At 44.2% G+C, this 125682-nt stretch overlaps 3 protein-coding genes across 4 annotated transcripts in view; 2 read left to right on the top strand and 1 right to left on the bottom strand.

Annotated features, from left to right (window-relative positions):
- Nucleotides 1–5195: 5195 nt before the first annotated feature.
- Nucleotides 5196–73140, bottom strand: CPD (carboxypeptidase D). Its single transcript, XM_043963120.1, has 21 exons — nucleotides 72332–73140; nucleotides 64764–65011; nucleotides 40367–40509; nucleotides 38166–38335; nucleotides 36577–36914; nucleotides 34848–35039; nucleotides 31912–32079; nucleotides 28821–28930; nucleotides 26732–26834; nucleotides 26348–26490; nucleotides 24224–24393; nucleotides 21990–22310; nucleotides 20460–20655; nucleotides 19323–19458; nucleotides 17527–17658; nucleotides 16653–16748; nucleotides 15392–15456; nucleotides 13381–13512; nucleotides 11801–11986; nucleotides 10705–10804; nucleotides 5196–9400 (listed from the first exon to the last, which is right to left on the bottom strand). Exons 1-21 carry the CDS (start codon nucleotides 73123–73125, stop codon nucleotides 9174–9176), a joined length of 4170 nt encoding a protein of 1389 aa, XP_043819055.1. The 5' UTR covers nucleotides 73126–73140; the 3' UTR covers nucleotides 5196–9173.
- Nucleotides 73141–98536: 25396 nt separating this feature from the next.
- Nucleotides 98537–111712, top strand: LOC122753746 (calmodulin-like protein 12). Its single transcript, XM_044001397.1, is given in 3 exon segments — nucleotides 98537–98965; nucleotides 100818–100822; nucleotides 111223–111712. Coding segments are annotated over 3 exon segments (921 nt in total). The 5' UTR covers nucleotides 98537–98539.
- A 2575-nt stretch (nucleotides 111713–114287) lies between these two features.
- Nucleotides 114288–125682, top strand: part of TMIGD1 (transmembrane and immunoglobulin domain containing 1) — a 29127-nt gene continuing 17732 nt past the window's right edge. The window contains exon 1 of one of the 2 annotated variants that reach the window (XM_044001395.1): nucleotides 114288–114492. In XM_044001395.1, the coding sequence (XP_043857330.1) occupies nucleotides 114441–114492 (52 nt within the window). In that variant the 5' untranslated portion in view covers nucleotides 114288–114440. Of the gene's footprint in view, nucleotides 114493–121466; nucleotides 121557–125682 lie in introns of those variants that run through there. The other variant, XM_044001396.1, reaches the window with a different exon arrangement.

Genomic DNA, 125682 nt, shown 5'->3' with positions numbered 1-125682 from the left:
CTGTGTGACCCTGGGCAAGTCACCTGACAGTGCCTCAGTTTCCTCATCTGTAAAAGGAGGTTCTTGGCCTCGTGCAGCTCTAAATCGATGATTCCATGAAAGCTGACCTCAGAGCCAAGGAGACCTACCTCTGATACCTGCTAGCTGAGTGACCCTGGGCAGCTCGCCTCTCTTGTCTGCACTGCATGTGACCAGCACCATAGATTGCAGAAAAGATCAATGTATTGGTGGAAGCCGTTCCTCCCCAGGAGCTCCCAGCATCGATGAAAGCACAGGTCCATTCCCCATCCCTGTCCTCAGGCTGTTGGGAGTCTGAATGAAAGAGCTGTGACTTCCTTTGCAAAACCTGTGGAGTCCCAGGGAGTTGTGAAGCACAGAGATGTTAAGTGACTCACCCCAAAGTTGTATAGCTAGTAAGTCAATGAGGGGGGTGGACTTGATGGCTCCTAAAGTCCCTTCCCGCTCTTAATCCACAATCCTAAATGTCTGAAGCAGGGATGTGAGTGAACCCTTAACCCATTCCTCTTTCTACCTTGATACATGTTGTAAAAAAATAATAATAATTTAACTTAATACAACCTAAAAAAATGTATAACTGTACTTATATGAAAAATTGTAAGTTTAGAAAAATTATAATTGGGCCGTATGTCCTGCCTCAGTCACCATTCCAATGTGAAAATATTTTAATTTACTAGGCCTAATTTGGGGGCCTAATCTGACTGGAGGACTAACGTGAGGACTTTTGACTGTCTGGCTATCTGTTTTTGTTTTTGTTTTTGCTTTTTTTTAGTGAGGCAATTGGGGTTAAGTGACTTGCCCAGGTCACACAGCTAGTAAGTGTCAAATGTCTGTGTCTGGATTTGAACTCAGGTACTCCTGACTCCAGGGCTGGTGCTCTATCCACTACGCCACCTAGCTGCCCCTGCTATTAATTTCATATGGGCCGTTTAAAAATTTCTCCACACTGCTCCCAAATTGAGAAGCAAAAGATTAAGAAGCCTCTTAATTAAATAATCAAAGCAGAGTTTATTTATAAAAATCAATGTAAGAGATAAGGTTAAGAAATGCAAATTATACAACCTGTCTGCTTTTAATATAATAAGGGTCCTTACTGCCTCTTGCCTTAGGGTATGCTCCAGCTTTCTCCAACTTTCACTCTTTTTCTCCTTCACTCTAAGTCCCCTGCTTTGCTTTTACTGCTCCACTCCTTTCCTCTAACTCCAAGCCCCTTTCACTTTGTCGAACCCCCTGAAAAGCCCCTGGCATCTCTAGCGTCTCTGTATCATAGCCCTTTCTCACTTTCTCCAACCTCCTGTATCATTTGCCCCTGTTCTCTTAATCATCCAGCCTCCTCCTTCACTGTCTTCTCCCCTGTATATATGTTCCTTCTCTCCCCTCAAACCTTGGGCTCTCTGCGGCCAGGTGGGGGCTCGAATGTCTCGTGTGTACCACACCCAGGGCTCCAGGGACCCATGCCCCATGCTGCGCACCTGGGACCTCTGCACAGGCTATGCCAGAGCCCAGCCTGGACGAGCCCGGGATCTCTCAGGGAGATCCCCCCAGGGTGGAGGGAGCTGGGGCTTTTTCCCCCAGCCGTCTGACCTGGTGTCCCGTAAAACCCATGGGGCTTTTTGGCTCAGCTGAAGCGGAGGGGGAGGGGCACCAGCCCCTCCTACACAGAAAAAACAAACCAACCTGAGGGCCTAAGGCTTTTTAATCTCAGCCCAAAGGCAGGGTCCCCAAATCAAAATAAATTTCCACAACGTGTAATGGGTATAATCAGGAGATCACTCCCTCACCCCCCATAAACACATGTTGATGTCCCCTTGAACATCCTGGTGTCCGAGTCCATCAGCCACCAAAATTCCCAGGACCATCATCTCCCCCTCACCTCCTCCGCCATATGCAAGGGTCACACCCTTACTCTATCTCCCTTAACTCTTAGCACATAGTAGGTGTTTAATACATGTTTGTTGGATGTTTCAGAACTCTGAAATTCCCTTGGCCATAATTTACCCCTGAATCTTTCGCCTTCTGTCTTGTTTTTCATAAACTTTTTATTTTATCTTCACACCCACTATCCTGTCCCTTTACTTCCTCCCTGTTTTTACCAGTCTCTCATCGTCACTCTCCTCTTCCTTTTCTTCTTTCACAGTGTTAACCCAACTCTTGAATTCTTTGTCCCCGTCTCCTGTTGTTACCTCCCTCATCCATCTTCACCATTTCTACTCCTGTATTTTTGAGTCATCCTGGAAAAAGGGACAGTCGTGCTGACTGGTTCATCACAGATGTATCTTGTCTAATTTTGTTGTTTTTTGTTTTTGTTTTTTTTGCAGGGCAATGAGGGTTAAGTGACTTGCCCAGGGTCACACAGCTAGTAAGTGTCAAGTGTCTGAGGCCGGATTTGAACTCAGGTACTCCTGGTCCAGGGCCGGTGCTTTACCACTGCGCCATCTAGCTGCCCCTATCTTGTCTAATTTTAATCGGGCTCTCACTGCTGCATGAGCTTCCTTTTTCCTTTCCTGATTGAGTATCACCTCTCCCTACTATTCCAAACCTTCTCTCCTCCCCTCTAATCTCCTACATCATCTCCTTCCCCATCCCTATCAGCAGAGGACCTTGGCTCCCACCTTACAAAGTGTTTAAGGGAGAAGGCACCCCCCAGAGAAAGCTTAGAACTGAAGCTTAGAGATCCTTTGGGTCATTTCCCTTGGGTCAGCCACGTGTGCTGACTCAGCGTTGAATGACGTGGCATAAAAAGTCACTAAGCCAGGAAGAACCACCCACTGAGACTCCAAAGGGATAAGTTGACTTTGACTCTTGTTCTCTTTTTTCTGTTACTGGAATATGTTGTGTAGAACACTCTCCCTCCTTCTCTCTTCCTCTTCCTCTTTCTCCATCTATCTCCCTCTTATTTCTCTCCCCCTCACCAGCCCAGTCTCTCTGTCTCTATCTCTGTCTCTCTGACTTCCAGTTGGGGCAAGGGAGAACATGGGAGAGGAACAAGGAATAGAAGCACCCTTCCCGGCGCAGCTGGGTGGCGCAGTGGTTAAAGCACCGGCCCTGGATTCAGGACTCCCTAAGTTCAAATCTGGCCTCAGACACTTGACACTTAACTAGCTGTGTGATCCTGGGCAAGTCACTTAACCCTCATTGCCCTGAAAAACAAAAAAAAAGCAGCAGCAGCCTTCCCCCAATAGCACCAGCACTGGCAGGCTAACGCAGCCCCTAGAGCCTTGGTTGCCTAGACAAGCCTGGGCCCCGTGGCTGCTTCCTTTGCTTTGTGTTTCTCTCTCTGAGCTTAGGTGACCAAACATCGTATATGATGTTTGCAGGCTGAGAGGCAACCTCACACATGTAAGAGACCAGCGGCTCCTGGGTCCCTTGGCCAGCGTCCACTCCGCTGCACGAGATGCTCCCTGCCCCTTAGACCCTGAAGGAGATAACCAGCAACAGGAGCCCAAACCGGATCCTGCCAGGAGACCTGGGCCTTGAAGAAGTCCTTTAAGGTGAAGATCCAGAGCCAATTTGCGTCTCACTAGATGTCCAGTGTTTTAAAGCTTTTTCCTGGGAGAATGTAATAGCCAGTTATGGGTTATTCTTCTCACATTTTCAGTTGTGTCTGACTCTCTGTAACCCCATTTGGGGTTTTCTTGGCAGAGATAATGGAGCCATTTGCCATTTCCTTCTCCAACTCATTTGACAGATGAGGAAACTGAGGCAAACAGGGCTAAGTGACTTGCCCAAGATCACACAGCTAGTAAGTGTCTGAGGACAGGTCCTGCACTCTATCCATTGCACTACCGTAGCTGCCTCAGACAGCATCATAATAGCAGCTATTTATAGCTTCTATGGTATTTAAAGTACCCCCATTCTTTCCCAATCTTCCCTTCCATCCCCAATGTAATGCTGCCACTGAATTTGAAATGTTGGCACTCTAGATCTAAAAGGGGATATATGATGGAAACCTACAGCATGCTTTATATGGACCTGACAAAAAGCGGGACAGACAAGACACACACACACAAACACAGAGCATGCACAAACAGATTTCTATTTAAATAGCAGAGATCTGGACTTGGGAGTCAGAGCTAGGAGGGACCTTAGAGACCACCTACTCCAATCCCCTCATTTTTTAGGTGAGGAAACTGGGGGAAAGGCAGGTGAAGTAACTTGCCCTAAGTCACACAGGTAGCATCAGAGGTAGGATTTGAACCCAAGTCCTGACTTTAGAGCCTGTCAGAATCTGGGTCTGCTGCTCTGGTGTGGACTGGGGCAAGTAACCCCACTTTTCTGGGCCTCATTTTACTCATCTGTCATAAGAAGGTTGGGGCAGATCCCCTGGAAGATCTCTTGCAGCAAGAAAACTGGTCAGTAAAAAGTTCTCAAGTATATGACCAGCAAGAAGACAGTGAAAAGCATGAAAAAAAAAAATCAGGACAAATTGGACATGAACATTGTGACAGTAGGAAAAAGAAGATAGGATCAGCCAGAAAGGGGGGGGGGAGAGAAAAAGAGACAGGAGAGGGGAGAGAGGAGAAGGGAGGGGGAGAGTGAGAGAATGAGAGAGAGAGAGAGCGAGAGAGAGAGCGAGAGAGCGAGCGAGTGAGAGCGAGAGAGAGAGAGACAGCGAGAGAGAGAGAGAGAGAGAGAGAGAGAGAGAGAGAGAGAGAGAAAGAGAGAGAAAGAGAAAGAGAAAGAGAGAGAGAGAGAAAGAGAGAAAGAGAGAAAGACGACCCATCCCTTACCCTGAATGCAAGCCCCACTAACTCAGGTTGCTGCACTCACAGGCAGGCTGACCAGCCATTTCATTACAATTAGTCTGATGTGCCAGGGCTTTAAATTATAACTGTTCTTTGGTAGTCATGGTTATAGTTTGAGGGTTTTTTTTTTGGGGGGGGGGCGGGGAATTTTGGACCAGACCTGTGATTTCATTGTTATCCCCCAGGAGGACACTCCTCCTTCCATGCATGTCTCCATCTGCCTCACAATTTAAGGTCTTAGTGAGTTGACTGGGACTCTGCAAGTTTAAGTGAGTTGCCCAGGGTAAAGGACCTCCTTGTGTGTCAGAAGTAGGAGTTGAACCTGGGTCTTCCTGACCCCCAAGTCACTCCCCCCACTTCAGTCATACCACCTTTATCTTTGGTTTTTCTTGTTGAGATGATGATGAGACAAAACACAGAAAAAGACAGACATCATAAAATAACCTTTATGCAGGATTATTAGATCTGTTTACATGTCTTTAAAAAAAAAAGGACCTCATTAACAGATTTAGATTTCACATAAATTACAGATTGGCTCTTTAAAAAAAATACTATCATTCAGTTCCATGTCAAGTCCTTTTGGATTTTTTTTCTTTTTGAAGGCACAGTGCATGTTTTACGCCCAAGCCTGAAGTGGTTGAGATGAGTGTGGATTTTGCTGGGCACCTTTGTAGAAATACCTACATTAACAAGTTTGATGGGCAGAAATCAAGCATCATTCTGGGGAAATGGGGATTGTGGGGATTTGAATTTGAAGAAGAGGAGAAAAAAATACATTCATGCCAATGACCCAGAAGGACTCTTGGGTGACCAACAGGGAAAATACGATAGTGCACTTGCCTCATGCTGCTGACTTAAAAATGTGAATTACACATATTTACATGATAATCAGACCCCAATTGCCTCTGTCTAGCAGACTTCAGACTCTATTTTCCACTAAGGTGGGAAATGGCCAATCTGGCATTCTGAAATCTGGGCAGTGGGCTATTTATTGCTGGAGATGGGAAATGAGTGTTGAGAAAGAGAGGGTTCTGGGAACTCATCCTCAGCCTGGTGTCAGTCAATTAAGGACCCTCATCACCAAATCAAAGTGATGCTTCAACTAAAAGAAATCAGAGGCCCAAAGATATGAGGAGAGGCTAATAAAACGGAAGTCACTACAATTAAACAAAAATCGGATTTTGGGTAACGAACACTGAAGCAAAACTTAGAAGTTTTGGTTGCCTGGCAGCTGCTGCTGCTACTGGTAGAAGTCCTAATGGGATCTCAGGAGAGCCTTTTAACACGCAGCAGGGTTAAACCTGGTGGTGTGAGTGCATTTCTAGTGGGAAAAGAGAGGAAAGCAGGGACTTTTAAAGCTGGGTGAGGCTATCAGAACTGGCTTCTAAGAGAGGTCTGGATCACCTGGAAACCTTGGATGGCAGCCTAAGGACACAGGTGAGGCAAGATCTTTTATTCGTTCTTGTCAGGTCACAATCAGCTTCATTCAGCGCAACCTCTTTCGGGTGAGTGCCGCCCCCTCCCATTCACCCCGCCCCCCCCCAGCCCCAAGCCAGCACACCCAATAGACCATGTTTCCTTCCCATCTGGGTAGGTGAGGTAGTCCTCCCAAGCAGAATTCCCTGACAGGCACGACAAGCTTCCTGTACTTCCCTGGCAACACTGCCACCCACCCCTAACACTCTCCAGCAAAATTCAGCAAGAGGGCAGCGTCTTTGCTCTCCCTGAAACCAATCAATCAGTCCACCTCACTGGACCAAAGGACCCTCTAAGAGCACCTTACACAAAAGCAGACAATTTCACTGTCACCTACTAGGTCAAATTACCTTTTATTAAGGAGCAGGGATACAAAACCGACTCGCCAGGCCTTGGGAGTCAAGGCACAAGTTGAATCTGGGCAACATTTCTCAATACTGGACACTTGTTTATGGGTTCCATGACTCCTCAGGAGATGTAAGGCTCCCAGGATAAAGCCCAGAGAGGGGCGAATTCTCCCCTCTCTCTGGCCTCAGGACACAGGCAGCTGGGCCTAATATGGCTAGTGTGGTTCCACAAACAGAAACGTGAAAGAAGGCCGAGAACCCTTGGGATCAGTAGTCACACATCCAGGACACTCAAGAGAACTGGGGACACCGAGGCTCACCGGCATTTGCAGAAATGCTTCATTTTAAGACAGAAAGGTTCTATTTTCCCTACCTAACTCCAAATGTAGAGTAGAATTTGGTTTTCCTTTCAAAAATAAAAAATGGCCAACAGAATTCAATGCCTCCCTCTTCCCACTCCTTTGTCCATGCTCAACAGGTCCCCCAAAGGCTGGAAGATGAAAGCAGAAGGTAAGCTTTTGGAGGGGCAGGCCTGGGCCATCTCATCTTTGTCTTTCTATCCCAGGCACCTAGAACGGTCCCTGGCGTGGAGCAAGTGCTCCATACTGCCTTGGTGAATTCAACTGAAAAACAAAATGTTTGAGTTCGAGGAAGAGGCAGAGATTCTTAAGCCACCTTCTGACAGAAAGCACTGCTCCTGGGCCGCGAGGATCGATGCATCTCTCCTCTCGGACCGAAGGCAATCCCTTCCCACCTGCGCTGTCCCAAATGTTACCTGCCACTGCAGGTAAAATGACAAAGCCGAGTTCCAAAGTTTGTTGATTACTTGATAAAGCACTTTGAAAATGCAGATGAAATGAGTCTAGTACCCAAAGGAACATTAAAGAGGAGGGGATAAAGACCGGTAAAATTAGAATATCCATCGCTTTGGCACCCTGTGAACTCCTTCTCTGGAAGGGCCTCCAAGCCCAAGCCTGCCTGAAGAATAAGGTAATTCTGAAGCACCCCCCTTGAGAGCTGACCCGCATCAGCTTAAATGGCACGACGGTAACTAACTCCTACTTCACCGCGGGTCTTTCTATAAGCTAGCTCAGGATGCTGGACTGAAGGATACTGGTCGGCACTGAATACCTCTGAGGAAGGGCTCTGGGAAAGAGGACCAATACATGGATGTTCCATCCTCTCAGAACCCTTGATCAGCGACGGGGCCATGAGGATGCTGAAAGGTTACCCGATATTCTCACTATCCCATTACTGTAACCTGCACATGACTGTGACATCTGACATGATAAAATTCAAGCTGTTCCTGTCTTCTGAAAAACCTGACCGGCTGTGGAGACAACAGCCTCATCAACCAATGCTGCTCGCTTGATGGGTGATGGCCATATTGAAAGACCCCTCCCACCCAAGTGGAACCATATGGGCTAAATCAGAGAGAAACAGGGGCCCAAGTCTGTGATGTCAGCCAAGCTCGAGGAAGAGGAGGAGGAGGAGGAGCATCGGCAGCTCATAGCATGATGCCATCAATGCTGCTTGGGCTGAAGAACAGTGATGAGTGGGCAGGCGTGGTTAAACAGGGGCTGAGAATGTGCAAAGAGGAGGCCCCTCCTTGACACTTCCAGATGCCATCTGTCCGTAGCATGCAAACCAGCAAACAGGCTGGACAGACCATGGGAAACGCACGGAGTAGCAAAGGTCCCGATTCAGGGAAACATTCATGAACCCAGCGTCCTCCTGATGATGAGCCCACACTCTGCAGATGGCTGCAGCAGAGCACTGTGGGGTTGTTTTTAGCTAGGTTCAAGGCAGGCAAACTGAGTTATCCACTGTTAAACCTCTTCCTCTCTATTCTGCAAGCCTCGCTGAGACCTACTGGTTTCTCCCTGAAAACCAGAATATTAAGCTTTGTAAAATCTAATGAGAGAGGTAGTAAAATCCCATTTTGGAGTTTAGCATGACACTTCCCAATTAATTTTAGGATAGAGAGAAAAGTCCCAGAAAGCCTTTTCTTTTTTTTTTCCCCCCCATAAAACTCAATTTAGCCTCCATTCCATGTAAATAATAAAAGGAAACTCCAGTTACTTTATAAGCAAGAAGAAAAACAAAAACAATCCTCAGCAGGTTGAAAGAAACCTAGAACTTTAAAGCTTCATACCACTGGTGCTGACAGCGATCCCTGCCGTCCTGTTTTGGGGGGTAGGGAAGTAGGGGCCACATTAATAAGGGGCAGAAGCTAAAGCCACTAGCAAACACCCGGAATGCAAAGGCAACGTCTACTAGTCAGCTCGATGCTGCCGTTACATGAGCCAGACAGCTGGGTTTTGTAGAAAAAAGGGGTTACACGTCTTGCCCCACTTCTGATGCATAAATACAAAGAGATCCAGAAAAAAGGGGAAAAACAAAAAGACGAGAGTACATCGAAGGAGGACCAGATCTTCCGTATTCATGGAGGTTACACATTAACTTTCCGAACAGCTTTCTGAAGACGCAGGACAGACCTCGGCCTGGCCGCCCACAAGAACACAGCATCTCCCAGAATGGGGAGGCCTCCTCCCACTCGGGACGTAGGCAGGGAGATACTCTCTGCTCAGTGTTTGCTGGAATACAGCGTCTCCTCTTCCGTGTCTGTCTCATCCTGGAATTCGTGGCTGAGAAGAGACTTCTTGGAGCCTGTGGACATCAAGCGGATCTCGTCCTCATACTCATCGTGGTGCTGTCGGAGTCGATGGAAACCGTCCTTGTGTCTGTTGGACTTGATGGAGCAGACGCACCAGATGATGCAGGCTGTCAACACCAGGGCTGACATGGTGGCGCCTGCGGGGAGACGCAAACACACAAACGTCACTCACATCCAAGCAAACCCAGGGGGGGGAGTCAGAGGGGCCCACTCTGCTGCTTCACCTCCCTGAACCTGTTTGCTCCTCTGTAAAATGGCACTTGGCACACAGGGTCACCTCTCAGAATGAGTTTTCATATATTTGTTCTGCACTAACTGAAGGGCTTTACCCTAAACATGGGGTTCTTAACCTTTGACAGTCTAGTGTTCTCAGAAGCGGGCTTTTAAATGCATACAATGAAATAAACACAATTACCAAAAAAAATCAATTCTATTGAAATACAGTTGACAAAATATATTTTTTAAAAAACAAGGCCAGAGACTCCAGGTTAAGACTCCCAACCCTGATTTTCACATACCTCTTGGGAACCACTGAAATCTGACCATGGACCCAATATTAAAGTAGCAGGTCCTCATCCTAAGGATGCTGCCTTGATGAGAGCAATGAGGACCTTTCACAGGCTCACAAGAGCACAGATGCCATGGAGTCCAACCCCATCGATTTACAGAGGAGGAAACTGAAGCCCAGAAGTAAAGTGACTTGTCTAGGGTCACACAAACAATAAATGTTGCCTCCGGGCAGCTAGGTGGCACACCAGCCCTGGATTCAGGAGGATCTGAGTTCAAATGTGGCCTCAGACACTTGACACTAGCTGGGTAACCCTGGGCAAGTCACTTAACCCTCATTGCCCCCCAATTAAAAACAAATGTTGCCTCCAACACTTATCCAACATTTCAACAGGATCTGAACTCAGTGCTTATTTTTTATTTAGAGGTTTTTTAGAAGCATTGTGTCATGAGTTCTGAGAACTTTCTGCCTTTTGAACTCAATGCTTCTTGACACCAAGTTCAGCATTCTAGCCACTAAGCCAACTAGCTGCATACTTTTGGGGCAGAAGATCCACGTTCAAATCCAGCCTCTTACTGGCTGTGTGACTCTGGGCAAGTCACTTAAATCCTGTTTACTTCAGTTGCCTCAACTGTACAATGAGGATTAAAACTGTACCCACCTCCCATGGTTGTTGTGAGGACTGACTGAGGTGTCTGTAAAGAGCTACGCACAGTGTCTGGTGTGTAGTAAGAGCTAAATGTTTATTCCCTCCCTCTGGAGGTCACTGGATAAGTCTAGGGATGACATGTAACAAGGGAAAAGGAACAGGGAGTGTCTTCTCTAGGCTATGGGCACCCACTCATCCCCCTGCACCAACGGCAGGGAAGGAGACTGCAAATATGGGAGGCCTCAGGTGAGCTTGCCCGCTCCTACTACAAGAAGTCTCTTTACCTGCTACAGTCACCACAAGCTCCCTGGGCAGGCCAAAGATCCGGTTGTCGGTGTCGAAGACGATGACCACTGAACTAGCCGCATCATGGTGCACAAAGACCTGGGAAAGCAAAGTTCACTGGGTCAGAAGGAAGTCTGCTTGTGACTTGATCTGGATCCAGTGATAGGGACCATGGCTGAATAAATACATCAATGAAAGGGCAGAAAAGCGGCTCTTCTGTCTCAGGCTCTACCATCCTACCAAAGCTGCCTTCCATCGCCTCTGTCTCTTATAGATACCTATTTACTTGTGTGTTGTCTCCCTTGTTCACTGAGAACACCTTTGTAGAGGCCTGGAGCGTCTGACAGCTGGCTGATTGATCATGGTTTGATCTCTTGGTGAGACTCATGGGGAGACACAAAGAAGAGTCCGATGGGATGGAAGGCAGGGAGGTATGTCCCTGCCACGGGAGCTAGGCTGACCATCCTGCAGACTTAGTTGGTCCAGTGGACTAGACTCAAATCACTGATGTAGCTTCCCGGTTGACATGGGTAAGAAGGCCCAGAGCCTAGGACGCTGGGGACCTTGGTAGGTTGGACCCTGCGTCTGACCAGGCAGCCCGCCTCGGCAGATGGGATGGCCGGGGAGCTGCCACCAACTGGACCAAAGGCCCATCTTTGGCCAGAGCCCTGCCCAAGCTGCAGCTCCCAGCAGACGGGCTTTCACTAAACGCATCTCGTTTCATTCTCGCCCCAAGCCTGAACTCTAGAACTGGCTCGGGTCTGAACAAGACGGACTATGTGTCATTGGGAGGCTCTCCCAAACGGAGGAGATGGCAGATTCCTACCAGGTGAGCATTTGAGAATGTTAATGGAACAGAACATATTCTTTCGGCATAAGGAATATAACGAATATGAAGAGGAAAACTTGTGTGAGGGATTTCAAGTCTGGGTCTGAATCCCATGTTCTACCTGTATGACTTTGGGCAAGTCATTTCCCTTCCACTGGGCCCCAGCTTCCTCCTCTATTAAATGAGAGGAGTGGACCTATGGCCTCTGAGGTCCCTTCCACTCTACATCTAGGATTCTGTGACTGCGTGGTGACCAAGGCTCTTACCTGGGAGTGCTGCTGTTGGTAGCCATCGGCTATGGCATTGATGTTGTGGAAGCCAGGGGCTAAGAGCACGTGGAAGTGGCCCCCCTCTTTGGTGTGCACCTTGATGCCTTCATTGAGAACAATCACTGCCTTAGACACTGGTTTTCCACTCTTGTCCTGGACGATTCCATGAACTCCCTTGTGAACCTGGACAGAGAAAGCAGAGTCAGGGGTCTACGATTCTGGTTTGTTTCTGAAACTCAGGCCTCTTTTGCTACAGGAACATTGCTGTGCAACCAGGAAGGAAGGCCCAGTGTGGAGAATTCAGAACCATGTGGGAAGACTGACGTGAAACGATACAGAGCAGAGCAAACAGAGCCAAGGAGGACAAGAGACTCCGTGACTACTACAGTGGCAATGAGGAGATGGCTAAAAGGAGAATGAACACTGAATTAAGGAGAAACCAATAATGGTCCCAAGGAATAGATAATTGCACATGCGACCTCCTCCTCTCAGAATAGAAGTGGGGGCTACCAGGGCGGATGATCACTCAAGGGGCTGTCTTTTCTTTGTGATGGGAAAATTATGTTGATATCAAAGACAAAAAATCATTAAAACTTTTTTTTTTCAAATGAGGTATAGTAGAAGGAACACTGGTTCTGGAGTGAGAGGGTCTGGATCTAAAGCCTACCTCAAACACTGTGGATCTGTGTGACCTTGGTCAAGTCATAACCTCCCTGTGCCCATTTCTTCATGTATAAAATGAGGCCTCAGTTTCCTCATCTGTAAAACGAAGGGCTTAACCAAGATGGCCTGAGGTCCCTGCCCTAGATCTCTGACCTAGAGCCTAAAAAAGGACCTTGGCCTCCATTTCATAGATCGACTCTGAGGCAGCTTTAGAGGTGATGATCTCATACATCCCTGGGCCTCAGTTCCCGCATCTGTTCAATGAGGGATTTGGGCAAGACAGCCTCCAAAGGGCCCTTCAGCTCAAGACAGACGAACCCATGAAATGAGGGCCTTGGGCTGACGTCACACAGTTCAGGGGTAAGAGCCTGAGATAAAGAATGTCCTCCTTGGGGCAGCTAGATGGCGCAGTGGATAAAGCACCGGCCCTGGAGTCAGGAGGACCTGAGTTCAAATCCAGCCTCAGACACTTGACACTTACTAGCTGTGTGACCCTGGGCAAGTCACTTAACCCCAGTTGCCTCACCAAAAAAAAAAAAAAAAAAAGAATGTCCTCCCTAAGGAATGTGGCTTTGCCTCCTGTGCTTCACCATTTGAGGGAGGGGAGTGGGGGACAAGGAAGAACGACTTCTCTGCTCCTTAGCAGAACTAGGAACAATCTAGGGGCTCTTCAGAGAGACCAAGTTTCAGGCTCAATACAAGAAAAGTCTTTCTCACAATGACAGGAGGCTCAAAGTTGAATGGCCTGCCTCTGGAGATGGCGGATGAGTTAGGCCCCTCACCCACAGTCATTCACATCTCCAAGGAGAGCCTGGACAACCTGGGAAAGGGAACGTGGTCCTGCCCAGGCTGGCCGATGAGCCACCTGAGCCATCATGCTGCCGATGGCATCTATTTCAAAAGTAAAGTCTCACCTCCACCAGCATGCTGAGAAGGGACTTCTTGTTCTCTGCCCACAAGGTAGGGAGCTGTCCAGCACTCGGGAAGTAACAGCAGCTGGTATACACGGTGATCTCCGGACAGTGACCGTATGTGACACTGTAGTCCTGGAAAAGAAAGTCAAGAAGGAAGCATCGAAAAATAAGTCAGTAAGATGGATGTTTTTGTGAAGCGTGCTGTCATTGGATAAGAAAAACAAGAAGATCTGTAAGATCTTTCTGGGAATATAAAATATCTTTCATAAACAGATAACTTCTAACTCATTTCTAAGATGCATAAGAAATGGATCCAAATTTATAGGAAAAGGAGCCATTCCCCAGTCGATAAATGGTCAAAGCATATGAGCATGCAGTTTTCTACAAAATAAATCGTCATCAACAACCATGTGAAAAATGCTCCAAGTCTTTAATAACTAGAGAAATGTAAATTAAAACACATCTAAGGTTCTACCTCATACCCATCAGATTAACAAAAGATGGGGAAAGGGGCAGCCAGGTGGCACAGTGGATAAAGCACCACCCCTGGAGTCAGGAGGACCTGAGTTCAAAGCCAGCCTCAGACACTTGACACTTACTAGTTGTGTGACCTTGGACAAGTCACTTAATTCTCATTGCCCCACAAAAAACAAAAACAAAACAACAACAACAAAAAGATGGAGAAAAAAGAAAGCAGGACGGATACTGAAGGGGCTGCAGAAAAGCGGGCATGCTGATACACTGCCAGTAGAACTGTGAATTATTGGTCCAATCTTTCTGGAAAGCAATTTGGAAAGTGACTAAACCGCTCATTGATCCACTGATCCATTGATATGACTATTGGCCTAAACCCCAAACAGAGCAAAGCCAAAGGAGAATGACTCAAATGTACAAAAATATTCATAGCAGTTCTCTTTGTAATGGCAAAAGAACTGGAAACTAAAGGGAGTGCCCATCAAGTAGGGAAAGGCTGAACAAATTATGATCCAGGGAGGATGCAGTGGAATACCATTGCTCCATAAGAAATAACCAACATGATGGTTTCAGGAAAACCCTAAGAAGACTTGTATCAACTTATGCAGAACTTATGCAGAGTTGTATCAACTTATGCAGAACCAGGAGAACCATTTAGATAATAACACCCACAAGGTAAAGACAACTCTGAGCAACCTGAGAACTCCGATGAAGGCAATGACCAACCATGATGCAAGGACTGATAAAGCCTGATACCCACATACTGACAACTGACAACTTGAAGGGCAGAATGGAGCATACAGTTTTGGACATGGCCAATGGGGGCATCTGCTTTGATGATGATGCTGCATATTTATTACAAACATTTTTTTCCTGTTTTTTTTTAATGGGAGGATAATAGGGAGAGAAAATGAATGTAAATTTTTTAAAAAGTAAAGCAGCAATAACAACATGGGTCTGGGCCTGAAACGTCTCCCACCTAGATTGGGATGTCAGAAAGAAAGGACACACATGTAGCACTATTTGTAATTGTAAAATGCCAGGAATGTGCCCAGGAACTGAGGGAATGGCCAAACACACAGGTATATGACTGTAACAGATGACTGCATCCTAAGAACAAACTGAGAGGCATTAGGAGAGAGGAAGTAGAGAGCCAGCCTCGGAGTCAGGGAATCTGCCTCTGACGTATGCTGGCTGTGGGGTCTCGTGCAAATCAATGACCTCTCAGTTCCTGAGACAGCTCCCTAAGGCTCTGAGGGGCACAACTGGTGCTGGCTTGAAGAAGAAGAGGGAGTTCTCTCACTAGGAGTCTTGTACACCATTGGAATCCCCAGTCTATACCTCAAGCCCTCCAGCCTGTTTGAACTATCCAGGTAGGGCAAAAGGGGGCACACTGTCTGTTGAGAAGTCAGTGTTTTGAGAATGTCATTGGTGAGAGAGAGACAGACAGTGACTGACAGAGATAGAAAGGGAGAGAAGGGAGGGAAGGAGGGAGGGAGGGAGGGAGGGAAGGAAGGAGGGAATGGAGAGAGAGTACCTTCATGCTGCCCATGTGCCCATGCCATTCTGCCCCGCGAATCACTCCTCCTGGAATGTTCTCATCTGTAAAAGCATCCAGAAATAGGAGGCCAGGGATGTACCAGGCCGGTCATGCCACTGAAGCCGTACCCACAGTGCTGGGGCACCCTGGTGTCACTGCCACTGGACTGATGCTAATGGTCAGTGAGGAGTAGGGGAAAGGGGACAAAATCCGGGACTGGAGGAGCTGGGTTCAACTCCTAGCGCTCCCATCTCCTACGTGTATGTGAGATACCTTGGGCACTTCACCTCCCTCTTTGGACCTGTTTGCTCATCTGGAAAATGAAGGGATTTGGATGCTTGAGGGCCCCTCCGGCTCTCGATACAGGATCCAGGGACCCAGCGTCCTTTTGGCAAAATAACCCCAGAGGTCCCTTCAGGACCTAATAATTCTACAGTCCCAGGGCCAGAACCATAATTGTCTATTTTGGCCTGTTAACATAAACCCTTAAATCAACAAATTCAGCTGAGATCAGGAATTATAGGGGTTCAGAGGTACGTCATTGATTCTGTCTTATGGGTATTGATTTTATTTGTTATACTTTAATTTTACTTATATTTACTTTGTATGTTGTATAAATTGAATATATATCAAATGCATTTACTATAATAAATGATATAAATGATAAATTTTATGTTTTATATAGACACATATCCTTATCTATTACTTATATTTTCACTAATTAACGCTCAGTGGTTTCTACCTACAAAAGGAAGCCGTTTAAAAACTTATGTACACTCTAAATTCTGGTATCCTGAGACCCCAGTTGTAGCTCTGCCACCCAGTGGCACGGGGTACAACCTAATGGTAGTTCCCAGGCAGCCTTGTATAATGAATAGAGGGCTGGACTGGTAATGATGGAGATTTGGGTTTGAATCCTGCTCTGGACGGTTCCTGGCTATGTGACCCTGGTCAAGTCACTTCACTCAGTTTCCTCATGTGTAAAATCAGGGGATTGTTATCGATAGTTTCTTAGGCCCCTTCCAGCTTTAAGCCTAACACCAGAGGGATGGGATGAGATGCTCTGCGAGGCCCTCACCAGCTCTCAAACTCTCCACGTTTATGAATCCTCAGATTGCATCTCCGGGCGGTCCCTTTGCCCTTTAGCTGAGGCCCAAATGTCCCCGTGGAGTAACTACCCATGTGGTTACAATTTATAATATTATAAACCATGCCCCCCCAAAGAGAGGGAGGGGCTACAACGCCAACGGATACATACCAGATTTATTGGGGCAACTCGGCTGTCCCATGTGCATGGACGGGTGATTATTGGCATAGAGAGATGCCAAATGCCTCAGAGTCTCTTTGTTTTCCACTGTAAAAGTAAAAGTTCCCAAGTCAGTGGAGGGGTGCACAGGGAGATGGCTTCCAATTTCCAACTTGCATTGCTGGATAAGAAATTAACTTACTTCTCTATCTGACATCAGACATGGGAGTAGTTCCCTATACTAATGAAATCATGAGTTTCAGGGGGAAAAAATAGAGATAGCACTAATTCATATGATTGCCTCTTCTCCCTTCTATCCCTCTAGGAATAACTGGATTTTTTTTTTTGAGGCAGTTGGGGTTAAGTGACTTGCCCAAGGTCACACAGCTAAGTAAGTGTCAAGTGTCTGAGGCCGGATTTGAACTCAGGTCCTCCTGACTCCAGGGCCGGTGCTCTATCCACTGCACCACCTAGCTGCCCCGGAATAACTGGATTTTAAAAGAGGTTGTTTATTAATCCAATGTAATTTCTAGTTAGTAGATACTTGGGCATTGTGAAGAAGATCCTGTGGGACAGAGGGACCTCCTGCCTGGATGTCAGGTCTTCGGCTGGATCTCAGAAGCCACTCTGCCCCCTGCCAAAACCCTCTGGCCTCTTCAAATCTAAGCCCCAAAGTGTTCTTCTAGCTCCTATCGATTGTCGGGCCCCTCCATTCCCTGGCAGTCAGTGAGCAGAGGCTGGAAGACCACTTGTCAGGAATTTTGTACAAGGTGAGTCTTGTTCAGGTGCCAGTGAGACTAGACTGAACTATGAGGCCCCTTCCCACTCCCTCCCACTCCCTCCCACTCCCAAGGAGATCAAGTACAAAGAGTGAAGGCACAGAGACCTGTCTGCACGGGCTTGTCATAGGGGTAGGTGACCAGCACAGAGCCCCCGTCTAGCGCCACAGACAGACTGAAGTCCTGCTTCTGGATCAAGTTTTCAATGATGGCTTTGGTCTCAGGCTGGGAAGCATTGCCTGAAAGGAAAAGGGTCAAGGGTGAGCTGCCAAACTCTGCATTGATGGACAGTTATTCATTCACTCAACTAGCACTTATTAAGCACTGACTGTCTGCCGGCACCATGCTAGGCACTGCAAACATACATATGAAAATGAAGACAGAACCCACCCGCAGGGAGCCGACATTCTATCAGGGAAAACAACAAATACAGAAAACAAACAACATAAACACAAAGTAATGGGGGGCGCACTAGAAAGTGGAGGAAGCAGGAAAGGTCTTATGTAGAAAGTGAGGTTGGAGTTAAGCCTCTGGGGGATTAAGAGGAGGTGGTGAGGAGGGAGGATAATCTGTGCAAAGGTGGGAGATGATCCAGGTAACCCAGAAGGATGAGGAGGGTATTTTGGCAGGAACATAAAAGAGTATATGGAAAAGCCTGGAAAGGTGGGCTGGTGACTGAGGGTGGCAGCCCATGTCGATAATGTCTGTTTTGTTTTTGGGGTTTTTTTTGGTTTTTTTTTTTAGTGAGGCAATTGGGGTTAAGTGACTTTCCCAGGGTCACACAGCTAGTAAGTGTTTAGTGTCTGAGGCCGGATTTGAACTCAGGTACTCCTGACTTCAGGGCTGGTGCTTTATCCACTGCGCCACCTAGCTGCCCCAATAATGTCTGTTAATGGGTGGACTGACTGAGTGGTGGAGCTCTGAGCTGCAGAAGGGCTAATACCAGGTGGACATCTTAAGGGCAGCACCAATGAGGTGAGCCCTGGGAGCAGGGGCACAGGATGGTGCAGGTGGTGAATGAGGCAAGTCAAAGCATCCATGTCCATCAGCAGTGGGAAGGAAGAAGGGAGGGAGGAAAGGAAGGAAGGAATGAAGGTGGGAGAAAAGGGAGGGAAGAAAGGAAGGAGGGAATGAAGGAGGGAGGAGAGGGAAGGAAGAAGGGAAAGAGGGAATGAAGGAGGGAGGAGAGGGAAGGAAGAAGGGAAAGAGGGAATGAAGGAGGGAGGAGAGGCAGGAAGGAAAGGAAGGAAGGAATGAAGAAGGGAGGGGAAGAGAGAAAAGGAGGGCTGAAGGGAAGGGAGGAAAGAAAAGGAGAAAGGGAGGAGAGGAGAGGAAACGTAGGTAGGAGGGAAGGAGGAAAAATGAGGTATTTTTGGACATGGCCAAACTGGGCACTGGATTTACTTCATTGCACATGGGAGACTTTGGTTTTCTTGTTTTCTCACTGGGGGACTAGGGGAGGTAGGAGGAAGAGAGGGCAGGTCATCATTAGAAAAAATAATAATTTTTAAAATGGTGTCAGAAGACCTGGGTTCAAATTCTGACTGCCTCTATGTCCTCAGGCTGGGTTTCAGCTTCCTTTGAATGTTAAAGTGAGGCGGCTGGACTAGAATGACCTTGAAGGTCCCTCCCATCTCTGAATGACATCTTAGGGACCTCTCAAAGCCTCAGTTTCCTCACTGTAAAGTGAGAACAATTCTGCAGTCCCTACCCCAGAAGGCACCTTTACAGTGCCTGGCGAGCACTCTGGCCAAACAGCTCAGGGCTTACATCCTAACTATCTTCCCAAGAAGACAAGAGTTGGGGAAAGACTGGCTGAGCCCCACCCCCCAGAAGCTCAGCCTTGCCCTGCAGTCTAATGGAGGAGAGGGCAGAACTAGGGCTTTCCCTGAGCGCCTCTTACTCGTAAAGTCCGTGTCCAGGTCTTTGCCACGAGCGTTGGCGCGCCCCGTCTTGGAGGTGCAGTCCTTCTCTTGGGCTCTCTCCCGTCCATCTGGATTTAGAGAAGGCACAATCACAATTCTAGTCCTGTCAATCAACTAAAACAGAAACAGACACCAGCGAGGCGATTAGTTTTCCTTGTGGCGGGCACACACATACTGCCCCCATCCCGTCCTCCCCACAGAAAGGGCCGATCTAGGTCAGACCAAAGACAGCCTGGGGTGTAATTTCTTCTGGTTCTGTTGCTTAACTAATGGAGGAGGTGTGGTGCAGTGGGAAGAGCCCAAGGCCTTGGGTTCGAAACCTGCCTCTGTTGCTAACTGCCCGTGGGACCTTGCACAAATCACCGAATCTCCCTGAGCCTCAGTTTTCTCATCTGTAAAATAAGGTGGAGCCCAGATGCCCTCCCCAGCTCGAAGTCTATGGTGGTTATTCTGCATAAGTGTATATGTGTGGGGAGGGTCTCTTTTTACTTTTGTCTTCAGAGCCTCTGAAGTTAGCACAGCGCCTAGCAGAGAGGAGGCCCTCTACCATCTATTCTCAGAGCATCTTTCACACATATGCTGGTCTTATCACCTCTAAGCTGGAGGACGAGTTTGAAAGATGGGGCTACACTAGATGTCCCAAAAGGCTCAGTGAGGTTTTCAAGCATCAAAGCTTGGGTGATTAAAGCCGTTAAAGCTTAAAATCACACTAAGAATCTACAACATTTAAAATTTATTAAATATCATAGTTCATCTATATTAAATTTATAAGTTTATAAAATTTTCCCATAAATTGATACTATTACATTTATAAAACATATTTAAAATACTAGGTGGGTCTATTTTCTAAGACTAAAATTATCACACTGAACATTTACATGACATGAGATCACTGGGGTCAGTGGCTTGGGTCTCAAAGGCCAATCCCTCATTTTACAGATGGGTAAACTAAGGCCCAAAACAGTTAAGTGACTTGGGATCCTAGTTCTAGAACTGGAAGGAACCCCAGAGACCACTTGGCTCAACCCCTTCCTTTTTACTGAGGCCCCGAGAAGCTGAAACGACCTGCCCCTCACCCGGCCCCACAGGGAAAGTAAACAGAGCCCACATCTTACTTTGGTTACGACAGGGTTCCTCTTGTAGTTCAAGCAGAGGAATTCCGCCAGGGCCAGGAGCAGCTCTGTTCCCACAGGGGCATTCCCATGGATTCCGGCCACAAAGCGAATCTTGGGCTCCTCAGGCTCAGACATGTTAGGCTTGTTGGAGATTTCCAGGGACCAGATCTGACGGAACTCAGCACTCTGACCCAAACTTTCAAAAGCCAGAAGGAAAAAAATATCATCAATCATCGCATATGACTTTGACTGAATTGCTTCCAACAAAAGGCAAATGGAAAAGACCTCGGCATGCACTTGGAATCATATTACGTGAGCAGACTCCCCGACCCTCACCTCCCCAAGTAAAGGCACACCATGCTAGGAAGAAGCGGTCTGCCTGGTTTGGCATTTAGCCAAATAGAATGGAAGCTCCTGCACACAAGGATGGTTTTGTTTTTGTCTTGTTCTCTCCAGCACCATTCATAGTGCCAGGACTTCGCAGGTATGGGGAACTCTCTCTAGCAGTGCAGACTGTTAAGGGCTAAAATTCTAGCTAAACTGTCTAAAATATCTAATGAGTGGTCGCCAATAAATTATAAGCTTTAGCAAGAGTTAGACTTTTAAGCATTTATTAAGGAGAATAAGAATTTGGTAAAGAGAGAGAAAGGCCTAGATTCCTATTAAAGGGAGAGCACATTTCTAGCTCCACTCTCCACCTGAGTCCAGAGGAAAGAGAGCGCAAGACTGAGCGCCAGTCTCTTCCTTCCTCCTCCCACTAGCCCGCGTCACTTCCTGACACTAAAGAAAAGACTCCTGGTCTTGCCCTCAAAGACCTTCGCTTCATGGGCAGAACTCTTCTACAGTAAGTCTCCAGCAGGTGGCGTCATTCCAATCGTTACAAGACCTACTCCCTGCCTGCTGAGACGCTGAGACACAACAACCTGCCCAGGTCACACCAGCTGGTATTTACCAGCTCTGAGGTCAGGCTGCTATCTACCATACCAGCAGCTCCTCAACTACAACGTCTCAGGACTTCACTATATTCTCTCCCGCCTCCCTTTGTAAATTTATTCTTAACATTTCTTTATTTTTGTTTTGAGTTTCTAATTCTCTCCATCCCTCTGGTTTCTCCTTCACACACTGAGAAGGTGAGCAATGCCTCTTTACGTTCTTAAAAACTGTGAAGGGTTATATCTATTGGTACTTATCACATTAGCTATGAAAACATCCTAGTGTTATTATTATTTGGAAAATCGTCATGAGCTTCACGGACCCTCAAAAGGCTCTTGGCACTCCCTGGGGTCCCTGGACCATCCTCTAAGAACCACTGGGCTATATCGTGCTCCTCACTACTGGTATTACTCTTTCCATAGTATAGATGAAGAAACTGAGGTTCAGAGTGGGGAAAAGATCTGCTCACAAGGCCCGCCCTCTCTCTCTCTCTCTCTCTCTCCTGGCACACAGTAGGTACTTAATAAGTGCTCAGGTAGCTGAAAGAACCACCCCCTCCCCCAAGGATTGAAAAGTCAATTGCGAGGAGTCCCTCACTTGGTGAGATTGGTGATGTGGGGGTAATTCATGACGAGCCCCCGCAGGAACTCGGACAGGTCCTTGTAGGAGTGGTAGCGGTACAGGGCCAGATTGGGTGAGGAGCTGAGCATGAGGCGCTCCAGGCCGTTCTCTGCCGAGAGGTCTTTGATTAAGGTCTCAAACTCCTTGGTGGTCGGGTCGCTTGTGCCTCCATCCGCCATGATCTCCTTCATCTTCTTGGACTTGTTCCTGGAATCTGACGAGGATCGCACAAGGGTGAAATTGACCTGGACTGCCTGTTCATCCTTCACGGTCACATTCTTTGTGACAGGGTTGTACCTATGACCAACGGTGAAAAGAGGGTTTTAAAGGGGGAAGGCGAATGAGATAAGGCAGTTGCCCTGTCTTTTGTCTGGCGGCCATCCACATTTCCTAATGTACACCTGCTCTCCAGCCAGAGATGAGACTGGATCGATGGCTTTACTGGGGGGAAGGGAACTTCCTCCCTCTACCAATGCAGGTCAGCACCTTCTCAATGGACTTAAGGAGAGCACTGAGAGGGGAGGCCATCACATAGACAAGACTAGTCCGAGGTGAAATTCGAACCCAGGTCCTCCTGGCTTTGAGGCCAGCTTTCTACCCACTGTTAGCTTGCTGGATACCACATTAAACATTAATCCAAATAACTAAACTTTCTTTAGCAATATCCCATTTAATGTTGATTCATCTCAATAATACATCTTTTAGGGGGGCAGCTAAGTGGTGTAGTACATAAAGCACTGGCCCTGGATTCAGGAGGACCTGAGTTCAAATTTGACCTCATACACTTGACACTAGCTGTGTGACCCTGGGCAAGTCACTTAACCCTCTTTGCCCCGCCCCCCCCCCAATACATCTTTCAGGCCACCTCTCAACGCCCCCTTGCTTATTTGTGTTCTTTGCCCATAAATAGCAGAGACTGGTACAGGAAACACTAGAAGATAGTCAAGAGGCTTCTGTGTCTAAGGGACAGGGAAAGACGATAGGGAAGAAAGGAAATGAAACTGAGCGGGTATAATTCTCATCTGCTAATACGCTACACTGAGTCACAGAGCAGAGAGGGCGCACTTCCCTCCCTTCTTTGCCAGGGTGGGGGTCCATGGGTGTGCAGCACTGCACATGACAAGCTGGCTAGTTTTATGAGCTTTTTCTTTTAACGCCTTGTTACAAGGGCTGCCGTCGGAGGGCAGCAGTCAGAAACGGAGGAGAAATGAAAACAAAAGGTATCAATGGCCACTGAAATGTTAGAAACCAAACCAAGGGTAAGGTAGGGTCCCAAAAAAGGGCAGCATCCACAGGGAGAACAGTCAGCTGGAAGAACCCTTCAAGCACTGTTGAAGGTACTGTGCAAATGTGTGAAAAGTGAATGGCAAAAATGGATAAATAAATAATGAGCATGTTAAAAAAATTAACTTTTAAATAAAGGAAAAAACAATAAAAGTGCTGCACTCCCTTCGCCACTAGAGGGGAGTCAAGGCCACAGGACAGCCACCTCCTTCCCTGGACTCTCCCAGAAGGTTCTGCAGCGCCCCCTCCATCCTGACCCATCCCTGTACCTCATGCCTGGACTGCACTCCCTCCTCTTTTCCTGCCTCTTAGACTGCCCAGCTTCTTTCAACACTCGGCTCAAACGCTCCCTTCTACAGGATCCCCTTGCCCCCACCTACTAGGGCCCTTCTCTCCCTGTTACCTTTTATTTACCGGGTATATATTTTGCATATACAGGATGTCCCAAAGTCTTAAGGAAGTTTTAAGCTATTAAAGTTTAATAAAGCTGGAAATACAAAGGGAAAACTCAAACAGCCCCTGCCCTAAAGGGGCTTACATTCTAATATGATAGACAGCACATATGTACAGGGCACACACACATATATAGATAGCATATGTGTGTGTATAAACACATATTCATATAGGGTATCCCCCAGGACACTGCATTATGAATACACACACATATACACACACATCTCTCTCTCTCTCTACATATATATATATATATATATATACACACACACACACACACACACACACACACATGTATGCACATATGTGCTGTCTGTACTGTTAGAAGGTAAGGCCCTTGAGGACTCCTTTGTATTCCCAGAGCTCAACATAGGGCCTAGAACACAGTAGGGATTTTATAAATTCTTGTCAATCAACTCATACCCCACGCCCCACCCCCATGCCATTTCCCCAGTATCCAGCCACTCACTCACCCTCGGGCTGAAGCTGTGATTTTGTAAGTTCCAGGAACCAAGAGCCGCCAGTAATCCCCATTTTTGTAGGAAGTGATGGGATGGTTGATGTCGGCCACGCTGATGGTAGCATTTAAGATGCCTCGGCCGTCTGTGGCATCCAGCACAAATCCCCTGACGCCTCGATGGACCTGGACAAAGCCCAGCAGTTAGAATCCGCACTCCCTGCACAACTGTGTGCCCTTGGAGGAGGCTTGAGCCAACAATGACGGGGCTTTCCAGGATTCTCAGAGAAGCTGAAGTCTAGTCACCTTTGACAAAACTCTTCTGTCATTCATTACACTGAATACCACATACACTCTTTCTCTTTCTTATCTTGACCCCATATGTATTTTCACCATGTACTTTCTGAAATCATTAAGAAATTTTCTGCTTCAAATCCCTTTTGAGCAGGGATAGGGTGAAAGAAGATAGATAGATAATAGAATAAATATCATGGGGAAGGGAATAGAATGCAGGGAAACAGTTAACAATAGTAATTGTGAAAAAGAGAAAAGGGAAAAAAATTGTACAAAAAATAATTATAGCAACTCTTTGTGGTGGCTGAGAGTTGGAGATCGCGGGAATGTCCATCAACTGGGGAATGACTGAAGAAGCTGTGGTATATGATTGTAATGGAATATTATTGTGCTATAAGAAATGACAAGCAGGATGATTTCAGAAAAACCTGGAAAGACTCCTATGAACTGATGTATAGTGAAGTGAGGAGAACCCGGAGGACATTGTACACAGTGACAGCAGTATTGTTCTGTGAGCAACTGTGAATGACTTGACTACTCTCAGCACTGCAATGATCCAAGACAATCCCAGAGGGCTGATGATAAAGCAGACTATCCACTTCCAGAGAAGGAACTGATATTGACTGAACACAGACTAAAAAAAAAAAGAGTACTTGAGGATTGTACATATATAACCTATATCAGATTGGTTGCTATCTTGTGGAGGGGGGAGCAAAGGGAAGGAGGGAGAAAAATTTGGAACTCTAAATCTTATGAAAATGAATGTTGAAAACTATCCTTACATGTAACTGGAAGAAATAAAATAAATGTTTGTTGCAAAAAAGAAATCTTCTGTTTCTTTTTCCTTCCAAATCTTTCTCTCCGCTGCATTTGGGCGGGGGGCGGGGGGGGGGCATTCTCAAGCCTCTCAAGTAAAGTTTTTGATTGAGGTTGAATTACTTGCTCTTGTTGCTCTGACTCCTTCTCATGCCTTAACCTTTGGGCTTCTGTTTTCAAAGTTAAGTTTAAAGGAATCTAGAATCTGATGCAATTTTGTTTTCCTGATTCCATCCTGTGGAGTCCCTTTCTGTTGCTGTTGCCTCTAAGTGGGCAAAAGGGTATTTCGGTTTTCTACCAAGGACCTGGATGTCACTGTCCTTTCCCAGGGCTTTTCCTTGGACCCTTTCTCCAGGGCATTCTGCTGGGGTGGTCACTAGTGGGGGTCCAGGACAACACCATCTTTCCTCCTGTGGTTCTTACCGTGGCATATACTGTTGGGTGTTTATACTCTTTGTCAACTACTGAGGGGACAATACGTTTGCCATAAGGGCTATTACAAAAACCAGCTTTATTTGAATCGTCATTGTCATCCTGAACTTTTAAAACAGAGCCTTCCATAGGGCAGCTAGGTGGTACAGTGGATAGAGCACCGGCCCTGGAGTCAGGAGGACCTGAGTTCAAATCTGGCCTCAGACACTTGACACTTACTAGCTGTGTGACCTTGGGCAAGTCACTTAACCCCAATTGCCTCACTAAAAAAAAAAAAGAAAAGAAAAGAAAAAAGAAAAACAGAGCCTTCCATCACATGGTCCGATGGAAGAAGGCAAGTTGAACAGAAGCTCCCTGAGGGCAGGGAATGTTTTGTTTCTGTCTTTGTGCACCCAGAGTCTGGCACAGTGCCTTAGATACAGACGGTGCTTAATAAATATGTTCTGAATTAAACTGAAACCAAAGAAAACTATTTGGTCAATGAGAGAGGAAGTTATAAGTTAGGCTCATTTTGGTAATAAGGAAGGAACCCTCCGTAAAACACCTAAAAATGACGTTCACTGGGGAAATGTCAGCCTTCAGGCTCTTAAGTACACACCTGCTTCATGAACTGGATCAGAGACCTGCGATTCTGCTCCCAATACTTGGGCAAATCCTTCTCGTACGGGTATTTTATACAACTTAATTCGATCGTCACTTCAAAGCAGTTTGTGTTCAGATAGTTCCAGTCTTGCATCCCGCCTGAGGAAGAGAGTCAGAAACATTAGAACCAGCTACCCTGAAGAAGGTACATGACTGACCCTCCATCCCAGCAGCTCCAGGGCATCCTTCATGCGGGGGACACAGACCTTCCATGTAAACTCTCAGGATGAATTCAATTCTGTAAATCAGGGATGAGATGGTGCACCTGAAGTGCTTTGCAAACTGCAAAAAGCTATTGCTGAAAATGATGAATTATGGAGATTATTCGGGAGGTCTGTACCTGGGACACTGTACCAGTTTGCTCCGTTGGTTATCCCGTGGGAGAAATGCTCATCAGGATACATGTCCCTGCAGGAGCTGCCCTGATACATCTCAGAGTTTTCCTGGAAGAAATAAAAAACATTTGATGAGCAAACTCGTGACCTGTGGAAAGGAGCTCTTGGCTTGGCATTGCTCCTAAATGACCCAGAGGCAGCAGACCACGGGTTGGGGGGAGGGGAAGCACTGAATTGAGGGGCAGATTTCATGGGTTCCACCCTGGTGCTGCCCCTTCTGACCTGTATGACCTCAGAAGTCAGACCCCCCTCTGAGCCTCATCTATGAAATGAAGGGCTCAGCCTGGGGGCCTCTGAGGCCCAGAATTATGACCCTGTGACTTTTGAAACAGGACACAAGTTTCCAAAAATTGGGGATTAAATCCTATAGCATCTAATGGATTTAATCAAAGGAGAAAAAGAGAACCTATACTATGCATCAGCAATAGTATTCAGTATTGTTTTAGACCACTCAAAATAACAAGACAGTATAAAATACCTGAGCATCTACCAGCCAAAACAGACGTGGAAAACTAAACATAAAGCACTTTTTATACAAACTCAGATCCAAATAATTGAAGTAATATTTATTGTTCATGGGTAGGTAAAGCCAATATAATTTTTATTTTATTTTATTTTTTTGGTGAGGCAATTGGGGTTAAGTGACTTGCCCAGGGTCACACAGCTAGTAAGTGTCAAGCATCTGAGGCCGGATTTGAACTCAGATCCTCCTGAATCCAGGGCTGGTGCTCTATCCACTGCGCCACCTAGCTGCCCCCAATATAATTTTTTAAATGACAATTTTACCTAACTAGTCTATTTATGCAGTCATTCATCCCAATCAAATTACTAAAAAAATTATTTTACTGAGTTAGAAAAAATGACAACAAAATTCATTTTGTGTAATTTAAGATTCTAAATGTGGGTTCTAATCTGTTCCCCCAGTTTTGGGGGGAAACTGGCTAAAATCATTGATAAAACAAGTTTAGGTTTTTAAGGGTTTATTGAAAGATAGAAAGAGAAAGATTGAGAACAGAATTCCAACAGCCTGGCATTCCTATCTTTCCTCAAATTTCCTGTGAAGTCCTCTGTCGCCACCACCACCATCAAGTCAGGAACCCAAAAGAGACAGAGCTCTCCGCGCAGGCCCTCTTTCCTCCTTCCTGTCTCCTCCCAGAAAGTAGTAGGCTCCTCAAGTTGATTGGCTGGTAGCCTTGATAGACAGTACCCATGAGCAAACGTCACTTCCTGATGCCAAGGAAAAGCCATATGGCCTTGCCCTCTGAGGCATTCTCCTCATGGTGGAGCTTTCCTATAGTAAGTCTCCAGTAGGTGGCATCATTCCAATCATTACAATTTAGAAGAACAAAAGATCAGGAACTTCAAAGAAATCAGGAAAAAAAGATATAAAGGAAGTAGATTCAACAGTATCAGACCATAAACTATGTTATAAGGCGAGAGCTTTGTTGGAGTATAAAATGCATAATTTCTATTATTTTAAACTAAAAATTTCCTGCATAAATAAAACCTATGCAGCCAAGAGTAGAAGAAATGCAGAAAATCATATACGGTCTCTCAGACAGGATGTGATTGGGGTGGAATATTCCTGTGATGTGGGAAATGATGAGCTGGTTGGTCTAGAAAAATCTGGGAAGACTTGGATTTATGAAGGAAGATGCTTTCCATCTTCAGAGAAGCAAATGACAGGTAGAAATAAGCACAATATGGTTTTACATTTTTGTATGCATACACACACACACATTATAGCCTTCTTGAGGGCAGGGGAAAAATAAAGTAAAAAGCACAAAGCAGAGAACAAAAGAAAACCAACAAGGAAGCACAGAAAAGCTGGGCAGCTTTGAAAACGAGGCAGATTGTTTACTAAGTAGGTTTTTCTGGAATGGAGATTTATTGTTTTATATTGAATCCTCCCTTATGTTCTACTGGGTACATGGCAAAGGTTTTTTTTTTTCCTTTTCTCATTTTAAAATAAATTTTTTAAATTCACCAAAAAAAAAAATCTATAGCATCTGTTCTCTTTCAATGGAAGCCTACCTTGGAGTAAGAAAGGGCCAGATGTTGGAACACAGCATCATCTGGAGATTTGCTGTAGGAGGTAACTCCTTGCTCATCATCATCATACGGGTAGTTCACAACCAAAGAACCTACGGGGAACACCAGAAAATGAATGGACTCGAGCTGAGGCATGACTGACTGTCCCCCACCCACCAGAGGCCATCCCATAGCCATGGTGCCACCGTTCCTGAGGAAGGTCATTCCGGGAAGTCAGAGGCACGGACAACCAGCAGCAGCACTCCCAGAGTTGTTGGATTTGATACGGTCAAGGTCACGAACACGCACCATGAGCCAGACCACACAGTAAAGACAACCTGGAGCAAAGCTCCAGCCGGTGCTACCACAGTGCCCGGCACATGGGGCACTTAATAAATGCTAGATGGAGTCAGCAAAAGGATAAGAGTGCGAGGCTCTCACAGACCACAAAAACTCAGAGGGGGAAGGGCCACCAAACCCTACTGGAAGGAGGGTGGGAGTATCCTCAAGACCAAGGAAAAGTCCACGGCCCCCTAACACGGGACCCTAAGGAAGGCTCACTCCCTCTCCATGCTTCCTGGAAGGGCCTGTCCATCTCGAACCCCTGCTCCCAGCTCTCCCCCTGGGCAGGACAGAACTTCCCTTCACGGGCACGGCTCTCCCCTCAATGAGAGGCCTCCTGTCTAGACTCCAAGCTCAGGACAGGGGCTGTCTCTCCTTGAGAACATCAGGGCTGCAGCCCACTGCCTGGCACCCAGTTGTGTTTATTCACTTGTACATGGAGAGTATCTTAAAAACAATCCTGGAAACAGCATCTCCATGATGAGAGCACTGGGATTTCTCCCTCACTGGCTGCCCAAGACTCTCATGAGCTGCAGCAATTCTTGGGACCTCAACAACTTCAGCTCCACAAAATGTGCTTGCATGTTTCAAAGTTCCCTGGGGCCTAATAGGTCAGATCTTCTCCCAACCTGTGTCTTCTCTCTAGACAGTTAATGCCCTGCCTTCTACTGACCAACTTATTTTGAAAGCCTTCCTCCTCCTCCTCCTCCTCCTCCTCCTCTTCTCATACTATTTCCTATCTGGGGGACCTGGGACTCCTTAGATTTAAGGATAAGCTTAGAAGAATAAAGCTGCTTAATAATAATAATATACCAATAATATACAACACATAGTAATATAATATTTACTGACATATAATACTAATATAATTATGATATGACAATACTGCTTAATAAGCTTAAGAATACTACTTAATGGGGCAGCTAGGTGGCGCAGTGGATAAAGCACCGACCCTGGATTCAGGAGGACCTGAGTTCAAATCCGGCCTCAGACACTTGACACTTACTAGCTGTGTGACCCTAGGCAAGTCATTTAACTCCCACTGCCCCACCAAAAAAAAAAAGAGAATACTACTTAATAATATAACCTATACTAGCAATACTGTTTAATAAGATAATATGCGCTACTATAATGATAATACTATTTAATAATAATAAGCTTAGGAATGCTACTTAATAATAATATAACATACTAATAATACTGTTTAATAACAATATATACTAAAACACTGATAATAATACTGCTTAATAAGCTTAAGAATACTGCTTAATATATACTAATATAATAATGATACTGCTTAATAATATAACATACACTGATATTATAATATATGCTAATATAATAATACTGCTTAATAATAATAATAATATGCCATCAATCTTCAACACCCACACCTTTCATTTTTGTGACTTCAAGCATTTGTGTGATTTTATTAGTAACACCCTCTTCACTTTCATCTGCCACTATGTGCAGTAGGGATAAAAATGAAAGACATGATGCCCCCCAGTTTGTGGAGCGGCCTAGGGTAACTAGGATTTGAATCCAGCTCCCATGACTCTAAATCTGGGGATCTTTTCACCTTGTTCAATCGAGCAGGGGAGGAGAGAGGCAAGAAATAAGGGTACGGTGATGTCAACGCTGCCATGATTAAAACAGAGGCCCTGCCCTAGTGGAATGTACAATTGAGTGGAGGAGCAGATGGGGGACTAATCAGGAAAATGTCAGGAGGACAAGAGGGTTACAATCAAATCTGTACAAAAGCCCTGGGTTCAAATCCCATCTCGGAGGCAGGTTACCTGCCTGACTCTGGGCAAGGAGCTTCCCCTCTGGGGGCCTGTAAAATGTGGCAGTTGGACTGGATGGCCTCCAAGGTGCCTGTCGGGTCTATACCTAGAGGCCTTCTCTGCCATCTTGCCAGCAGCCCTGTCACCCCCAGATACCCCCGCCCTAAGGCCAGATCCTCTGAGTGGTCAGTCCCTTGGACATCTGACGAGGGCCCCAGTCATGCTCCTCCATTCCCCACAGCCAGCCTCCTTTCTTTCCCTGTACCCCATTTCCCTATCAGAATGTGAACGCCCTGGAGGCAGGACTGTGTTTCCTTGCATTTGTAACTCTGGCACTTCATGGATAGTTCAATTCTTCATCAAATATTGACTTGGCCCCTCTTATGGCCAAAATCCTGCTGGATGCTACGGCGTATGCTAAGGTGAATAACAGCGTTCACAGACTGATGAGCTAGTGGCAGCAATGAGACACATGGCACAGGACGCTGGAAAGAGCCCTGGCTCTGGAGTGAGAGATCTGGATTCAAATCCCACCTCAGATGCTTACTACCAATCTGACCTTGAGCCAGCCACTTCATCTTGCTGCGCCTCAGTTTCCTTATCTGTCAAACAATGGGGTTGGACTAGATATCCAGTCAGAGTTCCCACCAACTCCAAAGCTATAAGTCTAATTTGGCCGGGGGGGGGGGGGGTAGGGGGGCACAGAGACACAAATATGTGACACGCCCCCCAATACAATAAATACACAAAGGATTTAGATGAAAGAAATGACAACACTACAGCCTCAACTCATCTAAAAGAAAGGAAAACACAGGCACTGTCTTGTCTGCCACGATGGCAGCAATATCTGGATACTCCAAATGTGAGAAAAGGAAAAAATAAAAGGCCTGGATGGAGATGAGGCAAAGCCAGAAGCTCACAGGGCCTTTCCAGCATCACGCCCCTTCCAGCCAGCTGACTGTGCATACCTCCATGCAGGTTAGCAGACAGCACAAACGGGTAGGTCTTCAGCCAGCTCATGACGGCCGTGGTCTCAGGCTGCACTGGGTCCGTGATCTGGAAGAACTGGTCTGGGAAATTCCGGTTCAGATCGAAGTTGTTGCTATTGTTTCGGCCAACCACGCCAGTGGAGTCTCCTAGGGGGCAACAACAAAGCCAGAGTTGGGACAGGAGCTTGTGACCAACTTAAAACACACAGTGCTCCCTCTGAGAAGGCAAAAGGGAAGTTAGACCAAATCTGGCTTCACTGAATGAGCAGGAAGAGAAAGATTTTTTCCCTTTTCTTTTTTTTTTTTAGTGAGGCAATTGGGGTTAAGTGACTTGCCCAGGGTCACACAGCTAGTAAGTGTCAAGTGCTTTTCTTTTTTTTAAACATCACCAGGTTTACCACTACCCTCTGCATTGGATGGATGTCTCACTCATATTTCCCCATAAATACTCATTGGGGATCTTCCCAAAGCAAAGGGGGCCTTTGTCTGGTTTCTTTCAGCATCTGGTGGTACTTGATAGACTCAAGAGTGAGGCAGATGCAGGTGGTATGGTACACAGACACTTCCTCCCTGTGTGACCCTGGGTAAGTCACTTAACCCAGGCTGAAGCTTGGTTGAAAACTCAAAAGTTTAACCTTGTGGGAAATTGAGCTACTCCCTCTCAACTGAAAGGGAGTCACTTTCAGTCTTCTCATTTGTAAAAGGGGGATAATAATGGCACCTAACCTCAAATGGTTATTGTGAAGATGGAATGAATGAGATAATATATGTATAATACATGGCGAATCTTACTGTGCTTTATAAATATCAGCCATTATAGCTGTAATAATTTACTTATTTATGTTCTTTCCTATTCTCCCTTCCTGACCAGCCTAGCTACCCCTTTTCCTGGCTGCCCCCATTTGTCCTTGATAATAACTCTTATACATGAATTCTCATGCTCAAGTCGACTCCTTCCCCCAGGACCAGCTGCAGCCCACCTCCACTTACCATTTATCTTGCTTTGGGATTTTATTTTCATTCTGAGATCATGGTGCCCCCCATGTCTGTCAGCCAGACTGGTAGAATACTGATGTCAGTATTCTCCATTAAAAAAAGTTTCCATTTTCCATTAAAAAAACAAGTCTTAGGGGCAGCTAGGTGGCGCAATGGATAGAACACCGGCCCTGGAGTCAGGAGTACCTGAGTTCAAATCCGGCCTCAGACACATAACACTTACTAGCTGTGTGACCCTGGGCAAGTCACTTAACCCCAATTGCCTCACTAAAAAAACAAACAAACAAACAAAAAACAAGTCTTTTTTTAATAAGGGATGACCTGGGTAAGGAAATGGGTAACTGAAATGTGCATAAAAACAAAACATGCTAGCAAAAAAATTTTTTAATCCCCATGTAATTAATTTCCCAAATGTGATCTAGCCAGACCCTCACTGACTCCTCCGTTCTCCCCTGCCCACCTGCTATCCTCAATTCCTTCCTCCTCCTCACTGTCCATCTGTAGCACCAGATACCTACTAATGAACTCATTTAATGGGTCTGAGCAATACATGTTTGGGTATTCATTTTACTTTTCTAGAGTAGATAATGATCACATCAGATATTTGTTGAGAGCTTTATGGATTACAAAAGCACTTTTAGGCAGATTATCTCACCTGATCCTTATCATGACTTTATGAGGCATATACTAGAATTACCCAGTTCCCCATCTGAGAGATAAGGAACCTAAAGTCAGGTCTCTACAGTGATTCCATCTGAAGTCTCTCCTGATTAGACTGATCAAAGATTTACAGCTGAAAGGGAACTAAGCAATCATCTGGCCGACCCCCTCCCCCATTTTACAGATGAGGGAACTGGGAGGGGGCAAAGGGATGTGCCTGAGGACACTGAGGATGAGGCCAAGGTGGGCTTTACACCCAGGTCCACAGACTTGGAACCTAGCTCTCGTTCCTTGGCATCATTGGGGACCCCTGGACGAATCACTTTTGCACTTCTGGGGATTTCCCTGAGGAGGCTTTGCAGTATACAAACAAGTCACTGCCATCCACAGACAGGGGCATCAGGAGAATGCTACAGGGAACTTTCCAAGACTGGGGAAGTCAGCCTCTAAGGTCCCTTCCAGCACTAAATCTGTGATCCAACAGCCTCGTCTCCTTGGCTCACACTTTAAAGGGCAAAGAAATCCAGTTATGCAGGTTATAATAAACTATTGCTTAATTAGAAATAATCCAAACAGACCACCACAGCCACACAGTCACTGGCTTGAGATGACATCTCATCATTCGCGTGGTCATTGGGGACAAACCGTTCTCAACCTACACACTGTAAGACAAGCCTGGCAAGAAGGGCAGTCAGAGCAAGCCCATCCCCCAAAGAGAGCAAAGAAAGAGGAAAAGGACGCCTGTGCAAACAAACATATTTATAGCGGCTCTTTTCTGTGGCAGCAAAGAACCGGGAACTAAAGAGGCACCTGTCAATCGGGGAATGGCAGAATCAATTATGGAAATACGTGTGATAGAATATCATTGCGTCATAAGAAATGATGAAAGGGACGGCCTCAGAGAAATCTGGGGAAAAAATATATGTAACATAGTGTGTGTGTGTGTGTGTGTGTGTGTGTGTGTGTGTGTGTGTATAGCAGGAAAGTTGAGCAGGTTCAAAAGTCTTTGGGAGAAACACGTCCTCCAAGGACACCTTTAAACAAGCATCAGCAGAGTAGAAAAGCCCATCTGGATGCAACTGGAAGATGAACCACCCATTAGGCAGGTGAGAAAAGTCTATTCCCCTGAAGCATAGGGTCAATAGCCATTTGAAAGGATGAAACAGGCAGGAACACAAGGGATGAAAGGGGGTATCCAACCAGTGTACACACACACACACACACACACACACACACACACACACACACACACCCATTACCTTCCAGAGACTTCTCATAGCCGTCAGGGTTCATGGAGGGCATCAGGTGGATTCTGGTGTTCCGGATAAGCTCAGTCACCTCAGGGTCCGTCCCAAAGTTCTTGCAAAGGAATTCTATGAGGTTCAGCAGCAGCTCCCTGCCCACAACTTCATTCCCGTGCATATTCCCAATGTATTTAAATTCTGGCTCACCTGGAGACCAAAAGTGCAATATTAGCACATGAATTGGTTTTTACTAGCTCTTGCAAATTAAAGAGTTGGGGCAGCTAGGTGGCACAGTAGATAAAGCACTGGCCCTGGATTCAAGAGGACCTGAGTTCAGATCCAGCCTTAGACACTTGACACTTACTAGCTGTATGACCTTGGGCAAGTCACTTAACCCTCATTGCCCAACCAAAAAAAAAACTTTAAAAAAAAAGTGCAGTGTTGAGAGAATTAAAGAATTGTCCAATGCTCCTAGTCATCTTAAATGTTAAAAAAAATTAACACTGTCATTCTCCAAAATTTTATTAAGCAGGTAGTGATAGGGTGAGGGACAAAGTAATAATTTCACACAAGGCGATTCTATGATTTTTATTCTTTACCAAGAAAAAGAAATACTCATCTCCCCATAAAACAGTCTTGCCGTGGTAAGCAGCCTCACCACACATTCCACATGGAACAACAAAACTCATCTTTGGTCATAAAAATCTAATTTCACCCTAGGGAGATGTAGCATATTAAATTATACTCCAGTGAGCATTAAGGGCGTTTTCTTCTCCCCAGTCAGAAGAAAGCCTGCATCCCTTCTCTCTGCCCCAGTAATGTGGGTGCATGCACGCGTGTGTGTATACATAAAATAGCATAGCTAGAGACACTGTACATAGACACAGATATAACATAGGTATTTATAGACAGCAGCCATGTGATGGAGCAGAGAGAAAGTAGCCACTTTTTTGGCTGGAGGGAAGCCACTCAATAACACACATTGCCTATTTGATGTGCTCCATCTCCAGTGTGCGCGCAGAACATAAGTGAGCCCCCATAAGCAATGACCGGAGACATGCAGCATATGGACGATAACATATGCATCATATGTATGATATATACAAAATTAGCGATACCGACATGGTGAAATATGGAGACACATACAGAGATGTCAACAAATAAAGACAAATAAAGCAGGGAGAGGGACGGAGGTGAACAGAGATGGATACATAGATACAGAAAAGCAGAGACAGACAAGCAGATACACAAAGACTTTGGGGGGTGGTGGCAGTCCTATACTTGCACTGTGAATGGGGCTCCTAGGAAAGACTCCCTCTAACAATGGAGGTCAGCACTTTCCCTGTGACTCGTCCAGGGTCACAAAGCCAGGATACATCAGCAGGGGGACCTGAAACTTAGCCTTCTTAAAGTCTGAGGCTGACACTCCTCGCTCAGCCCCACTGTCTCCCATGTGGTATACAGACTACCAGGAGATCTTTATGGACCAGTCAAAGCAATACTCAGCAGCTACTGGGGAGGGGGGTCCTTTTCAAAGACTGAGTAGCACAGTGGAAATAGCTATGCCTGTGGAAGCCAAAGAAGCTGGGTTCAAATCCTGCCTCTGGCACTTACCACATGTGTGATCTTGAGTGGTCATTAACTTCTGTGGGCCTCAGTTTCCTTATCTGTAAAATGAGGGTGTTGGGCTGGACAGCCCCTTCCAGCTTCTCAGACCCATGATTTCCAAAGCCAAGCCTCTTACCTGGTTCATGGACACCTGGATTATCTGATATCTCCATCACATAAAGCTCCCTCGACTCGACAGATTTCCCCAACGAATACAGGCGGGTGATGTTGGGGTACTCGTTGGCAAACCTCCTCAAGAAAATCTCCATGTCAGGGAAATGGTGGTGGTGAAAGTCCTGGGGCTGGATCGGCTGGTGGGAGGCAGGAGCCTCGGGGGCGTCTGGAGTCGGGGCTACACTGGGCACTGGTGTCTGTGGCTCCTCAGAGAGGATCACCGTGGGCTGGAGCAGGAAGTTCAGCTCCGTGGCCGAGCCTTCCTGAACCACTATGTTACTGACTGTCATCGGCATGTACCTGGGAGATATGAGAATAAGGATGATGGAACCTCTGTGATCGGGTGACACGATCTTGCTTCTGGTGCATTCAAATTTGTTTTTGATTTTTTAAAAATATCCTGAGAACCACATTTCAATCTAATCATCTTCCTTGGCGATCCTATGTATTAGGCCTGGAGTCAGGAAGACCTGAATTCAAATCCAGCCTCAGACAAGAGCTATCTGCCTCAGTTTCCTCAATTGTAAAATGGGAATAATTACAGCATCTACCTCCCAGGTTTGTTGTGAGGATCAAATGAGATAATCCAGGTAAAGCGGTGAGCACAGTGCCTGGCACATAGTAAGTGTTTTCTTCCCTGTCTTTCTTTCTCTTTCCTCCTTCCCCATTTCTTTCTCTCCCTCCAATCCCTCCCTTCCCCCTTCCTTCCTTCTTTTTTCCCTAAACCGTGTGTTCAGGATGACCAGACAAGTGACCAAGACTGGGCAGGTTTCAGGTTTCTGCCAATCCTTTGTGGTCCCTTCATCATACTGTCAGCCCCACTACTGTTACCAAGGGAGAAGGAGGCTCGAGATGAAACTGAGGATTTTTAAGAAAATCCTGACCAAAGGAAGCTTCCAGAAGCATTTCCAGCCAAGGGGGAGATTTTTCATTTCACATAAGAGAAAGCAGATGGCAGCTCTGCCAAGCAGCCTGCCGCCCAGCACCCTCCACACTCCGCAGGCTGCCACCACCGCTGAAGTGATGACTCCGGCTGGCTGTCGCTATTTTTAAGCGTTTCAAACCCATCCTTTCTCACAAGTCTGCCACTAAAATTCCATTACATCCAACCAGCATTTTCAAAAGGGCCAACAATGGACCAAACCCTGTGCTGGGTCTTGGAGGGCAACAGGGACAGCCGAGGTCAGTCAACACAAAACAGATACTGTCCAAAGCAAATAGCAATTCATTTCAGGGGAGGAGGGAGTACTTCCAACGGCGGGGGGGGGCCCCGGGGATTAGGAAAGATCTCACCTAGGAGACACCTGAATCATGTCCTGAAGGAAGCTAGGGATGCTATTCTAGCTGGCCCTTCTATTAAGAAAAGATGTGGGCAGGAATTCCTCACTCACAAGGTGGGGGGGGGGGGCAGAATAATCCTACACTGAGGCATGAGAAGGCCAGACACAGCCAACACAGGGCACATTTTCCAGGCATCTGGTGGTCAAGGCACAGAAGAGGAAGCCCAACAATTTACGGGGATTTTTTTGGCTCAGAGCTAGGCTGTCTTACCCAATGGAGACCGCCGTGATGTTGTAAGTCCCACGGACGAGCAGTCTGTAGAATTCACCACCTTTGCTGCTCGTGATGTTGTGGCTGATGCCAGCCACTGAGATGGTTGCGTTTTCCAAGCCAGAGCCCGATGTGGAATCTTTTACAAACCCTCTAACTCCAATGTGAACCTGAGAGAACACAAGAACAAGGACGCTGAACCTCCCCTGATCACCAGGCTGCTACCGAGGCTGTGTGTGTATGGTGCAGGGTGAAAAGAGGCCTGGATGCTGCATCATGAGTTCAAATCCTGACTCTGCCACATCGGGGGTTCCTCATCTGAAAAATGAAAGGGCTGGACTAGAGAACTTCTAAGGTCCTTTCTGGCTCCAAATCTACAAGGGCCTCCCTTCCTTCCTTCCTTCCTTCCAGGAGGGAGGCAATAGAGGTCAAATGACTTACCCAGGGTCACACAGCTAGTGTCTGAAGGCTATGAATTTCTAAAATGAGTCATGGTCTCCTTAAAAATCTATTCAATACCTGCATTTCAAATAAAATGTAAATACATATACATGCACATTTCAGATTCTTTAAATTTAAATTAAATTCTTCTGCCTTCAATCTTCTGTGTCAGAAAGACATCTGGCACAGTGGACAATCTCCTCCTAGATGTCAGGAAGAGTGGGGTTCAAAATCTATCCTGTGACCCAAGCTATGGACTAGAAGCAAGTGACTTAAATCTCTTCATCCCAGTTTTCTCCTCATCCTCCCACCCCACAATAAGCTCTTTAAGAGTCAAGACCGTTTCGTTTTCTGTCCCCAGTACAGTGCCTGACACAGAGAGCCCTTAATCAATGCCTACTGCATCAAATTGGAAGACAAGACTACAGGTCTATCTGCTTTTCTGAAATCCCTTTTTCCACCAATAACATCTAAAATGGTGGACTTTCTATAAGACACAAGCTGAAAATGCTATAAGTAACCCTAATCCAAAGACCCTAGGTGGTGCAATAGATAACGTACCAGGTCTAGAGTCAGGAAGACCTGAGTTCAAACATGGCCTCAGATACTTCCTAGCTGTGTGACCCTGGACAAGTAACTGAACCTTCTTTGCCTCAGTTTCCTCATCTGTAAAATGAGGGAGTGGGACGAAATGGTCTCTGAGGGTTCCATTCAGTTCTCAATGAGGGATCCAACATTTAGGATATTTGTATATAACTCCTTTCCCCCTCCTTTTCTCCTCCTCTTCCTTTTGCAGTCTTTGTTATAGGAGATGGCTCTCAAGATAAGAAAGGAGAGGAGGAATATATTTGGAAATGAAAATTATATTAATACAAAAGATGGTCACAAATACAAATTCATTACGTTGCTACCCATTCCACCACGAGGGACCAAGTCCTTCAATTGAGGTAAGAACAAAAAAGTGACAACAGGACTTAGGGTCAGACCTGCCATTTACAAGAAAACTACCTCCTGGCCAGAAAATGAGGAAGACAAATGGGACAAATCCATTAACTTTTAAAGTGCTTGGAAAGAAGCATGGGAAACAGTCTGGGAAATAAATAATGAAAAAAGAAAAACAAGAGACATTCTGTTCTTATGGGCCTTACGGCTTTAGTATCACCAAAGGTCAGTTAAAAGTTTGCTGAATAAACACTGCTGGGAACTCTATGCCAAAGCTTCTTCAACTGTGGGTGGCAACCCCATATGGAGTCATGTAACAATGTGGGGGTGGTGAAAAACGTGGCAACAGTAAAAGGTTCTGTGTACCTATTTTATATACCTATATACTCAGGGTTGCATAAAAATTTCTCAGGTGAAAAGGGGTTGCGAGTGGAACAAGCTTAAGAAGCCCTGCTCTGTGCTAGGTGTACTGTATCTCTTGTACCATGACCATGCTACTAAGTGGAAGAGCTTTCCCAAGCTGCGTAAGCCAAGCCACACGTCGGCACGCCCTCTCCTGACTGCGGGCATTTTCTCTGTGCCCCATGCCTGGAGTGCTCCCCCTCCTCATCAGGGGGGAGGGGTTCCCCCCACCCACCCCCCACACTGGAGGTCTGCAAGCAAATGTTAGAGTGGGAATTCTTGTTCAGTTGGAAATCAGCCATCAAGAGCTTTAAGCGAGACGGGAGGAAGTACCTGATAAAGATGTCTGTGTGTATTTATATACTGAGGATAAATCTGTTTCCATAAGGAGACCAGAAGGTGAAAGGGCATTTTACCTTTTCAATAAATGTGATCAGAGATTCCCGATTGTTCTCCCACTCCTGACGAAGCTGAGACGCGGGTGGGTACTTGCAACAGGACAGCTCCAAAGTGATCTCCAAACAATTGGACCACATGTAGTTGTAATCCTGCATGCCACCTGTGGAATGAGAGCAGGGAGGGTCACTGGAAGGAGAAAGGAATTCTTCACTCTACCAGATACCTCTGTTGGCCCGTGTCCTCTGACTGACCAGATGTGGCAAGGTGTGCTTCCTCCAGCCCCCCCCCCCTTTCTGGAGCAAGGGGTGTGAAGGGAGGTAGACATGCCCACAGACCAAGTCTCCTACAAAACCTGGCCCTCAGTCTTGGGGAACAAGCTTTTGTTCTTCCATGATGGACTGACTCACTCCCTCTCTCTCTCATTCTCATTTGCAGCTGTTCCCAACCTTCTTAAAACCTCCCTGTCTACCAGCTGATAACTTCCCCCCTACTTGACTGAGACAATAACGGCCTAGGCTTCCTCTGTCTTCTCCCATGCTCCATACGTCATGACCCTGCTACATTCTCACCTGACTGCTTCTCCTTTCCTGGAGAAAGAAGTCATCCTTCTTTTTTTAAAATAGATTTTATTTATATCTTTTGTTTTTAGATAACCTAGATTTCCCCTGTGTGCCTTCTCCTCCCCTTCCAAGAGTCATCCCTTAAAGTAAATTTTTAAAAAGAAAAAATAATCAACAAAGCATATCAATACGGTGAAAAAAGTTAGAAAAAACAAAAGAAAAAAGTTGGCATTATATGCAGTCTTCCATACTAATGGATTCACCCTACTGCTCCCACCTCCCCTGACAACTCATCCTTCCACTTGCCATAACCAACTCACTCCTCTATTGGCTTCCATTACATTATTTTCTGCCAGTTCATTTTTTAAACAAATAAAATGGCTATATCTTTTGCTTTTATATCACTTACATTTCCTGCCATAACCCGTCTCTCCCTTCTTTTTCCTCCTAAAAAACTATCTCATAACAAAAATTTTTTAAAGAGGGAAAGAAGTTTAGCAAAACTAATCAATATATTGAAAAAGTCTGACATTATATATAGTGTCCCCCTTCCCAAAGATCCTCCTACCTCCAAGAACACATCTTTCTAGTTACCAAGCCTAGCCCTTCTACTTATTCCCTTGATCCCAAATACTTGTAGTACCTAACATTATTATTGTCATTATTATTATTAACATTTATATATCATTTTAAGGTTTGCAAAGCACTTTACATATATTCTTCATCAGAGCAACCTTGAATTATTGTGACTCCCATTTTATATGAGGAAACCGAGGCAGTCAGAGGTGAAGTGACTTGTCCAGGGTCACACAGCTAGTTAAGTGTCACAGTCAGGATGTGAACACAGGTCTTCCTAATTAACTTCAATTCCAACACTCACCTCTGAGCCACCGAGCTATTTATCAAGAGAAGGAACAGATGTAAAGTACTCTGTAAACACAACAGCTATGAATGATTATTATTCTTATCTACCACATCTTTACCGATTAGCTCTCCCTGGCTGGCTAGATCCCGCTCCCATCATTAACAAAACCTTTCCTTGATTTTGCTGCTTCCTCAAGTAGCCGGGTCTCACCTATTCTTTTCATAGCTGAACTCCTAGAAAGAGGCATCTACACATCTATATACTGCCTACCCTTCGTTCACTCACTTCTCAACCCCCTGCAAGCTGGCTCTCTGGTCCCATCATCTCATGTCTTCTCCCTCCTTTTCTCTCTTTCCACGTCTCTCTCCCTTGCTGGCTATCAACTTTTAAGTGCCAAGCCAACCTCGTCTCAGCAAGCACAGGATCATAGGACTATGGAAGTAAGGCCCCTCAAAGGCCATCTCTTTCAACTCCTCTGCTTTACAAATGAAGAAAAGGCAGGGGACGTGACGACCCAAGCTCACTCACAGAGCAGCCAGTGTTCTTCTCTCTGTAACACTCTCCCTCGACCTCTCTGCCTTTCTCAACAGTTTCTGATGCTGGGGACAACCAACTCTTCCTTGATACCCTTTCTCCTCTCTTGGGTTCCATGACACTGCTCCTCCTGAGTCTTCCTTTATTGAAATAAATTCACACTGATTTCTTTTTACATTCTCCTATTTCCCAAGTCTCCCTCTGCCTGCCTTCTCCCAAAGAGCCATCCCGTAAATAAAGAATAAAAAAGAGGGGAGAAAGGTTCAGCAACACTAACCACCCTATTGAAAAAGTCTGCCATTACACACAATGGTTTCCGTCCCTACAGTCCCCCCCACCTTCTGTAAAGAAGTGTCTCCCAGTTCTCTTGTCTATTTGATTGGTATTAATCTCTTCTGCAGGGTCGTTACCCAGGTCCTGCTTCATAAGTGTGAAAGTCTCACAACACTGTGTCCCTAGAGACCTCCTCCTCTTCTCCCCTCAAGCAGCTCTTCAACTCCCATGGACTCCATCAGCTCAAGGCGAGAGATTCTCCCATCTATGGATCCATTCCCAAGCCCTCTCTAGAACTCCAGTCCTATGCTGCCCACCAGCCACTCCACCCAGATTTCCCACCTCCATTTCCAACTTTAAAAGTCCAAAATGGCTGTGTAACACTCATCCAAGATCTGGCACATTTCTTCAGTATTCTAGTGTTGTCATATTGCTATCTGCAGAAGAAATCTCAGCGAGCTATTTGGAATGAAGAGAAATTCATTTGTTGGAATGATATGGGCTGAGCAGGGATCTCCAACTATTTTAATTACACACATTACGATACTGCTAACAGAACCTTCATTTGGGGTTAGTGCAGTCACAAGGAGCCGACTTTCCTTTTCTTTTTTAGAATATTTCTCTTTTTTCTTTTTCTTTTCTTTTCTTTTCTTTTTTTTGGTGGGGGCAATTGGGGTTAAGTGACTTGCCCAGGGTCACATAGCTAGTGTTAAGTATCTGAGGCTGGATTTGAACTCAGGTCCTCCTGAATCCAGGGCTGGTGCTTTATCCACTGTGCCACCTAGCTGCCCCCCTACTTTCCTTTTCAATCCACACTACTGAACATAAATTTTGTGGAACTAATTGCTTGTAATGGAATTATTGTTATTTTGCCAAATGCACCACCTGAACGCAAATTCATCGTGTGAACTTCATAGAATGGGGGAAAAATGGAGAGACACCAGAAATCAAATATATGGATTACATCACATGACACTCACTCATTCACTTTTCTGTCCAATGGTTTCCTTTTTCTTGGAATTCATGACATTCATATATTGAAATAATATACTTCTAGAGAAAAAAAAGCACTGAATTCCCCTTCATTTGCTTCAGTACCTTCAAACATCCATCATTGACACCTTCCATTTTATCTCCCATTGTGGCCTTTCTCAGGAATCAAGAAAAACCTTTAAGATTTCTATGTAATGTGTGGAAATCAACAAATACAGTCAACGACTTGGGATATTCCTTGAGAAAGGTATTCTTCCCTTTATTCCTCATGCTATGGAGATACTTCCTTGTGATTCTACTCAACTGAAATTCTTTTTTGTAATCTGAATCAAACCAAACATTGCCTCACATAAGGAAAGAGTTATTGACCAAGATATCCTCTTTTCATCTTGTGCAACTAGCTTGGAACACAAATTGTTTAATCAATCGATAAACATTCACTAAGTGGAAAAAAAAAGTCTAAAATGTAATTCCTTATTTTCTTGTCTCAATGTCCTTCTCCCCTGCATGTCTCTATTTCCATGGAGAGAAAAACTATCCTCCCACTCAAGTTTACAACCTCGAAGTCATCTTAGACTAGGGGACTCTTAACCTGAGTTCAACCGCCCAGAACATAGTAGGTGCTTTGGGGAAAATGGATTTCTTGAATTGAAACTCGAGGTTTCCAGAGAGATGATCCCGACCCTGCTCTATCACCCCCAACACACACACACACACACACACACACACACACACACACACACACACACACACACACATTCTCTCCCTCCCCCCGCCCCGAGTCTTAGCTTCATTCCAGGGGCTTCCAACTTTATGCCGCTTTATTTCACCACACCTCACTTCAGGAGGACAGTCCCCTGAGACACAGGATCCATGGAGACCATCTACGCTCTCCTCCTCATTTTATGGATGAGAGGTGACTTTTAGTGTAGGGGAAAGAGTGCTCAGCTTGGGAGGCAGAAGGACCTTGGGGAAGTCACTTTTCTCCTTAAGTCTCAGTTTCCTCCTCCGTAAAGGGGCCTCGTAATAGCACCTACCTCCCAGGGCTGTCATGAGGATCAAATAATATGCTCTTAGTAATATAAATAAGTAAGAACAATTTGTAAACCTTGAAGTCTTCTATATTTGCCATTACTTTTGTTATAAATGAGTAAACTGAGGCCCAAAGAGGAAAAGTGACATACCCAAGGTCATACAGGACAAGAACACTGGAGGTGGGATTGAAACCCAAGTCCCCTCACTCAGCTCTCGCACTGCCACCTAACACCATAGCTCCCCCTTCTCTAGAAAGAGGGGCAAGTGGACAAAGCCGTCTGCAACAGTTCCACCAGAAGAGTCCCTGCCTAGACAGTCCTTACTGTCCCAGGGTCTGGGTGCTGCTTCCCTTCCAGTGGCCATCAATGAGAAAACAAGACGGGATCAGGTCACCCCAGCGCTCTTTATCAGGTTACAATGAAAACCCCATGGGCTCATTTGGCCAGAGCCAGGGCCAGAGAGAATGAATTTGTTTTCAAAAGGAATTAATTTTGAAACCTCCAGTGTTGTTCAAGTGAGATTAGATAACTATATCTTTACTCCTAAAAGGGACATGGGAGGAATCAAGAAGAGAGAAAATGGGGGTGGAGGTGAATATCCTAAAATGCTCAGATCACTGGCAGCAGGAGTCCAGGGCTGCCCAGACCAAGGCACTTAGGGAAGCAATTTTAAAGCTACAGGGCCAGAGGTTATCTTTTGCCTTTCTCTGAAGGCCCATCTCTTAGCACTGTGCACACAGGAAATGCTTAATAACTGCTTCTCAAGTGACTAAGGACATCAGGCTATCTAGAATCCTCTCATCGGGTTATATATGTGTGTGGTGTGAGCCTCCAAAGGAATGCACTCAATCAATCAATGAACAAACACTTATTAATCTCCATCCAGTGTGCTGGGCCCTCTACTATGGGCTGGGGATATGAACACCAAAGTGTTCCACCTACTTGGGATTTATCTTGGGTGTATATGATGCCAGAGTGGAAGCTCTCTGAGGGCAGGGACAGTTTTGCCCTTTTCCTCCTTTGTATTCCCCATTAGAGGACAGAGCCTGGCAGGGTCTGGGGTAAATGCTTCACCAAAGTCCCTACCCTCAAGAAGCTTATATTCTATCAGGGAAACTACCGTTGGAATGCACATGCACACAATAGGAAGGGATAAAATATCATTTGTTAAGTGTTTCGCTAACCTTAAAGCGCTATATAAATGCTAGCTGTTGTTATCGTTATTATTACTGGAGGAGAAGAAATGTTTTTCTTTTGCTGTTCCTTGTGTCTCTCCCTGAGAATGCTCATCCATCCTCATAACTTCCTCATTCTCCTTCCTCCTCAGCCTGTTCCTGCACCATGGGCACAAAACCACACAAAAAGATCCATCTGTGTTTATGCTTTACCACCACTGGGTCCCCCAGCTCTTCGGTAAGCCCTAAGAGCGCAGGGGAACCCTCTCTAAAGCTTCTCTCTCTCTCTCTCTCTCTCTCTCTCTCTCTCTCTCTCTCTCTCTCTCTCACCAGGGCCTCCTAGCTCAGGCCTCTGGGTGCAGGAGGTATTTAATACCTGTTTGCTGAATTGAGTTATTCCCCTTGGAGTCATTTAGATACACCCTCTGCTAATGAAACCAGACCCCAGGAGAGCAGGAAGAAGGGGCCAAGATGGGCAGGAGTTACCGGATCTCCTCGGCAACTCTCCAATTTGTTTCCCTAACATACACACACACACACCCAGATGGTGCTGCTGATTCTTCTAAATGAGTGGGGAAGGGTGGGGGAGTAGGGAGGCTCTCTCGGGACGATAACTGTAAGCCAGACGATGGAGCTCTCTACCTCGAACCCTAGAGTTGTTTCTGCAGCAAAAAAATGAGGAGAAAAAGGTGCAATGAGAAATGAAAGGAGATTTGTCTGATTTCCCCCCAAAAAAGAAACCACAGGGGAAGGAGGAAGAAAAATTTGGCTATACAAACAAAACAAAAACTAAAACTCTAAGCCAGGGAAAAAAGCACTGAAATGCAGTTGGTATCTGTAAAGCCTCTGGAAACAGGAAAACTGTAATAAAGACCCAGCCCAGTGCTTTAAAAACATCATCCCCCCTATCCTGGCCCCCAGCAGTCCAGAAACTGGGGGGTGGGGGTACCTAGGAGAGAAGGGCCAGCACCTCTGTCACCCACTGTGGCATCTACATAGGATTTATCCTAGGTATACATGCTGTTTGCCCTGCTAGAACGTAAGCTCTCGGAGGGCAGGCCTAGATTCACCCTTTCTTACCCCCCACCTTTCATTCCCCATTAGAGCAGGGCCTGAAGTAAAGGCTGACTGACTGAATATCATAGAAGAGTTAATCCTAGGATTCTCAATCTTTTTTGGTCTCCCTTATGCTGTGCTATCTGTCAATGTATAAAATATATTTGAATGCAAAGGAAGCCAATTATATCCAATGCAATCTAATAAATATTTATTAAATACCTACTATATGTCAGACTCTGTGCTAAGCTCCAGGGATACAAATAATAAAAAGAAAGACAATCACTGACCTCAAGGAGCTTAATTACATGGAAGAGTTATCAAAATTAATTTTGCTCAAAGTTCACAGAACTTGGGTCAAAAGCTCTTCTGCTTAAAAAAAAAAAAAGAAAAAATATATACGTCTTGCCCACAAGAAGCTTACAGTCTAATGAGAAAGACAAAATTTATGTGAAACAGGCCTGTGAACCAATAGAGAAAAGCAGCTACAAAACTGCATTTCTCAGCCGTCTTGCACCAATTAAAAGCCTGTTCTTTGGATCTGATCTGTGACTTCATCCCTAGAGGAACTCCACCCCTGACCCATGCAGGTTGGCACCTGCTCTGAGAGGTGAAGAGTCTGGGCCTGGTCCCACAGCCTGGATGTGTCAGAGAGGGAAATCCAACCTAGGGCTTACTGACTCCTGCAGCCGGCTCTCTCTACCCATTACTGCACAGTTGATCAACTTAATCCAGACTGCAGTCACACTAAATCCAAGACTCAGCCAGTACCAGCTTCCATATTGTCTCTGCAGGCAGTCAGGAAGACGGCATTCCCAAGATCTCAGCTCTAAGGCCCACCACACTCTCATAGTCAAGCTCAGACCACTTCTCCCCTTCTTCCATGTAACCATTTAAAAAAATAATATAATGAAAAAAATAACATAATGGAACACGTCCTATTAATAAAGGCAGGCCCCTCTCCCCCTCCTTGGCAGGGGTGGAGCACTAGGGGCACAGAACACAGCATACATTGTCAGGCTCAGTGAGTTTGATAATTTGGTGGAACTACTTTTTAATATCTTTTAGTCTTTTTTATAAGGAATGGCTCCGTGGGTTGGAGAGAAGAGAAAGTTATATTTGGAAGTCAAAGTGATGTTTTAAAAAAAAGAGCAATAAAAACTTAGAAATCTGAAACATTTTTACTTTTAAAAATAAAGGCTGGAAAGGAGGGGTTTACCAGCCCTCAGCAACGGCACACACTGAACGAGATTCACATTAAAAAAAAGAAAGAAAAAAGACTGAACAGCTTGTCTCAGGCACAGGTTTCATGCTAACAGGAGTGCGTCATGCAAACCTGTGTGGGAAAAGAGAGAAGGCAGGTTCAGGCGTCTCCAAGCACCAGAAGAATAAGACAGCCCTGGGCCCTTCACTAAGATTCCCCATTCTGCTTCCTCTACCCCACTGAGATCACGGTCCCTCTGCCACATCCTTGACCAGCTGTCTCCAGGACTCTCCCTCCTCCCCAAAGAGGCCAACGTGCTTTTTACACACACACACACACACACACACACACACACACACACACACACACACACACACACACACACACTCTCTCTCTCTCTCTCTCTCTCTCTCTCTCTCTCTCTCTCTCTCTCTCTCTCTCTCTCTCTCTCTCACATACACCTCAAAACCTCCCAGGCCTCCCTAGTACCTCCTGGTCAAATATCAATTTGTAGACCCATCCCTTAAGGTGTTTTACAAGCTGGATCCTTCCTACCTTTGCAGTCTTTTCTCATACACTCCACCTCCCATCTGTAGGGCTCTGTGCGGTTGTCACCCTCCCAGGCCCAAGTCTATTACGCATCAGAAAATCCCACTCCCTGGAGGCCCTTTCCCATGCCCCCACCTCTCCCACAGCTATAGTCCTTCCAGCTACTCGGCAGGCCAGGTAAACGTACCTACTTATTTATAGGGCAGCTAGGTGGTACAGGGGATAGAGTGCTTAGCCTGGAGTCAGGAAGATCGGAGTTCAAATTAAGCCTCAGAAACTGACTGGCTGTGTGACCCTGAGCAAGTCACTTCACCTTGTTTGCCTCAATTTCTTCATCTATACAATGAGCTAGAAAAGGAAATGTCAAACCACTCTGGTATCTTATCCAAGAAAACCCCAAACAGGGCCATGAAGAGTCAGACATGACTGAATAACAACAATTTTTTTACATGTCGTCTCCCCCAATCAGAATGTTAGTTCCTTGAGGGCAGGGACCTCTTTTTGCCTTTCTTTAAAGCCTTTATACCACAGCACAATGCCTAGCACATAGCACGTATGTATGTATGTATACACACATTTATATAGCACTTACTATGTGCCAGGAACTATGCTAAGAGCTTTACAATTAGCATCTCATTTGATCCTCCTAACAACCTTGGGAGGTGGGTGCTATAATTATCATCCCCATTTTACAGATGAGGAAACTGAGGCACACAGGTGAAGTGATTTGCCCAGGTTGAATAATGATGAAATCAGTTTAAAGGTACATAACAGGAACCAAGAAATTCTGAGGATCCCTTTCCATTGTCGGGGTTTTGCATTTTACTAAAAACTCTCGTCTATTTTTGTTTAAGGCTCCAATCCTCCCCCCACCCAAAATGAGATGGGCTGAATAGCAAAAAGGTCATTTCCAGAACTGTCCCAAGGATTTGGTGCCACACATCTTTAAGCCTAAGAAATACCAAGTCTTATTTCCATCACCCTTGCCTCAATTAATCTCTCTCTCTCTCTCTCTCTCTCTCTCTCTCTCTCTCTCTCTCTCTCTCTCTCTCTCTCTCTCACACACACACACACACACACACACACACACACACACACGTGCGCGAGATTACTCAAGTCAGTAGGTCAGAGAGGGGACAGGACTGGAAACAAGACGCCCACTAAGGAGGCTGTTTGAATCATCTGGTGAAGAAGAGATGATTGCTTGAGCTAAGGTGGTGACAATGGCAGGAGGGAGGCGAGGGGAACAACGAAAGAGGGTTGTTGCCAAGGAAATGGTTAAATCCTGTTTCTAATGGAGGTACTGTGTGTGTGTGTGTGTGTGTGTGTGTGTGTGTGTGTGTGTGTGTGTGTGTGAGAGAGAGAGAGAGAGAGAGTGCGCGTGAGCGAGTGCAAGCACATTTATTAAGTGCTTTCTGTTGGCAGGTGCTAAATGCTAGGGATACAAATAAATCCGAGAGAGGGTCCCTGTCCCCCAGGAATGTACAATCTAATAGAATCAGACAGCACATAAACCAGGGTCAGGACCAGGATCACAGGACTAGAGCTGAAGGGAAAGAATGAATGAAGAAGTACTTATTAAGCACTGACCTGGTGCCAGGCACAGCACTAAGGCCTGGGGACACATAGAAAAAGCCAGGCTGTGCCTGTCCTCAGGGGTTACCACTCTTAACAGGAAGACAAGACGAGGAGGGTGTGACTTATACAAAAAAAACGTGACACAAAAGGGTCAGTGAAGAGAGTTATTATTGGGGGCCGGCAGGGAATAGGGAAGACTTCATAGAAAGGACAGTATTTGATTTGAGCCTTAAAGACTGGAGAGGAGGCTGGAGCGGAACCTAAAACCCAAACCCAAGAAATGAAAGATGGCTGTTAGTCGGACATCTCAGCTAAAGAAGCAGGTGGTGAGCAATGCAGTGGATGGAATGCTGGGCCTGGACTCGGAAAGCCCTGAAATCAAATCTAGCTTCAGCAACTTCCTAGCTGTGTGACCTTGGACGTGCCTTAATTTCTGTCTACCTCAGTCTCCTCAACTGTAAATTCGGGATGACAATAGCACCTACCTCACAGGGCTGTTGTGCGGATCAGATGAAATAGTTTTACAGAACTCAGCACAATTTATATATGCGGTGTCTTCTCTGATAGAAGGTAAGACCCTTGGGGGCACAGACTGTTCTTTGTGGCTTTGCAAATAAGCCCTGGGCCTGGCACTTATCAAGTGCTTAACAGATGCCTGTCAAATGACTAGACTGGGGTCCAGTGCAGGGGACTAGTCCAAATCCAGCCTCAGCACCACTTCCTAGCTGTGTGACCCTGGGCAAGTCACTTCACCCGGTTTGCTTAGTTTCCCTATCTGTCAAATGAGCTGGAAGAGATGGCAAAGAAAACCCCAAATGGGGTCATAGAGAGTGGGTCACAACTGAAACGAACAAGCCTTTGTTTCCTCATCTATAAAATCGGACAACAGCGCCTACTTCCTTGGGAGGATCAAAGGAGATAATCTTTGTGAAGCACCAAGTGCCTCGTGGGAAGATCTGAATCTGGGTCCTTCCATTCCCCAATCCAGCAGTCCCTTCTATGGCCTCAGGCCGCCCCATTTAGACCCCTACCTTCACATGGAGCCACTGCTTGTTACAGAGGTCCAAGAAGCAATCAACAAGCACTTCTCAGGCACCTGCTCCAGGGCCAGCATGGGAGGCGCAGAGGAAAACAAAGCAGCCCCTGCTCTCAGGGAGCTTCTATTCTGCTGGGGAAGACAGAACGTCTAACAGGAATGTACAGACAGCACCAGCAAGAACGTCACAGGCCCCTCCAACATCAATCTAAGGCCCAATTATCTGCTGTCAAGGCTCTCTCAGCAATCTGGGGGCGGGGGAGAAATGCAAATTGCTGGAAGATAATTTTGTCTGAGTCAATCAGCCATTGGGGAGAGGTGAGATTTGTTCGATTTGTTCCAGCAGGACATTTGTTAAGTATCCAAAACCGCTCAGCAGAGCTTCTCTCCTCCCAGAAATCAATGGGGAGGATTTGTACAGATAGCTCATTTCTGCACCTCAGAATAAATGTCCTATGTAAATGTGGATGGTTTTTTCCTTAGGAGCTGCTCTGCTCCCTTCTCTGCAGCCGTGGGGGGAGCTATGGGTATGGGACATTCTGCCTGTGCTGGTAGATCTAGTGGAAAGAAGCACAGGCTCATTTAGCTACCCCCCCTTTTAATCTGTCATTACAAGGTATAGCTCAATGGGGAGTGAGGGGTGGGGGCTGGACCAGTGATGGGACTGGGATGGGGGGGGGCCTCCCTGATGAGAAAACTCCCTCTGCAAAAGCAGGTCAGCACCTCCTTGAAAACAACCATTATGGGGCAGCTAGGTGGCTCAGTAGATAAAGCACTGGCCCTGAATTCAGGAGTACCTGAGTTCAAATCCAGCCTCAGATACTTGACACTAGCTGTGTGACCCTGGGCAAGTCACTTAACCCTCATTGCCTGCCAAAAAAAAAAAAAGATACTATGAAAACAACCGTTGTAGAGCTGGGGTTCTCTTTCAGGAAAGCCAGGGAAACCCAAGGACCCCTCCTCACAATAATGTTTTTGAATGAACAAAGGAAACTAATTATATGGAATTAGTTATCAAAATATATGTATATACACATAAAATATACATATATGTGTATATATACACACATATACACGTTTATATACATGTGTGTATACACACACACACACACACACACACACATATATATATATATAAAGTTCACAGAGCCCTGGCTAAGAACCTCTGTTTTTGAGAGTTGCCTATGGCACTGAGGGGTGAGCAAGTTGCCCAGGATCATAGCCAGTATAGTCCAGACTCGAACCCAGCTCTTTCTGGCTTTAAGGTCAGCTCTCTGCCTACTATTTAGAGCTAAGAAAAGGGATATATTCAGAAACAAGACAGGCTTTCTATCTTAAACACATTATCAATTAATGACAAACATTTTAAAGTATAGCTATAGTCTGTGAAATATTAAAATGCCAAACGAGTTGACTAGACATTCGGTAGAATATTTGTGACAGGTCCCGGATGAGAATACGGACAACCTGCACCCATGCAGAGAAGACCCACCCAGCTGAGCTTCTACATCCCTCAAAGCCACTGGGGACAATAATGGAAATCTGCCTTACCCACACAACAGCTACAGAGCCCTCTGGGTGACAGCAGCTGAAAAGGCCTCCTGAAGGGCCAGTTCAGACACACACACACCCCCCCAAAGCAAAAAGCTTGACCAGAAATGAAAGGCCTGAGGTCTTCTCCTGTGAAGCCTTTCTAGGTCTGCTCCCCTCCTGAAACCTTTCTGACAGATGTCCAGAAATGGGCGTGCCTTCCTCAGGGAGGAGTGGTCAGTCCCTGACAGAAAGACCTGGGGCGGCTGCTGGCCGATCACTGCTCAGAAGCCTTGCAGCAAGGATCCCTGCTGCATGGAGCAGGAAGCATGTGTGCTAGATGGCCAGCGAGACCCCTTCCTACCCTCATCCATGATTTTTTTCTATTATTAAGCATTTTCCCCTCCCTCTCACTCACATCAAGTGGGGAAAAAAAGCAAATGTAATCAATATGCATGATACCTTTGGATTCCATATTACTTTCATTGGTGAGCAGAGTCTCATCCCCTTCCCTACACAGTGAGCTATCCCTTGTCAAAAGAATAAACCAATAAATAAATAAATAAATAAACCAAGGTGGGGAAAAGACAGTTCAATGTAACAAGTATATGAGTATATGCAATATTACTACCCAAAGAAGGGAAGAAGGTACAAATAAATGCATATTGTTGGGGGGGGTGGAAATAGTCCAGCAGGAAAAGAAAGAGGAGAAAGTTTTGAAATTTTCAAACAGAAGCACAAGAAATGATTTTAAGTTCTGAATTCTGCAACAACAAAAAGGTCAGAGGACCCCTTAACAGTCCTGAACAATTCTTATGTAAATATCATTTCTCCCCTACCCCCCACAACCTCATTAGAATATAAGCTAGGGTGGGAGCGGGGTGAGGGAGGGGCAGTAGGTAGATCTGAAAAGAAAGGAAATTTAATTAGAGAAAAAAGCAAAACCACCACAAACAAAAAAGGATATAAAATCCTGGAGGACTGGGGGCTGTTTTTCCCTTTGCAGTGCCTGGTAGGAGTAAGCCTTTCATAAAAACTTGTTGACTGATTTAAAACAAATCAACAACCACCCCCAAAATAACACACCAGAGGCTGAGTCAGTGTGAGCTGAGCAGGTGGCTGGTGGAGGGTAAGAAGGGATTGCATCCTTGGTTTTTGTACATCCACCAGCACCCAGAGCACTTAACCCCAGGCCAGCTTTGTAACCACCACCCCACGCTGCTTCCTGCTCTGCATTCAGTAGTCCTTTAATAAATGTTTGTTGGAGGGGCAGCTAGGTGGTGCAGTGGATAGAGCACCGGCCCTAGAGTCAGGAACACCTGAGTTCAAATCCGGGACTCAGACACTTAACACTTAACTAGCTGTGTGACCCTGGGTAAGTCACTTAACCCCAACTGCCTCACTAAAAAAAAAAAAAAAAAAAACAACAACAAATAAATGTTTGTTGGTTCTAATGGAGTTCACAGAATAATTTAAAGGAAACCTACAGCCAGTCAGAAGACAGGGAGGGAAAATAAGAGAGCCTTCAAAAAGTCAATCCCTCCCCCCCAATAAATGGTGGGTGGGGTGGAGGTTGTCTACCCACAACTAACTTGAACTTCTCATAGCCTGTGACCTCAGTCCCAGGCTGCTTATCTTAGGGAAGCTTATTTCCTTTACCACTCCCACTGAATATATATTTGCTAAAGAAATAATCACAGGCTGCAAAGCAAGCAGATGGTGCAAGATACAAGGCCAAGGGAGTTGGCGGGAGAGGTCCTGGGTTCAAACCCCACCTACATCACTTCCCACCTGGGTGACCCTGGAAAAAACTATTTTAACTTCTCTGGAGCCTCAGCTAGAAAATGAGGGAGGGTCAGACTGGATGAGCCCTCTGGCTCTAAACCTATGCTTAGAAGATCCTATGAAGATGCAAAGGTACAGGGGAAAAGAACACTGCTGGCCCTGGAGTTGGAGGCCTCTAATGCCATCCTCATGACCTTGGGCAAGACATTTCACATCTGCAAGATGGAGTGGATGGTCTCTGAAGTCCCTTCTAGCACTACATCTGTGACTACTGTGAGTTTGAAAAACAAAACCAAAAAATGTCCCCAAAGATCTTGGCTTTGTCACTGAAGAGCTATGTGACTAGCTGGTGAGTTCCTTGAGAAGAGGGACTGGTTTTCGCCTTTCTTTGTATCCTCTGTAGCTTACCTGACACATAGTAGATGCTTAACACATGCTTGTTGACTGACTATGTGACTTTTGGCTAGTCACTCTAGGGCCTCAGTTTTCTCATCTGTAGGATGGGGAAGTTGGACCAGAGGGTCTCCGAGGTCTCTTCTACAGGTAGACCATGTTCTGAACCCTTACCAAAGTCTGGCGACACCCAAGGGCCCCTTCACAGCATCATGTTTTCAATGCACAAAATAAAATGCGAAGGACTACAAAGGAAACCGACTGTGTGGAAGTAACACTGTCAGAATATGTAGTTCGGGGTTCCCAGGTTAAGAATCTCTGGGCGAGGGGGCAGCTAGGTGGCACAGTGGATAAAGCACCAGCCCTGGATTCAGGAGGACCTGAGTTCAAATCCGGCCTCAGACACTTGATACTTACTAGCTGTGTGACCCTGGGCAAGTCACTTAACCCCAACTGCCTTACCGGAAAAAAAAAAAAAAAAGAATCTCTGGGCGAGGTCTCCGACCTTATGATCGATGCTACTTTCAGGTCAGGGTATTTTCCACCTTTTCCTGTTCCTAATGGCTTTTTCTCAGTCCTCCCCTTTCTTCATTTCCCCATAGCCTTTGCCAATGCCAGTCACCCTCTGCCTCTTGACACCCACTTCTCTCTAGATGCTCGGGGAACCCTCTCTTCTCCTACCTGTCTGCTCCTTTGTGGTCTCTGGCATCCCCACCTGGCTCTCTCCCTCTGACAGGGGTGAACCACAAGGCTCTCTTCTCTTCTCCCTCATTATTACTTCACTCGGTGATCTCCTCACTTCTCTTGGACTTAATTACCATCTCTATGGCGATGATCCTCCAATCTAACTGTCCTACCCTAACTTCTCATCTCACACAGCCAGCTCCCTACTGGACATCCCATAGACACAGCCAAAACATCCTCTTTCCCCCAAATCCTCCCCCTCTTCCTGACTTCCCAGTACCGTCCACGGCACCAACATCTCACCAGTCACTCTGGCTCCCAACCTCGGGTGTCTTCCTCAACTCCTCACTATCTCCCATCCTCTGTATCTAATCGGTTGTCCCATCTTGTCATTTCTACCTCTCATCTGACATTACCACCACCCTGTAGACCCTCACCACCTGGACCATGCCGGTCCGCCCCTGTCAGCCTCCTTCTCGATAACCTCCGGTGGCTGGCTCCCTGTCCCCTCCAGGATCAAATTCAAAACCCTGTTGGACATTCGGAGCCCTTCAGAGCCCGTCCCTTCCCACCTCTCCAGCTTTCTCGTGACTTACTCTCTGACACGTGCTCTATAACCCAGTGATACTGGTCTCCGGGCTGTCCCTGAAAACCCTCCAGCTCCCAAATCTGCCCACTTCCCTGGGCTGTCCCTTCAGGCCAAGAATCCTCTCCCTCTTCATCTCTCCCTCCTGGCTTCCCCAGCTTCTTCAAGTCCCAGGTGAAATCTACAGAAAGCCTTTCCCCAACCCTCTTCCACGTAAAGGATTTCCCATTGGTCCCTGTTTGCATCTTGCTTGTACGTGTTATCTCCCCCATTAGACAATGAGTACCTGGAGGGCAGGGACTGTCTTTTGCCATTCTTTGACCCCCAGTACTTAGCACAGTATACAGTAGGTGTTTAATAGATGTTTATTGACTGACTACTGATTTTATTCCCATCTGAAATAACAAGTTCATGGTGGGAAAAATATGCAACTAATTCTTGAGTCAGCTGATCCCAAAGATCCAGGGGTGGGGGGTGGAGGGGAGAGGGCAGTCCCACCAAAATGGCCTTTTGTCCACAGCCTCTCGAGTGGCAGGCCTGCTCTCCAGTTACAAAATAAGCTGCTGAGCTGAACCTAAAGGTCAGCATTTATATTAAGTTACTTCAATTTACAAAAGGAAACTTGTGACCCAAGGCAGAAGCAAACAGTCTCTCTGCCGATAAAAGCAAAAGCAAAATAATAACTCACAGTCGGGCACAGCTCCAGTAAAAACAGATCCATCTACTCCTTCCCTGAGACCGAATGGCAAAGCCCATAGCTCTAGCGCAGGCTCCCCGGGAGCTGCGATTATTCAAAAAGAATTTTTTTAGATGTGAGCAAAGTGTTAAGATCTGAGATTGGATCCAACAGCTTCCCTTCCCCCCACAGCCAACATATCTCTGCACAAGAAAACGAGCAAACCAGAAGGACATTTAGTTTGGTGAGGGGGAAAAAAGGGGAGACCCATCTGTTCAATTTTTTTAAAAATATATAATTGACTTGGATTGTTCCTGGCTTAAAATCAGATTATGCCAAGAAACAGTCATGAAATGAAACCCTCAAAAATACATGCTGTGTATGCTTTGTAGACTTTCCCCAAACTGGCCAATTCACCCAAGAGCAAGAGGGCCTGCCCTGGCCCCTGGCCCCTGGCCCCTGGCCCCTGGCCCCAGCTCCAAGCCTGTTTCTGAGTTGCCTGGGGCACATTTCCACCTGGATGCCCTGAAGTGTGCTGTGATTCCGAGAGGGAGTAGTTAGCAAGGTATCAATGTTACTTTACTAGAACATAAGATGGGAAGGGAAAAGGTGACAGATAGAGAGTCAGGGGACACAGCTAGCTCCCTCACTGGGTCGTCCTTGGGCAAGGCAGTTTGTACTTCTGGGACTTCAAGTGTAAAATGAGGACACCAGACTCAGTTTCCTCCTCTGTCAAATGAGGGTGATGCACCAGGAGGCCTCTGAGGCCTTTATGAAGACACAAAGCTAGATGCCCCCAAAGGATCTCAACAGACTAGAGCACAGCACTGACTCGAGGAAGACAAAATTCAACAGGGATAAATGCAAAGTTTTACACTAGGGTGCAAAAAAAATCAGCCAGACAGATAACCAGTTTTTCTGATACAGATCTTTAATCAGATGCCTTACGGGAAGACAAGCTCACATAACAAAGCAGCCATAAAAGCTAATGAGATTTGGAACTGCATTCACAGAGGCAAAGTTTCTGTCCCCTGCTCCATTAGAGTTCATGTTCAGTTCTAGGGGCCACGGGTTAAGAAGGGCATTGATAAGCTGGGAAATGGCCAAAGGAAGGCAATCAGGATACTGAAGGGCCTTGATCCCATGTCATATAATGAATGTCCAAAGGAACTGAGGACGTCGAAACTAAAGAGAAGACCCCTGGGGAATGACGGGATTCTGTCTTCAAGTATCTGAGGGTCTGTCAGATAGAGAAGGGATTACATTTGTTCTACTTGGTCCCAAAGGGCACAATCAGAAGGCAGGGGTGAAACATACAAAGAAAACCTTTCTAACAATTCATCATATGTGGTTTCAGTTGTAATCCTATGTATTTGGTGCATTTAAAGACATGATTCTGAGGAGAGATGCAACATCACACTGAAGTTTCAGAGCTTCTCCTCTAGAGTTTCACTACAATACAGATCACTTTGCCCGGAGGGTCTTCAGGGAGTTAGGACTTCCTTCTTAACTCCAGTAGTCTCTCCTAACTGGTCTCCCTGCCTTGTCTGTGGTACTCTGAAATGCTCCAGGAAAAGCCAGTCTCCCTAAGGCGTCAGCTCAGGATGAATCCTCCTCCTGCTCAAAGGCTGCGTAACAGAGTTCCAAGCTGAACTCACAAAATGTAAGGGTTATCCATTTTCAATTCATTCTCTCTCCCTCTCCCTCCCCCTCCCCCTCTCCCTCTCCCTCTCCCTTTCCCTCTCTCCCCCCGCCACAACACTTTTGGCTTGATGTCTAGGACCCTCTGATTCCACCCATTTCTTCACCAGATATGTAGAAGGGGTCTTCTATAATGGGACTCTGGCTCATTTCCCACTATACCCCATTCACACACTCAATGTCACAACTAATTTATCCACCATCACCATCACTATTCATCGATAAAACTATGTGCCATCTCCAAGAATGAAGGAGTGTTGGACTTCCCAATTAATCAATCCACAAGCCTTTATTAGGCAAGCGCCTATTCCCTATGTGCCGATTGAAAACTAGCTGCCTTTCAAAGTTCTGATTCAATACCAACTCTTCCAGGAGGGTTTTCCTAATCTGCCTCGGATGAGACTGAGCCCCTGTTCCCTGTGCATTCCTGCAGTCCATGGTTGTACCAATAAGGCTGTGTGCTTTGATCTTTTAAAAATAAAAATACTGTTTATATATCATCATCGTTTCCAAAAATATTCTTTCCTCTTTGCCTACCCAGCTAAAGGACCCTTGTGACAAATTTTTTTAAAGTAAAAAGAGGGATAAAAGTAATTTAGCAAAACTAATTAAGTCTAAGGTATAGGCAATGTTCTCTACCCATAGCTCCCCAATCTCTGCAAAGAAAGGAAGGAGGCTATTATCATAATTAGGTCCTCTGCCTCCCTAATTAGACTATACATTTTCTAAGAGTGGGAATCACAAATTGTATATCTTAGTCTATCCATCATGGCCCCTAACAAAATGCCTTTGACACGGTAAGGCCTCAATAAAATATTTGTTACATGAATGAATGAAGAATGTGACCTATTGTGTCTTCTGTGGAGAGTTCCCAGGAACACCAGCCTTGCCACCCTGGTCAACGTCCCAATACAAACTTATTCAATTGCTCCAATAACCAGAGCTTCTTGAATACTAACACTTCACCATAAGATCTAACACCGTGAAAATTTCTCACCTCATTTTCTGGAGAATGAGAAATGTGTTAAATAAGAATAAGGGTTGTCTCACAATTTCTAATATTTCATCCTAGATATTTAACATCCCACCCCGGCCCAAAGTGGGAGACAATAGTTGAGTGGCTCATGCCTTGTAAATCTCTTCCAATCTTCACAACAACCCTATGAGACAGGTGCTAACTACCTCCCCATTTCACAAGGAAGGAAAATGAGGCTCAGAGGTCTCATGCAATCAGGACTAGTTGTCCAAGTTGGGATTTGAGCTTAAAGGTCAGTGATCTTTCCACCACATTAACCTAATGTATCTGAGGTTCAACTTCACATTTGAGGTACGTATTTATTGGGAAGTTATTTTATTTCATCTGTAATTCAATTTCTTTAAAAAAAAACACCACCAAACCCTTCAGATTTTGTAACTCAGAATAAAGGAGCTATTTCTTCAAAGTGCTTCTGTGTCAAAGAGGCATCATCTACATCCATTTCTGGGATCTGCTGTTGTTGGACTGATCACTTACTCTATAACTCAACAAAGAAGGATGATTTTTTTTTTGGTGTGGTGGCCAAACTAGGTGCATTTTCAATAAACAAGCTGATTTTACTATTCTTTCCCAAGAGGCTCTCCCTTAATTATTACTTCATTTCAGACCACTGCACCATGACTATCTGAACACCACAACAGCATTTCTTTGCCTAACATCCCCACCAGACTACTTGGTACCTCTTGTCACAGTAAAACTGACAAGAATGATGCATATCCTGCCTGGCCACATTCCGGATACTGAGCACCACAGGAAAAGGTGAAACAGGTGAAAAAATGTGCAGTTAACGGGATGTTTTAATTTTTCTTTCCTTAGAAGAAATGAAGGGGGTAGCTAGGTGACACAGTGGATAAAGCACTGGCCCTGGATTCAAGAGGACCTGAGTTCAAATCTGGCCTCAGACACTTGACACTTACTAGCTGTGTGATACTGGGCAAGTCACTTAACCCTCATTGTCCCACCCAAAAAAAGAAAGAAACAAAGAGGGAACAATTTGGTAGGTGTTTTGTTTGTCTGGAGGAGGGAAGTTCTGCTATTATTTTTATCATAGTCATGATTATTGTTCATTCAAGATCTTTACCTTGAACCTTAGGTTACGCCAGAGGACCTAAGGTTCAAGGTCTGCAGAAGAGCGTTACCCAAAAAAGGACTTAGAACTTAAGAGTACTTCTCTGGGTTCCCAGAGATGAAAGGGGAGTTCAGGGGGGAACAGAATAACCAAAGCTATTTAGAAAAGGGATAGACTAAAAGTCCATACCAGGAAGACAGAAATTTTTAGAGGCAGTGACCCTGACCAACCACATCCTCCTGGGTTTATTGCAGTCTCCAAACAGCTATATCCTTGTACCTTTTGAGGTCAGGAGTATAATTGTGGTATAATTGCCACAACAGAGTAAGCCACCTGAAACCAAACCCCTGGAGCTGGCTTTTGTTTGAATCATTTCTTCCCCTGCAAGGGTTGAATCATAATCTCACAGAGAAACACAAGCTGATGTTGTAAAGGAGCCAGATAAGAAGCCAATCTATCTTGACCGGGAAAGTCACCAAATGGGGGCTAAGGAAAAGCCAAGGCATTGACCTCGAGCTATGACAGGACTATCACAGTCCTATCTATCACACAGATGGGAAAGCATGTTCTCTCCCTTTAAAATGGGAAATCATCACCCCGATTAGAAATCACCAAAAGGTCTACCGAGACTTCTCCACCCCCTCCCCCAACAGAGTTAAGTCTTATACTTATTTTTCTCAGGGTAAGGGACACATTTCTTCTTCCTAACTGACCGTAGCAAAAGACCACAGCAAATTCCACTGTGGTCTTTCATTGTCTAAAAGTTAAGTAACACAGAAGTGTCCGATGAGCTGCCAGGCTCCCTGAACCAGATTAAAATGTGATTAAGAAACGTTTAATGAAACAAAAATACAATGAAACATGGATAATGTTAATGTGTGGTTTTCTAAGTCCATATGCAGGACAGGAATCCATTTCTGTTAGAGAATGACACCATTGTTCCTATCTATGATATAATACCATAGTAGAAACAGAGCTAGCCATGGCCTTGTAGTCAGGAGAGACCTGGGTTCAAATTCCACCTCTAAAACTTACTAAACCATGTGATTATTGGCAAGTCTCCCCCATCCCGAGTCTCATTTCTGTTATCTGTAAAATAGGAAGAAAAAACATCTGGAAAACTTCCCTCATAAGGCTGGGGCACGGCTCAAACAAGACAATAGTCATGTTATAAAGTGTTCCGCAAACTTTAAAGTATTGCCTGAGACGTCAGCTTTTATTACTAGGGAGAGACAGAGCTGCCCGAGAGGGTTGGAACACACATACAGATCGAACCAGATTAACCCAGAAATATTTAACAAAAAAAATGAAAATATAATAAAACACAGATAGTGCAAACATGAGGTTTTCAAGTCCACTTGTGGCTCTGCAGGGATCCTTAGGTACAAAGTGCCTGATTTCCATTTGCATTAATCACTGGTTTAGAGTCTGTTTTCAAGGGCCAGTTCAGAGCTCTGCCTCCAGCACAGACTGGTCATGTGATAACAGGCAAGCCACCTGTAAGGCCACAGCAAGACTAAGTTGTAAACAGCATCTTCATCTGAGTCAAGGGATTTCCCATACTGGGAGGCCCTGCCAGGTTGATGAAATCATGGGACTCATGAACAGAAAGATCACATACCAAAAATCTCAAAAGGGAAAGATGTAAAATTACAAAAAAGATATCCCTTGGCATCCTTGGTGGGACAAGTCTATACCAGGTGCTTATTTTCAGGATTTTTCAATGTATTGATAAGATATGATTTTTTTTTCCTTTTGGGGGGGTCTTTAAAAATACTATTTCTATGGGATAGCTCTCAGGGAGACGGCAAATTATGATGATGTAGGAAAAAATGATATCAATAAAAACTTATTTTTTAAAAAAAGAAATCACAGGACCGGACACCCTTCCCCCACCCCCGATACATCATCTCATGACCTACTGTGGATACGGCTCCATTTCAGGGAAACAGCAACCTGGTAAAATCCAAACATAACCTTGACTAACAAGTGGTCTTGGGTTTTACCAAACCTGCCCTTTTCTGCCTGTTAAATAAAGACACTGACTGATCAGTGCCTGGAAATCGAGAGCCAGCTCTGCTGGGCTGGTAGTTAATTTCTTCTCAGCGGTAATTCCACAAGCATTGAACTGTGATATGAATCAGACAGTGACAAAGTCTAACTTTTCTGATAAAGAGATTGGCAGGCAGGCCACATGTCTGAACCACAGCGCCCTGGCGGCCCGGCAGCTCCAGGATATCCTGGTTTGCATCGAATCACAAGCTCCAGCTCAGAAGATACACACAATGAGCTAACCAGCCCAAAGAGAAGCCATCAGGGCTTCTACCACTAGGGAAATCAGGTCAAGGTTGATGATAAGCCAGAAAAATGAGCTAACACCAATTTGGAGACAGGTACAATCGGGGAAGAAAACAGGAACACGTCCAAATGGTTTTTGCTACTCCAGCAGGTAGCTAATGAACAAGTAAATTAACCAAAAGCAATTCTTAAAAAAAGATCAGCAATAGTTTTTTTTTTTAACAAAAGGGAAAAAAATAATCATTTAACTGGACCCCACGTCATCTAGTTTAACCCACCCCCGATGTCCCCATCCTACAGATGGGGAAATTGAGGCCCAGAGGCTTGTGATTTGACCAACATCACAATCAGAATACATCTTTGAACCTAAACCAAAAGCATTTTTCAACCTTATAATGGCCCAAGTAACTATGCAAGCTACCCAACTGGAAACTACCTCCAATGCTTTTGCAACTTTTAAAAACGTTTTCATTCCAGTTCTGGGGAATGGCTATATCAATTCTCTTCTGACTTAAGTAACTAACAACTTCATATGGCCCCTCTCTTGGGACAAGTCTTTCACAAGTTTTTGTAAAATAGGAGCCAAGGGCTAAAAAGACAATTTTTTAAAATTCTATTTTGTTGTAAAAAGAGATAGCCAGGGAGTGCAGGGAACCAGAGTCAGGAATACCCGTGTTCAAATCCAGCCTAGCTGTGCAACCCTGGGTAAATCACTTAATCTCTGTTTGTCTCAGTTTCCTCATATGCAAAATGAGAATAATAATAGCACCTACTTCTTAGGGTTACTGTAAAGATAAAATGAGATTATACCTTGAGGGTACTAGAAAAAATGCTATTATTTTAAAAGTCTAATTTGCTTCACAGTGAGAAAAGGCCTACAATTTCCTCACAAGGATAAAAAAGGTCAGAAATCATCTCTGATGGCTATGTGAAAGAGGCTGATTTATAAATATTTTTAAAATAATTTTATTTTTAACCTGTAAGTTAAACACAAAAAAAGCACATTCTTGTATGCACAACAGGACATGAAAAGAGGATTTTCTATGAAATTGTGAATCACCATTTCATGCCCCTTGCCCTTAAATTTTTATTATTTTTTGTGTGTGTGTGTGAGGCAATTGGAGTTAACTGACTTGCCCAGGGTCACACAGCTAGTAAGTGTTAAGTGTCTGAGAGTGTCTGAGGCTGGATTTGAACTCAGGTACTCCTGAATCCAGGGCCGGTGCTCTATCCACTGTGCCACCTAGCTGCCCCTACCCTTAAATTTTTTAAAATAAATTCTACATGTTATTTTCAATGTTCTTCTCTAAAGTCTTTTCCAGCTGTTAATCTATTTTCCTTCAGGTCAGAGCATCACTCAGTCCCAGGTGATGTCTTTGGGGCCTAGGATTAGAGGGAAATACAAGACACCATCTGCTCTTCTCAAGGATCGCAGCCTAAACAGGTGGAGGCACAGCACAGGCCAAGTGAAAGAGTTCCAGAGTTCAAGGTTGGAGACGACAGAAGGGGCTCATCACAATTGTCTCATCAAGTGAAAATTTCAGGGATCGCACCAGAAGAAAAAGTGACTAAAAGAGTAATATTTCAGTCCTAGGACAACCCTGGTGTCTCTAAAAGCAGTTGAGGAAGCCATTAGGCATTTTCACTTGAAAGTATTCACATAATGATCAAGGGCTTCCCAGCATTGAAGGAGGGGAGGCAGAGCACTGAACAGCTCTTATAGGCCTTGTACCTCCTTCCTCCCACCTCCCCCTCCTCCCAAAGCCACCAAAACAAAGGGGAGGGGAGTGATGTCCTACCTTCCACGTCATACCAATGGGCTCCATTGGTGATCCCATCTTGGAAAGTCTCGTCTTCGTCTGAAGGGCAGCGGGGATCGCCGGTTTTCATGATGGGGTGTTTCGAGGCATAGGATCTAGCCAAGTATTTGAATACTTCATCATCATCTGTCCTGCTATAGATGCCGCTGGTTTTGTGCTGAGGAGAATCGTCAAAAGGGTAGCTGGCCACTACAGAGCCACCATGCAGGTTACCTGAAAGCACGAAGCTTTAAAAAACAAACAAACAAAAAAACCCAGAAATGGTCATTCATGCACTGAAACACAACAATGATAAAAGACAAAAAAGATAAGCATTTTAAAATTCCATAGCACCTTTTGTACTCCATCTTGCAAGATCTGTACCTGACAGCTTAAACACTCTGTAAACACACACCCCTATTTGAAATACACAACCATTTATGAGCTGCCCCAAACCAGAAAAGGTCAGAAAACAGAGGAGCGTTAGCAGTTTAAATACTATTTGACAAAGTCATTCCTCTTTATACTTCACAATGGAAAAATACCCAAGAGCCTGCTTCCCTGCTTTGTGAAGCTATGCTTGTAGTTGATATGGATCTGTCCCACCCCACCTGCAGGAAGGCAGAGCTCAACCCTCCTGTGACTCTGGAGAGTTCTGATGAGTTCCTGTGGCCAGGAAAAAAAGGTGCCAGATAGCCAACCCTGTGTCGTAAGATCATAGAAGAGCTGGAAGGGACCTGAGGGGTCACTGAATCCAATCACCTCATTTTACAGGTGAGGAAACTGAGGTACCATGAGGATAGAGTCACAGAGTTAAATAAGGAGGGGAAAAGAGATTGGAACCCAGACTCTCTGGACCTAGGAAGAAGCATAGCACAGTAGAAAGAGTTCTGGATTTGAAGGCTGGGGACCCCGCTACTGTCCGAATGACCTTGGGCCAGTCACTTAACCCCTCTACACCTCAGTTTCCTCATGTGTAATCTGAGGGGACAGGCCTAAATGACTTCTTCCAGCTCTAAATCGATGGTAATGATGCTATTGAAGTCCCATGACTTTCCAGTCAATAAGTGTGCTCTTTGCTCTGGGACACACTGCCTCTCTAAGCTTTACAAGGCTGGTCCATGGATGACAGACATGCATGCCACACTTTCGCCTATTCAGCCTGGTAGAAGAGGCTGGAGCTTGTACTTTGCTGAACTGACCTATGAGAACCCTGGGAGGAGCCATGAGATACAACGCTAGGCTTGGAGAAGAGAGGGCAACTCTTCACCCTGCTTTCCCTCCAAAGGTAGGAGACCTTTCATAGAAAGGGTCACTTTTTCAGTTGGTCTGACCCCTTAAGGGTTCTTATTATAAGGCAAAGTTCCATGAAACTGAGGAATATATCCAGAAATGACTGGTATAAAAACAAAAAGACTTCAATAGAACCTTCCTACAAACAACATATAGAAACAAAATACAAAATAAATGAATGAATGAAACAAAGATAGCAACCCAGAGGCACCTCGAAGCATTAGGGAGACCGAGAGTTAACCTCGTGCTTAAATGGAAAAGTAGCCACAATATCTTAAGGTTACAGAGGATGATTTAGATGGGGAAGAATTCCACTCTGCACTTGTTCAATACTGGACCATATCAATTCAGAGAAAGTACTGGCCAGGGGAAATTTAGAATTGTAATAACATCAGGGGTTTAATGTTATTAAAGCAGGCTTGTGCAAGGGGAAACATTTAAAAACAGGATGTGTTCTGACTCAATCCGGCAGCACCATGTAAACACACATAGGCCGATTTCACATTTCCAAAAAGGAAGCCAGAACTGGGAAGGCTTACAACAAAAATCCGAGACCCACTGGAGGCCCCACTTGCAAAGAAAGACAATGGTGGACATCAAAGGCTTTTCACTTTTACAGGGTTCCTGTCAGAGCTGCCCTCTTTTAAAATCCTATTTTTCTGCTTGTCCCCCTAGATAAAAGAGGTTATTTCCAGAGGCATCCACAGAAGGGGGGTGGGGTGGGGTGGGGAGAGAGAGAATCAGCTGCCCATGGCTTGGGTCTTTCTGCTTTTCTAAGAAACCTAAGCAAACCCATCCCATTCACAAAAGCAGCAACACCAAAGGCGGCACTTGGGGCTTATGGAAAAGGCCAAAAAGAAAACCACAGTTTGAGCCCAACGGCTCACCTTCCACTCTGTTTCCCACATCACACACTGAACAGCACTGCCCGATCCTCTCTGTTAAAATACATTCTCTGAGTTCCACCTGCCTGCAATTAACAGTAATGATCTGGACCCCACAGCACGCCACATTCTCTCTCCCTGAAGACAGAAGACAATCTGCTTGGAAAATAATTAAGTCTATCATGTTTCTATTTCATGGAATAGTATAAGGATCACTGATGGTGGGGAAGGGGAAGAGAAAGAGAAGATTACAAGGTCATCGAGGTCCTGGTACAAGGGACCTTGGAGACAAAATATCTACCCAAACCTCCTCATTTTAGAGATGAGAAAACTGAGCCCTCGCTGCACCGTGATGACTAGAGTAAAGCAAGTTCAAGAGTTTATGAGTCCACAGAGCCTTAGCTCCAAGTTCAAATGCAGCTACACACACACACACACACACACACACACACACACACACACACACACACAGGCAAGTCTGTCTGCCTCACCTATAAAAGGGGAATGACAGCATCTACCCCCCAAGGTTGTTATATCTAATGAGATATTTATAAGGTGCTTAGCACTGTTACTGGAACATAGGAGACGATGTTTAGTTTTTCAGTGGCGGCCCACTCTTCATGAACCCATCTGGGGTTTTCTTGGCAAAGATACTGGAGGCGTTTGGCCATTTCCTTCTCCAGCTCATTGTAGAGATGAGGAAATCGAGGCAAACAGGAATAAGTGACTTGGCTAGGCTCAGGCAGTTCATAAGTGTCTGAGGCTGAATTTAAACTCAAGATGAGTCTTCCTGCCTCTGAACCTGGCACTCTCTCCACTGTACTACCTAACAGGACATAGGAGGCATTAGATAAATGCTAGGAGATCAATGAACAAGTATCTCTTAAGGTACTTGGTACCAGTGCCTAGGAGAGTCCCTGGCATGGAGTTTTAGGTACTAGGAGAGTACCTGGCAAGGATGCTCGGTATAAAAAGCTCCAGGGGTTATAAAGACAAAATGGATTGGGAGAGCCTAAGTATACACCAAATTCAGATACTGTTAAGTCTGGCTCCCCCTGGAGAGGCCTGGAACGAGGGGTCTGCCTCTCTGCCTGCTCACTCCCACCACCAGCTTTTGACTGTTCCAGGGTTGGCCAGAAACAACTTAAGTCTTTAGACCATCCAGTGTTCTCCCTACCAGGCCTTCTAAATGGAATTGGGCCGTTAATTTACCTTCCTGTTTGTAGACCTAAAAAATGCCCTTGGAGTATCATAGCTGTGTTTCTCCCCTACTCTAGAGCAGCAGCTAAGAGAGATGGAGGCAGTTCTGACTTTAAGTGGATTGCTCAGGGTCTAAATAAAGTGACGTGGGGTCACAGGCACGCACAGCTGGAGCCAGGACCAAAAAGGTCATCTGCTTCAACCTCTTCATTTCACAGAAGGGGAAACAGAGGCGAAGGAAGTTGTGACTTGACCAAGGTCATTAATGCCACTGGGATTCTTTCTAGTTTTACAGCTGGAAGGGACCTTGGAGGTCATATGAGTCCTACCCCCTTAATTTTTACAAAGGAGAAAACTGAGGCACAGGGAATTAACCGACTTTCTCAAAGTCAAACAGGTACAAGTAAAAGAGCCAAATAGAGCATTGTCTTCATCATTGCAAATAACAGGGAACGGACTGAAATGAATTATTTGTGACCATTTCAGGGCACCTAGAATGTCTGAGTCCTACAAGGAGAGTCTCAAACTGTGATCGTTCATATCTCTTTTAAAAAGTGATTACTTTTTATTGACATCTTCTGCTTTTAACATCCCCTTCATTTCTGAATATAAACTTCCCCATCAACCAAAACTACCCCTTGTTACAAAGAATAAAAAAGAGAACTAGAACAGCAGCTCAGCAAGGCAACAAATTAACTAAATCAGATGCTATTATCAGTGTTTCTTTGCACAGAAGGGAGGAAAGGGCGCTTCCCTCACTTCTCATCTCTTTCAGGGACAAGTCTGGCTATTATAATTACACACACCAGGGCTAAAGAAAACACGGCACCAGAATGTGATGGGCTACCACTGTTCTCTTAAGAACTGACGAAGGGGGGCAGCTAGGTGGCACAGTGGCCTGCATTCAGCACCAGTCTTGCATTCAGAAGGACCCGAGTTCAAATTCAGCCTCCGAAAATTGACACTAGCTGTGTGACCCTAGGTTATTCACCCAACCTCTCCATGTCCTCAGTACCCTAATCCATAAAGAGGGTACAATGACACCTACTCTTCTCAGGGATGGCTTGAGGGAAAGTGCTTTGTAAACTTTAAATAAAGCATTTTAGAAACCATGTTTTTGTCTTTCTTTTGATCCCCACACTTAGCACTCAATAAATGTTTATTGATTAATAAATGTTTTGTTTTTGAGGAAAATAGAAGTGTGAATTACCTGAATGTAACAATATAAATGATATAAAAATGAATTAAAGAAAAAAATAACTGTAAATACAAATAGAAAGACTTGAGACATTTGCTGTTCTCCACACTAAATCGTTATGACCAGGTTTGACTCCAAAGAAGAGATGAGAAAATATATCTCCCTTCCTTCTTTGCAAAGGCAGAGGACCCTGGATGTGGAATATTGAATATGAAGTCCCAGCCTTGGTTAGATTACTGTTTTTCCTTTCTTTTTTGTTCTTTGATATAAAGCATGGCTCTCTGGGCAAGGGAATAAAAGAGATATATTCAGAAATGAAGGTGATATAAAAACAAAAGAACTAAAAAGTAATTTTAAAAAACATGAATTATCATAGCTTCAGGCTATCTAGAACAGGTACATTGAGCTCTGACCCTGTCACAAAGAATTCATTTCAGTCAGCTTTCTGTTATATTCATTTGGTACAGTGGAAAGTGTGCTCAATCTGGAGATTATGGGACCTGGGCTCATATCCTGTCTCTGTCACTTACGTATGACCAATGTATCTTTTTTTATTTTTTAAGTGAGGCAATGGGGGTTAAGTGACTTGCCCAGGGTCACACAGCTAGTAAGTGTCAAGTGTCTGAGGCCATATTTGAACTCACGTCCTCCTGAATCCAGGGCTGGTGCTCTATCCACTGCACCACCTAGCTGCCCTGACCAATGCATCTTTAAACAAATCACTTCACCTGTTTTCGACTCAGTTTCCTCATCTGTCAAATGAGAGGATGAGAATATATGGCCTCTGGGCTACTTCCCAGGTGTAAACTTTTGATTCTGTTATTCTCCACAGAACAATAAACACACAGGTCAAATCTAATTTTTCCATTGTTTTCAAAATTGAAATTAAAAAATACATTAAACCAAAGTATACTTATTATTAATATATATATATATACAAGGAAGACAGAATGAATCATAATCCCATTTAAATAAACATGGCCACTATTTTCCCAGAAGCCTAATTAGGTGAACCTGTCAATTGTACCATAAAATGCACCATCCACGCAAACAATAAGATAGACTGCTGATCCTATGGGACTTCCCCCCTACAAATCCTACCTCCTTCCCCTACTAAAGGTAAAATCTTTCAGATTTCTGCTTGCCACTGAAACAACACCATTGTCTAGTGTTAAAAAGGGCTAGGTCTACAAAAGCTGCCTGGGCAGAATCAAGTGCCAATTTTGTAACTGGGTGACCTTTGGCATGTCATTTCTAAATATCTGGGACCTGTGCTATGTCCCCTTTGCCTGGCTCAGCACCATGTCACCCAATTCCTCTCTGCCTTCAGGGTAGTTTAGGTACCACCTGATCAAGTGGAATAATTAGGCACCAATCCTAGATCAGGGTTCTAGGTCCAAAATGAAGATTGACCTCAAGGTCAACTTGTACTAAGAGAAATGGTATTATTTTATGATTGTTCATAATAGAAAAGGGGGAGGGAAATCAAATACTTTAATTTTTTTTCCTCTTTTGCTTAAGTGCTAGCAAACCATTAGTTTTATCACTCCTAGCAATTAGATAAGGCTTATCCTTTGTAAGGACTGTAATCATACATACAAAGGTCATATTTCTTATTAAGAGGTCTGGAGCCCACACCTAGCAAACTGAGAGGCTGGCAAGAAAAGTCTCCCTAACCACTAATGGGTCAACAACCTATCACAGAGGCAGGCAGAGCTCTTCAAGAGGGTTGGAGGGGACAGACAGGTACCAAGGAAAGGGCACTGGATCTGGAGTCAGGAGAAAAGGAAAGGGAACACAAATTTATATAAGTGCTTTCCAATTATTCCTTCATTTGTTTCTCACAACAATCTTCGAGGTAGGGGCTTATTCTTATCCCCATTTTGCAGCTGAAGAAACTGAGGCAAAATTAAGTGACTCGCCGGCATCACAGAGCTAAGTTAGTGTCTAAGGCTGGATATAAACTCGAATCTTCCCAACTTCATCTGAAAATTTTATCCACTTAATGAGCTAGCCTCGCCTCTCTGGGTCTTAGTTTCCTCCTCTGTAAAATGAGGCCTCTAAAGTTCCTTCCAGATGTCTACGTTCCTATCAATTGATAAGCATTAAAGGCCTAGTGTGGGCTAAGTGTGGTTGTTTTCTATTAAGGAAGAAACTCCTTATCTCAGTTAAGATCAGGAGCCCTTTAGAAGTTTAAAAACCTACCAGCCACCTACACGTTCCCCGAACCTGTGCCCTGTTTCTATTGCCATACCCCAGCCGGCTGAAGAACCAGGCCCAGCTGAGTCAGAAAAGGGTTCTACTGTCCACCTTCCAAGATGACAGGGGACAGATCGGGGATGGAGGAAATCACAGGACGTTGGGTCTGGAAGCAACTTTGGATCCTGTCTCTCATTTGACAGATAAATGACAGAAGAGGCCAGAGACACTGAATCAGTGTTAAACTGCGGAGGCCAGTCTAGAACCTGACTTTGCAGTCATTCGCCCCTTGGGACATCTTTCCACCCACCCCACCGGAGGGTCTCTCTCCTTCGGTCCCTGTCACTCGGGGGCAAAGGCAGAAGCAAAGTATGGAGAAGCCCAGAGACAGCGGGGCGTCTCCACTCCAACACATACATGTCACTGGGTGTTGCACATATCCTCCCCGGCCCATGGCTTCCCCCTAACAGGACACCCCAAAGACACGTTCCCCTGCACATTCCCCCAAGCATATATATATATATATATATATGTATGTATGTATGTATGTATATATGTATCCCTCTCGAAGGCAGCTCCCTCTGCGGGACACCCCAAAAGCACCTTGCAGCACATCCCTAATACACCCCCCCATCTCAACCCCACAATCCATGGGCTCACAGCCCTCCAGCTCCCGGCCCCCCTCTCTCACGCTGCTCCCTCCCGGCCCCCTCCCTCCCTCCAGCTCCCGGCTCCCCTCCCCCACGCTGCCCCCCCCCCCCCGCTCCCGGCCCCGGCCCCGGCCCCGGCCTCACTTGTTGCTCCGGATCCACTCGATGACCGCGCGCACCTCGGGCACCTCGTCCAGCGCCGGGGGGTCGCCGGTGCCGAACTGGTCGGGGAAGCTGCGGTTGAGATCGTGGCCGCGGCTGTTGTAGCGGCCGGCGCGGCCCTGGGCGGGCGGGGGGTCGCAGCTGCCCTCCAGGGCGCGCTCGAAGCCGTCGGGGTTGAGGCTGGGCAGCAGGTGGACGTCGGTGGTGTTGAGCAGCCGCACCAGGCGGGGGTCGCCCCGCGCGTAGCCCGCCGCCAGCTCCCGCGCCAGGTACACGAGCACCTGCCGCGACACCGTCTCGTCGCCGTGCATGTTGCCCACGAGCTTCACCTGCGGCCGCCCGGGCACACGCGGCCCCGGGTCCGGCCCGACGGCCGCCGGGTCCTGGCCCGGGACCTGGCCCCCGAGGCCGGCCGTCAGGCGCAGCACCCACAGCGGCCGGCCCTCCAGCGAACGGCCCAGGCTGTAGAGGCGGCCCAGGCCGGGCCGCGCGGCTGCCGCCAGTTCGGCACCCAGCTCCGCCTCGTGGTAGTAGCGGCCGAAGGGACCGGCGCGCTCGGCCTCGGGCCCCGGCCCCGGCGTGGACCCCTGCGCCGCCGCGGGCGCCGCCGGGGCCCAAGAGGCCGGGGCCGGGGCCGTGGCCCCCGCCTTCTTGATGTGTGCGGGGTGCGCTGGGCCCGGCAGCAGCAGCAGCAGCAGCAGCAGCAGCGGTAGCGGTAGCGGCGGCCCGGACTGCCCGGGCAGGGCGAGCAGGGGCCGCCGCCCGCGGCTCCACATCGTCAGCGGCGGCGGCGGCGGCAGCGGCAGCAGCAGTGGAGCCGATCCCCGGCCTCCCTCCCTAGCTCCAGCCCGGCCCCGCCGGATCCCCTCCGCACCCGCCCGCCCCGCCCTCCCGGGCCCCGGCCAATTCCGGAGTTGGCTGGCCCGGACGTCACGCGGAGGGGCGGGTCTCCTCTTAAAGCCGTCCGAGTCCCTCCGGGCCGCGGGGGAGCCGCAGCATCTCCGGAAGGGCCATTGGGGCCAGCCCGCCCCGGGGCAGGGATCCCCGCCGCCACGTGCCCCCCGGGGCGGCCCAGCCTCCGCGGTGCCAGCCGCCGCCTCCTCCTCCTGCTCCGCCATCCCTCCTTTATCCCTCCTCCTCCCCTCCTGCTCCATCTTCTTTTTTTTTACTTCTTTTTCTCCATCCTCCCCTGTTACTCCCTCCCTCACCACTTCCTCCTCCTCATCCCCCCCTCCCCTTCTTTGCTTCTTTCCCTCCATTTATGCATTCATCAGTCCATCCTCCTTCCTTCTCCCTCCTCCTTCTCCTCCTCCTCTTCCTCCACTCTCTGGAGCCTTCTGTAAAATTCTCACCTTTTCTGTGCCTCCTTAAATTAGGCCCTTCCTCCCAAATCTGCCCCCTTTCCCCGTAGAAGTAAAGGAGCAGAGAAATCTTAAAGCTGGAAGGGACCGCGACCTTCCAGAGGTCGCCCCTCCGTGCAGAAATCCCCTCTAAAAATCTCCTGACTAGCCGATGTCCAGCATCTACTTAAATCCTTCCAGCAATGGAATTCTCAGAGTTGGAAGGGCCCTAAGTCTTGTCCATCCATACCCGAAGGAAATTCCTTCTACAAACCACCCCGTTTCCAGAGGTAGAGGAGAACCTTGGCTCTAATGATGAGGAACTACCTGAAACAGGTTAACCCATTCTGTGTTTGATAACCCACCCACCCCCCTTTGAGAAAAATCACTTCCTTATCTTGGGTTGCAGGGAGACAATCCCACCGCTTTTCCTTCCATTCTCTCCTTGTCCTCTATACCCCCTCTATATCCTTGAAGTCTTTCTTAATAACATTTATACAGCTCCTCAGCGTCTTCCCAGGCTAATTCACTTAAAACCTGTCAATGTGCCCATCTGTCTAGTGGTCTCAGCCTCATTACTCAGATGCCACTTTACTCAGTTCACCTGCCTCCCTTCCCCAGGAGCTCCCTATTTTTAAGTGGCCTTGGAATGATATTTGGTTAAGCAACAGGTGTGATGTTGCTGGCTGCGTTTGCACTGCAGGGTGCGGCTGTTCTGAGAGCCTTCCAGAGCCACTGGCGTAAGGTCTAAGGAAGGGGTCATTTATCGCGGGAGATATGCCTTTACCTGGAGAAATGGCAAATCTAGCCAGGACTCGGTGGATATGACCACTACTCATTTACAATCACTTTCTACTTCCTCCAGAGCCTGTTTGTTTTTTCTCAAAGAGCTTTCCCTTCCCTGAACTATCATTAAGCCCCATAAAATGACGTGATGAATTTTCACCTGGGAAAGTTCCCTAACCTGTCAAGTGGAGAAAGCATAAAGCTGGAAGGGACCATTCAGTCCATTCTCCTCATTTTAAAGATGAGGAAACTGAGGACCAGAGATTTCAAAGTGACTTGCCCAAGGTCACCCCACCGTAAGTGACAGGATTTGAACCCACATCCTCTGACCCTAGAGCTTCCCACAGCCACCAAGACTATTGGAACTGGCATTAGGACATTTCTACTGACATTTCTAAGCTGTGTGACCATGGGAGAGTCTTTGGACTTTTCTCAATTTCAGTTTCCTCATCTGTAGAATGGGAGGTAATAATAGTTGCAATTTTTACATGCTAGGATTATAGATCTGGAGCCTAAAAGGACATCTAGTCAAGTGGATGCAAGTTTCCCGTGGGCAGGGGCTTGGTTTATTTTTGGCCTTATATGCTGAGAACTTGGCAGGCATATAATAAATGCTGTTGATTGATTAATTGATTGCCTAAGGTCATCCAGGTTGTAAGTCTCAGAGATGGCAAACTTTCCAAGATATCAGACCAGATGGTTGTGACAGAAGTTCTCTCTTAAGATGCAACTGAGGGCAGCTAGATGGCGCAGTGGATAGAGCACCAGCCCTGGATTCAGGAATACCTGAGTTTGAACCCGGCCTCAGACATTTAACACTAGCTGTGTGACCCTGGGCAAGTCACTTGACCCCAATTGCCTCACCAAAAAAAAAAAAAAAAAAAAAAAAGATGCAACTGAAACATTAGCTGCAATTATTTCTCCCTGCTGTGTCACAGATTAGCCTTGTGGTCTTAGATGAGTCATTTCCTTCTCAAAGCCTCAAATTCCTCATCTATAAAATGAAGGTTCTGGAATCTATAATCTCTTGGTTCTCTTCCATTCTGATATTCTATGAGTCGAGTGCAACTTCAAATTTGGAGCAGGACCAGCAGCCTTAGTTAGAAAACATCTGGGCCACCCCAAAGCCTAGAAGTCATGTAGGAAGAAGGAAAGCCAGATGTTCTTCCTCTCCAATGAACTACCTTTTCTCCCTTTGAAGTTGTAATGAAAGACTTGGGATGATGGGGAACTAGAGGAATGTTGGTCCTTTCTTCCATGGTGTTTTATCTATTTTAGGTTGCAAGAATGAGCAGCAGCATCTCTCAGTGACAGGGAGCCACTCAACTCTTCAGCATGCCTATTGATCAGGATATACATTGCCAGTTTCCCTGAATGCTTAATCATTTTAAGATGTGCATGAGCAATAATAATGATGATGATAATTATATATATATATATATATATATATATATAAATAGGAGTGAGCTCCAGTGACATATTGGAATCATCTAGGTGACATGGGCAGCTCAGTGTAGTGGGCCTGGAGTTGGTAAGATCTGAGTTCAGATTTTACGTCAGACATTTCCTTAGCTTTATGACCCTGGGCAAGTCACTTCACCTCTGTTTGCTTCAATTTCTTCAACTTTACATTGGGGATAATAGTAGACTCCCTCCTGGGGTTGTCATAAGGATAAAATGAGATAATAATTGTATAATGTCAGGCACATAGGAAGCAGTATATAAAGGGTAGCTATTATCAGTCCCTCTCTGGTCTCTCCCCACTTTGAAAGAAGAGAAATAAAAACCCTTATAACAAATATTCACAGTGAAGCAAAACAAATTTCTTCATGTATATATACATATATGTATATATATATGAATGTGTGCCTTATTCTGTAACCTGAGTCCATCACCTCTCTATCAGAAAGTGGGAGCATGCTTCATTGTTAGTCTTCTGAAATCATCGTTGGTCATTGCATTTATCTGAGTGCCATGGTTTTGCACACATATTTGTCTTGACAATGTTACTTCTGTGGTATAAATTATTTTCTTGGTTCTGCTCATTTCATTCTGCATCCATTCATACAATTCTTCCCAGGTGTCTCTGAAACTGTCTCTTCATATTAAAAAAAAATTTTTTTTTGTGAGGCATTTGGGGTTAAGTGACTTGCCCAGGGTCACACAGCTAGTAAGTATCAAGTGTCTGAGGCCACATTTGAACTCAGGTCCTCTTGACTCCAGGGCTGATGCTCTATCCACTGCACCACCTAGCTGCCCCATGTCTCTTTATTTTTAATAGCACACTAGTATTCCATAACATTCATATGCCATAATTTGTTCAGCCATTCCTGAATTGATGGGCAGCCTCCCAGTTTCCACACAAAAAAGAACTGCTATGTTCTTGTGCATATGGATCCTTTTCTTCTTTTCTAGATCTCTTTGGGGTGTAGGCCTATTAGTGATATTCCAAAAACAGGATTGGAACCCAAGTCCTCTCACAACAGAGGCTCCTTCTTTTTACTGTTCTATTCTGTTTCCATCACATTGGATTAGGTTGAATCCGATCCAGCCCTTACTCAAGTAATAATGGATGAGAAAGGGCCTGAAGTGTGAGTGAACAGGTATAAGAAAAATGTTGACATGATTTAACATGAACCTGCGCTGAGGGGTGCCCACATTCCTTTCAGCTGAGTATGTGGAAGAGGAGTCACCGTATTTGGCCTTTTTCAATCCATAAACCTTCATCTTTCAGAGTTAATACATCATGAACTTCAAGCAAGGAGACCCAAATCCTCCCAACCTATATGACTGAGCAACAAAAAAGAAATGGAGGACTGGGTCTGTACCCTTAATCCTCTCTGCTTGGTGATTCTTTTTTTTTTTTCTTTTCTTTTCTTTCTTTTCTTTTTTCTTTTGGCAGGGTGATGAGGGTTAAGTGACTTGCCCAGGGTCACACAGCTAGTAAGTGTCAAGTGTCTGAAGCTGGATTAGAACTCAGGTACTCCTAAATCCAAGGCCAGTGCTTTATCCACTGCACCACCTAGCTGCCCCACTCCTTAGTGATTCTTGAGTTTTGTGACTGGCATCTCTTAGCTTGATCTGCTAAAGAGAGCTCTTAGTCTTACAAAAGAAGGCCCTCAAACAGCTGATGGAGATTCAGAATTGTTGATGGAAAGAGGGAGGAGGCTCCTGACAATCATGTCAGTGAGAGCATTTGTTTATTACTATGTGCTAGGCATTGTACTTAGTCACATCACCTGAGCTAAAGGGAAATATTCCTGAGATGTCAGCATTAAACCATTCTCTTTTGAAGGGATCCTTAGCCAGGGTTTGTGAAACTGCTTTCTATAAAAAAGTCAATAACTATATTTTAATATAACTGGTTCTTTTGTAATACAACATATTTTATGTATTTAAAGGCACTAGTCTTAAGAGTTCAGGGACTTGGGGCCTCCACCTGGCTTGCTGGGGTATGGCATTGTCACTAGCTTGCCCAGACACAGTGAGAAAGACTTTTTTCTGTCAACCTTCTAAGTTATCTTGGGTTGGAAAATTGTTTTAAGCAGGTTTTTTTGTTGGTTTTGCCACTCCATAATTCCTTTTAGACTTTAATAGGTGTTTGGAGGTAAATTTGAGAGTTCAGGCCTTCCTGCCTTATTCTACAATTTTGGCTCCCAGAAGTCCCCTAACCACCACCTCTAAATGGCCTCTTTTAAATATTTGTCTTCTTTGACCTCTCAGCTTTATTTAACTTTGCTGGCCAACCTCTCCCCCTAGATGTTCTCCTTTCTTTTTTTCCTCCCTTGCTCTTGCTACACTACTGTTCTACCTCTTCTTCTAGGCCTTAATGATATCTTCCAAGCCACTCTTGGTACAGAATTTTTCATTGATAATAATGCTGAAGCCATTCTATTCATGTCTGCCATTCATCTCTCCATTACCTTTGGAGTAACCAACACCTTGAATTCTTCAACTCCTGAAAGAGACCCCCCCAAAGGAAAACTCCAAGGAATATCATAGGCAAATTCAATAATTATCGGGTAAAGGAGAAAATACTGCACTCAGCCAGAAAGAAACAATTTAAGTATCAAGAAGCAATGATCAGGATTACACAGGATCTGGCAGCCTCAACATTAAAGGATCATAGGATTTGGAATATGATATTCCAGAGGGTATAGGAATTAGATTACAACCAAGAATGTATTACCCAACAAAATTAAGCATAATCATTCAGGGAAATGATGGGCATTCAATGAAATAGGGGATTTTAAAACTTTCCTAACAGACTTAATCATTATAATCACACAGCATTTAGTTTGGGGTTTTGTTGGGTTTTTTTGACATTGTTGTAATATTGTTTATATTGTTTTCCTTGTGGGTCTTTCATCACTCTGGGCCACTTGGTATCATAGGATCATAGACTTAAAGCTGGAAGGTACCTTAAAGGTCATTGAATTCACCCTCCTCATTTTAGAAAAGAGGATCTGAGGCTCAGAGAGGTCAAGTGATTTGCCCAGAGTCACACAGCTTGTAAGGGTCTGAGGCAGGGTTTGAACCTAGTTCTTCCTGCCTCAAGCATTCTCTTCATCTCTTCATGATGGGTTGAGCAATGGGCAGACAGTAGTTTCAATCCATGCACCTCAGTATTTGGGGCTCAGCACCCTTCTGTTGCTGGGCTCACCTGTGTCCTCCCATGCTTATCTGAATTCTCAATATTTACCATTTCTTATAGCAGAGGCATCAAACATAAAGCTCTGGGACCCATGAAGCCCTCAACCCTCCAGAATGCAGCCAGAGGCAGATGGAAAGGTCATTAACAAATATTTTTAAAATAAATAAAAATGCAACCAAACATAGGTGTTAATTTGTCATTTTCTTTTTTTTTTTTAGTGAGGCAATTGGGGTTAAGTGACTTGCCCAGGGTCACACAGCTAATAAGTGTTAAGTGTCTGAGGCCGGATTTGAACTCAGGTACTCCTGACTCCAGGGCTGGTGCTCTATCCACTGTGCCACCTAGCTGCCCCTTGTCATTTTCTAAGTCAATATGCCACCACAGGGATCCTTAGGTGTGATTTAGTGACCCTATTCTATTTGGCTTTGACATCACTGTCTTACAGCATAGCAGTAGTCCATTACATTGCTAATTTGACTAATTGTTCCCCAATTTCTGGGAACCCCTTTTGTTTCCACTCCTTTGCTACAACAAAAAGTGCTGCTATAAATATTTTAGTGCTTTTCTTTCTCTCTCTGACAGGGCCAAATACATCAGTATTTTCAAAGGGCAGATAGAAAACAACTCCAAAGCATGCAACAATCTTATGCACTTGTGGCAGGAAGGAAAGATTAACTCACAAAGAAAGCCCTTTCATCCATTGGTATGGATAGATGTGTCCTGGCTCAGACCTGTGCCACCAGGAAGACAACCAGGGAGAGCAAGCTTTGCCGGTATGCAGAGGAGATACCAGCCAGGCCTCCCTTGATCACCCAACATCTCCCAAAAGATCTGCCCTGATTCCTGCCTGGGTGCCTGCAATCTACTATTAGACATTCACTCTTTGGTTCTTAACATTTGCTCATTCTTCCAGAAGCAATCAGCATGGTGGAAGGCATTATCTACCAGTAGGATCAGCTCAGGACAGAATCAGTGGAAGTGACTGAAGAGAAGCTGAAAGTTCACATGGAAACAGGACACAGGATTGGGGCAGGCCCCAGAGGAGAGAGCAGGAGTGCCAGAGATGAGCTTTGCTGACTTCATAGCTTTGCCTAAGGCTGATCCTGGAACTCAAGCAACAGATATTTGCTGGGACCCAACCTGGGCATGCACAGGCAGTGTAGTTCTGCCTGGGAGTAGGGGGAGCTGGGTTCTTATCCCAGCCTTCTTAACTTGCTCTCTAATCTTTGAATCCTCACCCTCTCTGAGCCTCATTGTCCTATAAGAAGAGGAGGCACCCAAGGTCCCTTCTAGTTCTATTGTTCATAGGAACATGGGTTTAACTGCATACTCTTTGACCCAGCAATATCACTACTAGGCTTGCATCCCAAAGAGATCATAAAAAAGAGAAAACGATCCACATGTACAAAAATATTTATAGCCCCTCTTTTTGTGATGGCAAAGAACCACAAATTGAGGGAATGCCCTTCAATTGAGGAATGGCTGAACAAGTTGTGGTATATGATTATGATAGAATACTATTGGGCTGTAAGAAATGATGAGCAGGATAATTTCAGAAAAAGTTGGAAAGACTTACATGAACTGATGCAAAGTAAAGTGAGCAGAACCAGAACACTGGACATAGTAACAGCAACATTGTATGATTATCAACTGTGATAGACTTCGCTCTTCTCAGCAATACAGTGATCCAAGACAATTCCAAAAGATTCATGGTGGAAATGCTCTTCACATCCAGAAAAAGAACTTTGGAGTCTGAATGCAGATTGAAGCATACACTTTTCACTTTATTTTTCCATAGTTTTATCCTTTTATTGTTTCTTCTTTCACAACATGACTAATATGGAAATGTATCTTACATGACTGCATGTATATAACCTATATCAAATTGCTTACCATCTTGGGGAGGAGGGAGAAAATGGAGGGAGAGAGAAAATTCGGAACTCAAAATTTTGTTAAAAAACGAATGTCAAAAATTGTCTTCAGGGAGCAGCTAGGTGGCGCAGTGGATAAAGCACCAGCCCTGGATTCAGGAGGACCTGAGTTTCAAATGTGGCCTCAGACATTTGACATGTACTAGCTGTGTGACCCTGGGCAAGTCACTTAACCCTCACTGCCCCACAAAATTTTAAAAATAAAAAAATAAAGATTGTCTTCACATGTAATTGGAAAGAATAAAATATTATTTAAAAAGAACATAGGTATAAGATCTGGAAGGGACCTTAGAGGTTTTCTTATCTACCCTCATTTTACATATAAGCAAATGGAGGCCTAGGGGGGCTGAGTGATTTGACCAGGGTCACAGATAGGAAGTGGCAGAGGCCAGATTTGAACCCAGGTCCTGTGACTCCAATCTGGTCTACTATCTACCCTGATGTCCCCTCATGCCTTGATGTCATCATTTGTAAAGTATGAACAATCACCTCTGAGCTGCCCTCTCAAAAGAGTGGTTGTGAGAAGCAAATAAGATAATGAATATAAAAGTGCTGAATGAGCCATAAAGGCTTTTAATAATAGTATTAATAATAATAATAATAAGCTAACATTTGTGCCATGTTTTAAGGCTTACTAAGCACTATACATGTGATATACATCTATCATATGTGTATATATGTGTGTATGTGTATATATATATATGTGTGTGTGTGTGTGTGTGTGTGTGTGTGTGTGTGTGTGTGTGTGTATAATTTGATCTTCAGGAGGACCTTGTGAAATAGGTGCTGTATTGCCCCCATTTCACAGATGGAGAAACCAAGACTAAAGGAACTTAAGTGATTTGTGTTGTGATTTCCTTGCTGAAATGTCAGAAACTGAGGCTGGGCATGCTAATGAAAGCATCTTGGATCTCAGTCTATAAGTAAAAAAATTTCAGTGACCAGAAGTGAGCTGGAAACCAGAGTTTTCCATCTGATCTTGATAATAAAGAGACTCAGATGAAGCAAGTCAAGAGAACCTGTTCTCTGATGCCCTCTGAAGTTGGCCACCATTTCCCTTCATTTTTTCCAGGGCCCCTTCAGACTCAGTCCTCTGCCAATCCCTCCCCTGGCATAGAGGTGACTGGATTCTCAAAGATTATACCAGGGGAGCGTGCTGCCAGATGGATGTCATCTCAAGAGTAAGCAAGGAAGATCCAGAAGGGAAAGGAAAGGATGGAGGTTATTTAAGGAAATGACTTGGGGATGAGTGGAGGGAGGGAGATGGAGGGGGGATGGGATCTGTAGGATTGTTAGTGCATTGGGAAGTGCAGAGTTAGATATGGTTCCTATGGGTTCTCAGGACTTCACCCCCATTGGATAATCTCCTCTGCCCTCCCCCCCAACCACCACCTTATTATCATCCCAGCACTGCACAAGGCACAGATGGAGACTCCAGAACTTGGCCCAATTCCTGGCACATTAAAATAGGTAGTTCACAAGCTTGTGGTTGACTCTCTGTAAAGTGCAAAGAACCAGAGAGATAGAGCTGGAAAATCAATTTGCAAAATGGACAGTTCAAGTCTATAACTGGCTGCCAATCTGATCATCATTGAAGATCATGCCTCTCCCAGTTCCTGAGAAAAAGGAAGAGGATATGGAATGTTGTCTCCCAATTAGAATGTAAACTACTTGAGGGCAGGGATCATGTTTTTGCCATTCTTGGTATCCCACCCCCACCTCATTCCCCTTGGTATGGTGCCTGGTACATAGTATGTGCTGACTGGCTTAGTGACCACCAACCTGGGTGTCAGTGTCTTCATCTCTAAAATGAGAAGGATTCGTCCCTTCCAGGTTTAAGTCAATGAGTCTATGAATGGTACTTTACATGTCTAAAGTCAGATGGAGATACACTGACATTGTAAAAACTAATGGCCAGATGAGTGGGGGCACTCATAGTGACTACTTTCCTTATTGCAGGGTTTTCTTCTCTCTACCACTGATCAATGACCTACACCCCCTTCCTGCTGCCCTAACCAGGGGTATCCTGGAGCCGGCTCTTAGCAGCTTCTGAGAGCCGAGCATTAAATTTTTGGTTTGATTCTTTAGACCTTGGAAATTGGAAAATGTTATAAATTAGGGCTTTATTGACTGTTTTGTTTATTGCCCAGATTTAAGAAAGTGATGGAGAAAAGAATTATGCACATTCAACTCAAAGATTTTCTTGGCTACAGAATTTGGGTGAGTTGGTTACAGATTTATTGTCATGCCCTTTGCCAAAGCCCTCTGGTTCAAGTCTGCCTGTCTGAGTCTCTTTCTTTGTTTTCCCTCTGATTTCTCAGAACAGCACATGGCAGCTGGCAAGGGAAGTAGATCCTGAAAAGTAGAGGCAGTAAAGCTACAATAGTCTTTCCTTTTTTTCCCTTACATTTATTTACTACTGTATTTTCTCCACTTGGGTTCACAGTTAATCATCACACTATATTGCTGTTACCATGTACACCATTCTCCTGGTTTTGCTCATTTCGCTTTGCATCAGTTCATATAAGTCCAGGTTTTTCTGAAAGTATCCTGCTTGTCATTTCTTATAGTATAATAGTTTTCCATCACAATCATATACTATAACTTATTCATTCCTCAATTGATGGTCATCCCCTCAATTTCCTATTCTTTGCTACTGATAAAAGAGCTGCTATAAATATTTTTGTATGTGTAGGTTCTTTTCCTTTTTGCATTTTATCTATTTTGGAATACAGATCTAGTAGTGGTATTGCTGGGTGAAATTTTCTAGGACTATTTCCAAATTGCTCTCTAGAATGGTTGAATCAGTTCACAACTCTCACCAACAGTGCATTAGTGTCTCAATTTTCCCACATTCCCTCCAACATTTGTCATTTTTCTTTTCTGTCATGTAAGCCAATCTGATAGGTGTGGAGTGGTAGCTCAAAATTGTTTTCATTTGCATTTCTCTAATCAGTAGTGATTTTTAGTATTTTTTTTCACATAACTATAGATAGCTTTCAGTTACTGTTTGAAAACTGCCTGTTCATATCCTTTGACCATTTGTCAATTGGGGAATGGCTCTAATTTTATAAATTTGACTCCTATCTCTAGATATTTGAGAAATGAGATCTTTATCAGACAAACTTGCTATAAAAATTTTCAGTTAAGATTATAGCATATTTCCCTATAACCTATTTTAATCTTTGTTTATTCTACTCTCTCTCTCCTTTCATCCTTCCAGCCTCAAAAAATGTTTTGCTTCTACCACCACACTCAATCCTCCCTCCCTTCTATCATCACCCCCCTTTTCTTGTCCCCTTCCCCTCCTACTTCCCTGTAGGGTAAGTTCTATACTCATCTGAGTGTGTATATTATTCTCTCTTTGAGCCAATTCCAGTTAGAGTTAGGTTCAAGTGCTCCCCTCCACCTTCCCCATTTTCCCCCTGCACTGTGAAAGCTTTTTCATGTCTCTTTTATGTGAAATTGTTTACCACATTCTACTTCTCCCTTTCCCCTTTTCCCAGTGCATTCTTCTTTCTCACCCCTTAATTTTTTTTTAGATGTGTGAGTTGTAGTAGTAGTAGGCCTCCACCAGTCGTGGAGGACCATGGATCAGCGCCTTGAAGAGCCACAGGCCACAGTGTGGCTGTGCAGTCCGTTATGGGAACCACAGCTCCTGAGTAACTTATAACTGGTAACTGCTGCATCCCATGTTGTATCTACCCCATGAGGAATAGCTGGAGTGTCCTCTCCAGGGCGCTGGCCTGGGCGGATCAATATGGAAAACACGCTGTTGCCCATGCAGCAGGTTTTCCCTCTCTGCAACACTGGTGGATCCAAAGGAGAGGCAGAGTCAATACAGTTTGGCACCAGTGCCGCCGCAGGAGTAGCCAGAGGGATGTGATGTCCAACATCCAACTGCCTAAGGGACTCTGACTCCTGATTTTTCCTTGGGGTTAACTCCCAAAGCCTTTCCCATATATGGGTATAGCCGCAAGGCGGCGGAGGTTTAAAATCAGGGTTTTCTTCCCCTAGGCAGGTTGCCTGCCAAGGCTAACGGAGCCCCACCTGCCTGAAGCGACTGGTTTTAAGGCGCCAGTGACTCACCTTTGCCCCTTCTCCTGTGTGAGTTGAATATGATTGGATATCTAAAAAAACCAAACCAACAAACAAAAAACCCAGCCTCAGACACTTACTAGCTGTGTGACCCTGGGCAAGTCACTTCACCTTGTTTGCCTCAGTTTCCTTAGCTGTAGAATGAGCTGGAGAAGGAAATAGCAAATCACTCTAGTATCTTTGCCAAGAAAACCCCAAAATGGGGTCACAGAGAGTTGGACACTGCTGAAACAACTCAGCAACAACATATGTGTAATTTATCCTTGGCCATGCCCATGGGATTAAAGAAACTTGGAGTGGGGGATTGACCAGCTGGACAGATTCCCAGGGTTTAGAGTCTGCTTTAACTTTTATCTTGAAAGAATGTGTGGGAAGAGGAAGAAGGAAGCCACAGGAAGGAGGAAGAGACAGAGGAGACAATTCAGCCTTTTAGTTCAGGAGGTATAAGTCCCAGGAAGCCAGCATGGCCAAAGGCTCCCAGTTCTAAAATACTAGACTCAGAGAGCATGTCTCAGAATGGGCAAGAGGTATGAATGTGGTGCTCTTGACCTTTTCCTCCTATCCCTTGTTTTTCAGAGTCCAGGTTTCTTTTCCTTGGAGCCCAGGTTCTGACTCTCTGCTGCCCTCTAATGGTTATTCCCTCCCTGTCTCATTTTTCTGGGGTTCCCCAATGTTCAGTTTTGGTCAGAGTTCATCATCACTGTGAGGAAAGGATTCTCAGAGGACACAATTCGAAATGGGTCTAGCACTGGTAAAGACAATAGCCTCTGAGTCTGTTATTTAAAACAGTTCCATTTGACCTCAAAGTTTGTTCACTGAAAGTTATGATAAATGTTTGGGCTCCAGAAGCTTGTGCAAGAAATAGAAAATAAAACCTTGGGTCCAGATCTCCTGCTGAGTAAAAACTAGGGTTTTATTTATCTTCCCCTCTCCCTTTGGTCTCTTTTAAAAGCATACCTTCCAGGGGCAGCTAGGTGGCGCAGTGGATAAAGCACTGGCCTTGGATTCAGGAGGACCTGAGTTCAAATCCAGCCTCAGACACTTGGCACTAGCTGTGTGACCCTGGGCAAGTCACTTAACCCTCATTGCCCTATTTTTTTAAAAAGCATACCTTCCATGGGCTAGCCATACTAAATTTGAAGCTATACTATAAAGCAACAGTCATCAAAATTATTTGGTACTGGCTAAGAAATAGAGTGGTGGATCAATGGAATAGGTTAGCCACAGGAGACACAGTTGTAAATGACTTTAGTAATCTACTGTTTGATAAACCCAAAGACTCCAGCTTCTGGGATAGGAACTCAGTATTTGACAAAAAAATGCTGGGAAAACTGGAAGATAGAACGGCAGAAACTAGGAATAGTCCAACATCTTACACCTTATAAAAAAATAAGGTCAAAATAGGTTCAAGATTTAGACATAAAGGATAATACCATAGATAAATTAGAAGAGGAAGGATTAATTTACCATTGCTCTGATCTGAACTCATGATAGAAAATGTTCTCAACATCCAGAAAAAAGAACTGTGAATTATGAATCTATGAAGAGGAACACAATTTATGTCCAAACAAGAGATAGAGAATATTATGAAACGCAAAATGGAAGACTTTGATTACATTAAATTAAAAAGCTTTTGTACAAACAGAAGCAATGCAGCCAAAATTAGAAGGGAGGCAAAAAACTGGAAAACAATTTTTACAGCCAGCATTTCTGACAGAGGCTTCATTTACAAAATATATCAGAAACTAAATCAAATTTATAAGAATCCAAGTCATTCCCCAGCAGAGAAATGGTCAAAGGTTATGAACAGGCAGTTTTCTGATGAAGAAGTCAAAGCCATCTATTGTCATATGAAAAAATGCTCTAAATCAATATTGATTAGAGAAATGCAAATAAAAACAACTTTGAGGTACCACCTCACACCTATCAAATTGGCTAATACGACAAAAAAGGAAAATAATAAATGTTAGAGAAGCTGTGGAAAAATTAGAACACTAATGCATTGTTGGTGGAGCTGGGAACTGATCCATCCATTCTGGGGTTTTTTTGTTTTGTTTTGTTTTTTTTGGTGAGGCAGTTGGGGTTAAGTGACTTGCCCAGGGTCACACAGCTAGTAAGCGTCAAGTGTCTGAGGCTGGATTTGAACTCAGGTCCTCCTAAATCCAGGGCCAGTGCTCTATCCACTGTGCCACCTAGCTGCCCCATGATCCATCCATTCTGGAGAGCAATTTGGAACTATGCCCAAAGAGTTATGGGACTGTTCATATCCTTTGACCCGGTGGTACCACTGCTAGGTCTGTATCCCAAAGAGATCATAGAAGAGGGAAAGGGATCCACATGTACAAAAATATTTCTAGCAGCTCTCTTTGTGGTGGCAAAGAATTGGGAATTGAGGGACTACCCATCAATTGGGGAATGGCTAAACAAGTTGTGGTATATGAATGTAATGGAATACTATTGTGCTGTAAGAAACAATGAACAGGAGGAGTTCAGAGAAACCTGGAAGGACTTACATGAACTGATGCTGACTGAGAGGAGCGGAACCAGGGGAACAGAGATTGCTTTTCCTATTTGTATCTCCAGTTTTGACACATAGTAGGAGGCTAATAAGGGGCAACTAGGTGGCACAGTGGATGGAATGCTGGACCTGAAGTCAGGAAGGCCTGAATTCAAATCCGGCCTCGGGTACTTTCTAGCTGTGTGACCCTGGGCAAGTCACTTCAAACTGTTTGCCTCAGTTTCCTTAGCTGTAAAATGAGCTGGAGAAGGAATGAAATGACAAAGCACTCCAGTATCTTTGCCAAGAAAACCCCAAAAGGTGTCATGAAGAGTCAGACACAACTGAAAAGCACAAAAACAAAATGCCCAATAAATGTTTTTTCATTCATTCATTCAGCTAGATCTTTTTTTTTTTTACATGGGGCAATGGGGGTTAAGTGACTTGCCCAGGGTCACACAGCTAGTAAATGTCAAGTGTCTGAGGCCGGATTTGAACTCAGGTCCTCCTGAATCCAGGGCCGGTGCTTTATCCACTGCGCCACCTAGCCACCCCCCATTCAGCTAGAACTTGACCCTTTTCAGATCAGTTCTCCCTCTCTTTTCCTTGTATATTCTAGTGCTTAGCACACAGTAAGAGCTTAATAAATGCTTGTTGACTCAACAATTGACTTTCCTAGAAATTACTCAAGTAAGGTTAAAGACAGTCTGCCTTCTCAACTATGGAAATGGGAATCTCAGGCCTAGGGAAGGTACCATCATAATTCCTCAAATTCTGTCATTCCATGAAATACCTCACAGAATCACTGACCAAGGCAGAGCACAGAGGGACTATCACTTCCTTATTCACCTAAAGTAATGGCCAGTCCCTAAAGCTCTGGAAAGTTGATTGCTAAATTTTTAGTGTGAGCATTTACACCTTGGAAACCAGAAAAGGTTAAAAATCAGGGCTTGATTTATTGTTTTGCTAAATGTCTTGACTTAAGAAAGGGATGGAAGAAATGTTAATAATACAGATTAAATTTAAAAGTGTGTTGGGCATACATTTCCCCCTAAAAAGCTGGTTGTTAAACATTTACTAGTAGATTCTTGACTGTAAGCTGTGCCCCTCTTAATGCAGCCTAAGATCACATTTTTCTCTTTCAGCTGCCACATAATTTTGTTGACTCATGAATCCTTCGGTTCTCTAAAACTCACAGATATTTTTCAGACAAACTGTCCCCTTCTTGTATGTGTGGAATTGATTTCTAAAATCTGAATGCAAGTCTCTATATTTAAACCTATTAAATTTCATCTTAATAGATTCAGGCCAATGTCCTAGTTTAGCAAGCAAGGTCTTTTTGCATACTGTCTGTCATCCATTGTGTTAGCTTTCCCTCCCAGCTTTGTGTCGTTTACAAATTCAATTTTCAAAAACTACCACCTCTGGGGCAGCTAGGTCGCCCAGTGGATAAAGCGCTGGCCCTGGATTCAGGAGGACCTGAGTTCAAATCTGGCCTCAGACACTTGACACTTACTAGCTGTGTGACCCTAGCCAAGTCACTTAACCCCAATTGCCTCACCAAAAAAACCCAAAAAACTACCAACTCTGCTTTTGGGGCAACTAGGTAGAAATGAATAGAATGCTCGGCCTTTCAGAAAATCCTGACTTCCAATCTTGCCTCAGATACCAGCTGTGTGACCCTGGGGAAATCAATTACCTTTGATTGCTTCAGTTTCCTACAAAATGACAATAAAAACATGTCCCTCGCAGCATTATTGTAAGAAATCAGATAATATTTCTACAGTTCCTGGGACATACCAGGTGCCATGTATGTGCTTATTCCTTCTCATTATCCAAGTCATTAATTCAAATGTTAAATGTCTCTGAGTCAAGCACAGATCCCTGGGACAATCCACTAAAGCCATTTCCCCAAATTCGTTCCAAATACATTTAAATGGACTACTGTCTGGCCAGGAGTATGCTGGTAAATGTTTAATAACCAGATCTCCCAAAATATCAAATGTATTCATGTCACACTTTAAAATTTAATCTGCCTTATTAACATTTTTTGTGATTGTTTTTAAAAATTGTTTTCTTAAGTCTAAACAAATAAAACAATAAAGCAAGCCCTGATCTGTAGCATTTGTTGCTAAGGTGTCCTGAGGTGTAAATGCTCACCCTAAAAATTTAACCACCAGCTCTTGAGAACCTTTACAAGCTGGTTCCAGCACACCACGGCGTCTAGCCCATATAACTCCATCCTTTTCATAAGAATAGCATGATGGGGCAGCTAGGTGGCACAGTGGATAGAGCACATGCCCTGGAGTCAGGAGGACCTGAGTTCAAATCCAGCCTCAGACACCTGACACTTACTAGCTGTGTGACCCTGGGCAAGTCACTTAACCCCAATTGCCTCACCAAAACAACAACAACACTAAAAGAATAGCATGAGAAAATTGGCCAAATGTTTGTGAAAATCTAGGAAAACTCTGCATCATTGTCCCGATCTACTTGTCTAGTAATCCTATCCAAAAAAGAAGAAAAGAAAGTTGGTTCTTTTTAATCGCTGCCTCCTCTGTTAGATATTCATTAACTATACCTTTAATAGTATGTTCAATAATTTTGCCAGGAATCAAAGTCAAGCTCATTGTTTTATGGCTTAAAGTTTCCATTTCCTTCTCTTTTTTGATGAATGAATTGCCCTCCTCCAGTCCTGGAGCATATCTCCCATTATCATGATCTTTCAAAGATCTGATGAGGTTCCTGTTTCTTTTCCCACTCAGGCTCTCAGATGGCAGAGAGTCTTCCCGCTCTGGCACCCAAATTATCTTCCTCTTGAGCTCAACACACCTTCTCCATGATTGGTTTTCTTTTTTTTTTTCTTTTTTTGTTGAGGCAATTGGGGCTAAGTGACTTGCCCAAGGTCACACAGCTAGTAAGTGTCAAGTCTAAGGCTGGATTTGAACTCAGGTCCTCCTGACTCCAGGGCTGGTGCTCTATCCACTGTACCACCTAGATTCCCCAATTGGTTTTCCTGAAGCAAAATCTTCTGGCTGGCCCTATCCCTGTTGGCAAAATTACCTTTTTTACCAACTACCCCCCCCCCAGAGTGTACTGGGACTTCCCCTAGCTCCTCTCTTATTGGATGAGGTAAGCTGACCTCATACCTTAGGGCCAGAAAGATAGTGGATGTCTTTCCCTACTCTCATTTACTAGCTCCAACTACTTCTTTATTTTTAAGGTACTTATGTAGGTCACTCACAGCTAAAACTGGAAGAGAACTCAGAGCTCACTTAGTCTAATCCCTTTGTTTTACAGATGAGGAAACAGGCCAAAGGATTTAGTTAAACAGCTAAGGTTAAGTGACTTGCTCAAGGTCATACAATTATGTTGGAGGCAGGATTATAATTCAAATCCTCTGATCCCAACCCCAGTGAGCTGTAGTAGATAGAGGGCCAACCTCAATGTCAGTCGTTGACTCTGGGAACTGGGAGATGCGGAGCTGACCTTGGCATCAGGAAATTTGGATTCAAATTCTACCTACCTTCCTACAAAAACTGGCTGTATGACCCTGGGCAAATCATTTATTTACTCTTTTGAGGTCTCAGGCAATTTTCTAAGACTTTAAATTGCATAATAGTTGGGGCAGTGAGGTGGCACAGTGGATAAATCACTGGCCCTGGATTCAGGAGGACCTTGAGTTCAAATCCAGCCTCAGACACTTGACACATACTAACTGTGTGACCTTGGGCAAGTCACTTAACCCTCATTGCCCACCGCCCCCCCAAAATTGCAGAATAGTTGCTGATCTGTACTATCTATCAGAATCTTGTTTGAGCCAGTCCTTGGGCCAGCCTGGCAGGGTCCCGGATCTCACAAATAACACAACCCATAACTGCCACAAAACCCAAATGGAACATACTGTAAGATCAACATATTCTTACTTCCAATCTCACACCATGGCTAATAACTGAGCAAGGTCAAGTGACCATAAGCTAGTTTTAGAACACAGATAAGGAAATTGTACATTTTGATACTGGTTAACCAACTTAAAAACTCATCATCCTTCGAGGATGAAAATCTTCATAGAATCACATTAGGGTTCAGATATATTTATAGATAATAGGTCTATTATTAATTGTTAAGAAAAGTTGGGGTACTTGGTATCTCTGAGGATAGGAAGTCAGGCTTTTATCTTGCTTCAGAGGTAGCCCCAGGCACCCCTACTCTCTAGGCTCCCCTCAGCTCAAAATCCATGCTCCTTTTGTTGGCCATACCAGATGGGACAACCATCATGTCTTGTTTACCACAAAATGCCCAATGATACCAGTAACAAGAAATTGGGCTATATGGATAATTGTCCTATCCCAATATGGCCTCTCTATGGTCTCAAAACCTGAGTTAACTGCGAATGAGGGCTTCATAGAAGTCTGTAGATGGAAAGGATTTTGTAGCTCATTTATGGCAAAGGAAGCCAATCTTTCTTTGGAGGGGAATGAGTAGAAGCTTATAGCATCAACCAGATGGAAGCCACAGCAGGCGCAAGCCCAAGGCCCCTGCGCTTTGCACAGCTAAGAAACTGGATAGTTGACTAAGAGAAAGAACAGAGGTAGTACAAGTGCAACAGAAGGGAAAGAAATCCTTAAGTTATAACAGGGGAAAAAAAGTTATGACAAGGATAGGTGCCATCATCATCAGTGACAGGAGAAAAAGATAGAGGAGGGAAGTTTGTATGGCAAGAGTGGTCATTTTCCTCTACTAAACACAATGAAAAGGTTCCATGGAGAGATCTGGACCTGAAGGCAGGAGGACCTGAGTTGAAATCCAGCCTCACATATTTGTTAGCTCAGATAGTACAGATCAACAATTATTCTTCAAGTATCAGATACTTATCAGATACTCAGATATGACCCCAGGTAAATCAGTTAACTCTGTTTGCCTCAGTTTACTCATCTAAAAATGAAGGAGTTGGACTCAAGGCCCTTTTCAACTCTAAATCTTTGATCCTATGTTGGAAAGGCCAGGGATCTCAGTGGGGTACTTTTCTGTTTTATCTGTTTGTGGGTTATAAGAGCAAATCAGGGCATGACCCAACCTTTGTAGGTCACCATAGAAGCCAGCCTATCATAGGAATTTTGTTCTAAGATCTGCTAAATATTTCAGTTTAGTTAGAAGGGTTTTCCCTGATAGCAACTTTTTTTTTTTGGTGAGGCAATTGGGGTTAAGTGACGTGCCTAGGGTCACACAGCTAGTAAGTGTCAAGTGTCTGAGGACGAATTTGAACTCAGGTCCTCCTGAATCCAGGGCCAGTGCTTTATCCACTGTGCCACCTAGCTGCCCCCTTTCATGTCCTGGGTTGGGTACTTTCTCTCCCCATCCCCTTTTCAACTTCTCTTTATGTGTTGTCTTCTCCCATTAGAATGTAAGGTCCTTGAGGGCAAGGGTTGTCTTTCTTTTTGCTTATATTTGTATTCCCACTGCCTAGTATATAGTAAGTGCCTAATAAATGCTTATTGGATGACTGACCAAGCTTCCCTAAAGTGGAATGGACTACTTTGGGAGATAGTAGTGAGGGAGATTTCCCCTTTACACATTACAAATGCAAATATAAACAGAATTAATACACATAAATATTACAAATTTATATCTATTTATATATATAATCCATATAGATACACATATACAATACATACAAATTAATATATAAGCAAATACAAATTTAATGTCAATTAATTTGGAGTTATAGACACTAACAGCTTGGGGGGAATCAAGAAGGTTTTCATAAAGCAGATAGATGATGCTTGAGCTGATGGCAAATGGTGGGGAGAGGGTATTCATCCTAACCTTTGAGATTGATGTCAAGGAGAATTAACTGCTCTTCCTATAACGGCAACGGAATTCTGAATCATATGGAAAGTAGGTCTCAAGCTAACACAGTGGAAATTCTGTTCGTTCTTTGTTCTTTTGTCCTCAACATACCCCACCAAATCCTCAATAGTACAATGTGTGTTGGCCGCAGCAATGACATAACAGAAAGTGTTACAAGTTAACACAGCAGTGATTTGAGAAACTTGCATTCCCTGAACAGGAAGGAGAAGACACAATCTTTCTATTAGAATGCCACATCTTGCCATATGAAACAATAAAGAATCTCAATGAAATCGAATATATTAGCATCTGTACTCTAAAGGCATTCATTCTCACAATTTGAGCAGCCTAAATCTTTTGGCTTTCAGAAGCTCATGTTATCCGTAAAATATTTCAGGGAATGTGAAAAGACCAGCAACTTTCATGAAAGAATACATTTGCCTACAAAGGTTTACATTTGTTTCCTCCCTCTGCCCCCTTTTTTTGTGGGGTAGGGGGTGAGGAGGAGCAGTAAGGGAAGTAGGCAGACCAAGGATTTCACCTGCAGGTAGGGAACTCTCTGTGTTAACTCACCCATTATTTATAATCTTTACAGTTTTAAAAAGTAACAAAATTCATTTGGAGGAACAAAAGAACTAGGCTTGTTAAGAAATGATCAAGAAAGGTAGGAATAAAGAAGCAATAGTACTTCCAGACTTCAAACTATCATGTAAAGTAGCAATTATCAAAGCCATTTGGCACTGGTTATAAAATACAAAAATAGATTGATGATTGGTTGTTTGTTGTCCTTTGTTCTAGAAAAGGACCAAACTGACATCACTATGTTAGAGTCAAGGTACAGTGTGTCCAGCTGTCGTTGATCAGACCAATGAGAGCTCAGAATGCTGTACCAAAGGTCAAGCACAAATAATCCATTTGAACATTTGGGGTAGATTCTCTAAATTTGTGGATTTCACATTTCTTTTGACCTACTTCATTTCTGCTTTGCCCAGGCACCATAGCACCTTCTTTGTTTTGTTTTGTTGCGGGGCAATGAGGGTTAAGTGACTTGCCCAAGGTCACACAGCTAGTAAGTGTCAAGTGTTTGAGGCTGGATTTGAACTCAGGTCCTCTGGAGTCCAGGGCTGGTGCTTTATCCACTGCACCACCTAGCTGCCCCCCACAGCACCTTCTTTGATGTGGGCAGGCCATGTTGGGCAGTCCTTTGCCAGCATCTCCCACGTCGTGAAATCAATTCCAAAGTTCCTCAGAGAAAACTAGACAATGAAGAATCAAGAAACAACAACAATGACAGTAACCACAGTATTTGATAAATCCTCAAAACATAAAGAACTCCCTATTTGATAACAACTGCTGAGAAAATTGGAAATCAATGTGGCAGAAATTATGCCAATTAATGACTCTACAAAGGCCTCTAAGTGTTCGAGTGAAAGGAAGAGTCAATTGATGTGGCAAACTTCAATGTCGTCTTATTTTAAGAAATTGTCACAGCCACCCCAACCTTTAGCAACAACCACCCTGATCGGTCAGCAGCCATACACACTGAGGCAAGATCCTCCTCCAGCAACAAGATTATGACTTGATGAAGGATCAGATGGTGGTTAGCATTTTTTAAAGCAATAAAATAATTTAATTAAGGTATGTACATTGACTTTTTATACATAATATCACACACTTAATATAGTATAGTATAAACATAATTGTATATGTTCTAGGAAACAAAAAAATTCATGTAACTTGCTTTATTGCAGTGGTCTGGAAGCAAACCGTCAATATTTCCAAGGTTTGCCTGTATTGTCCTATATATGTCCATGTTTTCTGCCCAGATAGAGTATAAACACTTTGTGGGGAGGAAATTGCCCTTCTTTTTTGGTATTCCTAGGACCTAGTAGAGTGCCTAGAATATACAGGTGCTAAATAAAGGTTTGCTGATGGATTGCTTCATCAATTTCATAAAGGTTCATAAAGGTGGAAAGACAAAGTTTGATATCATTGCAGAAATAGGAAATGTTAGCCAGTTCCTAAGTACTTAGCAAGATGGCAGAAGAATGTAACTAATTGGGTTTTATAGTCATTTAACTGAATTAGACCCCAAAAGGTAGGTCACAGAGGATGCCAGGTCAGGATGTCAGGGTAGTGACCTATTGACTACTTATTGGGAGGCCTAATCCCCAGGGATCCCTGCCTTAAAAGGTACAAGGACTATAACTGACAGTTTGAGTTATTTGCCAAATGCCAAGCAGAGAACCCTGGGAAACAAAGGCTAGTTTTGTCTGACTTCTCCCCCACCCCCATCCCCTTTCCCTTCAGTGGAGCTGTTGAGACCAAGAAAAACAATAGGTCGTGCTAGAGTGACAGCCTCAAAGAGACATGTACCATGATTACTGTGGACTCCCAAACCAACTTTCATTAAAAAAAAAAAAACACAAAAAACATGTTTTGGAGGTAGCTAGGTACCGCAGTGGATAAAGCACCGGCCCTGGATTCAGGAGGACCTGAGTTCAAATCCGGCCTCAGACACTTGACGATTACTAGCTGTGTGACCTTGGGCAAGTCACTTAACCCTCATAGCCCTCCCCCCCAAAAAAACCAAACCTGTTTTATGGATGGTTTTTATTTGCATCTGTGTTACTTCCCCATGACTGTCCTCCTCACTGGCTCTTACCTTGTAACAATGCCTATTTTTGCCCCAACTAAGGCTTCTTACCAATCACCCTGGATTTAACAAATGACAGATATACATATATACACACACATATATATGTGTGTTATACATGTGGATTTACATAAATGTATGTGTGTATATACATATACATATATGTGCACACACACACATACTCTTTCCATAAACCTTGGGGTCGCCATCCTCAGGTGGGACGAGAAAAGATATTGCCCTTCCTTGTCCAGGATGACATCAGTATAAGATCGAGTTAACATATGCTAGAATATTTAAATGTTTACAAATAGATTTAAACAAAATAAACAAACACCTATATGTGACAATGTATGCCTGTTTCCACACCAATGCTCCATCACCTTTCTGTAGAGATGGGGAGTTTTGTGTAATTATTAATCCTTTGGAGTTCTTACAGTTGGTCATTTCACTGGGCAGAGCCAATATGTCTTTTCATTGCATATCATCACTGGGCCTATATGTGGGGGCAAAAAGGGGCAACAGAGGGGACTCATCCAAGACCTGACTCCCTCTTTAAAGATGTATTACCTAGGGGCAGCTAGATGGCACAGTGGTTAAAGCGCTGGCCCTGGATTCAGGAATACCTGAGTTCAAATCCAGCCTCAGACACTTAACACTTACTAGCTGTGTGACCCTGGGCAAGTCACTTAACCCCCATTGCCCCGCCAAAAAAAAAAAAAAAAGATGTATTACCTAACTGGGTACAGAAAAGATTGTGACTATCATTTTCTAAAACCATGGTGATCACTAATGTGGCATGTATGGCAAAATGATGAGCAGGAATCCATATTAGGGATTAGGGGGCTTTCCATAATTAATTGCTGAAAATTGAATTATAAATATGCTTTTGCCCCACATAAGATAAAGGCTTCTTGGGGGAAGCTAGGTGGCACAGTAGATAAAGCACCGGCCCTGGATTCAGGAGGACCTGAGTTCAAATCCAACCTCAGACACTTGACACTTACTAGCTGTGTGACCCTGGACAAATCACTTAACCCTCATTGTCCCGCCAAAAAACAAACAAAAAAAAGACTTCTAAGCAATCACCCTTGATCTAACCCCATCCTTCTTTCCATAATTCTTGGGCTGTCCTCAGTTGTGATTATAAAAGATGTTGTCAATTCCTTGCTCTCGCAGAGGACCATGACATTGGGTGATGTCAGGACTTAAAGTGAGTTGGATTTAAGTAAGGGATTTGTGCAAGGTCACCAACATCACTCTCTCCTCCAAAGTCATCTGGGTCCAGTGGCAAACTAGATAACAGGATGACTGAAGATGGCCCTGGATGTTTGAGGTTAAGTGACTTGCCCAGGGTCACACAGTAAGTGTGTGAGATTTGAATTCAGGTCCTCCCAACTTCAGGGCCAGTGTTTTATCCACTGTACCACCTACCTGCCACCCCTCCTCTCCTTGAGCCTTGTACATTATGGTGGGTAGTTAATAAATGCTCAGATTATTAGAAGGGAATCCCTAATTTAAAAACTATTTCCCAGTGATTTAATCCTTATTTAAATACGTTTCCTGTATTAGGTTCAGGGGTATTTTCTAGCAAAGATTTGCCACACATATCTTTGACATCTTTTTATACTATGATATCTTTTGCATAATAAATATTTTGCAAATATGTTTTCAAATAAAGAAATGCCATCCGGAATCCCATAGAGAGTGCTACTGCAGGGGCTAGATTATGAGACTTGGAGTCATGAAGATATGGATTGAAATCTCATTTCTGATACAGACTATGAAATCATGGGGGCAAGTCACCAACCCCTCTGAGCCTCAGTTTCCTTTTCTGTAATTTGAGAAGGCTCAGAATTAGGACCTTAGATCGCCTCTAAAGGCCCTTTCAGCTCTAGATGTGAACTCTTATGGGTCACTTAACCTCTCAGGGCTTCATTTCCTTATTTCTAAAAATGAGGGGGGTAGCTAGGTGGTGCAGTGGATAGAGCACTGGCTCTGGATTCAGGAGGACCTGAGTTCAAATCCGAATTCAGACACTTGACACTTACTAGCTGTGTGACCCTAGGTAAGTCATTTAACCCTCATTGCCCTGCGCCCCCACCCCAAAAATGAGAAACTTGCATTGCATTGCCTCTTGGACCCTTGCCAACTTACTATCTGTGATCCTGTGTCTGGGTAGTTAACAATGAGGATTTCAGTTTTAGTTGTATTTTTTAAAATCCCAGATCTGACAGGACCAAATAACTAAAGTCATTGTCTAAGATGTCATAATCCAGCACTCAGTTGCTAAGTTGCTAAAGGTTAGGGGTTATTCCCAGTGCAACAACTAAGCATGGAGGGTGGCTGATGGGAACTTGGCTACTAATCGATCTATCAACATGGCTGAACAACTGACAGAAGAGCAGATTGCAGAATTCAAAGAAGCCTTTGCTCTGTTTGACAAGGATGGAGATGGTAGTATAACAACAAAGGAATTGGGAACTATAATGAGGTCACTTGGTCAGAACCCTACAGAAGCTGAATTACAGGATATGATCAATGAAGTGGATGCTGATGGTAATGGCACAATTGACTTTTCAGAGTTTCTGACGATGATGGCAAGAAAAATGAAAGACACAGACAGTGATGAGGAAATTCGAGAAGCGTTCCGCGTGTTCGACAAGGATGGTGATGGTTTTATTAGCGCAGCAGAACTTCGCCATGTGATGACAAACCTTGGAGAGAAGTTAACAGATGAAGAGGTTGACGAGATGATCAGGGAAGCTGATATGGATGGTGATGGACAAGTAAACTATGAAGAATTTGTTCAGATGATGACAGCAAAGTGAAGACCTTGTGCAGAATGTGTTAGATCCTGGTGTGACTTTGTTCATTTGTCTCTTCTTTGTTTGTAACTTCTCTGTAAAAGGTCTCCCCTCCTCTACTGCATGTGTAGGAATTAGAACTTCATTCCTCCATGTTTTTATTTTGGAAAATTGATCAACTAAAATGTTGTGTGGGACTTCCTCTGGATGTATCTAAGCCATTCTGCAACCTAAACTTAGAGTAAATGCTATATAATGACCTTCTTGTGTTTACCTTCTCATTTAGTAAATGTTTCAGGATGAAGAATTAATAGTGTCATTGTTATTGATCTGTGTAAAGCATATGAGTGGGTACTTAGAAGCTACGGCTCTTGAGTACAGAAGTATAAACATGTAGTTCCCCAACACCAGGTTTACTCTTTTTTTGTTTGTTTGTTTTGTTTTGTTTTTCAGGGCAATGGGGGTTAAGTGACTTGCCCAGGGTCACACAGCTAGTAAGTGTCAAGTGTCTGAGGCTGGATTTGAACTCAGGTACTCCTGAATCCAGGGCCGGTGCTTTATCCACTGGGCCATCTAGCTGCCCCCCAGGTTTACTCTTAAGACCCTGAGATTCTTGCTGGGAGGAAGAATAGCTTAAGCTATCAGCCACACCTTAGTTGAGTTTGTGGTGAAGTAGGAGGCAGTTAGGTGGTAGCATAGGGATAGAGGGCCAAACTTGGGAGTCAGGAAAATCTGAGTTTGACTCCTGTCTCAGACACTTCTTTAGCTGTGTGACCCTGGGCAAGTCACTTAACCTCCTCAACTTTGGTTTCCTTCTCTGTGAATGGGGACAATAATAGCACCTATCACTCAAAAGGTCTTGTAAGGATCAAATAAGATGATATATGTACAGCATTTTGCAAAACAATGTATTATATAAATGGTAGCCATAATTCTTTTTTTTTTTTTTTTGCGGGGCAATGGGGGTTAAGTGACTTGCCCAGAGTCACACAGCTAGTAAGTGTCAAGTGTCTGAAGCCGGATTTGAACTCAGGTATTCCTGAATCCAGGGCCGGTGCTTTATCCACTGCGCCACCTAGCTGCCCCATAATTCTTATTTTGATACAGTCTAGAGTAGAGAAGATTTAATGGGGAGGTTCCATATCACTGAAGTATTCAAACAGAGGTGGGATCAATCAATCCGCAAACATTTATGAAAGTAAGCCATGAATATACAAAGGAATAATCTAAACGTGGCAGCCAATCACAGACATGAGGTCCTGCCCGTACCATGTGGGCAGGAAGGGAGGATGAGTGAAGCACGTCAAAAAGGAAATCCCTGTCAGGGGTTGGGGGCAGAAGTCACCAATCCAAACTGTCTGGCTCATTAGGGAACAGTCTGGACCTCACATCACCTTCCCTTCTGAGCCTCCACGCTCTCTCTCTGGATGCACAGACAACTGAAGTAGTGTTAAGAACTTTTAGCAAAAGTAGCCTTAAGCCGGGGATCGTAGATCTTCCCAGTCCCGAGAAGTGGTAATGCAGCATTACACACTTTCAGGAAAAAGCAGTTCCCTTTATTCCCAGAATCTTCAAAGTTACTCTTCCCTCTGTAGGCTTTGAGGGGTTTTTCATCTCTCTAGAACAAGCAGCTGATGCAGTGGTTAGAGTGCTGAGCCTGGAGATAGAAAGACCTGAGACCAAATCTAATTCCAAACACTTCTTGACCCTGGGTAAGTCATTTAAGCTATCTGCCTCAGTTTCCTCAACTGTAAAATGGGGATGATACGAGTACCTGCCTCACAAGATTATTGTGAGGATCAAATGAGATTTTATTCATAAAACATTTAGCATAGTGCCCTGCAGTACAGAGTGTGAGTGAAACTTTTCCCCCAGTCCTAAGTTTCTTAGTGATTTGAGACTTTACTTTAGTAGCTGATGACGCTTTGAGCAATAAACTGTTGGAAAAGATGTAATAGTTGACTTTGGTATACTTCTGTTCTATGTAGGTGTCATTTTTATAGCTTCATTATATTATATAGTATGCTTTAGAAGCTTCCTTGGATGATGATGAATTAAGTGTGTTTCGGATGCTTTATATTGGGGTGGCTAGGTGGTACAGTGGATAGAGCACTGGCCCTGGAGTCGGGAGAACCTGAGTTCAAATATGGCCTTGGACATTTGACACTTACTAGCTGTGTGACCCTTGGCAAGTCACTTAACACCAATTAGCTCACAAAAAGATGCTTTATATTAGAAACTTACTTATACAAGTTACAACTTGTTGGTTAAAATGTGTAATCAAATTAAAGGTCAACTAACCAAAAATAGATGGAGTTAACCAATCAGAATTGTCAAAGGTAATACAAAAGTATGTGTAGAGCACCGGCCCTGGAGTCAGGAGGACCTGAGTTCAAATCCGACCTCAGACACTTAACACTTACTAGCTGTGTGACCCTGGGCAAGTCACTTTAGTAAGGCAATTGCCTTACTAAAAAAAAAAAAAGAAGAAGAAAAAAAAAGTATGTGAAAAGGGGTTATTGCAAATGAGGATGCCATATATGCTGTTGAGGGAGGAAATACATTCTATTTCTTAACATTTGAAGCATATTTGAGGCATGCATAATACAAATGTTTACCCCCTTATGCCTTAAAAAAAAGTATGGTGCTGTAAGAGTATATATGCAGAGTGGCTCCAGGGCTGGGAGAGAAAACAGCTTATAAATTCTTTAATGATTTTTGGAGCCAAGAGAAGCTTGCTGACTGGTTTTGCAAGAGAAGAAGATCACAACCCATCTTTTCTTGACCAAACTGTCCACGCATCCTTTCTGTGTTCATAAATATAGAATGCGGGTTATACTTTGGCTTAATTTCTCCTGCTAGATTGCAAGCTTCCTGAAGGACAGCTTGAAAGGTTGGAAGGAGGGAGCTGCTGTGCTGAGACAGGAGTGGAGCCCAACCCCACAGTCATCCTGACACAGATCCAGTCCCAGGAAGGCCTCATCAGTGAAAGAGACCCCCCAGAGCCTCTGAATCAGCTGAAGTGCCAGTGTCATCTGGAACTAAGCTCACAGTCTGGTGAGAGGGCTTAGTGCTTGGCAGAGGGGAGATTACAGGGGTTTATGTTGGTGCTGAGGCAGAAGTTGGGTTTTTCACCCCTGCTGGGAACCAGGAGGTAGGCTCGAGTAGCAGTGGCCCAGGTAGGGGAGGGGCACAGACTCCTCTGAGCTGACAACCACAACACACAAAGCTGGTTGATTAGCAAGTTGGTCTGGGGTCATCTACAGACCAGGGAACAGGCCAGGCGAGTGAAGAACCTAATCCTCCTTAAATCATATGACCTGGGACCTTCTAAAGCTCGGGATAGTTCAGCCTGGAAACAGTGCCCCATTTTAAGGAGCTAAAAGTCAAAAAAAAAAAAAAAGCTAAAAGACAAGATGAGCAGACAAAGAAAGGTGAGGACCATAGAAAGTTTCTTTAGTGACAAGGAAATTCAAGGTGCACCCTCAGAGGAAGATATAAATGTCAGGGCCCCTATATCTAAAGTTTCCAAGAAAAATATGAATTGGTCTCAGGCCACAGAGTTGCTCAAAAAGAACTTTGAAGATAAAGTTAGAGAGGTAGAGGAAAAATGGAAATATAAATGAGGGTGATGCCAGAAAGACATGAGAAAAAAGTCAATAGCTTGAAAAGCCAAATTGGCCAAATGGAAAAGGAGGTACAAAAGCTCTCTGATGAAAATCATTGCCTAAGAATTAGGATTGAACAAATGGAAGCTAGTGACTTTATGAGAAACCAAGACACAATAAAGTGAATGCAAATGAATAAAAAAAATAGAGGGCAATGTGAAATGTCTTCTGGGAAAAACTGCTGACCTGGAAAATAGGTCCAAGAGAGATAATTTGAAAATTATTGGTCTACCTGAAAACCATGATCAAGGAAAGAGCTTAGACATCGTCTTCCAAGATATTCTCAGGGAAAATTGCCCTGATATTCTAGAAGCAGAAGGTAAAACAGAAATTGAAAGAATCCACCAATCACCTCCTGAAAGAGATCCCAAAAGGAAAACTCCTAGGAATATTATAGCCAAATTCCAGAGCTCACAGGTCAAGGAAAAAATATTGTAAGCTGCCAAAAAGAAAGAATTCAAGTACTGTGGAGCCCCAGTCAGGATAGCACAAGATCTAGCAGCTTCTATATTAAAGGACTGGAGGACATGGAATATGATATTTCAGAGGGCAAAGGAATTGGGATTACAACCAAAAATCACATATCCAACAAAACTGATCATAATCTTTCAGAGGAAAAAATGGGACTTATGAAAAAGAGGACTTTCAAGTATTTATGATGAAAAGACCTGAAGTGAATGGCAAATTTGACTTTCAAATACAAGACCCTAGAGAACCACAAAAATTGGATTTGGGGGACATACCTGGGGTCGTGCAGTGGGTAACTGTCTTGTGTCTGAGGCCAGGTTTTGGCTGGGATCCCCCTGGGTCCAGGGTGGATATTTTGTCCACTGTGTCACCTAGCTGTCCCAGGATGACATCTTTAGGGTTAAATTGAAGGGTGAGGGGCATGCATTGGGGGAAGGGGAAGGGCAGAGGTAGTATGGGGTGAAATCCCACATGAAAGAAATAGGAAAGGGCTTATGGAGTGGGGAAAGAGATGGGGGAGGAGCAGGGCAATGAATAAATTTTATACCCATCAGAATAGGCTCAAATACCTTAATGTCATCAGAGTTGGATCAAGGAGGGATTAACACACACATACAATTGGGTGGAGTAATCTATTTAATCTGGGCAGTAAATGAGGCTAACACTCATCAGAATTGGCTCAAGGAGGGAATAACATATATACTCAATTGGGTAGAATAATCTATCTAACCCTGCAGGAAAATAGGAGGGGAAGGGAATAAAGAAAGAGGGGCAAAAGAAGGGAAAGCATATTGGGGGAAGGGACAGACAGAAGCAAATCTCTTTTGAACAGGGATAGGGTGAAAGAAGATAGATAATAGAGTAAATATAATGGAGAAGGGAATAGGATGGAGGGAAACAGTTAACAATAGTAATCATGAAAAAAAAAAGGGGGAAATTGTACAAAAACTATTTATAACAACTCTTTGTGGTAGCTAAGAATCAGGAATCAAGGGAATGTCCATCAATTGAGGAATGACTGAAGAAGCTGTGGTATATGATTGTAGTGGAATGGAATATAGGAAATGACAAACGGGATGATCCCAGAAAAACCTGGAAAGACTCATATGAACTGATGTATAGTGAAGTGAGCAGAACTGGGAGGACATTGTGCATAGTGACAGAAGTATTGTTCAATGAGCAATTGTGAATGACTTAACTACTCTCAGTAATACAATGATCCAAGACAATCCCAAAGGACTAATGACAAAGCATATTATCCACCCCCATAGAAAGAACTGATAAAAAGAGCACTTGTGGATTGTACATATATAACCTGGTTGATAGCTTGTGGAGGGGGGAGGAAAGTGAGGGAGGGAGAAAAATTTGGAACTCTAAATCTTAGTAAAATTAATGTTGAAAACTACATGTAACTGGAAAAAATAAAATAAATGTTTGTTGTTGCAAAAAATTTAATTTAATTTAATTTGATTTAAAAAAAGATAAATGCAGCCAAATGCCATTATAGCAAACATTGTACTTCTTTTAACTATTTTTAGATGTCTATAAAAGACTCAGGGTATAAATATCTGAGGATCCTGAAGCTCGGGGTCTTTGGGTCTAAGACCTGAGACTGGCTTTATTGTGAGACAGGATCCCTCTCTCAATAAACCTATTTTCTTTGGCTTGGAGATTTGGGGTTTTTTTTTTTTGTCTAACAGTGGGACTTAGACATTTTTGTGACAATAGTAGGTACTCAGTAAATGCTTGATCTCTTCCCCTTCCCCTCTTAAGCTATAAATGGCTCTAGAGAGCAAGGCAACCCTCCCTCTCAGCCAGTTCTTTACACAGTTTAGGATTTGTCGTTTGCAAGTCAGCTCCCAGCACCAAAGCTTTCCTCCAATCAGATCAGCTCTCCACCACAGATACAAAAGCCTACTTGTCCACTCTACTTAGCTCCTATCAGCCTTCTCTCAACTTCCCAGCTCCTTAGACTTCTGTAGTCTGTTTTCTTTAAGCAACTTTTCTCATCTACTTTTCTCATTTGTCTTGTCAAGCTGACTTATGCTTCTCACTTACCTGGCATCTAACACTCCAAATCAGGGCCTCCTCACTGGTATGTGACCCATCTCAAACTTAGATGGAGAAACCAAAAATGCACATTTCCATCCAGTATGACACAGTTATTATATAATAGTCACATAGTCCCAAAATAGTTCTGAGATAGAATCCCTAAAAACAATCATAGGCAACAAGGAAGGTACCAATAGATATGGAGTAATGGATGATGTATGGGGTAGCATAATGAGGACATGGAAAAAGGTTACTCCCAACCACATAGTAGTCCAATGTAGAATATCAGTGCCTATGATGGTCCTCATATGTGGGTGCTTATATCTTAGGTGATATTGGTATGTATCCTGTTGAATATATAAATACAAAAAGAAAAGAAACTGAATGCTGTGTGATCATAATGATCAAATTCCTCCATTTCCCCTAACTTTTGCCCTATCTCTTTCATCTCCTTTTCAACCAAGCTCCTTTTTTAAAAGCTGCCTGTGCTCACTGCCTCAACTTCCTCTTCTCTTGCTCTTTTTGACCTCCTACAATCTGATTTCTGACCTCTTCAATAATCTTCTACTCACCAATTCTAATGGCCTCGTCTCAATATTTCTCTTTTTAGACCACTTGGCTTTATTTGACATTGTTGAAAAACCTCTCCCCCTAGGGACAGCTAGTTGGCGCAGTGGATAAAGCACCAGCCCTGGATTCAGGAGGACCTGAGTTCAAATCCAGCCTCAGACACTTGACACTTACTAGCTATGTGACCCTGGGCAAGTCATTTAACCCCCATTACCCTGCAAAAAAAAAAAAAAGAAAAGGAAAAAAAAAACCTCTCCCCCAGATCTTCTTTGCTCCTTTTTTTTTTCTCCCTTGCTCTTGCTACATGACTGGTGTAACGATTGGAATAACGCCACCTGCTGGATACTTACTGTAGAAGAGTTCTGCCCATGAAGCGAAGGTCTTTGAGGGCAAGACCAGGAGTCTTTTCTTTGGTATCAGGAAGTGACACGGACTAGTGGGAGGAGGAAGGAGGAGACTGGGGGCTCTTTCCTGAGGACGCTGGCGGAGAAGGGAGCTAAAAATGTGCTCTCCCTTTAATAGATAGAAATCTAGGCCTTTCTCTCTCTCTTTACCAAATTCTTATTCTCCTTAATAAATGCTTAAAAGTCTAACTCTTGCTAAAGCTTATAATTTATTGGCAACCACTCATTAGATATTTTAGACAGTTTAGCTAGAATTTTAGCCCTTAACACTGGTCCACCTTCTCTTCTAGGCCTTAATGATATCTTCCAAGTGACTCAGTACAGAATTCTTCATTGATAATAATGCTGAAGCTATTCTATTCATGTCCACCATTGATCTCTCCATTACCTTTGGTGTAACTAACAATTTGAATTCTTCAAAAATCGTGGTTTCCATGATTCACAGCCATATAGCCTTGCCAGAGTGTTGGTATTTATTATAGACACAGTGCTGGGTTTCAGGAAGAAGTGTGGGAGCATGAAAAGTACCTTAAAATTTCCCAAATGTTACCAACCCTGCTCTCTACCTGTTATTCAGTTCTGGGCTCAGACCATTGCCCATCTGCCCTGTATATCCAAGATAGGAGTATGGATAGACCAGTAAGATATGGTGGTTGTAATTGAGGGTCCCTCTGCCTCTAAATCCTCTGAACCCATGCATGGGTACTGTCTATTAAAAATTTATATTGATATCTTTTCTTTCATCACATTCATTTCTTCACTCTTTCTTACCCTCCCTAGAGAGCCAACCATTATGGGAAAGAAGAAAAAAGAAGAAATGTCAACTGTATGAAAATATATGCTATACTCTTCACCCAGAGTTCTCCACTTTTTTGTGAAGCAATTGAGGTTAAGTGACTTGCCCAGGGTCACACAACTAGTAATTGTTAAGTGTCTGGGGCCACATTTGAACTCAGGTCCTCCTGAATCCAGGGCCAGTGTTCTATCCACTGTGCCACCTAGCTGCCCCCACTTCTCCACTTTTGCAAAGAAGAATGAAAGGGTCATGTTATCTCTTCTTGAAGTAAAACTTGATCATTATAATCACACAGCATTTAGTGTGGGGTTTTGTGGGGTTTTTCCATCTTGGCACTGTTGTAATATTGTTTTTATTGTTTTCCTTGTGGGTCTTTCTTCACCCTGGGCCACTTGGTATCATAGGATCATAAACTTAAAGCTGGAAGGTACCTTAAAGGCCATTGAATTCACCCTCCTCATTTTAGAAAAGAGGATCTGAGGCTCAGAGAGGTCGAGTGATTTACCCAGAGTCATACAGCTTGTAAGGGTCTGAGGCAGGGTTTGAACCTAGTTCTTCCTGCCTCAAGCATTCTCTTCATCTCTTCATGATGGGTTGAGCAATGGGCAGACAGTAGTTTCAATCCATGCACCTCAGGATTTGGGGCTCAGCACCCTTCTGTTGCTGGGCTCACCTGTGTCCTCCCATGCTTATCTGAATTCTCGATATTTACCATTTCTTATAGCAGAGGCATCAGACATAAAGCTCTGGGACCCATGAATCCCTCAACCCTCCACAATGCAGCCAGAGGCAGATGGAAAGGTCATTAGCAAATATTTTAAAAATAAATAAAAATGCAACCAAACATAGATGTTAATTTGTCATTTCCGAAGTCAATATGCCACCACAGGGATCCCTAGGTGTGATTTAGTGACCCTATTCTATTTGGCTTTGACATCACTGTCTTACAGCATAGCAGTAGTCCATTACATTGCTAATTTGACTAATTGTTCCCCAATTTCTGGGAACCCCTTTTGTTTCCACTTCTTTGCTACAACAAAAAGTGCTGCTATAAATATTTTAGTGCTTTTCTTTCTCTCTCTGACAGGGCCAAATACATCAGTATTTTCAAAGGGCAGATAGAAAACAACTCCAAAGCATGCAACAATCTTATGCACTTGTGGCAGGAAGGAAAGATTAACTCACAAAGAAAGCCCTTTCATCCATTGGTATGGATAGATGTGTCCTGGCTCTGACCTGTGCCACCAGGAAGACAACCAGGGAGAGCAAGCTTTGCCGGTATGCAGAGGAGATACCAGCCAGGCCTCCCTTGATCACCCAACATCTCCCAAAAGATCTGCCCTGATTCCTGCCTGGGTGCCTGCAATCTACTATTAGACATTCACTCTTTGGTTCTTAACATTTGCTCATTCTTCTAGAAGCAATCAGCATGGTGGAAGGCATTATCTACCAGTAGGATCAGCTCAGGACAGAATCAGTGGAAGCGACTGAAGAGAAGCTGAAAGTTCACATGGAAACAGGACACAGGATTGGGGCAGGCCCCAGAGGAGAGAGCAGGAGTGCCAGAGATGAGCTTTGCTGACTTCATAGCTTTGCCTAAGGCTGATCCTGGAACTCAAGCAACAGATATTTGCTGGGACCCAACCTGGGCATGCACAGGCAGTGTAGTTCTGCCTGGGAGTCGGGGGAGCTGGGTTCTTATCCCAGCCTTCTTAACCTGCTCTCTAATCTTTGAATCCTCACCCTCTCTGGGCCTCATTGTCCTATAAGAAGAGGAGGCACCCAAGGTCCCTTCTAGTTCTGTTGTTCATAGGAACATGGGTTTAAGAGCTAGAAGAGACCTTAGAGGTTTTCTTATCTACCCTCATTTTACATATGAGCAAACTGAGGCCGAGGGAGGCTGAGTGATTTGACCAGGGTCACAGATAGGAAGTAGCAGAAGCCAGATTTGAATCCAGGTCCTTTGACTCCAAATCTGGTCCACTTTTTACCATGATGTCCCCTCATGCTTTGATGTCATCATTTGTAAAGTATGAATAGTCACTTCTGAGCTGCGCTCTCAAAAGGGTGGTTGTGAGAAGTAAATAAGAAAATGAAGATAAAAGTGCTGAATGAGCCATAAAGGCTTTGAATAATAGTAACAATAATAATAAGCTAACATTTGTGCCATGTTTTAAGGTTTACAAAGCACTATATATATGATATGTATGTATCATATATATACATATTCTGTGTCTATGTCTACGTCTACATCTATATAAAATTTGAACATTTGATCTTCAGGAGGACCTTGTGAAATAGGTGCTGTATTGCCCCCATTTCACAGATGGAGAAACCAAGGCTAAAGGTACTTAACTGAGTTGTATTGTAATTCCCTTGCTAAAATGTCAGAAACTGAGGCTGGGCATGCTAATGAAAGCATCTTGGATCTCAGTGTATAAGTAAAAAATTTTCAGTGACCAGAAGTGAGCTGGAAACCAGAGTTTTCCATCTGATCTTGATAATAAAGAGACTCAGATGAAGCAAGTCAAGAGAACCTGTTCTCTGATGCCCTCTGAAGTTGGCCACCATTTCCCTTCATTTTTTCCAGGGCCCCTTCAGACTCAGTCCTCTGCCAATCCCTCCCCTGGCATAGAGGTGACTGGATTCTCAAAGATTATACCAGGGGAGCGTGCTGCCAGATGGATGTCATCTCAAGAGTAAGCAAGGAAGATCCAGAAGGGAAAGGAAAGGATGGAGGTTATTTAAGGAAATGACTTGGGGATGAGTGGAGGGAGGGAGATGGAGGGGGGATGGGATCTGTAGGATTGTTAGTGCATTGGGAAGTGCAGAGTTAGATATGGTTCCTATGGGTTCTCAGGACTTCACCCCCATTGGATAATCTCCTCTACCCTCCCCCCCAACCACCACCTTATTATCATCCCAGCACTGCACAAGGCACAGATGGAGACTCCAGAGCTTGGCCCAATTCCTGGCACATTAAAATAGGTAGTTCACAAGCTTGTGGTTGACTCTCTGTAAAGTGCAAAGAACCAGAGAGATAGAGCTGGAAAATCAATTTGCAAAATGGACAGTTCAAGTCTATAACTGGCTGCCAATCTGATCATCATTGAAGATCATGCCTCTCCCAGTTCCTGAGAAAAAGGAAGAGGATATGGAATGTTGTCTCCCAATTAGAATGTAAACTCCTTGAGGGCAGGGACCATGTTTTTGCCATTCTTGGTATCCCACCCCCACCTCACTCCCCTTGGTATGGTGCCTGGTACCTAGTATGTGCTGACTGGCTTAGTGACCACCTCCCTGGGTGTCAGTGTCTTCATCTCTAAGATGAGAGGGTTCTACTCTATGGAGTCGTCCCTTCCATGTTTAAGCCAATGAGTCTATAAATGGTAATTTATGTGTCTAAAATCAAACCAAGATACAATGACATTGAAAAAGCTCATAAACAGATGGCTGGAGGCACTCATAGTGGCTACTCTCCCTTTTGCATGGTTTTCTTCTCTCTATTAGATAATAAATCTTTCCACTCCTAAAGCTTTTGCAAGAAATAGAAAATAAAACCTTGGGTCCAGATCTCTTGCTGAGTAAGGACACAGCTTTTATTCATTTTCCCCTCTAGCTTTAGTCTCTGTAAAAAAGCATGCCTTCCCCATTACATGGTGAGCTCCTGGAGGACAGGGACTCTCTTTTGCCTCTTTTTGTATCTCTAGCACTTAGCACAGTGCCTGACACCTAGTGGGTACTTAATAAATATATTGATTGATTTTCAATTGAGGAGGAGGAATTGGGGGGGGGGGAGGGTCTCAAAATGTCTGTTGTTGCCTAGGCTGTACGAACCACTCTTCTGATCCAATATGACCTTTATGCCTCTTGGGGGGGGATTCATAGAAGTTTGGAGATGGAAGAAGGAATAAAGGAATGAGAAGCAATTTTGCAAAGGAATTAAAGGTTACAAGTTAGCAAGTTTCTAGTGGGTTAATGCTGGTCCTGTGCAATAACTACAGGAAGCTAGGCGTTGTTCTTTCTTATCTCCCTCCTGACTCACATCCTTCTGAGCCCCAAGGGGACTTACTATCTTCCCTGTAGCCACCTTCTCTAATGCGGGTTGTCTATCTCAATTAGAGTGTGAGCTCTATGAAAGCAGAGAATTATTTAGATTTTAGTTGTGTGTTTTAAAAATCCCATATCTGATAGGACTGGCAGAGTAAAAGTCATTGTCTAAGATGTCATAATCCAGCACTCAGTTGCTAAGTTGCTAAAGGTTAGGGGTTATTCCCAGTGCAACCACTGAGCGTGGAGTGTGGCTGATGGGAACTTGGCTACTAGTTGATCTATCAGCATGGCTGAACAACTGACAGAAGAGCAGATTGCAGAATTCAAAGAAGCCTTTGCTCTGTTTGACAAGGATGGAGATGGTAGTATAACAACAAAGGAATTGGGAACTATAATGAGGTCACTTGGTCAGAACCCTACAGAAGCTGAATTACAGGATATGATCAATGAAGTGGATGCTGATGGTAATGGCACAATTGACTTTTCAGAGTTTCTGACGATGATGGCAAGAAAAATGAAAGACACAGACAGTGATGAGGAAATTCGAGAAGCGTTCCGCGTGTTCGACAAGGATGGTGATGGTTTTATTAGCGCAGCAGAACTTCGCCATGTGATGACAAACCTTGGAGAGAAGTTAACAGATGAAGAGGTTGACGAGATGATCAGGGAAGCTGATATGGATGGTGATGGACAAGTAAACTATGAAGAATTTGTTCAGATGATGACAGCAAAGTGAAGACCTTGTGCAGAATGTGTTAAATGTCTTGTATGGCTTTGTTAATTTGTCTCTTCTTTGTTTGTAACTTCTCTGTAAAAGGTCTCCCCTCCCCTACTGCATGTGTAGGAATTAGAACTTCATTCCTTCATGTTTTTCTTCTCCTTATCTCTCTGTCATTGTCCAGAAGCTTTATTTTGGAAAACTGATCAAGTAACATGTTGCATGTGACTTACTCTTGATATATCTAAGCCATTCTGCAATCTACACCTAGATGGAGTTGGCCAAATGAGGGAATATCTGAGTTATGCTTTTCTTTAAAAAAAAAAAGAAGTATTTTTCTTTAGGAGCTAATAGCATCATGTTGTTGAAGTATAGAGTTATAACTCAACGACCTATACGTACTTCAAGTTTCACTGTTGCAAAATGGGTGTTATCTAGGTTGTTTGGTCATGTACAACTCGACTCTGTGACTGCGTTTCGGGTTTTCTTGGCAGAGATACTGGAGAGACTTGCCATTTCCTTTTCCAGCTTATTTTTACAGATGAGAAAACTGGGACAAACAGGGTACAGTGACTTGCCCAGGGTCACACAACTAGTAAGTGTCTAAGACCAGATTTGAATTCATGAAGATAAGTCTTCCTGACTTCAGGCCCAGAGCTCTATCTACTGCACCACTTACTTGCCCCAGGTACTCGGACACTTAAAAAAAAGCTGCTGGTCCTATACCAGAAAACATTTTCTTCCATTGTTACTTGCTTTTAAAACTTTGTTTATCCATTTATTTTTTAAAAATCTGCTTATGGCCCAATTTGCCTCAAATCCATTCCAAGTTGTATATTTGTTTTCCAATAAAAATAATTACACATGTGCCTCATTACTACTATGGTCTAATTTTAAACTTACTTCACCCATGGATGCTGTGTGTATTTGTGGAAAGGAGACAACCAGGTTTTTATGAGAATGTTTTGTATTAACTGTCTTTAGCATATTATCTAAGAGTAGTAGTAGCTGCTCTCTGGGGACCCAATATGGCAATTTGAACAGAAGTTAAGGAATGCTTCTTCTTCTTCCTCCTCCTCCTCCTCCTCCTTCTCCTCCTTCTCCTTCTTCCTCTTCTTCTTCCTCCTCTTTCTCTTCCTCCTCCTCTTCCTCCTCCCCCTTCCTCCTCCCCCTCCAGACAGACAGAGGCAGAGACAAGAGACAGAGAGTCAGATGAAGGGTTGGAGGGGGGCGTATTAAGGATGACTCTTATATTACAAATATGTAACTGGAAGAATGGTAGGTCCCTTGACAGAGAATGAGAAAGTTTGGAAGAGAATTAGGTTTGGGTGGAAAAACAATGAGCTACATTTTGAATATGTTTGTTGACTTTGAGAATTCAAGCAGTATTCTGTGTCACTACCACCCTGTATTCATAGGTGCTACAAACACAAGGTGTCCTCAAAATCTCAGTGCAGTTTTAAGCTACTCAAGTTATTTTTAAGCTATCACCATTTTTATAGGTAAACTGAGGCTTGGAGAAACTGTGGTTTGCTCAGGGCCATGTGGCATGTAAGTGCCAGAGGTGGCCTTTAAGCCCAAGTCTTCTTGGTTTCAAGCTCACACTCTTGCCACTACACCAAGCTGGCTATAAGAATTGACATTTACATCATGACTTAAGGTTTGCCATAGAAGAGCCTCATTAGGGCATCCAGGTAGGTGCTACAACCCTTAGTATTCTCATTTTTCAGATGAAGGAATTGGGTTTCCAAGAAGTGAAGATACTTGCCCATGGTCTCACTGGCTAGCAGATGTTAAAGGAATCTTCCTGACTCCATCTCCAACACCTTAAGCAGCCTTGCAGTGGCCATTGAAAGCTACTGAAGTTTAAAGAGGAGAGCTATGGATTTCCTCACAGTTCCAGGACAGCTGGGGTGAGATTGGCAAGATATTCCTTTGGCACATGCCAACTCAAAGGAAATGGGATCTCATTAATTGCCCATAGGGATATATTTGACCTTTAAATTTCCTTTCCTCTTCTCTGAAATTCTACTTCCTGGAGTGAGACTATTCTCTTTTTGTATGTATGTGTGTGTGTGTGTGTGTGTGGCAATTGGGGTTAAGCAACCTGCCCAGGGTCACACAGCTAGTAAGTGTTAAGTGTCTGAGGCCAGATTTGAACTCAGGTCCTCCTGACTCCAGGGCTGGTGCTCTATCTACTGTGCCACCTAGCTGCCCTGTGAGACTATTCTCAAAGGAGAATCGGGACATTTGCCCAGAGACCTGGAAGGGAATCTGCATTTTTTTGCACTTTTCTGGGACCAGAGAAAGCAAATGCCCAGCTCTCATCTAAAAAGTCTGTTTAGTCTAGTTTAGCCTGACATCTGTGGATTTGTCCAGCTTTCTTTGTGGAGGTCATTTTACCCTGATTTATTACACTGGCACCACTCATCCATGCCCTCCCTCTGTTACTTGATACATAATGGATCCATTATACTTATGTCATGTGTGGGGCGGTCCACCAGTGTGTCCCTCTGTCTTATCACTGGTCTCGGCCAAAGTCCAACTTCCAAATCACCAAGTCTTGATGAGCCCTCTAGTGGCCATTCTTGAAGGTGACGTTCCTGATAATGTAACCTCTTTAAATAGTCAGGTTCTATCTGGTCTACCTGTAGCCCTACATATCACTGAATAAAAGCAGACTCTTTGAGTTGGAAGGAACTTCAGAGGTTGCCTAGTCCAGCTCATGAAACAATGAGGTGGTACTATGGATAGAACGCTGGACTGGGAGTCAGGAAGATCTGCCTTTGTAACTGCAGGTAAGCCCCTTTGCCTATCTTTGCCTCACCTTTTTTTTTTTTTTTTTTTTTTTTTTTTGCAGGCAACGGGGGTAAAGTGACTTGCCCACGGTCACACAGCTAGTAAGTGTCAAGTGTCCGAGGCCGGATTTGAACTCAGGTACTCCTGAATCCAGGGCCGGTGCTTAACCACTGTGCCATCTAGCTGCCCCCTTTGCCTCACCTTTAAAAAAATTTATAAAATGGAGCAGCTAGGTGGCATAGTGGATAGAATGTCAGTCCTGGAGTCAAGAAGACGGAGTTCAAATCCAGCATTAGACACTTACTAGTTGTGTGATCCTGGGCAGGTCACTTAATTCCATTTGTCTCAGTTTCCCCATGTGTATAAAAATGAGCAGGAGAAGGAAATGGCAAAGCACTCTAGTATTTCTGCCAAGAAAACCCCAAATGTGGTAATGAAGAGTCAGGCATGACTGAAAACAACAATAGTAACAACAACAAAATGGGAATAACAATAGTACTTCCCTTTGAGAGTTGTTATGGGGATCAAATTATGATAATGTACGTAAAGTGATTTTCAAACCTTAAAGCAATTATATATACATGATGATGATGGTTTGATCCTTGGGTTTCATGAGAAAGGGTCCTGAACTTAAAGAAGCATCTTCACTATGTCCCTATGACTATTAAATTGCAGAGCGGATGCCTGCGTGAAGTGAGATCCTCACTAGGCTTCCTCTTTTTTGAAGTCAAAGACTGAATACTTAATGGGTATCTTATAGTGGGATTCCTTTTTGTGGACAGGTTGGACTAGCTGGATGCCAACATCCTGTCCTATTCTCAAAGTATGATTCTGAGGTCTGGCTTTTAAAAAAATATATCCTAGGCACTATACTGGGCACTGGGGATAGGAAAATGAAAGTGAATCACTTCTGGCCCTCGAGGAGCTTACATTCTATCAAAGAAGATAACACTGGGGCAGACACTTGGTGCAGTAGATAAAGCACCCGCCCTGGATTCAGGAGGACCTGAGTTCAAATCCAGCCTCAGACACTTGACACTTACTAGCTTTGTGACCCTGGGCAAGTCACTTAACCTTCATTGCCTTAAAAAAAAAAAACCCAAAGAAGATAACACCCACATAGAAAAATATATTAAAATATATGTCAAATAAACACAAGGCAACTTGGAGAGAAGGTATTAGCCCTGGAGGGAAGAGGAGGTCAGGAAAGGTTCCATGCAAAAGGTGGTTTTTTAATTGAATTTTGAAGGAAATTAGAGATTCTAAAAGATGGAAGAAAGGGAGGAGGGAAGGCATCCCAGGCACGGGGAGAGGCTGTTCAGAGGGATGACCTCTACCTGTGTACTTGATCCCATTTCCTCCATATATGGAGGTATGAGAACCGAAGTTCCACTACCTGGAAACCAATGTCTTTCCTGGATAGTTGAGGTCCAGATGGTCCCTTTTCTAGGGTGTCCCAAGACCAAACGATTCCCAGAAGCCCAAGGGTTCTTTGAGGATCTCTCTCCAGGCTTGGATGCTCTAGAACATACCATTTTATGGAAAGGAAATAAAGACATGTAACCAGCTAGGCATTATGGTTCCCCACCATAATTTAGATTATGTGCCCATAATTGTGCCCATTCAGATCTGGTGATACCTCCACAGACTCTTTAACTTCTCCCCTTGAGTACAACTGAGTTAGAACTAAGGTAGGATAATCAGGGCTTGGCCCCAGGGCACTAGCCATCTAGAGAGTGCTAGTAGTATTTTTAGAAGACCTCTAGAGTCAGAGGAACTAAATTCAAATCCAGCTTTTGATACTTACCTACCTGTGTGATATTAGGTCACTTACCCTCCCTGGGCCCGAGTTTTATCCTCTGTAAAATCAGGAGGTTGGATTAAATGTCTTCTCAGGTCCCTTCCAACATGAGATCTATGATCCAGACCTTATGGTCTATGAGCCAGAAAGACTGAGCTTGAACGTCTAAATAATGAGAATAATGAGTTAAAATAGGAAATGGCCAGATGGCATGCTTCCTCCCCCTGGTGACCTTAGTACAGGTAAATGACCCCATTCCAGCCCTTTCTTTGTTTTCCATCTTCTGTTTCATGCTGTTTGCCACAGCAGTCAAAATTGCTAGTCATGATAATTCTTGGAGCTGAATATTGAGAGTAACCAATGGTAGAGTTTTCTTGGGATGTGAAAGAAGCAGAATTGTTTTCAGCTTAAGGGAATGGGGACTAGCAAGGAGTTTTAGGGTGGGTGTGTTCATTGTAAAATGTGAGGAGGGCCAGGGAGGAAAAAGAAGACAAATATATGCAAATTTAGGCATTGTTCAGTCTTTAACTTGGTATTCAGTTTCCAGGCACAGTGCCTGACTTCTCAATAGATGCTTATTGATTGATTGATTGATTGCCTGGAGAAGACATCAGATTCCACCCCCCCCCCCTTTCCATTGTAACAGAGAAGTCTTGATCATAGAGTGATTGAGAGCAGAAAGCTAACAAATATTGATCAATAATCAATAACAATCTCAACAAAGAGGTCATGCAGAAAAGATGATGAGCTAACTTTAAAAGTGGGGATCAGGGGACTCTTTCCCCATAGTTCAACACATAAAGATGAGTCTTGCTGGTTCCAAGCCCAGTGTTCTATGCCCTATGGCGCCACCTAGCTGCCCTATCTTGTCTCGCAGTGGGCGATAAGACTGGAATCCAGGTGGTGCATTCTAGACTCATACCCCCTCTTCACCCCCACTGCATATCCATTCCCTCTTCACTCAATTAATGCATGTTTTCTGACCCACGGAAGAAATAAGGATAGGTATAGGAAATGGATCTGTGATTTTATCCCAGATAAGGAAACTCTCTCTGCCAAAGCAGGTTGCCACCTTCTCTAAAACTTACATTCTTTTTTTGTTTTTGTTTTTGTTATTTTAAATTATAAAAGTATTTTATTATTTTCTAGTTACATGTAGAGATATTTTTTGACATTTGTTTTTATGAGATTTCTAGTTCTAAATTTTTCTCCCTCCCCTGGACAGCAAGCAATCTGATATAGGTTATATATGTACAATCACATTAAACATATTTCTACATTGGTCATGCTGTGAAAGAAGAATCAGAACAAAAGGGAAAACCCTCAAAAAAGAAAAACAAAAAAAGTAGAAACAGTATGGTTCAATATGCACCTAGACTCCACAGTTCTTTTTTTTCTGGATTTGGAGAGCATTTTCCATCAGGAGTCCTTTGGAATTATCTTGGACCATTGTATTGCTGAGAAGAGTCAAGTCTATCACAATTGATCAACGCAATGTTGTTGATACTGTGTACAATGTTCTCCTGGTTCTGCTCCTCTCAGTCAGCATCAGTTCATCTAAGTCCTCCCAGGTTTCTCTGAAATCCACCTGCTCATCATTTCTTACAGCATGATAGTATTCCATTACATTCATATACACAACTTGTTCAGCCTTTCCTCAATTGATAGGCATCCCCTCAATTTCCAGTTCCTTGCCACCACAAAAAAGCAGCTATAAATATTTTTGTACATGTGGGTCCTTTTCCCTTTTTTATGATCTCTTTGGGATAAAGACCGAATAGTGGTATTGCTGAGTCAAAAGGTATGCACAGTTCTATAGCCCTTTGGGCATAGTTCTAGATTGCTCTCCAGAATGGCTGGATCATTCACAGCTCCACCAATAATGCATTAGTGAGGAACTTACATTCTTAAAAAGTTTCCTAGAATGCTAAGACATTAAAGTAACTTGTACCTGCTTGGGCAGCCAGGTGACACACTATAACCGTTATCCAGCCAGGAGTCAGGAAGACCTGAATTCAAATTCCGATCTCAGACAAGTCATTGTGACCCCAGGCAAGTCATTTCACCCTATTTGCCTCCATTTTCTCATTGGTCAAATGAGCTGGAGAAGAAAAAGGCAAACCACTCCAGTATCTTTGCCCAGAAAACCCCAAATGGGATCACAAAAAGTCAGACACAACTGAAAAGTACTGAATAACACACTTACCCAGAATCACACAGCTCATATGTCAGAAGTGGAACTCGGACCCAAGTCTTTTTGATTTTGAGACCAACTGTCAGCTCCACCACTCTGCCTCTCACGGAAGACAATCAAACTCAATCCCTACCGAGGCTGCCAGGTTAGGAATCACCACTCTTGGTTGTGATTTTTAGGTAATACTTTAAAGTTTGCAAAAACCCGCTCCCTGGGTCATCTCATTGAGTCTCACACCCATCCTCTGAAGTAGCTGCTCTTGGGTATTATTATTCCCCATTTTGTAGAAAAGGAAAAGTGAGTCTTCCTGACTTGATCCATCCATTCCCTTCAGGTTGTCATCTCATGTCTCCTCCCTCTTAGGCTAACCTCCTTGAGAAGGATGTCTACAAGAGATGCTTCCACTTCCTTCACTCTCACTTGCTTCTTCCCTCTCTATAGTCTGGCTTATGACCTCATCCTTCAAACAAAACTAGTTTTTTCCCCCAAATTACTAATGCTCTCTTATTTACCAAATCTAATGGCCTTTTCTCCTGCCTCATCCTTGACCTCTGTCAGAGACATCTCTATCCCAAATGTTCTTATGGACTACTTGTGCCTGACGTGGTAGAGCCTCCTCAGCTCTTACTGGACTGATCAGCCACAATGGAACATACTGTATTCTGACCCCAACATCCTGATGTCATTGGGCCTCTTAGAAAACAAGAGCAGGGGCAGCTGGGTGGTGCAGTGAATAGAGCACCGGCCCCGGAGTCAGGAGGACCTGAGTTCAAATCCGACCTCAGACACTTAACACTTACTAGCTGTGTGACCCTGGGCAAGTCACTTAACCCCAACTGCCTCACGAAAAAAAAAAAAAAAAAAGAAAACAAGAGCAGCAGCAGACTCATGGTGTCTCCTTGATACCTTGTCTTCTACTAGGTTTTCAGAACATTACTATGTCCTCCTACCTATCTCACCTCCTTCTCCTCTGCTAGATTTTCATCTAGGTCACACCCATGGTTAATGGGTCCCCCTCCCACCTCCCCTCTTCCTGATTTCTCTGTTACAGTCGAGGGTACTAACATCTTCCCAATCACCCAGGCTCACAACCTGGGAGTCATCCTGGACTCCTCACTCTCTCTAGCCTTCCATTATCTAGGTTGTTGCCTAGGCCTGTCCATTTCCCCTCAAATGCACCTCCTCACCCGCTGGTATAGACCCTCATAACCTCACACCTGCACTATCGCCATCTTCCCACTCTACTCCAAGTGATCTTCCTAAAGCTTAAATTTGACCGTGTCATTCCTCCCTGCTTTCACCCCTACTCAGTATATCCCCGGGGGTCTCTAGCAATTACAGGATCATATATAATATCTTCTATTTTCTCTTCAAAGCCTTCTCTCCCCACACACACATCTTTCCAGTGTTCTTACTTTTTACACTACTGCTCACCCCGACCTAACTCCTTTGTACAATGATCCCAGCTCCTGGTTGTTCCTCCAAACACATGCTCCATCTCCTGACTTTGGGCATTTTCTCTGGCCTTCCCTGACAACTTGATTGCTCTCCCTCCTCACTTCTACCTCCTGGCCTCTATGGCCTCCTTCAAGTCCCAGCTAAAATCCCACCTTCTTCAAGAAGCCTTTTCTGATTTCTCCTTGATGCTAGTTTCTGTTGATTATTTCCAGTATATCCTGCATTATAGCTTGTTTTTATATAGTTGTTTGCTTACTGCCTCCCCCATTAGACTGAACGCTCCCTGAGGGCAGAAACTTTCATTTGCCTTTCTTTGTGTCCCCAGAACTTAGCATACATAGTACCTGTTACACAGGCGGTACTTAATAAATGTTTATTGACTGACAAAGCCAATGCTTTTACACTTCACTTTGGACCAAGCTGACCTAGTTCGCTTGAGTTTTTCTGTTTTGCTTTGCTTTTTCTCATTGGAGATGTCACAATTTTTCTAGGATAACTTGACATTCAGGGAGTCTGCCAAGGTTTTGACTTGCAATATAAGTTAATTATGCCTGACTTGCTCAGCAGAATTATTGAATGAGCTCAGGTATAGAGGAAGGAACACTGAACCAAGTCAGAGGTCTTGGGTTCAAATTCCAACCCTGCTACTTACTTCCTGCGTTACCTTGAGTAAGTCCCTTTATCCTCTGAGTTTCAGACTTCAGTTTCAAAGGTACCTACATTAACATGGTCTTTAGAGACCATCAAGTCCAACCCCCTTATTATTTTTTTTATTTTAAAAATAGTGTTTTATTTTCTTTTTTTCCAATTACATGCAAAGATAGTTTTCAACATTCATTTTTTAAAGTTTTCAACATTTGTTTGTATACGATTTCCAATTTCCGATTTTTCTCCCTCCCTCCCTCCCTCCCCTCCCTCCCCCCATCCCCTAGACAGCAGGTAATCTGATATAGGTTATATATATATGCCAACCCCCTTATTTTAAGATGAGGAAACTCAGGCACTGAGAGAGTAATCGACTTACCAAGGATCCCACAATGAGTAAGTACCTGAGGTGGTATTTGAACTCAGCCTTTCCCATCTCTGAGTCCAGCCCTCAATTTACTACTTGACATTGCCTCTGGAAAATGAGAGAATTCAACTTCCCCTAGTTACTACACGCATGACACTGGCCAAGTCATTTCTCTTCCACATCTGTAAAATGGAGGGGGTTGGACAAGATGGCATTTTAGGACCCTCCTGTCTCTGAATTTATGTGCTTGTGATTTCTGCTGACATATACTACCATGGAGTTGAAGGTTTGATGGGATGGGCAGCATGTTTTTGCCAAAGGTCAGCCTCTCTAAGTATGGTAACATTCCCACCTAGTTACACATAAAAAATGACAGCTTTAATTATACCTCCCTGAAGATGTCTTTCTGGAGTCTTGTCTTCTCTTGGGCATCCATAAAAGGAAACAGACTTTGACCCCAATTTCCCTTATTCACTTGACACCACTACCATAAAAATATTAAGAAGCAGCCCGCATAAATCAGAGCAGTGGAAAGGTTCATGTTATTTCATAGGAGAAGCTGTTTTCGAAGGGAGTCAGCGTCCCGAAGGTTACCAAGGTAAGAAACGATGCTTTGAATTACACAGAAAAAAAGGATGGAAACAGAGGGAGAAATGAGGGACGTGGCTGGGGGAGTGGGAAGCTCTCCCCCGGAAAGCTATATTTGAGTGGGGGGTTCAGAATGAGAGGGTGGAATGAGCGGAGACTTTCTGATCTGGATGCAGATTTCTCCAGTGTACATATTTCTCCCACTAATAAAGATCTTCCTTTTATTTAAGATCCTATAGAAGTGTGTTGGGTCCAAATGGCTAAAAGTCTTGCCCAAGGTCTACGTGAGTAGGCAGTATAAGACAAAGGGAGGTCTTCTTGAACCTAAGGTGGGTCATCTATGCTCTGCCCTGGGCCACCTCTGAGTGAGTAGTTCTACCACCTATGTGACATTGGCCTTAAATCTCTCTGGGCCCCAGTTTCCCCTTAGGTAAGTAAGATAAGAGGGTGGGACTACAGGGCCTTTGAGGTGTCTTCCAACTCTAGATCTATGCTCTTATGACTAATGTGAGGGATTTCTAGAGTCCCATAATTATTTAGTTAGTACAATTACTGTATGCACAGGATAGTATTTATCAGGTTCTGGAAGAATGAAAAATTGGTGCCAACAGTCATCATCCTGGTAACTGCCCTGGAAGAGCAGACTGCCCTGCTGATTATAATGGACGTGGACATTTGGAGTAATTAGAATCCAATTGCCAAGCAATGAGTGAGCAAATACAGTTAATGTAGAAAGGCATTGAAGAATAGTGGCAAGAATGTTAGGCATAGAATGGGGGAGACCTGGGTTCAAGTAATGCTTCAGGCAAATACTGTTTGACCTCTCTGTGGCTCAGTATTCTCATTTACAAAGTGGGGGTAATGATACCTGTAGTACCTTCAAGGCTCAGATGAGATGAAACATGTAAAGTCCTTTACAAACTTTATAGAAAGCTATATATAATACATATATGTACATGTATGATTATCAGATATTTGTTATTGTTGTTGAGTCATTTCAGTCATGTCTGACTCTTCGTGACCCAATTTGGGGTTTTCTTTTTTTGTTTGTTTTTGTTTTTAGTGAGGCAATTGGGGTTAAGTGACTTGCCCAGGGTCACACAGCTAGTAAGTATTAAGTGTCTGAGGCCGGATTTGAACTCAGGTCCTCCTGACTCCAGGGCCAGTGCTCTATCCACTGCGCCATCTAGCTGTCCCTGGGGTTTTCTTGGCAAAGATACTGGAGTGGTTTGCCAGTTCCTCCTCCAGATCATTTTATAGGTAAGGAAACTGAGGGAAATCAGGTGAAGTGACTTGCCCAGGGTCACACAGCCAGTAAATGTCTGAGGTGGGATTTGAACTCATGAAGATGAATCTTCCTCATTCTAAACCCAGTGTTCTTGCCATTGTGGCCAGCCCTCTTGACATTGTGCCACTTATAGGATAGGAAATGGATCTGTGATTTCATTATTTTTTTGTGGGCTTTTTTGTGAGGCAATTGGGGTTAAGTGATTTGCCCAGGGTTACACAGCTGGTGTGTCCAGTGTCTGAGGCTGGATTTGAACTCAGGTCCTCCTAAATCCAGGGCTGATGTTATATGCACTGTGCCACCTAGCTGCCCCCTGTGATTTCATTGGTATAGGGATCTCCCAGATCAGGGGAAACTCTCTTTACCTATGGAAGTGGGCACCTTCTCTACTACTTATAGTCTGAGAGAGTTGCTTAGAGCACTGAGAAGATGAGTGACTTGCCCAGGGTCACACACATAGGTGGGACTTGAACCCAATTATTGGCTCCAAAACCCAATTTCTATCCATTCTCTATCCACTCTGCTACAGTAACTTTAAAAGGTGTGTGTGTGTGTGTGTGTGTGTGTGTGTGTGTATGCGCATATGTATGTAGGCATACACACATATACCGCTTTCATTTGAGTGGAAATATATTTCTGTATGTATCTCTATAGAGAATATATATTTGTGTGTGTGACAAGGAAGAGACAGAGACAGAGACAGAGGAGAGAGAGAAAAGAAGAAAGGGGGAAGAGAGAGAGAGAGAAATTATGTGGGAACTCTATTCTATGACAGGTTAGTGCCTCCTGTATAATTTATAGTCTTTAAAGGTTGCCCAAGGCACTGAGGATTTAAGTGACTTGCACAGGATCACACAGTCAGCATTTGGCATAGGTATAGTTTGAACTCGGGACTTCTTGATTTCTGTCTCTCTCTGTCTCTGTCTCTTGCCTCCTCTCTTTATCTCTTTCCCCTTCCCTCTTTCTCTCCCTCTTTCTCTCTTCCCCTTCTCATTTTCTCTCTTTTTCTTCCCTCCCTCTTATTTTCTCTCTCTTCCTCTATTTTTCTCACTCTTTCCATCTCACTTTCTCTTTCTCTTCTCTCACTCTTCTCTTTCAATCCTCTCTTCTGTCTCTGCTTTCACTCCTTTATTCTCTCTTCTCTCTCAGTCTATCCACACACAGACATATGCATACATACATACATATATGTGTGTGCTTCTATGTATCTGTGTGTATATATACATATACATACACATGCATATACAACCTGGACCTATGATTTCAAGCTCCCTCTACCAATGTGAACTGTGTTCCTGATGTGAAATATATAGCCTTAGACAGGTTCCTGGGACACTGAGAAGAGCTGTGACTTGCCCAGAGTCACACAGCCAGGATGTATCAGAGGCCCAGCTTGAATCCAGGTCCTCCTGGCTCTGAGATCAGCTCTTGTCTCTATCCACCAGGCCATGCTGCTTCTCCTGTTTTAATATGAGAGGCAGCATGGTACGATGGAGAGAGAATTAGCCTCCAAGCAGGTAAGACTGGCTGTCAAGCCCCACCTCTGACACCTACTGCCTACATGACCCTGGGCAAGTCACTGCACATCCCCTTGCTCTAGAAATTTATTTGTATTATAAATTGGAGAGGTGCTGACCTACATCAGTAGAGGGAGTTTCTTTTCCTGGGAGTTCTCTACACCAATGGAATCACAGTCCAATTCCTATCCCTGTATGTGTATGTGTGTTTTTACATACTTCTACATATGGGTTTATCTATCTCTTGATGTCTTATTGTGGCACGGAGGTGACCCTGGTTTTTGTTGTTGTTGTTGTTTTTTGTTTTTTTGCAGGGCAATGAGGGTTAAGTGACTTGCCCAGGGTCACACAGCTAGTAAGTGCCAAGTGTCTGAGGCTGGATTTGAACTCAGGTCCTCCTGAATCCAGGGCCCGTGCTTTATCCACTGTGCCACCTAGCTGCCCCGGCCCTGGTTTTTTAAAGGATCTTCCCCCAGCCATGAGATTTTTCAGGTACTGCCAAGCCGTAAGAGCCTCGTACAAAAGACCCATGACAGACTGTATTTGCCATCTGTCACAAGAAGGTCCCCCCTTCCCAAGTTCAGTGGGGTTCACACATGGCTTGGGCAGGAGTGATTCATTTTTCAGCCGTGAAAAAACATTTATTGCATCATAGAAGAATTTTAACCTGTGTTGGTGGAGAGAGGACTCACACTTATGAATAGTGCTTAAAGTACTCAATATAAGTCCATCTCAAAATTGCAAATAATATGTGTAATGACGAGGAGTGGACTAGTATTGATCAGGAAGGGCTGCTTGGAGGAGGTAACTATTAAAATAGGCCTTAAAGGGAGGAATATAACTGATTTTTGCGGGGGGGGAGGGGGGAGGCAGTTGGGGTTAAGTGACTTGCCCAGGGTCACACAGCTAGTAAGTGTTAAGTGTCTGAGGCTAGATTTGAACTCAGGTCCTCCTGACTCCAGGGCCAGTGCTCCATCCACTGCACCACCTAGCTGCCCCTGATGTAACTGATTTTTATGGGGATGGGACATTTCAGGTGATGGGAACAAGCAGAACCATAACTAGGAATTCTGAAACTTGGGACTATTTCTCTGTTGGGGGAGGCGGCAGTGGAGGTCAGAGTATGGAAAAGACAGCTCGCCTTGGTCAGATGCAGTCATACCGAGCAATCCCCTGGGGTGGGAGGGTAGAGATAGCCAGTAGGTGGATGCAGGGATGGACTGAAGGAGGAGAGTGACCTTCATACTCAGATCCTGGGGGAGCGGAGGGTGGGGTGGAATTATGCTTATGACTCTAGAAGGCACAAGGCCTACAAAAGAAAGCAAGGCAGA

Source organism: Dromiciops gliroides, chromosome 4 (assembly GCF_019393635.1).
Source record: "Dromiciops gliroides isolate mDroGli1 chromosome 4, mDroGli1.pri, whole genome shotgun sequence".
NCBI lineage: Eukaryota > Metazoa > Chordata > Mammalia > Microbiotheria > Microbiotheriidae > Dromiciops > Dromiciops gliroides.
Note: the sequence above shows the minus strand (reverse complement) of the source record. Positions and strands in the feature narration are given on the sequence as shown.

Excerpts from the sequence above, each read along its gene's own strand:
- CPD (XM_043963120.1), bottom strand. The coding sequence starts at position 73,125 with ATGTGGAGCCGCGGGCGGCGGCCCCTGCTCGCCCTGCCCGGGCAGTCC. Across the intron at positions 38,336-40,366 it reads TGATCACATTTATTGAAAAG|GTTCACATTGGAGTTAGAGG; the intron begins GTAAAATGCCCT and ends GTGTTCTCTCAG. Across the intron at positions 26,491-26,731 it reads AAACTGGTACAGTGTCCCAG|GCGGGATGCAAGACTGGAAC; the intron begins GTACAGACCTCC and ends TCTCTTCCTCAG.